We start from the raw sequence: 143452 nt of genomic DNA on the forward strand, positions 1-143452 counted from the left end.
CACTTAGCCACTCATTGCTAATTCCAAGCAGCCCAAGTAGAAGAAAAAGAAGTGAGTAGAGATTAAAGCTGCTGCCCAAGAAATAGTTAAATTTTAAGTTAGTGCCTTTAAAAAAAAAAATGATCAACTCTCTTTGGAGGTATATAACAAAATCCATACTTAAAAACTATAACATTTCTAACATTCAAGATACAATCCAAAATTATTTGACATATGAAGAAAAATATGAAAATATGATTCATTTTCAAGAGATAAGACAGTCAGAGGTGAACAACCCTAAGAAGTATGAGATGTTAAAATTAGCATGTGAGGACTTCAAAGTGGCTATGATAACTGTGCTTCGTGAAGTAAAGGACAATATCCTTGAAATGAATGAAAAGATAGGAAATAGCAGCAGTGAAGTATGAACTACATACAAGAACCAAATGGAAGAACTGGAACTGAAGTATACAGTATCTCCAATAAAAAGGTCACCTTAAGACCAGAATAGAAATGATACAGGACAGTAAGTAAACTTGAAAATTGATCAATTGAAATGATCTAATCAGAACAAAGAAAAAATATTGAAAAACTGAACAGAGCCTCACACCCTGTGAGATAGTATCAAAAGGCCTAACGTATGTGTGATCAAGTCCCAGAAGGAGAGGTGGGAGAATAGGAGAGTGAAAATATATTTGAAGAAATCATGGCAGAAATTTTCCCCAGTTTGATGAAGGGTATAAATGCACAGATTCAAAACTGCCATTGAACCCCGAGTAAAATAAATGTGAAAGGGTGCCTGGGTGGCTCACTCGGTTAAGTGTCTGCCTTCAGCTCAGGTCATGATCCCGGGGTCCTGGGATCCAGTCCTGCATCGGGCTCCCTGCTCAGCAGGGAGTCTGCCTCTCCCTCTGACCCTCTGCCTTCCTCTTCCCGTGACTTGTGCTTGCACTCTCTCTCTCTCTCTCTCTCTCTCAAATAAATAAATCTTAAAAATATAAAATAAAATTAAAATTAAAAAATGGGAAGAAAACATGCCGAGGCACAACACAGTTTACTAAAAACAAATAGTAAAGAACAAATCTTGATAGCCACTAGAGAAAAACAAGACATTATAGACATGAGAACAATGATATACTTTTTAAATCAGAAACCTCGGAAGCCAGAAGACAGTGGAACAACATTGAAAGTACTGAAAGACACTTAAGTACTGCAAATGTCAGGATTTCTTTTTTTAATTTTTTAAAAAAGATTTATTTATTTATTTTAGAGAGAGAGCATGCACCCAAGTGGGGGGAGGGGCAAAAGGAGAGACTCTCAAGCAGACTCCCTGCTGAGTGCAGAGCCCAACTCGGGGCCGAATCCCACGACCCATGAGATCTCGACCTGAACTAAAACCAAGAGTTGGATGCTTAGCTGACTGAGCCACCCAGCTGCCCCAGGATTTCTTTTTTATGGCTGAATAATATTCCATTGTATTTATATAGATACACCATATTTTCTCTATTGTGTTCAATGGAATATTATTCAGCCCTTAAAAAGGAAATCCTGTCATTCACAATAACATGGATGGACCCTGAGGGCATTATGCTAAGTGAAATAAGTCAGAAAAGACAAATACCATATGATCTCACGTATATGTGGAATAAAAAAAATAAACCCAGAAAACCAAAAAAAACAAAAACAAAAACAAACTCACAGATGCAGAGATTAGATCGGTAGTTACCAGAGACGGGGATGGAGGATAGGCAAATTTGTATGGTGATAGATATTAATAAAACATATTATCATAATCATTCTGCAATATATACTTATGTCAAATCATTTTATTGTACACTGAAAACTAATGTTATATGTCAGTTATATCAATTTAACAACAACAACAACAAAAAGTACACAGCAAAGTTTTATTTAACTTATTAACAAGGGAACAACAGGAAGATATAGACAAGTCAAAGATCATATGGGAAAATGGGATTTTTTTGGTCAGTGGGAAAAAAGGGAATGATGAGATACGGTTTTCTAATTATTACTTTCAAACTTGGTTAATGTCCTAGAGCAGTGGTTCTCAAACTGGAGCATATAACAGAGGAACCTTGGGGTGCTGGGCTTCACCCCTAGAGTTTGTGATGTCTTAGGTCCAGAGTGAAGCCCGAGAAACTTCATTTCTAACCCATTCCCAGATAAAGCTGCTGCTGATCAAGGAGCCACGCTTTGAGAACTACTGTTCTCTAAGGAAATGCACCTGTAAGCTTTGGGGTAGACTTTTCTGCTGGTCATAAAAGAAAATCATCATATCTTACTACTCTTTATCATTAATCTTTAAGCTTAGAGAATTGTAAAATATCTGGTTCCTAATTGAATAAATAGTGGGATAAGCAGAGCTACGTTTCCTTAGAGAACAGATGTCTAGCACATTAAAAGTCATGCGGTCATCTTTTACATTCTTTCTTTCTCCCTTTTTTTTTTTTTTTGAGAGAGAAACAGAGCACATATGGCAGGGTGGGGGTGTTTAGGGGCAGAAGGAGAGGGAGAGAGAGAATCTTAGGCAGGGCTCAATCTCACAACCCTGAAATCATGCCTAAGCCGAAATCAAGAGTCGGACCCTTATCTGACTGAGCCACCCAGCTGCCCCCTTTACTTTGTTTCTAAGCTTTGGATAATATTTCTGATTACACAAATGTATTATTAGATCATTTCTTTTGCATTGAGTCATCCAAATTGCCAAGTTAGAGATTGGTCTATATCAATAGGAATAATAGTTTCTAGTAACAGGGGAAAAAAAAGCAGAGAAGAGAAATGTTACCATCCTTCTGTGTTATCCTTTATAGGTTTCAAAGGGCTTCTACACATATCATCTCATTTGACCTTGTCATAAGCCTATGAGTAAAGTGGTTTAATCTCATTTTTTTAGGATTGAGTAACCTGAGCCTCAGGGAACTTAAGTCACTTGCTCAAGGTCACAGTGAATGTGGAGTGTTAGCAAACTGGGACCTCTTGGAAATACCTTGGCTATTAAAATCTCTGTATAGAAGAAAGGGCAGAAGAAAGTTTTTTCTAAAATAGCTGGGATTAGGGGTGCCTGGGTGGCTCAGTCCGTTAAGCGTCTGCCTTCGGCTCAGGTCATGATCCCAGGGTTCTGGGATCGAGTCCCCTGTCGGGCTCCCTGCTCAGAAAGGAGTCTGCTTCTCCTTCTCCCTCTGCCCCTCCTCCCTGCTCATGCTCTCATGCTCTCTCTCTCTCTTTCTCAAATTAATAAATAAAATCTTTTTTTTTTTTATTTTTAAAGATTTTATTTATTTGACAGAGAGAGACACAGCGAGAGAGGGAACACAAGCAGGGGGAGTGGGAGAGGGAGAAGCAGGCTTCCCGCCGAGCAGGGAGCCCGATGTGGGGCTCGATCCCAGGACCCTAGGATCATGACCTGAGCCGAAGGCAGACGCTTAACGACTGAGCCACCCAGGCACCCCTAAATAAAATCTTTTTAAAAAATAGCTGGGAGTATACATCTCTAAAAGGGGCAAAATATGACAGTCTGTGTCAGAAATTGCAACAGCCTATTCAGAACTTGATGAATATTATATCTCCTTAGTGAGAAGTACTTTTTGACCGCTGTGTTCTGTCACTCACCAGCCTGCTAAGGACTCCAGAAAGCAAATTGTAGCCCCTGGCTGGTCTCCAGGCTCTGGTGACGGGACCACCCATGCTGTGTCATGACCTGCCTCTGCCCAGGACTGTGACCCTTTAGCAGTCTGAACACGCAGCACACTGGGCTGGACGCCCCGCAGCCTAGCAACGGTGTCCTTGTCCATTGTCAAGGGACGTCAGAGGGAAAATGGCTCTTCCTTTACAAGGCTGCCAGGCCCTCCTCTTTCTCACTCTCTCTCTCTCTCTCTCTCCTCTCTGCCTTTCTCTCTTTTATTTTGTACTCCTGTCCCCATGTCACCTCTGTGGTCTGTCATGAGTCGTTTCTTCCTGTCTTTGGCACACAGGGAAGAGCTGGGATTTTGAAAACTGATGAAGCATTGCAGCCAGGGAGGGAAGGGACAGCTCAGCACGCTGGGCGGGCCAAGTCTTCTTCCCTAGGGGCCTAAGGCTCCCCTGCCCCCTTCCCAGAAAGGAGATACGTGTACATGTATGTGTGCACACCAAGGCACATTTACAGGTCACTGAGTGCTTGAGCCAGAAAATCCTTGTCTCCTTTTACTGTCCCTATCACGTTGCTGCCTACCTTCTGGGCTTTCACCTGACCCTTTTTCTGTCCCCACTTCCCATTCTATCCTGAGCAGAGGCGGCGGAGCATAAAGGCTAAGAGCATAGGTCTGGGGCCAGACCACCTGGGTTCAACCCCGTCTCCGGTACTTACGGGTGTGTGACTTCCAGCAAATTAATCGTGCCTCAGTTTCCTCATTTGTAACATGGGAGTGACAACAGCATCCACCTTAAAGGCCTGTTGTGAGGATTAAATAAATGAGTTACACCGAGTGAAGAATTTAGGACCACGCCCAGCACTGTGGTAAGCTTGAATCATGCATTTGGCTCAACCATCACACATACTGCACGACTTGGAAGTACAGAGACACAAACCAGATGGGACCACACAGAAGTAAACAACATCATTCCTACTAACTCATTGATTACATACCTACTGTGCGCCGGGCATCATCCTGGTCATGTGAGAGCCGGCGTCCTGCAGGGAGGTGCTCTTAACCCCTCTTTAGAGATGAGGGGACTGGGACTAGACAAGTTTGATCACCTGCCCGAGGTCACATGCCATCCAGTCCCCAAGGCGAAATTCTTCCTGTCATTGGACACTGAAATAAAGTTCTCAGACAGCAATCTGAGCGGCCGTGCAGGGCTGCCTCTGCAAGGGGGAGCGGCTGAATCCTGCACATAGCTTTTATTTCGTTTGTTTTTTTTATCAGAAAAGCAAGGACAGATGCCTCCAAGCGTGGGAAAGCAGTACAAAGGGATGGCAAACATCTTAAAGCAGGCTTGCATTCTCCCCTACGTGTAGGCACATAGTGAGTCGATCATGGGATAAGGGAGGAGCGGGATGTTTGGGCTAGCGATCACCAGATGCAGAAAGGGGAGACTGAGGGTTACATTCTTTTGTAGCTCCTAACTTATGCCCTGCCCCTGGGGATCGTGGGATCCTGCTCCTCCTGGGCCATTGTGTTGTGGCCCCCCCACTGGGCAGTCTATACCATACTTGTGGTTTGGGAAGGGGTTCCTCAACCCAAAAACGCTTTGAATGAGCCGAATTAAAATGTTTGTCTAGTTGTAAGTGATTAATAGTAAACAGTGCCTTCATTATTCTCATTCTGGGGGCCTCACTTCCCATTGTGCCCTGCTGCTCTGTCCGTGTAGTGGACCAGAAGTGGAGGTTCCCTCTGATTTTCATACTTCCTGTGAATTCTATTACTGTCCCACAATAAAACAAATATAGATTGTCTTAAGCAAGCTAATCCCATCAGCTTCTGGCAAGACAGGGGAGGAGGAAGGAGGGGCTACCTCCCCAACCCAGAAGTAGGGAGGGCTAAGAATAGAGGAAGAATGTGTCTATCAAGGCCAAATTCAGCAAACCTCAATTCTGCTGGGAGCCATAAAGGTGGGGCCCACGTGGGGTGTCTGCCCTTCTGACAGAGCCGAGCTGAATGGACGGCCAGTGTGAGCCGTGGGGTGACTGTGATGGATGCTTCCAGGGTCATCTCAGTGCAGGTGGCACTGGGGAGCTGCTAAGGCTTGGCAGTGCACAGGAGGAGGAGGGACACCCCATGGCCACCCCTTACCGCTCAGGTCAGGTGATTCAGCTGGCCCTGGGATGGGCGCTGGAGCCCGTGGCTCTTATTTCTTCCCTCCACAGGGGCTTTTCAGAGACCTGGTAGGACAGCGAGCAAAGCCGGCCACTGAAGAAGGCCTCACAGAGAGTGTGACAGGGCTCGTCTGCAGGGTGCCCGCCCTGCCCTCCATCCTCCTGCCCTTCGTGGCTTCCAGAAGGCTGAGGGAGGGCCAGCACCCCCACTGCTAGCACTCTGGGCCAACCCACCACCATCCCTTCCCTGGATGATTGCTCTAAACGCCAACAGGTGTCCCTCCCTGTCTGCTCTCCTGGCCTCGGTTGGAGGGATCCTGTCAGAACAGATACCAGGTCCTGTCCTCTGCTCAGAGCAACGGCCAACCCCTCACTCAGAATCAAAGCTTAGTCCTTGAAACAACCGGAAGTCCATCAACAGAGGAATGGTCCAGTCAAAAAATTGTGGTACATCTATCCAAGGGCCTACCGCTCAGTTATAAAAAGACCTAAAGTTCTGACCCATGCTAAAAAGTTCATGAAGCCTGAAGTTTTATGCTAAGGGACAAAGGCTAGACACAAAAGACCACATGTCGTATGATTCCATTTCTGTGAAATGTGCAGAATAGGAAAACCCATAGAAATAGAAAGTAGATTAGTGCTTGCCAGGGGCTGCAAGGAGGGAAGAACGCGGCGTGACTGCTCGCTGGGGCTTGGGGAATGGGGTTTCCATTTGGCAGGATGAAAATGTTCTGGAACTAGACAGAGGTGGTGGTTGCACGACAGTATGAATGCACTTCATGTTGCTGAATTCTACACTTTAAAATGGTTAACTTTATGTTAAATGAATTTCATCTCAATAAAAAATATTTTTAGGGGCGCCTGGGTGGCTCAGTCGGTGAAGCGTCTGCCTTCGGCTCAGGTCATGATCCCAGGGTCCTGGGATGGAGCCCCACATCGGGCTCCTTGCTCAGCGGGGATCCTGCTTCTTCCTCTGCCTGCCGCTCCCCCTGCTTGTGCTCTCTCTCTCTCACTATCTCTTTCTCTGTGTCAAATAAATAAAATCTTTGAAAAAGAAAAGAAAACAAGTCGTTTCCATGCGTCATCCCTCCACAGCTCTTTCCTCCTGCTGTCTTCTTGCTCTTCCACTCCAGCCACCCTCAATTCCTTCCAGGCCCTCTAACATACCAGGAATACTTCTGCCTCTGGACCTTTGCACCTGCTGTTTGAGGCCTGGATAGCTCTTCCCCAGATATGGTTTGCTCCCTCACCAAGTCTTGGTCAGTGAGCAGTTCCTGACCATTCTACTTAAAATTACAAACATCTCTTCACTCAGCATTTCAGATGCCTCTTAGTCTGTTTTATATTTTTGCATATCACATTATTTTTTTATCATGTTGATTTTCTCTCTCCCTGTACCAGAATGCAAGCTCCTTGCAGGTAAAAATCGTTGTGTACCCAGGGCCTAACCCATGCCCAACATTCAGTAAATACTTGTGTGTGGATCAGTACACTCCTCCAGCGACCCGCCTGCCCACCCCTCCCTCTCCACCCCCTCTCCCGGTCCTGCAGCCCCTCCCCTCAGGGCCCCTGCCCGGCTCTTCTTTCTGCCTGAGGAACCCACCCTGCACCTTCATGGGCTTCTTTCTCTTTGACTATCACTAAGCCCTTCTCACTCTTCCCTCAAAGAAAATCTGTTTTCTTCCCTTCCACATCCATCACCCAGTCCTGAGTCCTCCCGTGCCAGCGACCCAGCCTCGTTTCTTGGTCCCATTACCCCAGAGCGATCTTGGATAAGTACAAATCAGATCACATCTCTCCATTAGTTTCCGTTGCCCTTGGAATAAAATCCAAACTCCTTGCCACGCCCTTTGGGGTCCTCGGTGACCCCTGCCCGCCTCAAGGGAGCCGCGCTAGCTCTTCTCTCTCCCCCTGATTTTTACTGTCGCTCAGGTGCGCGCTCAGCAGTCAGACCGCATGTGGCTCTCCTTGACCTTCCTCAGAAGGCTCCCTACACCCAGCAGACATCCAGCATGGTGTCCCGCTTCATTTTGTTCCTAACACCAAATCTTCTCTCAGGTCTGTGTCCCCTCCCGTGCGGAGAGGAGAGCACGGAGTGGGTATCCTGGTGCAGACCAGCTGTCCGCAGCCCCCACTGCTCTTCAAGATCACCAGGGAACTTTTTAATGAAGGACTCATGTCCACATCCCATGCCCTTCAAACTCCTTTTAATGAATCTGGAGCAAGAAGGAGGCATCAATATATTTTTTAAGCTCCTCAAATCATTGTGTCACTGTGGTTCATTCAAAAGCACCTATTCCTGCTATTTCATAGACATTGGATAATGTTTGTTGAATGAATGCGTGAGTGTTTTTCATTCTTTTTAAAACTTTTGAAAATTTTTTGATTATTTTCATTTTTTTGAAGGTGCACTGTTTATTTTGTTATTAAGTTTTTAATTTTAATTCTGGTATAGTTAACATATAGTATTATTTGAGTTTCAGGTATACGATATAGTGATTTAGCAATTCTGTACATTACTCAGTGCTCATCATGCTAAGCATCCTCTTAATCGCCATCACTTATTTCACCCATTCCCCCACCCACTTCCCTCTGGTAACCATCAGTTTGTTCTCTATAGTTGAGTCTGTTTCTTGGTTGTCTCTCTCTCTCTTTTTTTCCTTTGCTCATTTGTTTTGTTTCTTAAATTCCACATATGAGTGAAATCATATGGTATTTGTCTTTCTCTGACATTTCACTTAGCATTCTACTCTCTAGCTCCATCCATGTTTTTGCAAATGGCAAGATTTCATTCTTTTTTATGGCTCAATAATATTACATTGTGTACATATATATACCACATCTTCATCCACTCACTAGGGCTGCTTCCATAATTTGGCTATTGTAAATAATGCAATAAATGTAGGGGTACATGTATTCCTTTGATTTAGTGTTTTTGTTTTTTTTAAGGTTTTATTTATTTGTCAGAGAGAGAGAGCACAAGCAGCAGGGAGCGGCAGGCAGAGGGAGAAACAGATTCCCCGCTGAGCAAGGAGCCTGATGCAGGACTTGATCCAAGGACCCTGAGATCGTGACCTGAGCCAAAGGCAGATGCTTAACTGACTGAGCCACCCCAGGCATCTCTAGGGCTTTTGATTTTTTGGGGGGTAAATACCCAGTAGTGTGATTACTGGATCATAAGGTAGTTCTATTTTCAACTTTTTGAGGAACCTCTATACTATTTTCCACAGTGGCTGCACCAGTTTGCATTCCCATCAACAATGCAAGAGAGTTCCTTTTTCTCCACATCCTCGCCAACTCCTGTGATTTCTTGTGTTTATTTTAGCCATTCTGACAGGTGTGAGGTGATATCTTATTGCGGTTTGGATTTGCATTTGCCTGATGATGAGCGATGTTGAGCATCTTTTCATGTGTCTTTTGGCCATCCATATGTTTTCTTTGGAGAAATGTCTGTTCATGTCTTCTGCCCATTTTAATTGGATTATTTGGGGCTTTTTGGTGTTGAGTTGTATAAGTTCTTTATATATTTTGGATGCTAGCCCCTTATTGGGTATGTCCTTTGCAAATATCTTCTCCCATTCGGTAGGTTACCTTTTAGGATTGTTGATTATTTCCTTTGCTGCAGAGAAGCTTTTTATTTTGATGTAGTCCCAATAGTTTATTTTTGCTTTTATTTTCCTTGCCTCGGGAGACATATCTAGAAAAATGTTGCTATGGCCAGTGTCAAAGAAATGACTACCCGTGCTCTCTTCTAGGGTTTTTATGGTTTCAGATCTCACATTTAGGTCCTTAAATTTTGAGTTTATTTTTCTGTATGCTGTAGGAAAGTGGTCCAGTTTCATTCTTCTGCATGTTGCTGTCCAGTTTTTCCAACACCATTTGTTAAAGAGACTCTCTTTTCCCCCTTGGATATTCTTTTACCCTTTGCCGAAGTTTAACTAACCATATAATTGTGGGTATATTTCTGGGTTTTCTATTCTGTTCTTTTGATCTATGTGTCTATTTTTGCACCAGTACCACATAATAGATTGATTACTGCAGCTTTTTAAAATAAGTTGAAGTCTAGAATTGTGATGCCTCCAGTTTCTTTCTTTCTTTCTTTTTTTTTCAAGATTGCTTTGGCTATTTGGGGTGTTTTGTGGTTCCATACAAATTTTAGGATTGTTTGTTCTAGTTCTGTGAAAAATGCTGTTGGTATTTTGATAGGGATTGCATTAAATGTGTAGATTGCTTTAGGTAGTATAGACATTTTTACAATATTTGTTCTTCCAGTCCATGAGCATGGAATGTCTTTCCATTTCTTTGTGTCATCTTCAAATTCTTTCATCAGTGTTTTATAGTTTACAGAGTACAGGTCTTCCACCTCTTTGGTTAGGTTTGTTCCTAAGTATCTTATTATTTTTGGTTTATTCCCAGGTATCTTATTATTTTTGATGCAATTATAAATGGGAGTGTTTTCTTAATTTCTCTTTCTGATGCTTCATTATTGGTGTATAGAAATGCAACAGATTTCTGTACATTGATTTTGTAACCTGTGACTTTACTGAATTCATTTATCAGTTCTAGTAGTTTTTTGGTGGAGTCTTTAGGGCTTCCTATATATAGTATCATGTCATGTGCAAATAGTGAAAGTTTTACCTCTTCCTTACCAATTTGGATGCCTTTTATTCCTTTTTCTTGTCTGATTGCTGTGGCTAGGACTTCCAGTACCATGTTGAATAAAAGTGTTGAGAGTGGACATCTTGTCTTGTTCCTGACCTTAGGGGAAAATATCTCAGTTTTTCACCATTGAGTATGATGTTGGCTGTGGGCTTCTCGTATCAGGCCTTTATTATATCAAGGCATGTTCCATCTAGACCTACTTTGTTGAGGGTTTTTATCATGGATGTTGTACTTTGTCAGGTGCCTTTTCTGCATCTGTTGAAATGATCATATGGTTTTTATCCTTTCTCTTATTGATGAGATGTATCATGTTGATTGATTTGCAAATGTTGAACTTGCATCCCAGGAATAAATCCCACTTGATCATGGTGAATGATTTCTTTAATGTATTGTTGGATTCAGTTTGCTTGTATTTTGTTGAGGATTTTTGCATCTGTGTTCATCAAAGATATTGGCCTGTAGTTCTCTTTTTTGTGGTGTCTTTATCTAGTTTTGGTATCAGGGTAATGCTGGCCTCATAGAATGATTTTGAAAGTTTTCCTTCCTCTTCTATTTTTGGAATAGTTTAAGAAGAATAGGTATTAACTCTTCTTTAAATGTTTGCTAGAATTCACCTGTGAAGCTGTCTGGTCCTGGACTTCTTTTTGTTAGGAGTTTTTTGATGACTGATTTAACTTCATTGCTGATAATCAGTCTGTTCAAATTTTCTATTTCTTCCTGATTTAGTTTTGGGAGGTTACCTGTTTCTAGGAATTTATCCATCCCTCCTAGGTTGTCTAAGTTGTTGGCATATAATTTTTCATAATATTCTCTTACAATTTTTTTTATTTCTGTGGTGTTCGTTGTTATTTTTCCTCTTTTGTTTGTGATTTTATTTATTTGAGTCCTCTCTGTTTTGTTTTGGTTTTTTTTTAGTCTGACTACAGGTTTATCAATTTTGTTGATCTTTTCAAAGAACCAGTTCCTGGTTTCATTGATCTTTTCTATTGTTTTTTAGTTTGTTTGTTTGTTTGTTTCTATATCATTTATTTCTGCTCTAATCTTTATTACTTCCTTCCTTCTGCTGGTTTTGGGTTTTGTTTGTTCTTCTTTTTCTAGCTCCTTTAGGTGTAAGATTAGGTTGTTTACTTGATATTTTTCTTACTTCTTGAGGTAGGCTTTATTGCTATAAACTTTCCTCTTAGACTGCTTTTGCTGCATCCCAAAGATTTTGGATTGTTATGTTTTCATTTCATTTGTTTCCATGTAATTTTTTATTTCTTCGTTGACACATTCATTATTGGTAGCATGTGATTTAACCTCCATGTATTTCTCTTCTTTCCAGATTTTTCCTGTGGTTGATTTCTAGTTTCATAGCATTGTGGTCAAAGAAGGTGCATGGTATGACTTTGATCTCTTTAATTTGTTGAAACTTGTTTCATGGCCGATATGTGATCTGTTCTGAAGATCTGTTCCTTGTGCATTTGAAAGGAATGTGTATTCTGCTGTTTTAGGATGGAATGTTCCGAATATGTCTGTTAACTCCATCTGGTCCAGAGTGTCATTTAAAGCCCCTGTTTCCTTATTGATTTTCTGTTCTGTTCTTTCTGTTCTGACGATCTATCCATTGATGTTATTTGGGGTGTTAAAGACCCCTGCTGTTATTGTACTACTATTGATTAGTTCCTTTATGTTTGTTATTAACTGTTTTATGTATTTGGGTGCTCCCATGTTAGGTACATAAATATTTACAATTGTTATATCTTCTTGTTAGATTGTCCCCTTTACTATTACATAGTGTTCTTCTTTGTCTTTTGTTACAGTCTTTGTTTTGAAGTCTGTTTTGTCTAATGTAAGTATGGCTACTCTGCTTTCTTTTGACATCTACTTGCATAATAAATGCTTCTCCATTCCCTCACTTTCAATCTGCCAGTGTCTTTAGGTTTGAGATGAGTCTCTTATATGCAGCATATAGATGGGTCTTGTTTTTTCATCCACTCTGTCACCCTATGTCTTTTGATTGCAGTGTTCAGTCCACTTATATTCAAAGGAATTATTGATAGATGTGTATTTCTTGCCATTTTATTACTTGTTTTGTGATAGTTTCTATAGATTTTCTCTGATCCTTTCTTCTCTTGTTCTCTTTCATGGTTTATTGGCCTTCTTTAGTGATATATTTGGATTTCTTTCTATTTAATCTTTGCATATCTATTACTGGATTTTGATTTGTGGTTACCATTACATCTGTATATAATATCTTCTGCATATAGCAGTATATATTAAGTTGATGTTTCCTTAGGTTTGAACCCATTCTTTACTCTTCTCCCCTCCACCTTTTAGGTATATGGTGTCATATTTTACATCCTTTTATTTTGTGAATCCCTTGGCTGATTTTTACAGATATACTTATTTTTACTGCTTTTATGCTTCCAACTTTTTATACTCGCACTTATGGTCTTTCCTTACCACTCAAAGAGTCTCCTTTAACATTTCTTGTAGGGCTGGTTTAGTTGTCATGAATTCCTTTAGTTTTCATTTGTCTGGGAAATTCTTTATCTCTCCCTCTCCTTCTATTCTGAATGATAGCCTTGCTGGATAGAGTATTTTTGGCTGCAGATTTTTCCCACTCAGCACTTCGAATATATCATGCCACTGCCTTCTGGCCCATAGAGTTTCTGCTGAAAAATCCACTGATAGCCTTATGGGATTTCTCTTATCTGTAACTGTCTTCTTTTCTCTTGCTGCTTTAAAAAACTTGTTTTAATCACTACTTTTTGTTTTTTTAATTACTATGTGTCTTGGTGTGAACCTCCTTTGGTTAATTTTGTTGGGGGGATATCTGTGCCTCCTGGATCTGGATATCTGTTTCCTTCCCCAGATTAGGGAATTTTCCACCTCTTATTTCTTCAAATAAATTTTCTATCCCCTTTTCTCTTTCTTTTTCTTCTTCTGGGATCCCTGTAATGCAAATGTTATTATGCTTGATGATGTTGTTGAATTCTTTAAGTCTATTGTCATTTTACATAATTCTTTTTTCTTTCATTTGCTCAGCTTGATTACTTTCTATTACTCTGTCTTCCGGGTCATTATTTCATTCCTCTGCTTCTTCTAGCCTGATATTTATTCCATCAAGTGTATTTTTAATTTCACTTATTGTGTTCTTCATCTCTGATTGGTTCTTTTTTATCGCTTTGTTAAGGCTCTCACTGATGTCTTCCACTCTTTTAAGTCCAGTGAGTATATTTATGATCATTACTTTAAATTCTCTATCTAGCATATTACTTGTATTCATTTCAGTTAGGTCTCTTCCTGTGACTTTGTCCTGTTTTTTCATTTGGAACATATTCCTCTAATTCTCATGTCTGTTTCTCTGTGTTAGGAAAGTCAGCTACATCTCCTGCTCTTGAAGGTAATGACATTATGAAGAAGAGGTCCTGTAGGGCCCTGCGGTGCAGGGTCCCCTGTTCCCCAGGACCTGGCGCTTCAGGGAGTGTCTTCTATGGTGTGTGCATGTGCCCTGCTGTTGAGTCCTGGCTGCTTTTCCCTTCAATCCAGTTGTCTGAAGAGGCTCTCTGCCTATTGTGGGCAGTGTTTGGTCCCTGCCCAGATGGGGTGCATTTTAACAGGGTATGAACTGGTCTGCTTTCAAAATAAGACCTGGCACCATCACTGCCAGAAGGGAGGCCCCACAAAAGGCATGGGTCAGGAGACAAATTGTTGGTGGGGTTTGCAGGTCTTCTTGGGGAGGGGGCCTGCAACATCAGGCCTTAGGCAAACTTGAGTAGAAAGGGCAGATCTGCCCATCCATGGGGGGTGGGGGGGGAGATTGATATAAATGAGTTAGGTAGCAAGTGTTGGCACTGCTGGTTCCTACAGGTAGCTGTGTGTTTATGCTGAGTAGTTGGGGGGGGGGGACTGAAATGGTGCCTGCCAGCTCTTTTGTTCCTGGAGGGTTCTTCCCATGATTCCTGCCTCTCCAGGCCACACTCCAAGGTGAGTAAATCATTCTCCCTCCCATGGGCCACAGGCATTTTTCAAACTGCTGCTTCCACGCTGTATCTCCACAGGCTGTTTGTTGTGCTGTTCCTTTAAGGGCAGGGGCTCAGCTTCCTAATGCCCTCCCAGCTCTCCCACAGCCAAGCCCACTGATTTTTTAAATTCTGGGCTTTAAGCCCCCTCACAAGATTTGGCCCCTCTTACTTTCAAATCCAAATATTATGGGGACTCATTTTCCCTGTGCGGGCTCCCCGGTGTGATAGTCTGTTTCTTGCCTTTCTCCGTGACCCTTGCTCTCTTCTGACCGTGGACGGCCAAGGTCCCTTTCACGCCCAAACCACATCTTCACCTCTCCTACCTTCTTCAATGTGGTCTCTTTTCTACCTTTAGTTATAGAGTTTGTCCTGCCAGTCTTCAAGTCATTTGCTGGGCTGTTTATGCAGTGAGTGTTATCTACTTGTGTCCATGGGATGAGGCAAGCTTAGGGTCCTCCTACTCTCCCATCTTCCCAGCCTCTCTGCATGAAATTTGACTCAAAAACAATTAGAGTGTCTTCGTATGTGCAGAGCCCTGCTAAGATACCAGGGATTGCCAGGTGAGGCCATGCCTTAATGGCATCCTCAGGCTGCCTCCCACACTGGGAAATAGGCCGCCGGCTTGGGGAAGTGGTCGGGTTGGAAGCCAATGAAAGGATGTGGAGAAGAAGGACTCCTGATATGTGTCAGGGCCTGATGTGTGCCAGACACCGGACTGAGTGTTTATAGACATCATCTCACTTAATTTTATTTAATGAAATTGTAGGTGTTATTTGTCTCCCTTTCAAAGAAAGAGCTCAGAAAGCAAAGGTAGTAGGGAAAGGGCAAGAATTCTAAGCTAGTTCCTGGAACTCCAAAGTGCACCAAAGTGGTGAGCTGAATAATGACCCCCAAAGATATTCACATTCTAATCCACAGGGCCTTGAGGTGGGAGAGGATTCTGTATTATCCAGGTGGGCCCAATGTAATCACAAGAGTCCTTATAAGAGCAGGAGAGTCAGTTAGTAGTGAGAGATGGTATAGTAGAAGAAATTGTGATGATGAGAATGGGCCATGAGCCAAGGGATGCAGTTGGCTACTAGAAGCTGAAAAGCAAGGACACAGATTCTCCCCTAGAGCCTCTAGAAGAAGCCAGCCCTGCCAGCACCATGACTTTAGCCCAGTGAAACCCATTTCAGACTTCTGGCCTCTAGAAATATTCTCTAGGGATTAATTTGTGTTTTAAGTCACTAAATTTGTAGTACTTTGTTACAGCGCACAGAAAACTAATATACTGTCCTTCCAGACCAGCCGACTGATGGGGATATCAAGTGGGATTTCCCCCAGAAATAAGCTGCCAGAAAATCCTGAAGAATACTTACTGAATATAAGAGAAAAAAGGAGATTCTAGAGCCGCTAATAAGCTCTTCGTCTCTGTATTCTCTCATAAATGTTGAACTGCAAGTGGCCAGGTGAAACAAATGGGATCAATTTGTGAGGCTATGAGTGGACCATGCTTTTGGACAGGGCCCTGGAATACGGAGGAGGGCACAAACAGCCCATGGCCTGGTCCCAGACCACGAGGGGAGGTGGCAAGGCAGCTGTATGGGGGCACAAGGACAGAAAATGTCCAGGGATGCAGATGCTATGGACAGCAGCTGATCAGGATCAGGAGACACTGCTCAGGGCTGAGATGGGGAGGGGTCCCTGGAGAGAGTTGTGAGGAGGACCTCAGGACACAAATCTATTCTCGATTAGGGTAAGCCTTAACTCATGGGTGGGGAAAATCTCTTCCCCTGTCTAGGCCTCCTATAAGGTGAGGGGACTGGCCAGCGAGCTCCCTAAGGCTCCAGGTCGAACATTCACTGATTCAAAAGGTTGCAGCAAAAGGGAATATAAACCTTCCAATCCCAAACCCAAGTTTATGGTTTTCATTACATATATTTTACATTCTCAATCTCTAGGAGGAAAATGCTTATTCCTTATCAGTTTCAGGTCCAATGGATAGTAATAATAATTAATGACCACTTTGACTAATAACAATAATGAGGAGGAAGTGGAAGATAAGTCCACCATGTGCCAAATACTGTGCTAGGTGCTTTACAGATGTTCTCTCATTTAATCCTCACAGTAATTAATACCGTAAGGCAGGTACTCTGATTATCCCATAACACAGATGAGGACATTGAGGCCCAGAGCATTCCAATATGCAACAACCAATAAGAGCAGAGCTGAGATTTGAACATGGGAGCACATATTCTTACTAATGTAAATCCACTGACTCTTTCACAAGGGCTACACCACTTTTGGGGCAGTCAGGCATTTGGTTTCATTGCATACCAGATCTACAGTAAAGAACATGTTTTCTTAGCAACACAACACACACACACACACACACACGCGGATATAATAACCAAAATAACTATTTCACAAAATAGCATTTCATCCTCCTCTTTGGTATATTCTCCATTTTTTTAAGATTTGTCTGTAAATCCATTTCCTGCCTATTATTTGGTCCTGACATGCTGGGTTTTTTTAAAAAGATTTTATTTATTTATTTGTCAGAGAGAGAAAGAGAGCACAAGCAGGGGGAGCAGCAGGCAGAGGGAGAAGCAGGCTCCCTACTGAGCAGGGAGCCCGATGCGGGGCTCGATCCCAGGACCCCGGGATCATGACCTGAGCTCAAGGCAGATGCTTAACAGACTGAGCCACCCAGGCGTCCCGTGACTTGCAGTTTGAAAACACAAGACCACATGACCCGTGAAGTTCTAGGGCATAACATGGGGTGGCTGCAGAGAGGTTTAAGTCTGCTAAACCCCAGCCCGGCTTCACTTGTTTAATGCATTTCACACACTTTAGCCTGTTACTTATATTTTTAGGTCTATAGCTAAGACCTGCCAGCTTCCTAGCTCCTGCATCTGTCCTTCCCTGACTGAAGTCATGTGCTCCAGTTCTACCCCTACCTGGTTCCAGATTCAGGCTGAGCTGTCCCCTTTCTCTCCACCCCTGCCACTGCTATCTGGCCTTGATTTCATTCCCCAATTCTAGGTCTACGTTAGATATATTATATAGATAATATATGTTAGAATGTAATTTTGGCTCATGTCACAGAAACAAATAACAGAAGCTTGAACAAAATGAAGTTAATTTCAAAATAATCTGGGTATAAGAACCGTAAGGTTGGTATGGCTGCTCCAATGGCCAGAAATCCAAGTTCCTCCCATTCTGTTGTTCAACCATCCCTTGGGCATTCCCAGGTCTGCACAGTACAAGATGGCAGACTGCCATCTCCAGCTGCCATCTGGGAAGAAGAAAGGGGAAAGGGGGAGGAAAAAGCATAGCCCTGCCCCTTAAAGGACACTAATACATGTTATCTGTACTCTAATCCCACTTGCCAGAACTTAGTCACATGGCAACATCTACTTATAAGAGAGACTAGGATATAATCTGTTTTCTGAGTGGTCATGTGCCTAGCTAAAGATTGAGGGTACTATTGCTACAGAAGTGTGGGTGGAGTCAAGTCATAATCTCTCCATTTCCACAATCCATTTGCATCCTTGTGTGCAGGTAGCCCAGTGGGTAATACTTCTGGCACCCCCGGACCAAGGCTCTTTAAGACTAAGGATTTTGTCTTGCTCTTAGGAGTTCTCATCAAAGGGCCCAGTGTCCCATGCTTTATGTTGGGCCCTATCTGGAGTCTGCTGACGACCCTTTTCATGTTGACACCTGCAGGGGTTTCTTGGGGCTGCCATAACAAATTACCACCAAGTAGGTAGCTTAAAGCAACAGGACTTCAACATATCTTTTGGGGGTGGGGGACACATTTCTACCCGTGACAGTCTACCCTCTAGGTCCCCAAAATTCATGCCCTTCTCATGTGCAAAGTATATTCACCCCATCCTAACATCCCCCAAAGCCTTAACACATTCCAGTATCAGCTCTAATTACAAAATATCATCTAAATATCATCAACTCAAAAAGTCCAAAATCTCATCTTCTAAATCATCTAAACTAGGTATGGATGAATCTCGGGAGCAAATTCCTCTCCATCCACAGGTCTGTGAAAATAGGTTGTTTCCTTCTAGAATACAAAGGTGGGACGGGCATAGCATCAACATTTCCATTCCCAGAGGGATAAATTGGAAGGGATAGAAGGACCCTGGGTCCCAAGCAAGCCAAAACCCAGCAGGGCAAAATCAATTAGTTCTTTAGGCCTGAGAATAATCTTCCAGGGCCTGATGCTTCACCTTCTGGACCTGCAGGAGTCCCACTGACTCCCACTTCTGGGCTCACAGAGGCAGATGCCCCATCAGCCTCCCTGACCGCCGAGCCACCACTGGAGTTATTCTTCCCTTTTCTTGAAGGATAATATATATTTACAGCTGAGTAGTTCTCTCAGACAGTTACCTACCTATAGAATTCCAGAAGTCTAACAGCCTTCCTTCAAGTCATCCTGTCACTGTCCTCTTCAGTCAAAGCTGGAAGTCTTTTGGATTCTATATAAGTCTCAAAATTATTGTGGGTCTCCTGTGTACATCAAGGGGATCCATATCATTAAACAGAGGATTTGCCATAGATTGTTCCTGGATAATCCCATCTCTTTTTCTGGCTTCCGCTGAGATGCTTGATGGGATCCATGAGTCACATGCTTAATCTGACCAGCAGGTTGTCCAACCACACCCTTGGTACTCTCTCCAGAGCATGCCTTAGCATCTTTTGTGATATGGATACCCTGAGAATCTCTCCAGTCATCAAGTTCTGGTTCCTTTCTGCTTAATGATTCATTCTTCCATTTATCTCTTTCCTCTCACATTTTACTATAAGCAGGAAAGAGAAACCAGGCTGCACCTTCCACACTTTGCTTGGAAATCTCTTCACCTAAATACCCAACGTCCACCCAACGGCAGAACACAATTCAATCAACTTCCTGCCACTTCTACCAAGGCTCATCTTTCCTCCCATGTCCAATAACATGCTCATCCTTTCCTTCTAAGGCTTTACCACGTGCACCTTTGACACTCACACACCAGGCTGTTGTACAAAGGGCTGTTCACAATGATACATATATTCTCTAGGATGATGGAAGCTTTCTCTACAGCTCTCCTCACTTTCTTCTGAGCTCTCACTAGAATCTCTAACATGCATATTTCTATCATCAGTCTCTTCAAGGCCATCTAGGCTTTTTCTACCATGCACCTCAAAATTACAACATAAATGTATTTTCTCACAGTTCTGCAGCTAGAAGTCTGAAATAAAGGTGTCAGCAGTGTTATTCCCACTGGAGGCTCTGAAGGAGAATCTCTTCCATGGTCCTTCCTAGCTTCTGGTGATTGCCATGATCCTTGGCGTCCCTCAGCTTATAGATGCATTGCTCCAATCTCTGCCTCCATCTTCAGATGGCCTTCTCCCCTCTGTGCACCTGTGTCTTTGTTTTCTTTTCTTATAAGGACACTAGTCACTGGATTAGTGCCCACTCTAATCCAGTTTAACTTCATTTTAACTTTATTACGTCTGCAAAGACCCTATTTCCAAATAAGGTCACCCTCACAGATATCGGGGATTAAGACTTGTACATATCATTTTGAGGGATACAACTAACAGAAGAGGCTGCAGCTGGGCTGGGAAATAGTGGCTCTCTAAACAGCCTGTGAGAGCCGGGCTATGGAGAGAAGGTGCTTTCCTTCTGACTCAAGTCTTCTTCATGTTTGTTTTTGGGGGTTTTTTGTTGTTGTTTTTGTGTGTGTGTGAGCAAAGCGATAGAAGTTTATTAAGTGAACATACAGAAAAAGCTCTCAGGAGTGAGAGGGGTCCCAACAGTGTTGCCCCTGACTCAAGTTTTCTAAATGCCCTTCAGTGAGGTTGCTGAGCTCAGTTTTTCTCTTAGAAATGAACAGCTGGGGTCTATATCCCAGACTTGGTCATCAAATTAGCCTCTCAACTTCATCCCAACTCAAATGATTGCTGCTATGACTAATCATGGGAATGTACGCTAGCCCCTGCCAAGTTTAGAAAAGCCCAAATGAAGAGAGAGAGGAAGCCATGGAGATATGTGGGAGAGGAGCATTTCTGGCAGAGAAACAGCAAGGATGGAGGCCCTCAAGCTGAAATAAGTCTGGCATGTCTGAGAAATAACATAGCAAAGAGCAAGCAGGGAGAGCTGCAAGAGTGAATCCAAGAGGTATGAATAAGCGCAATTTTGTTTCTCAAATTCACCAGTCAGACAAGTTGGTCTACCTCCCTTAAGGCGATGAAGGATAGTTGGAAGGCAGGCAGGTAGGGACCCCCTAAGAGGAAACCACTCTTAAAAGGATTTTACACCACCCTGGAAGGAGCCCTCCACCCTTTCCCATGTGATAGATAGGTGACAAAAATCTGATTGGATGACGGGTTCGGGGAGGGTTAATCAGATTAAAACAGGCCGCCAATAAACCCATAAAACCCCCTAGATTTAGAAACTTTGGTGGCAACCCTCTAGGGTCCCCTCCCTCCTTGGGAGCTTTGTACTATCACTTTGCTATCACTCTATAAACCTTGCTTTGCTGCCCACCACTCTGTCTGGTCTACCTCTTCATTCTTCGAAGTGGCGTGGCCAAGAAGCACAGGCACTGACAGAGAGAAAAGTCCTGTAACAAAAGGATGTATCTTTTCTACAAATGTCCCTTCTCAGAAGTGCAGCTGAAATTTCCTCTTTTCAGAAAACCTAGAGTGTCGAGGAATAAGTGTGGGCAAAATAAAGGGTTAACTTAGCAGGCTTGGGTTACTCAGATTCTGCACATTCCGAAGGAAGGACTGGCCCTTAAGAGCTCCTGGGAGACAGCTCCAGGAGCTCCTGAGTCTGTGGAATCTCCTGCTTGATTAGACTGTCATTGGGTAACTAAAATCTTGGCCATGCCGGTAGGTTCTGTTGACAATGTGATTTATGGTAAATGCCTGTTTTCATTTGCTGGAAGCCCTGGGCCACACCGTATCAGTCTGACCTCTGAATGAGTTGGGGCTGGAGTATGAGGAGCTAAGTTTAGTGTGTGGACCCTCCATGCCTATGTGCTTGACAGCCAATAAAAACCCAAGATTCAGATGAGTTCTCCTGGTTGACAATACTTTGTGTCCGTTGTCACACATCCTGGTGGGAGAATTAAGCACTATCCATACAACTCTACCAGGAGAGGACAACTAGAAGCTCACCCCTGATTTCTCCTGGACTCTACCCTATTGTACCTTTTTCCTTTGTTAGTTTTAATCTGTATCTTCTCATTATGATAAACTATAACCATGAGTATTACAGCTTTTCTGAGTTCTGTGAGTGCTTCTAATGAATCACCAAACCTGAGAGTGGTATGGGAGACCCTGACACAAAGTTGACTTTATTCCATCTATTTTTCCATCATCCAGGGGTCTGGGGGTGTGTGTATGTGTGTCAAAGGCCCAGTAGGAAGATTCTGATTGGCTTAATTTGACTCACCTGACCCCCCCCCCCATGGCTAGGGGAATACAGGGCGCCTTGACATATAATCCCAGTAAGGCTGCACTAAGTGAGAAGTAAGAGTCCCAAAATTGCTGGTACCAAAAAAAAGGGAGTCAGGATGCCGTTCAGGACAAACAGCTAATTTGCCACCAGATGGAGATGGGAGCCCAGGCTAGCAGGAAAAGCCTGGAGTCCTGAAGAGAGTTTCCAACAGGCAATGTGATATCCAGGTTTGTGTCCAGCCAGCTGTTGGCATCAGGAAATCACACCACCAGAAATGAAGGTCTCAGCTGCGGGATAAAGACAAAACATGTCAAAGATTTAGAGAGTTTTATTGTGTGTTGAATTGTGCTCCCCCCCACCCCAAAGATGTTTTAGAGTCCTAACCTGTGCATGCGACCTTATTCAGAAATAAGGTCTTTACAGATATGATCAAGTTAAGATGAGGTCATATTAACTTAAGATGAGCCCTAAATCTAATGACCAGTGTCCTTATAAGGACAGAGGGAGGTTGGAGACACACAGACACACAGGAAGAATACCATATGAAAACAGAGGCAAAGGTTGGAGTGGTGTAGCTAGCTATAAGCCAAGGAATGCCAAGGGGGGCTGGCAACCACCAGAAAGTAGGAAGAAGCAAGGAAAGATGTCCCCCTAGTACCTTCAGAACCGTCAGCCCTGCCAACACCTTGACTTCAGACTTCTGGCCCCCAGAACTGTGGGAGAATACATTTCTGTTGTTAAATGGTAATTTGTTATGGCAGCCCTAGGAAACTAATACAGATGTTGGTACCTGTAAGTGGGATTCTGCTGTAGCAAATACCCAAAAATGTAGAAGGAGCTTTGGAATTGGGTTATGCGTAGAGGCTAGAAGAATTTTGCGACCCTTGATAGAAAAAGGCTAAGTTGCCTTGCAGAGAGACTGCTCATAGAAATATACATGTGAAAGGTAACTCTGCTGAAAGATCCTGAAAGAAGGGAGGAGAGCTGGAGAGAAGGCTTCTGTTGTCTTAGAGAATACACATGTCATCATGAGCAGAATATTGGCATGGCAGCCTGGGATATGATTGTTTTTGTTTTTTGTTTTTAAAGATTTTATTTATTTATTTATTTATTTATTTGACAGAGAGAGGCATAGCGAGAGAGGGAACACAAGCAGGGGGAGTGGGAGAGGGAGAAGCAGCCTTCCCGCCGAGCAGGAGCCTGATGTGGGGCTCGATCCCAGGACGCTGGGATCATGACCTGAGCCGAAGGCAGACAACGACTGAGCCACCCAGGTGCCCCATATATACATATATATATATATATATAGTAATGGAATACTACTCAACCATCAAAAAAATGGAATCTTGCCATTTGCAATGACATAGATGGAACTAGAGGGTATTATGCTAAGTGAAATAAGTCCATCAGAGAAAGACAATTACCATATGATTTCACTCATATGTGGAATTTAGAAACAAAACAGAGGAGCATAGGGGAAGGGAGGGAAAAATAAAACAAGATGAAATCAGGGAGGGAGACAAACCATAAGAGACTCTTAATCATAGGAACCAAACTGAGGGTTGGGGGAGGGGTGGAGGTGGGGGGATGGGGTAACTGGGTGATGGGCATTAAGGAGAGCACGTGATATAATGAGCACTTGGTGTTATATAAGACTAATGAATCAGTGACCTCTACCTCTGAAACTAATAATACATTATATGTTAATTAATTGAATTTATTTTTTTTATTTTTTATGTTTTTTAAGATTTTATTTATTTATTTGACAGAGAGAGAGATAGCGAGAGCAGGAACACAAGCAGGGGGAATGGGAGAGGGCGAAGCAGGCTTCTTGCTGAGCAGGGAGCTGGGTGTGAGACTCGATCCCAGGACCCTGGGATCATGACCTGAGCCGAAGGCAGACGCCTAACGACTGAGCCACCCAGGCGCCCAATTAATTGAATTTAAATAAAAATAAAAAATAAAATAAAAATCCTCTGAATGCAAAAAAAAATGGATTCTAAGTAATGATATGCATAGCAAAGTATTTAGAAGACAGTATATGATGGCTGAAATTTATTTTTAAAAACATAACAAAATATACTGGCTTAATGAATGGATAAATGATAAATATGTGATAAAGCAAGTATATCATTCAGGGTTCAACTAGAGAAGCATAACACATAAGAGATATATACTACGAGATTTATTGCAAATAACTGGCTTACACGATAGTGGGGCCTGGCTGGGCAAGCGTGAAGTCCAGAGGGCAGGCTGCTGGGAAGAGCAGGCCAGAACTCATGAGTGTGGGCTAAAGCTTCTTCTCGCAGGGAACCCTCAGCCCTGGTTTTAAGGCCTTTCAATAAATTGAATCAGGTCCACCAAGATTATTCTAATTTATTACCAGATTATTCTAGGTTTAATCACATCTACAAAATGCCTTCATGGCAAAATCAAGACTAATGTTTGAGTATCTAGGAATTGATTCTAACCAAGTAGACTCATGAAAAAGATCATCACCAGAAAATATTTTTTATTGAACTCATCTTCTTGATTTTTTTAGCTGCGATTGAAACTTTGAACATATTTTTAAAAATTTTTTAAAGAAAAAGACCATCACAGTCCACCGCTAATCCCTCTAAAATACACACAACTTGTATATATGTTAGATATCTCTAGACGAAATATAAGTAACACGTAACCATCATTTCCTCTGGGGAGGAAGAGAGATAGGACAGAGGCTTATTATGTGCCTATTTTAGAGTGTTTGCATTTTTACCATGGGCCTGTATTACTCTCTTCAAAAATAATTGTTAAATAATAAATACAGCCAGCTATTGTCTGGGGGCACTCCGTCTCACACCTATCTTTCTCTGTGCTTTCAGAAATGGAAGCCCCAAAACTACATTTCCCAGGCTCCTTTGTCAGATGCAGCCCAATTAGCTTCCACCACTAGGAAGCCAATGGGTGAGATTTGCAGATGTGAGGGAAGATGAAGCTTTTCTGCTGCCATCAACTCCTTTATCAACAGCAGTGTTAAGTGCAGGCTCATGGGCTTTATTACAGAGGTTGGCATAGCTTATCTATCAGTAACACCATCTTCCCACTTCTGCTCCGCCAGGCTTTTCAACCATTTTAACTGATCTCTTGCAATGACTAGGAAGAAACCGGGGAGGGCATTTGGGTAAATTTGGATATATCTGAGAACCTTGAACTCAAAAGTAACCCAAGCCTTCCTTGCTTGAAGACCATGTAATGACCTCATTTGAAGCAGTTGCTTTGTAAGGAGTTAGTGATCTTCTTCCAGGGACTCCTGCCACCATGTCTCCTCATTGTCTTCAGACCCTAACTAAAGTCAGATCCCAGTGTGCCCCAAGAAGACAAGTACTATGTTGTCTACACACCAAAAGAAATACAAGATGATGAAGGAATTATAAGGTTTTTACTAACTTATCTGCCAAAATCTGGGGGAAATTCATGGAAATGGATTTTAAGAGCACTAGATCAAGGGGAAGAGAGTATTTTGTTTGATTAGACAGAATTTAGGGATATGGATTTGCTTACTAGGGCTTCAGGATTTGAGGAGCTGGAGTAGCTGGAAGTGGCTTTAATGGATTGTTTGATTGGCAGACCAAAACCTGAAATCCTCTCAGCCTATATTCAGTGAAGCTAACCAGTTTCTCCATGGTCTGAGCCTGTGCGTGGAGAATCACTGATATAAAGGACAGAATCCAGGTCGAGTGAGGCAGACATGGTGGAGGAAATTTCTCACATGTGATTCTCCTGAACTCCCTGTACCCTGAGAGTGTGCAGAGAATGCACCTTGGAAATTGAGAAATGCTTTGGTGTGCGAGCCTTAGCATCTTTGAAAAGCTATGGGGCTTTTTGAATGTGGGCAGGGCCTATAGAAGACTTAATTTTTGTGCCAGCTGTGAGATGCCTGTAAGTTTGGAAGGCTGTCCTATAGGATGCAGCACATACTTAGAGCCAATGATCAACATGTGGGGCTGTGTTTCTCCCATAGCCAGAACCCTGGGGCTGGATATCAGAGGTGGAAATGGAAGTGGCTCTTTTCATTCTCTCTTTCCTTTATTATGGTAAAATACACATAACATAAAATTTACCATCTTAACTATTTTTTTTTTTTAAAGATTTTATTTATTTGACAGAGAGAGACACAGCGAGAGAGGGAACACAAGCAGGGGGAGTGGCAGAGGGAGAAGCAGGCTTCCCGCGGAGCAGGGAGCCTGATGTGGGGCCCGATCCCAGGACCCTGGGATCATGACCTGAGCCTAAGGCAGCCGCTTAACTGACTGAGCCACCCAGGCGTCCCCCATCTTAACTATTGTTAAGTGTATACTCCAGTGACGTTGTATATTCGCATTGTTGTACAGCCATCATCACCATCTATCTCCAGAACTCTTTTCATCTTGTAAAACTGAAACTCTGTCCCCATTAAACAATAACTCCCATCCCCCATTCCCCCCAAATCCCTGGCAACCACCCTTCTACTATCCATCTTTGTGATTTTAACTACTATATGTACCTCCTATAAGCAGAACCATACAGTATTTGTCCTTTCGTGACTGGCTTATAAACTTAGCATAATGTCCTTAAGGTTCATCCATATTGTAGCATGTGTCAGAATTTCCTCCTTTAAAAGGCTGAATAATACTTCACTGTATGGATGTACCACCTTTTGTTTATTCATTCATTCTTTTGTGGACACCTGGGTTGCTTCTATGTTTTTAGCTATTGTAAATAATGCTGCTATATACAAATGTCTCTTTCAGACCTTGCTTTTCTTTTGAGTATATGCTCAGGAGTGAAATTGCTGGATCATAGGGTAATTCTATTTTTCATTTTTTGAGGAACCATCATACTATTTTCCATAGTAGCTGTACCATTTTACATGTCCACCAACAGTGCACAAGTGTTCCAATTTCTCCACATCTTTGCAAACATTTTTTTTTTTTATGGTAGCCATCCTAATGGATGTGAGTTGACCTTTTATTCTTACACATAGATTCACGTGCAAAAATTTTCACTTCTCATTGCCATTACATTGGGCTCAACCTGGGTAGAGGTCTTAGTTTCTAATGGAGGAAAGTTTCCACAGGGGACACAGCAATTACTCCATTGAACTAGACGTTGAGATGTCTCCTTGCTATTTTTAGCTCTTCCATTGAACCAACAGGCAATTAAGGGAATTATTATGCTGGCTTGGATGATTGATCCTGATTACCAGATAAGGTTGCTGATGCAAAATGTGGGCAGGGAAGGCTGTATCTGGATCCTAAGGGATTTCAGAGTGGGGTGGGGCTCTCTTTCAGAGGGGACCCAGGGCTTCCAGATCCAGTAGCAAAAGTCAAAGGAAGATTATAGCAACATACCATAAATGACAATACTGGGGCTCAGATGCTTCTGGAGGTACAAAGCCCTAATAGCTGAGATGCTGGTGGAGGGTAGAATTAACAGGAAATACACTGTGAAGGAAGGAGTTATAAACACCAATATGGCATTTGACCAGTTAGAGTAAACAGTCTAGGAAATATGGATACTTCTGTTTTTGCTTGTATTTGTGTATATTAATCACTTTCTGTTTTTCTGTTGTGCTTTTCCCCAGCTATTTTAGATAAGGGAAGTGGTGGTGATTAACCTCATAGCATTTAGGTGCAGACTAAACAGTCCAGGACTGTGGCTGAAATAGAAGAGAAATTAAGATCACACAGAATTCTACACAATGACTGGTGGGATTCTGTGTCTCCTCTTTCAGGGAAGAGGATGAGAATGTGAAGGAGACTTATATATGTTAAGCAGAAGCCCGATGCTGTTATTGTTCTTTGGAAAGTTAAATAAAGACGCCCACTAAAAGCTGCTAAGCAATTTTCTTGATGAATCTCAGTGCTCACAGTTCTCACTGAAACATCTCATACTTATCTTCTTCCCCTCATACTTCTTTCCTCTCTCTTGCCTCTCTCTCTCTCTCTGAAAAGTCCACAGTGGGATCCACTGAGTCCTTCCAATAGGGGAAAGTCCTGTTTAAATTTAGAAAATCCTGAAATGTGAAAATTTTACCAAATCCTGTTACGTCTTTCCCACCAGAATGAAATGTTAACAAAGTAATTCCAGATGTAATATTTTATATCATATTGAAATTAGTCATGCCCACCATATTCAAGCAGTAAACATGTGATGTCTTAAGAAGTTTTCTAGATGAGGTGTGCCTGGGTGGCTCACTCGGTTAAGCGTCAGCCTTTGGCTGAGGTCATGATCCCAAGGTCCTGGGATCGAGCCCCGCATCGGGCTCCCTGCTCAGTGGAGAGCCTGCTTCTCCCTCTCCCTCGGCCTGCCGCTCTGCCTATCTGTGCTCTCTCTCTCTATCTCTCTGTCAAATAAATAAATAAATAAAATCTTTAAAAAAAAACAAGTTTTCTAGATGAAACAAGAGTCAACTTCTTCCAGGAGCAGATTAAATGATCACAATTTCTTAGCAGAATTCAAACTCTTAAACTTCTCAAACTCATTGTTAAATGATAAATCCAGAAGAGTTGGACATTCTCCAGCATGCATCATGGGAAAAGAGAAAGGGGCTAATGATCCTCTTCAGATTTAATGGATAAATCTTAAAAGTATCTATTAGGAATACAGAGACATCAATTGTAAGAGTATCCCCCTCAGCAACAAACTATCAACTAAAAAAACCATGTAGGAATGATGTCCTTTTTGCAGGTTTTGTTTGTTTGTTTTTACAGAACATGGCAACAGTTTCTAAAGCTTCTTTGTTCAAATAACACTTGTAATGAAAAATTTATTCTAATCTCAAACACAAGTTGGTAACTGTTCTAAATGTTCACATCACTCTCCATTTTGCAGTAAATGTGAACACTCTTAACTTACTATGTTATCAAATCAGATTATTTTAAATTGTTTCTGATTACAATAGATTGTTTAAATAATAAATTTTAAATAGGTTATTTAAAATAGATTATTCTAAATGGTTTAAACTATTATTTTTAATAGGTTGAGATGCAGAACATTTTCTCTAACCGTTACATCTTTGGTTCTTTCTGAGATTCCCTCTGTTAATTCTTAAGACTTGCAGTTTTAAAGGCCTGGCTCTGAAATGAGGCTACTCAGCATCATACACAAAGAACAGGCTGCAAAGTGCCTTTTTGCTCTCAGAAATGGGGAAAAGATTGATAACAGATTTTACTTAATAACAGTGAAATGAAAATGAAGAGTGTATGGAATTTTTCTTCTCTCAAACGCATTAGCTTCCTATGAGAAAATATTCAAGATATTAATAATCTACACTTCTTGGAAAAGCCACTTTCCCATCTATACTTTTGTGTAATTGTCACAATGGCCTTGTGAAATAGGCATTAATTTCCATTGTCCCCACAAGAGACCTGAGGCTTGGAGGCGCAAACTCACACAGCTTCAGTCGCAAAGAGGATTGGAAGCTTGGCTTTGCCAGGCTTTGATGATGGTGGTGACATCAATAGTAACAACAACTAATATTTATTGAACACTTATTATTTACAAGCACTGTTCTGTGAGATATAGATATACATCACTGTTCTGTGATACAATGTAGTCCTCATAAAAATCCAATTAAGGAGTTACTGAGACTAAGTCTATCCTACATAGATGCATCCATATCTTCAGCCCAGAAAATGTTTATACTTCAAAAAGTAAAAAGGCTTACATTTCTAAAAACCTAGCATTCTGAGATAGGCCATGGATATAGAAGCTTCCAGAAAGCCTTGAAGTACAAATGCCAATTGCTTGTCATCTTTAGATAAACCGTGCCTTGTTTTTTATTAACAAAAGACAGGAATTTCCACTTTTCATCAACAAGAATACATTATCCAATCAGGACTGGCAATTTGTATATAATTATCTTTACTATTAGCACCATCTCTTTTCACCTGCTAGCCAGTTGTTCTGAAAGCCAGACTCCTTTGTATGTTTTACAAGAAAAGAAAAAAACTTTCATTCAGTGCTCAAAACTAAGCATGAGACTTTTTCTTCAATATCTTCTTTACCATTACTGTATTACAGAAACTGGGACACAGGAAAGTTTGGTAACTTGCCTGAGGTTACCCAGCTGAGATAGGGAACCTGGCAGTCTGGTCCCTAAGCCCGCTTTGACTCTCCCTGCCACGTTCTGGCCATCACTTGACTTGTAAGTCCCTGCTTTGCTGAAAAAGTTGTTGGTTCCACAAGATTTACTACACCCTACTTGTTTTCCAAGCTCTGCCCTGGGAATACAGAGGATGAAAAACACAGTCACTGCCCACGTGAGTTTAAAGTTTTAAATGGGGGCATCAGACAATTAAACAATGATTACAGAGCCTGGGGGGGGGGGATGTCCAGAGGTCTGTGGGGCTCCAGATGTGGGGCACCTCACTCAGACTTAGAGGTCAGAGAAAGCTTCCCAGAGGTGGAATACTGGAGCCAAGTCTTGAAGAACAAGAAGGAATATCCAGGTGTGGAAAGAGAGGAAGGGAAGAAGTGTTCCGTTAAAACTGCTCCAGTTATCTATTGCTATATAACAAATCACTCCAAAACTTGGTGACTTAAAACAACAATAATCATTCCATTCTCTCATGGTTATGGGAGTTGATTGGTATGGTTCTGTGTCAGGATCTCAGATAGTTACAGGGAGATGGCTGGCGCTAGATTCATCTTGAGGGCTTCCTCAATGAAATGTCTGATGGTTGACCCTGGTTGTTGGCTCGACCCTGGTTGTGGCTGTTGAAACCCCCTAAGTTGCCTTCATACGGCCTGGCCTTCCTCAGCTGGATTCCAAGAGCATGCATCCCAAAGGAGCCAGAAGGAACTGATCTCACCTTGACTTGGAAGGGGCATGGCCTCATTTCTCCATAGTTATAAACCCTCCCAGATTCAAGGAGAGAGGTTCTACCTCTCGGTAGGAGGATCATCAAAGTCACCTCTCTTCCCACCACACAGATGCAATTGTAACACAAACAACCCTAGATCATAAAAAGGTGCAGTGCAGCTCAGTAAACTACAGACTTCCCCATAACAACTCCTTTTGTGCATTTTGGATTTTTTTTGGAGGGGGCTTTTTGGGGGGGTGTCCCTGTTTTGCTGGTGCTCTATGTATGTGCTCAAACTATGTGTTAGGTGCTCCAGCCAGGGGGAAGGGTGTTTCAGGCAGAAGGAGCAGTGTATGAAAAGAGAAGAAGTAAGAGAGCATGGTTAAGTATACTTGAGTGAGTAGATACTGGAAGGTGAATGGGGAGACATCTTGTTGGAAGGTTGATAGGGGACAAAGGATGAATGGCCTTGAGCACCAATAACAATGGTATGCATTCTTTTGTTCTTAGTATTCTAGGCACTTTTCATATATTAACTCATTTAATTATTGCAACAACCCTGTGAAGTAGGTAATATGATTACTTCACTTTACAAATGAGGAAAACTGGTTAAACACTTTCTTCAGGTTCATATGGCTAGTGGGAGGCAGAGATATGATTTAAGGCCAGGAAGTCGGGCCCCAGAACCTGTTCCTTTAACCACAATTATTATGTCACTAATCAAAGGAGTTTGTAGTTCAGCCCAAAGACGATAGGGAGTGATTTATTAGAAAATGAAATTTGATTAAAATGTAAGTAGAGCATTCCCATTAAAACCTTCTGAGCTGATTTTGGATCCTATGGGAATACTGACGCAAGAATGAAGTGGTATATCTCTCAAGAAGAAAACCACAGGCCCCAAATGGCATTGCTTAGGTTAAGGCCTCAAGTCAGTAAACCAAGACTTAATACCTAACCTAAATGCAGTTTAAATCCCCCAGGAATGTAACCTTTAACCACTCAGCATGGGAGTTTCCTGGTTGCACCAGAAAGTTTGCTGATAGACCCCCTCCATTCCCTTGAGGAGGGTGGCCTTGCCTCAAACAGTGAATTCTCTGCTAATGACTTCCTGTTTTCTGCTCCCTCTCTACCTATAAAAACCCTTTCTGGGGCGCCTGGGTGGCTCAGTTGGTTAGGCAACTGCCTTCGGCTCAGGTCATGATCCTGGAGTCCCTGGATCGAGTCCCGCATCGGGCTCCCTGCTCGGCAGGGAGTCTGCTTCTCCCTCTGACCCTCCCCCCTCTCATGTGCTTGCTCTCTCTCATTCTCTCTCTCTCTCAAATAAATAAATAAATAATCTTAAAAAAAAAAAAAAAAAAACCCTTTCTATTCTGTAGCCCTTTGGTGTTCCCCTCTACTTGCTAGATGGGATGCTGCCCGATTCACGAATCAATAACAAAGCCAATTAGATCTTTAAAATTTACTCAGTTGAATTTTTGTTATTTAGGACATCCTTCAGTTTTTTGCGGTATAATATACACACAGTTGTTATATATATAATAAAGTGCACTAATCTTAAGTGGACAACTTGAAGAATTTTTACATATGTATACACCTATATAATTATTCCCAGATCAACATGTAGACTGATTCCTGTACCAGAAGGTTTTCTCATGCCCTTTTCCCCATCACAATCCCCAGCCCCAGGGAGCCACTATTTTGGCCTCTGCCACCTCCATCGCCTGTTCCTAGACTTCATGAAATGGTACTCAAATTCGTGTCTTTGTTAAAGATCATTCATCACCATGTCTGTGATATTCATCCGTATTGCCCCAGCAGCAGTTAATTCTTTTCCGTTAATTTGTTAACAATGCATTTTATGATTACATCACAATTTGTCTGTTGATGAACGTTTGGGGTCGTTTCTGCGTTTTGGTGATTACGAATACAGCAGCTGTGCCCATTCTGGTACATTTCTCTTGGCAATACACCTACCAGTGGAATCCCTGGGTGACAGGGTGGGCTACACCCTCACTTACTCAATTCTGCTGCCTTGCCCGCAGGCCATCCCTGGCCCAACGCGCCGACACAATGGGTTACTTTCTGAACGCGAGGACCCCTCAGCATCAGCACCTCGGGAAGCAGCGAGGTGGACACAGCGCTCAGCGCCCCCTCTCGGGACGCGGGACTGGTCGCGTCTCGGTTACTGACATCTCATTAGCCCTCTAGTCTGCAAAGCATGCTGGGAAATGTAGTCTTTTGTTGAAGACGGAGTGACCTGCTAAAAATCAGAGGACTTTTATGCCAATATCGATCGAAAGGATCAATATTTATTCCTGTTACAATGACAAAAAGGGATTTTAGAGGAAGGAAAGAGCAGGGATTCAGGGAACAGAAATTAAAGGGGCAGCTTCACAGGACGGGATGCCAGAAAATATCAGCCAATCTCTGTCCACCCTTTTTTTACTTTTCGAACTTGAAGTCGCTTCTCACAAAAGCCCTAGAGACAGAGCCTGATTGGTCCAGACGTGACACAAGCCCAATGCTTGATGAAGACCTCTTAACTGAAAGTCCTACCAATCTCTAGATTGATGGACAACTCACAAATGGGTGGACTGACCCACTCATGCGCGCACAGTAGGAAAGCGAAGGAGACAGCAATTCCTTGCGAGGGGATCCAGGAGGAAAACACTACCCAAATCAAAGACTACCCAAATCAAAACCACCCATTTGTCTCCTGCAACGCGCTTCCTAAAGCTCTCCGAGGCAATTTTAGAGTCGCTGATAACACTACCAGCTACAGAGCGGGCTGGTAGGAGGAGCTGCCTCCCATGATGGGGTCAGAATTTGCATCTCTCCTCTTTTAATTTAAGGTGAAAAGCGAGTATCTCGTCGGAATCAAAATGTGACATGTGATTCTCCAACAATTACCAGGAGGACGGTATCCATTTCACACAGAGCCAGAAACTTAGAGAAGAGAAAGTCAGAATTTAAATGAATTCCAGGCAGCAAGCATTTTCTTATCCCTCAGTTAAGAGTCTTGCCACTATCTATATCTATCTGTCCGTGTTCAGTAATACACTAGGTGACATTTGGACCCCATAGCACTTTACAACTCAAAATAATTCTAAGTATTATCCAGATTCACTTTATAGATAAGTACCCCTATAACTTCAAACATCAGTACCTAAATTACAAGGGGGAAATTAAGTATTCATAAGCACAGATTAAAGTTAAGATGCTTTTTTTTTTTTTTTTAAAGATTTTATTTATTTATTTGACAGAGAGAGACACAGCGAGAGAGGGAATACAAGCAGGGGGAGTGGGAGAGGGAGAAGCAGGCTTCCCGCGGAGCAGGGAGCCCGATGCGGGGCTCGATCCCAGGACCCTGGGATCATGACCTGGGCCGAAGGCAGACGCTTAACGACTGAGCCACCCAGGTGCCCCTAAAGTTAAGATGCTTTTTTAAAAAATTTAAATTCAGTTAAAGGTAAGATGCTTTAAAGTTTCATATCTTAAGCTTCCCTCAACAAAAGATTAATAGGGGTGGGAGAAGGAGGGATAAATAAGCAGAGCACAGAGGATTTTTAGGGCAGTGAAAGTACTTTGTATGATATTATAATGATAGATATATGTCATTAGAGTTTTGTCCAAACCCAGAGAATGTACAACACCAAGAGTGAACCTTATTGTAAACTGTGGACTTGGGTGGTTATGATGTGTTGATGTAGATTCATTCTTGGATAAAAAAAAAAAAAGTATCATACTGGTGAGTCATATTGATAAAAGGGGAGCATGTGTATGTGTGGGGACGGGAGGTATGTGGTAAATCTCTGTACTTTCCTCTCAATGTTGTTATAAACCTAAACTGCTCTTTGAAAAATGGTTTTTTAAAAAAGGTTATTAATGCTTAATATATACCAAAAAGGGTGAGATAGACAAATACAATTTCTGTCTTCGAGAATCTACCAGTTGAGGTAGAGGGAAGACCAAGGGTAGTCTGGATAATTAACACAACTATATGGCTAATTTGTCCCCCAACTCTCCATGTGATTGGAGCTATGAGAATATCAAAACGTTCTGTGAATGGGAAAAAATTTTCAACCTGGGGAAGGAGGCAGAGTTGGGGAAGGCTTCATGGGGGAGGTGGCAAATAAGAAAACATCATGACATCATCAGCATTTATCTAGTGCATTCATTCAATTTCTGAAAAGAACATAGTTATGTGGAAACAAAAAAGATATAGATCTTGCCCTCTGGGAATTCACAGTCAAGGTCTATGGCACAATGTAGATTTTTTTTCTCAGTTACTTAAATTTTACTCACATGGTTCAAAAACATGAACTTAATACATGAATAGGGCTCAACAAATAGAAAGTATAAAAAGTCATTCATTGACATGGTTCCGTCATCCGTCTTGCCCCAGTGTCTGTGTTCCCCTCCTTGGGTTCCCTCTGAGCTTGGCTTCATATGCATCTGTGCTTTGATTGGGCTTTTGCTCAGTTAATACTCACTCTTCTCAACTCCCTCCATTGTGGTAGAATTTACCTGCTGACGTCGGACTTGACATTCCTCTAGTTAACAGAAGGTGGGCAGAAGTGAAAGTGCACCATTTCCAGGCTGAGGTTTTAGGAGATGTGGCAAGTTACCTCCAGAACTCTTGCATTCCTGCCATCTGCCAGGACAAGAGCTTGCATGTTCAGACTGGGCCCCAGAATGAGAGACATGGGGAGCACACCTGAACCTGCGTGGCAGCCCAAAGCAGTCAGATCCCCAGATCCTCGAGCAAGAAAATGTTGTTGTAAATCAGTTAGAATTTGGGAGGTGGGGGCATACTTATTAGGTGGTATTCTTGCAGCAAAAATCTAGTTTCAGGGGCACCTGAGTGGCTCAGTTGGTTAAGCGACTGCTTTTGGCTCAGGTCATGATCCTGGAGTCCTGGGATCGAGTCCCACATGGGGCTCCCTGCTTGGTGGGGAATCTGCTTCTCCCTCTGACCCTCCCCCCTCTCATCTGCTCTCTCTCATTCTCTCTCTCTCAAATAAATAAATAAATAAATAAATAAAAATCTTTAAAAAAAATCTAGTTTCATTTTGCCTTTTTAACTTTATATATAAGTCACTAAGATATATAATGACTTCCCATATTGGAGCACAGATTTTCTTTGAGTTTCATGATATTCCAGTGGAGAACTGGGCCCCAATATATTTAACCAACTTCCACAAATGAGTGCTTGGCTTGGTCCACCCAAGATAGGGAAACGGAAAGGACTCTGTTTCAGAAAGGCTCCATCTCTACTTGCATCTGAATAAACCAAGGAAGCTATGTTCCCACTCCAAGGGGGGAAGCAAGAAAGTTACCCATTCTCTGAGTTTCATCCTCAGCCCCCATACACGTGATGACATCTAAGAAAAACCGGATCCCAAACATGTTCCAGTACATTAGCTCTGAACAAAACTCGGCCAACACTGGCATCAATACCCCCTGCCTTCAATGATTTATGAAATAACACCTATTGTTCACCTGTCACTCACCTTTGATTAGACCCTACCCTGGAGTCCTAAAGGAACATGTACCCTGAACCCCTTTCCCATATAAACCCCTAACTCCGAGTGATGATGAGACTCACTCTCCTTTCTTTTCAAGTCTCCTAGACACTCAGTCTGCTACAATATAACACTTAATGCTATTCACCGAACTCTGCTTTCACTTCCTCCCGGCTTGCATTTCGTTTCTATCCTGGGCAAAGCCAAGGACCCTCCTGGCTGGTCCTGTGGGGCCCCCTCTGGGTCCTCAGACCCAGCCTGCCTACATTCCAACATTTTGTTATCACAAATAAAGATGCACTGAATAGTCTTTTACATACGTCATTTTATATATGTGCAAAGGTATCTTTAGAATCTTGGAATTTCTGGGCGCCTGGGTGGCTCAGTTGGTTAAGCGACTGCCTTCGGCTCAGGTCATGATCCTGGAGTCCCTGGATCGAGTCCCGCATCGGGCTCCCTGCTCGGCGGGGAGTCTGCTTCTCCCTCTGACCCTCCTCCCTCTCATGCTCTCTGTCTCTCATTCTCTCTCTCTCAAATAAATAAATAAAATCTTTAAAAAAAAAAAAAAAAAAAGAATCTTGGAATTTCTGGGACACCTGGGTGGCTCAGTAGGTTAAGTGTCTGCCTTCGGCTCAGGTCATAATCCCAGGGTCCTGGGATCAAGCCCTGTATCGGGCTCCCTGCTCAACGGGGAGTCTGCTTCTCTCTCTCCCTCTGCCTGCCGCTCCCCCTGCTTGTGCGTGTGCTCTCTCTCTCTGACATATAAATAAAAATAAAATCTTAAAAAAAAAAGAATCTTGGAATTTCTGGGATGGAGGGAATATGAAATTTGAAATATTGAAAGATATTGCTCAGTTGCCCTACTTAGGAGTTTAGAACAATGACATTGATCACCAAACTAAAACTGGATGGGATTAAGAGTACAGTTTAGTTTTTGTGTCACGTGTATCCCCATTCTCATCCTCTTTCTCAGAGGGTCCCCTTCTACATCTTCTCTTCCTCTTTCTATGCCCTTATTTCACCAGATCCTTGGTATCAGTCAGGACAAGCTAGGTTATGCTGTATAAGAAATGACCCCTGTATTTCAGTGGCTTCTTGATCATGTATATGTCCATTGTGGGTCTGTGCTCTGTGCAAGTCTCAGCCTATTAACCAATTTTGCAGTTCCTATAATGATCACAAGATGCCCTTCAGCAACAACCATCAGGAAACCTTGAAAAAACAGAGGCTCAGTCAGTTAAGTGTCTGCCTTCAGCTCAGGTCATGATCTGAGGGTCCTGGGATCGAGTCTCGCATTGGACTCCCTGCTCAGTGGGGAGCCTGCTCTTCCCTCTGCCTGATGCTCCCCCTGCTTGTGCTCTCTCTCTGACAAATAAATAAATAAAAATCTTAAAAAGAAAAGAAAAGAAAAGAAAAAACAGAGGGTTATTACTTAAAAGACATGGAAAATATGCAACACCTGGTGCCACACAGCAAGGTTGGGGGTAGAGACAGAAGAGCGAGCATGGGCCATGAGTTCTACTTTTATTGGGGTCAAGGGATGGGGGCCTAGGGTTTCACAGGCTCACTCCTAATTGGTGAGTTGAAAACATAAGAGGGGGAATTTAAAGTGCAAGGAAGAGAAAATACAAGTGGTTCAAATAGTTATTGAAATCAGCCAAGATTTATAAATCAAAGGGCCCTGAGTGGGAAGAAGGTAGCCTGGCTCTGTGTGTGGTCATGTGGCAGGCAGTGTGTTTATTTGACTTTGAAGTGGATACCTGGGTGATCAAAACTTAAGTCAGGCACTTGTATTGAGAGAGAGAGAGAGAGAGAGAGAAGACAGCCTCTGTCAAGGCTTACACTACAGTCTTCTAAGGTCCCACCTCTCACTTTCTTCATTCCAGGACCCAGACTATTGGAGAAGCCACTATATGGGACATTGCTGATCTTAAGGCAGAAAGAAAAGAGGCATGATAAATCACACACTGATTTCTACAGGTTTTGCTCAGAAGGGACACATGTCACTTCCGCCCACATTTCACTGGTTATGGAAATCTAAGGGCCACTCCTGAGTTCTACAGAGCAGAGATGTTTAATCCCTCTGCAGGGTGGGGTACCACATAGGAGTGAACAATAATTCAATCTACCACAGCCCTATTCTCTTTTTACCTCACAGTGTGGACCTGGGGCTCAGGCCCTTTCCCTTCCCCTAAGGTGATCCCGTGGACTCCCATGGTCTCTGCTCTGTCTCCAGGCCTGACAAATTGGCAAATCCAATGCTTGCTGGGCAGCTCTAGAGGGCTCCCTTGCCAGAACCTCAACCCCAACACATCTAAAGTTGAGTTCATTTCATCCCCCACCCCTCAGCCAAACCTGCTTCTTCTCTTACACCTACATCACCCTGGATCCTGCTCAAGTCATGGTTGCCTCTCCCTCATCCAGCCCATTGCCAAGTCACACTGAGGCTACACTTGCTGTGTCTCTGGATTTCAGCATCTCCAACTCCATTTCTGCCCTCAGGACCCTAATTTTGAAATCCATTCCCTTCATTATTCCTGAACCACCTGGCACATGGTAGGTATACAAGAAATATTTATTAAGGGGCGCCTGGGGGGCTCAGTCGTTAAGCGTTTGCCTTCGGCTCAGGTCATGATCCTGGGGTCCTGGGATCGAGCCCCACATCGGGCTCCCTGCTCCGCGGGAAGCCTGCTTCTCCCTCTCCCGCTCCCCCTGCTTGTGTTCCCTCTCTCGCTGTGTCTCTCGGTCAAATAATCTTTAAAAAAAAGAAATATTTATTAAATGATGAATTAACTTTCCATAATTCCTTAATGTGTTTTCTGTGAACTTGCATTAAGTTACGTGCTGAACCGTGGACAGTGTTACTCCTGTTTCCTAACTGGGCTATCTGCCCCTACTGTCAACCCTCTTCCATCGTGTTTCAGAGAGAAGCTGTGCGGATCTTCCTGACCCAGCGGACGAAACTGCTCAAGTCCCTGCTCTGAAGCCAGTCCTGTCTCCTCACTCCCAGCTGAACGCAGGCCAGTCTGACCCTGTCTGCCCTCCAAATTCTCATCTTCACCTGGCCTGCACAGTGGCCAAATCAAACGACTGACCATCTCTGTGCCCTTGCTAATGTCACTAAGGGTGAAATGGACATGTCCAGGTTCTCTGTATCCTGCAAAGACCCACACAATATCTACTCTTCCAAGAAGCCTTCCTGGATGCCCATCCCTACTCATCTCCTTGTAAATTTCCACAAACTGTGCCTGACACTCTCTATACTGCATGCCATTTCTCTTGTTCCAGCTAAGTGTGTTCATGTCTTCTCTTTCCCTCAGATCCTGAGCTTCTTGTGGGCTAGAACCGTGCCCGCTGTACCCAACAGTACCCTACAGGTAGTAAGTACTCTATAAGCATTTGTTGAACAAATACGTGGGAAATAGGAAGGAAGAAAATGAGGTGCGTTTCTCCACAAAACATACCTAGATCCAGGATGATGTCCTGTCAGTACTCTCCTGAGCACTTACAATATACTAAGCCCAGGGCTGAAGTCCTGGGCTCCAGCAGCTGAACCCGCAGACTCCTGGGCTCTCGTTGTATGGTTTTCCACCTGCTTCTGCGTAGGCAACGGTGGGAGCTCTCACTTCCCATTTCATCTTCCAGATCGGCCCGTTTAAGCTAACCCAGAAATGTCACAGACCATGTGCTGCCACGGCTGATGGGACTGCACGTGGGCAGTAAGCACACAAATAGCTTTTCACAGAGTTTTTGATAATCACATGTGCTTTTTTTAAAAAACCAAAAATACCCTCGCGATGGCAGAAAGTCTCAAAGTTGCTAAATGGCAGACGCTGCAGCTTTTGAGTCTAGAAGATTCAGGCCCTTCCTGGGACAAACCTTGAGATCAAAGCTTGTCTGCCTCAGAGAGGGATGTGACCACCTCACACACACACACACACACACACACACACACTCCGAAATCCACGGCCTCTGTTTTGGCAGAATCTCTGCGCTGGAGTCATAGAGGAATATCGCACCGACCAGCTAAGCTACCTCGTCCTCCACTCCCTTAGATGTGCCGGGTGAACAGTGAAGGGGAAGCGGGATTGCTTTGTGAAGCCGTGTCCTTAAGGGAAGACAAGGAATGGAAGATACCCACTCCCTTCACCAGAGTTGTGTACCCACAATTCTACAAAGAGGAGCGTAAGAGGTAGGGGAGCTGGCAAGAAGGTAAGAAAGGCACAGACAAGTCCCTCCTCTCGGGAGAATCAACACAGACGCCTCCTGGTCAGGGGAGAAAATGGAACCCGGGAGAGCAGCCCGCGCAAGATGGCTCCTCGGGGGCCGCGCGCCGCTCGCGGGCGCCACCTGCTGGAAGAGTTCGGAACACACCCTTCTGCGAGCCCTGCCCTCCCCCCGCGTGCGAGGCTGGAAACCCGCTGGCTGCCGCTGGGCAAGGCATTTGTCCCCGGCTTCGTATTCGACAAGATCCTCGATTTTAGACTGCTGACTTTACTGCCCTGGGAGGCCACGGAGTCACGGAGAGGCGCTGACGGGAGGGAGAAAAATGTCGCTTCTCATACGATCTACACTCTTGTCCCCGCCCCACCCCTGGGGCAGCTGTCACTAGATCTCCCCAGGAATTCTGGAATTGTAAACAACACAAATACATCACATCTTATTTGCGTGTTGAAATCATTGATTTGTTAAATGGAAACCTTAAAGGTATTCCATAAGTATTGTAATCGCATTTGGGGATTTTTTTGTTTTTTGTTCTTTTGTTTTTTCTTATTTTTTTAAACACACCGGGAGCTTTTAGAAGATGGAAGCCCTGGGATTGAATATGGAAGAGAAAGGCAAGTAAGACCACTTATTGAGTCGGCATGGACACGTAGCAACCATTAAATTGACATGTTTTGGGGCGCCTGGGTGGCTCAGATGGTTAAGCATCTGCCTTCGGCTCAGGTCATGATCTCAGGGTCCTGGGATCGAGTCCCGCATCGGGTTCCCTGCTCAGTGCAGAGCCTGCTTCTCCCTCTCCCTCTGCCACTCCCTCTGCTTGTGCTCTTCTGTCTATCTCTCTGTCAAATAAATAAATAAAATCTTAAAAAAAAAAAAAAATAAATTGACATGTTTTGATTCAAACCAAACCCAAAGAGTTCCGGTGAGCATAAAATGGAATTGGCTTTGAAGCAGGGTGCGTGCGTGCGCTGCAGAGCGCTGCTTCTCTGCCCCCGGGGGCCCAGAGTCCGAGAACTTACTCCCCGGACTACAAAAGAAGACGTCCACAACCAGCTGTGGAGCTGTGGTCGCTCACTGGAAAATTATAACTATTTCCAGGGGTGTGCTCTGGAATCAGACTCCTCAGGTTCAAATCCCAGTGTCTGAAGGTTAATTTTTTTCCATTTGACATTAGCACATTGTTTGACACACAGATGTCTTTGACAGGAGCAGAATTATCTAGTAGAAATTCTAGAGGGGAGGGGGGTGGGAGGATGGGTTAGCCTGGTGATGGGTATTAAAGAGGGCACGTTCTGCATGGAGCACTGGGTGTTATGCACAAACAATGAATCATGGAACACTACATCAAAAACTAATGATGTAATGTATGGGGATTAACATAACAAAAAATTTAAAAAAAGATTCAAGCTAAAAAAAAAGGAATAGCGGTGCAGAAGGAACGTTTATCAGTTAGTGTACCTTTGCTGTGACTCGTCTAGCACTGTTCCATAGAACTTCCTGAGATGGCAGAAATGTTCTCTATCTGTAATGAACACTTGAAATATAGATGGTGTGACTGAGGAACTGAATTTTTTATTTTATTTTAATTAATTTACATTTAAATAGCCAGATGTAGCTAGTGGTGACTGTACCGGACAGCACAGTCTTGGACCCAGATGCCACCAGCTTCCTGTGGAAAAATTAATCTTACGAAAATGTTTATTCCATCTGACACTCCTAGCCTTTTATGGGTGTTCTTCTCGAATATTATGTCTGATTAAAAGTTTGAAGAAATACAGTGTACATATTATTAGTTAGATTAGGCAACAGGATCCTACAGGACATTTTTACTTAAAAAGTTTTAGAAATCCTCCCCAGGGAAGAAATACAGGCTCTCTGAGAGTCACAATCTCTGTGCAGTAAAGACCAAACACTTGCTTTTCTCGTAAGTTTCAGTGAGTAGCACTAAAACTCCCCTTCCTGCCAGGAAGCTGAACATTTCCCAGGAACCACAAACAACAGAACATGTTGGGTGTGTTTCAGCTTTGTGCTTTTTTTTTAAATATATATATTTTTAAGTAATCCCTACACCCCTACACCCAACGTGGGGCTCAAAATCATAACCGTGAAATCAAGAATTGTGAACTCCACCAACTGAGCCAGCTAGGCGCCCCTTAGCTTTGTGCTTTCTGCTCTCACACGGGCAATGTTCTAAAAACTGCATTGCCTTTCTTCTGTTATCTCTTCCCAGTTGTCCTTCTGACCATTTACTATCTTTGGCATAACCTTTATACTCACAAATACATCTCCGAGATGAAGAGGGGATATGACAAGTGCAAATACAAGTACTGCAAACTACTGATTCGATTCCACGTGCTTCGGGAAGGCGGTGGTCTTTCCTTGCAGCTCCATGTGGTGGAGGAGGCATGGAGGGGTCCTTTGCATCATCCCGCAGCCTCCAAGTAGCATCATATGAAGCACATATCAGAGGGAAACCAATTTTATTAAAAAGATCCATGGGCTGGGAGGATGGGGTCATGTTAGAATTCTTGTCGCTAATAGAAAATTTCTCCTTAGAACTACACAAAATCTGTGTCACTACCAATGAAACATTTTTTTCCTTTTTCCGCTCTCATCAGAGGAAAATATGGTTACGTATCCTTGTATTCTTGCACCAATAATTCCACCACCAACAGCAATCAAAACAACAGCTACAGCTTATTGAGCACTAACTTATGTGGCACTTTACAGGTGTTATTGCCTTTGGTCTCACACTTTATTATTTTCATTTTAAGGAGATGTTAAGGCGGAGGTGTTAAGAAATTCAACACTTGTCATATGTGTTTAATTTTAAACTTTATTTTGAATGAATTTTAGATTCACAGGAAGTTGTAGAGGGAGTATAGAGCAGTATAGAGCATGATTGTATTTCAGTATCAAAGCCAGGAATCTAACAATGTATGTGTGTTTGTGTGCGTATGTGCAATTCCATGTCATATGTGTAGATTTGTGTAACCACCGATACAATCAAGATACAGAGTTATTGTATCACCACAAACATCTCCTTCCTACTATCACTTTATAGTCAAAATCATTCCCCTTTCTCCCATGGAAACCCATGGCAACCCCTAATCTGTCATTTTAAGAATCTTATAGAAATGGAATCCTAAGTAGGTAACCTTTTGAGGTTGGCTTTTTTCACTCAGCATAATGCTCCTGAGATTCAGTCAAACTATTGCATGAATCAATAAGTCATTCCTTTTCCTTGTTTATTAGTATTCCATGGTATGGATGTTCCACCGTTTGTTTAACCATGAGAGATATTTTGGTTGGCTCCAGTTTTTGTCCACCACAAGTAAAGTGTCTATGAACAATTGCGCTTGGGTTTTCATCTTTTTGTAAGTTCCTATTTCTTTGGGATAAATGCAATTACTAGGTTCTATGTTTACTTTTTTGTTTTGTGTTGAGAAACTATCACACTGTTTTCAGGAGTGGCTGTACCGTTTCACATTCCCACCAACAATGTATGAGAAATCCACTTTAATTTTTTCTTTTCCAATCTGTATGCCCTTTATTTCCTTGCCTTGCCTTATTGCACTGGCTAGAACTTCTAGTACTAGGTTGAATAGCATCAGTGAAAGTGAACATCCTTCCCTTGTCCAATTTTAGAGGGAAAGCATTTGGTCTTTCACTATTAGCCATATGGACAGCTGTGGGTTTTTCATAGCTGCTGTTTATCAGGTTGAGAAAGTTCCCTTTTATTCCTAGTCTGTTGAATGTTTTTATCATTAATGGGTGTTTGATTTTGTCAAAATCTTTTTCTGCACCAACTGATACGATCATATGTTTTATTTTCTTCATTAGTCTCTTAATATCATGGATTGCTTTGATTTTTTTCAAATATTGAAACAGCCTTGCATTCCTGGGATAAACTTCACTAGGTTATGGTGTATAATCCTTTTTACATATTGCTGAATTCTAATTGCTAGTATTTTACTAAGAAGTTTGCCTCTAGATTTATGAAGAATGCCGGTCTATAGGATTCTTTGTTTCTTTCTTTTCTTTTTTCTTTTGGTACTGTCTCTGTCTGGTTTTGGTATCAGGGTAACACAGACTGACTTCATAGAATGAGTTAGGAAGTGTTCCCTCCTCTTCTAATTTCCGGAAGAGATTTGTAGAACTGGTATTACTTCTTTAAATGTTTGGTATAACTCTCCAATTAAACTATCAGGGCCCAAATATTTCATCTTTGGCAGGCTTTTAATTATTTCTTTAATAGTTAAAAGGCTATTCTGCTTTTCTATTTCATATTGGGCAAGTTGTGGCAGTTTGTACTTTTTAAGGAACCGGTCCATTTCATCTAAGTTGTCAAATCTATGTGTTTAAGTTGCTTTAGTACTCCCTTCTGATGTCTGTGGGTCTGTAGTGATAACACCATTTCATAACTGATATTAGTCATTTGTGTCTTCCCTCTTTTTTTTAAAATTTTATTTATTTATTTGACAGAGAGACACAGCGAGAGAGGGAACACAAGCAGGGGGAGTGGGAGAGGGAGAAGCAGACTCCCCGCTGAGCTGGGAGCCCCATGCGGGGCTCGATCCCAGGATCCTGGGATCATGACCTGAGCCGAAGGCAGACACTTAACGACTGAGCCACCCAGGCGCCCCTGTGTCTTCCCTCTTTTTTGTCAGTCTTCCTAGAGGTTTATAAATTTTATCTTTTGAAAGAACCAGCTTTTTGTTTCATAAATTTTGTTTTAAAATTTCATTGATTTCTGCTGTCTTTATTATTTTCTTCTGTTTGTTTTGGTCTTTTTTTTTTTCTAATGTAGTTTTAGCTTGTTTGAGACTGTTCTCTTTTCTAATGCAAGTAAATTTCCCTTTCAGCACCTTAGCTGTGTCCCATAGGTTTTGATATATTCTCATTTTCATTATATTCAATGTATTTTTAAAAAATTTCTTGAGACTACCTTTTTTGACCTATGGATTATTTAAAAGTGTGTTGTTTAGCTTCCAAGTTTTTGGAGGTTTTCCTCTTAGTATTCTCTTGATATCTAGCTTGATTCCATTGTAGTTGGTACACACTCTATATAATTCCACTTCTTTTAAACTTGAGGTTAGCCCAGAATATGGTCTCTTTTGACATATGTTCTGTGAGTGCTTAGAAAGAATGTGTTCTCTGTTGTTGTTGGGGGATGTCCCACAAATGCTGATTAGGTCCTGTTGGTTGATGGAATTGCTGAGCTCTTCCATGAATGTGGGGTGGGAGGTGGCCCTGTTGCTGCTGAGCAGTGGTAAAGGTCCTAACTCTTCATTCAGTTCCTCTAACACCACCTCAGAGAGGAGGGAGGGGGTACCTCCTTACCATTAAGTGGGGGTGGAAGTCCAGGTTCCCCACACAGTTTCCACTAACACCATAATGGGTGAGAGCCTTCTGCCCAATGGGAATGAAAGTCCCAGCTCTCTACTTGGCCTTCTCTGACATTATATCAGCAGAGGGAAGAAAGGGGTAGCCGGATCCCTTTATAACGTGGCTTGAGGGAAAGTCTAAGCTTTCCACTCAGCCTTTGCTGGCAGGGGTGAGTGTGGGGCTAACGTATTTTTCAGGTTATTGGCTGGAGTAGAGCCATTGTTTAAGTTTTCTGTCTTCCAAGGCTGCCCTTTTCCTTGTCTTTCTAGTTAGAGAGAGCAGCGGGCTTTTTGGGGGGGACTTTGTGCATGTTGGCATTTCTAGGTTGCCTGCACCTCTAGTATCCAGTTTGGGGTAATGAGGCAAAGAATAAAAACCAAAACCAAAACCAGGGAACTCACCACGTTGTTCCTTCAGTCCCAAGGTCCCTAACCAGTGTGCCTTCCCTCTACTTTTCAGATACTTCTTATGCTTTTAAAAATATATATTGTCCAGGGTTTTTAGTTGTACTTAGCAATAGGAATAGCATGTCTATTCTGTCTTCTTAGGAAGTCCCCTGTCCCGTTTTCATTGAAAGCCATGGGGTCTATTTGTATAATATCCTGGCTGGGAAGTTAGAGTTCTTATACTTGCATTTGACAGAAGATCCAACTCAAATTGGTCATAAAAACATTGGAATTTATTCTTGCTTCCAGAACGACTCCAAGTAGGACTGAAGTTTATGTTGGCTAAAGGGATGGATGATAGGCTTAGAAAATTAACCCTAGGAAACTGGCTCAGTCTTGCAGTAAGGACTCAGGATCATAGTGGGTTTGTTAGTGGGATATTCACACTTTGGGAACTAGCAAGCAGGAGTCTAGAGTTTCAGGGTGCCTGGGTGGCTCAGTTGGTTACGTGTCTGCCTTCAGCTTGGGTCATGATCTCGGGGTCCTGGGAATGAGCCCCGCATCAGGCTCCCCGCTCAGTGGGGAGTCTTGTCCCTCTCCCTCTGCCCTGCTCCTGCTTTCTCTTTTCTCTCTCTCTCACAGTCTCTCTTTCTCTCAAATAAATGAAATCTTAAAAAAAAAAAAAAAAAGGAGTCTAGAGTTTCCAGAACAGTGGACAGGAGGCAGGAGGGTATACAAACTCCTGTGAAAATGTCTAAGAAAAACATAGTAAACATATTATTTGAAAAGATAACTAACAGAAATACAATTTCCTTTTTCCAGATTTTGTGAGTACTTGTGAGGATTTCCATGAAAATTAATTGACTAAAGTGAATAAAAGCAACGTACAGAGCAGTGCTACGGTATGCTGTTTGTACAACAAGGGACAATGGGGAGAATGCTGAATGTACACATAATTGCTTGATGATGCATAAGATAGCTCTGGAAAGACAAACATAGCTAATAGCATTGTTGCCTACCGGGGAGAGAACTGGGTACCTGGAGAACAGGAAGGAGATTTTTCAACTTACACACTTTTGTCATCTCTTGAATTTTGAACTATGAGACTTCTCAGTTTCTCTTTCAACATCCTCTTCCCATGGTTCCACTTCAACCACTTCAGATCTTTTAAAAAATTTACTTGCAAGAATTACTTATATATCCTGAATAAAAATTATTCTCAGATATATGTATTGCAAATATCTTCTCCACTCTATTCCTTGCACGGTACTCTCTTCTGTCTTTCGATGTCTTAAATTTAAGGATGCCCAATTTATCAACCTTTCCCTTTAGGGTTGGTACTTTCTGTGCCCTGGTAAAAATCATTTCCCTAACCCACGGTCACAATATTGTGCTGTTATTTTCTAGAGTTGCACCTTTCACATTTAGGTGTACTTCTGAATTGATTTTTTGTACGAGATACGGGTCAAGGCTCATTACTCACCCCCAACCCCTATCGGCATTCAATTGATCTAGCACTATTTAATGAAAATAACTTTCCTATTGCTTTATGGTGGCTCCTTTGTGGAGAAAAAATATGCCTACATGCCTGTGGGTTTGTTTCTAGCCTCTTCTTTTCCATTGATCTTCTTATATATCGCTGTTTTCATTATGTCTTTATAATTTATAATGTCTTGATAACTGGAGCATACATTCTCCAGTGCACCAACCACTTACCCCCAGCCCAACACGCCACCGAGAGAGTGCACGAAACCCAAACCACGAGCTTCCGAATTTCCCTCCGAAAGAGGGAGGGAAGCCGCTTAGGTAGGAGCTGGCCTTTCAAACCTCGCACTCCTGCGCATGCTTCCGGCACCTCGAGGAACGCACGCCCGACACGCACGCGCAGCCCAAGGACCGGGATTGGACGGAGCTTCGCTGGAGGGGCGAGCGAAGTCTTGCGTCACTTCCGAGGCGGGAGGACGAAGTTGATTGACCATGGTCACGGAAGCGACCAGGTAGGGGCTGGGGAGGAAGCGACCTCGGCGGCGAGGGGCGGAGGGACGGGCCCGGAACGAGGCGCGCGGCCGTATCCCGACTCGAGTGCATTCCCGGCCCCGGCGAAGGGAGGGAAGCGGGTTTGGAGGCCGAGCGGAGGCCGCGGACCCTGAGGGGCACGCCGCGTCCCTGGGCGGGCCTCTGGCCGCCCGCCGCCCCCCGGCTCTGAGGGAAGATTCAGCTCCGGCGCTTACACTCGAGTCTTGCTTCTGGCGCTTTCTCTTTGGACAGCTGGCGCCTTCGCTGACGTCCCTGTGGCGGTGTGAGCGGCTGGAAAGGGCGGACACACCCAGGCTTCGCGGAGCGCTGGGGGTGCGCCCCGGGCGAGGGCCTGTCGCTTTCCCCGATTCCGCACCCACGGACGGGCAGCCCGGCGGCAGCGGGCGTGACCCAGGCTCGAGCGCTAGAGGCTGGTGGCACTAAAGCCTGGCGTTAGAGACCCAGGATTAGCAAAGGAGATCCCGTTTTCACGAGGCAGGGGAGAGTATTGACTGTGGAGCACCCGCAGCAGGGGGCTGTTTAGATATCTTACTCCTCCAGTCCTTGCTCCGCCGCTTCCTGCTTGTGCGTCTTTGGGCAAATGTCTTAAATTCTTGGCGCCTGGGTACTCAACAGTAATTTTGAGAATAAGACGCCCATATTCGTGAAGTGGTTGTGAAACGTCAAGGAGATTGCCTGTAGAATGCACCCCCCTCCCCAGTGTCTGGCACATAGTAGTTACCCAATAAAAGGTATCTGTAGAATTCTCTTTTAATTTCCCTTCGTATAGTGATTTGAGAGTTGAGAAGTTACTTCTGGGCTTCATATACACCTATGTTTAGTGAGCTAGTACTTGATTCTTGTAGTGGGCTTCCCAGGAAGTGCTTTCCGCGTCTTCCAACCTGTGTGGAGGTGGAGGGAGGGGGGTTGGTGGTGAGGAGAACAAAGAGGAAGCCGGTTTCTAAAGGAGTGGCAGGTGGAGCAGGGGATCCTTAGCTTGGCGGTCCAGAGATACAATTAGTAAAACTGATCTAATTCTTCAGAAGGATAGGGAGGGGAACTAACTTATGACTGTGTCTCTTGTAGATATCTCTCTTACTCTTCACCACAAAAGAGTAAAGTGGGTGGTATCATCATAAGCGTTCAGTGGAGTTATGACAGCTGAGATTACACACAACAAATACGTGGGGGAGGCAGACTTTTAGAACTAGGCCTATGTGTAAAACCTACTCATTTCTAGTACAGGGGTTGCCTTTGAAGAGGTCCTTGTGAAAGAAGTTATATTTAAAAGGTAATCTGGAGCCTTGTCATAATATAGCTTATGAACATACAGAGGGTCTCTCAACTTTTCCTAAGGTAATGATGCTTTTTATTTCTCCTGAGGCTTATGATGGGAAGGAGCCAATATGGGAGGAAGAAGTAGGGTCATGACTGAGCCTTGGTCAGGAGTGACCAGTAAGGCTGAGTGCTTCTTCTTGCTGGGATTTTCTGGGCTGACCTTCTATTAACCCCAAAGACAGTGTGGTGAGGCTTCCAGATTAGCAGTTGACTGTAGTTTATGTAGTCCTAATAGGGCTCGCTTTAAAAGGAGGCATTATAAAGATGGATATGGATAAATTATGTTTTGCTGAATTAATTTTTTTCAGGAAACAGAAGACCACCTAATTTGTTCTATTATTTTCCTTTGCAACGTTTTTTTTTTTTTCTTTTTTAAGGTTTTATTTATTTATTTGTGAGAGAGAGAGAGCACAAGCAGGGGGAAGTGGCAGGCAGTGGGAGAAGCAGACTTCCTGCTTAGCAAGGAGCCCGATGTGGGACTCGATCCCAGGACCCTGGGATCATGACCTGAGCCCAAGGCAGATGCTTAACCAACTGAGCCACCCAGGTGCCCTCCTTTGCAACATTTGAAGCTTCTTTAGGATCATTCCTTTTATTCCTGGGTGCAAGGTTTCTTTTATTGTAGAAAACAGACTTTGAAAAAAAAATTTATACCATTGGAAAGGATCTTTGTTGTAATTTTTTTCTGGATTGTAGATTGATTAGGGATCTGGTAGAAACACTAAAACAGTAGTTACCATGTGTTAATTTTATGGCATATACTGAGCCATTTACCCAAGGGGGAAGTACTATCTTATTTATTTTTTAAAGATTTATTTATTTATTTTAGAGAGAGAACGCGCCTGTGCTTGGGCGGGGGGCAGAGGGAGAGTGAGAAAGAGAATCTTCAGCAGACTCCTCACTCAGCGCAGAGCCCAACACAGGGCTCTATCCCACAACCCTGAGATCATGATCTGAGCCGAAATCAAGAGTCAGATACTTAACTGACTGAACCACCCAGGTGCCCGGGGAAGTACTATTTTAGTTCCATTTTTTACAGATGAAGAAATTGAGGCTCAGAGAGGTGGAATGATGTGTCTAAATTTGGAGAATCTAAGAGAGAACAGAAACTGTGTTAAAGGGGGGTATCTTGGGGAATATAGAATACACCAGGAAGGGAGAGAAAGGTTATCCTCAGATGCTGGAGAACACTGGAATGAAGGGACCTTTTCTCATTAAGGCATGGAGTTTCCTACTGGGAGGGAAGGCACTTAAAGGCAAAAACCTGTTGTTTTATCTGCATATCCTGGGCCAAGGTCAGCACAGCTGGACTTAGGTCCCTAGGTTTTGAAGTGCAGGTCTGGAACCCTGCTGCCCTGCAATAATGGATTGATAATGTACTTTGCTTTGAAAGAACCTGACACTGTATACAAGAGTGTGCAAATCACATAAATGCATGATCACTTCACATCCAAAAAGATTCTTGGCTATTTATAAACATCTATTTGAGGGTTCTTTTAATTTTTATTTAAAAATGTTTTTCTTATTGGGTGCCTGGGTGGCTCAGTCGGTTAGTCGTCTGCCTTCAACTCAGGTCATGATCCCAGAGTCCTGGGATCGAGTCCCACATCGGGCTCCCTGCTCAGCGGGGAGTCTGCTTCTCCCTCTGCCCTTTACCCTGCTTGTGCTCTCTCTCACTCACTCTCTCTCTCAAATAAGTCAATAAAAATAAAAAAAATCTAAAAAAAATGTTTCTCTTATTTTTTAAAATTTTAATTCCAGTGTAGTTAACACAGTGTTATATTAGCTTCAGGTGTACAATATAGTGATGTAGCAATTCAGTATATTACTCAGTGCTCATCAAGATTAAGTGTTCTCTTAATCCCCTTCATCTATTTCACCCATCTCCCCACCCACTTCCCTCTCATAACCATCAGTTTGTTCTCTATGGTTAAGAGTCTGTTTTTTGGTTTGTCTTTTTTTTTTCCTTTGTTCGTTTGTTTTGTTTCTTAAATTACACGAGTGAAAACTTACGGTATTTGTCTTTCTCTGACTCATTTTGCTTAGCATTTATTCTTTAGCTTAGCATTTATTCTTTAGCTCCATCCATGTTGTTGCAAATGACAAGATTTCATTCTTACTTATGGCTGAATTGAATTTATATGTACAATCCATTACGTAGATGTATATATATACACAGACGCACACACAATATATTACATATATACAATAAGAATACTATATAATAGATGTATATATACATATTATACAATATATGTATGCAATATGCATATATATTATACAACATACATATATATATACAGAATGTATCATATATACACACACACACACACAGTGCATTGTATATATATACCACATCTTCTTTATTCATTCATCTGTTGATGGACACTTGGGCTGCTTCCATAATTTGGCTATTGTAAATACTGCTGCAGTAAACATTGGGGTGCATATATCCTTTCAAATTAATGTTTTCGTATTCTTTGGGTAAATACCCAGTATTGCGATTCCTGGATCATAGGGTAGTTCTATTTGTAATTTCTTGAGGAACCTCCATACTGTTTTCCACAGTGGCTGCACCAGTTTTCATTTCCACCAACAGTGCAAGAGGGTTCTTTCTCTTCACATTCTCGCCAACATTTATTTCTTGTGTTTTTGGTTTTAGCCATTCTAAAAGGTGTGAGGTGGTTATCTCATTGCAGTTTTGATTTCCATTTCCCTCATGATGAGTGATGTTGAGCATATTTTCATGTGTCTGTTGGCCATCTGTGTATCTTTGGAAAATGTCTGTTCATGTCTTCTGCCCATTTTTTAATTGGGTTATTTGTTTCTCGGGTGTTGAGTTTTATAAGTTCTTTATATATTTTGGTCACTAGCCTTTTATTGTATATGCCATTTGTAAATATCTTCTTCCATTCGGTAGGTTGTCTTTTAGTTTTGATTGTTTCCTTCACTCTGCAGAAGTTTTTTATTTTGATGTAGTCCCTATAGTTTATTTTTGCTTTTGTTTCCCTTGCCTTAGGACACATATCTTTTTTTTTGTTTTTAAGATTTTATTTATTTGAGAGAAGAGAGCACACATGAGCAGGGGGGAGGGGTAGAGGAAGAGGGAGAAGCAGACTCCCCACTGATCAGGGAGCCTGATGCGGGACTCCATCCGAGGATCCTGGGATCATGATCTGAGTCAAAGGCAGACACTTAACCAACTGAGCCAACCAGGCGCCCCATAGGACACATATCTTGAAAGAAGTTGCTATAGCTGATGTGAAAGAAATTACTGCTTGTGCTCTCTTCTTCAGGGTTATTAGATAATACATTCCTATAGTGTACTTAAAATACTTTATTCAGATTTGCAACTGTATGTTTGTATAAAGGGAGCTATGTTTGTGTTTAGTCAAGAGCATGGAATGTATCTTCCCTAACAAACATTCCTCTTTTTCTCCGTAATGAAAGTAGTTAACATTCATTGAGTGTTGTGTGCCAGACTTTATGCTAAGCATTTTATTGGATTATTCAGTTCTCACAATAACTCTGTAAAGTAGGAATAGTTATCTTTATAGAGGAAGAAATGGTCTCAGAGATGGTAAGAAATGTATCCAAAGGCACAGAGCTAGTGAGGGCAGAGCCAGTTCTATGTACTCCAAAAGCTAGTGTTTATCTATGTATTTCATTCATTCCTTCATTTAGCAGAACACACCTACTCTCTACCAGCGATGTGCTAGGTGTTGGGGATACAATGATGGCCCAAACAGACACAGTCCCTGTTGTCGGGTTGCTTCTAAGTCTAACAATGGAGATAGGCAGAAAAAGAATTACAAACTAAATGTTAATTACAGTTGTGGTGCGTGCTATAGAGGACGGTAGAGGGTGCTGTGAGAATGTGTAATGGGGCCATTTGGCAGCGGGAGAGAGTGAGGGGAGACAGAGGAGGCTCTGCTGAGGAAATACTCAGATCTGAGACCTTTAAGGACTGAGCTGGAGTTAAATTGGGCAAAGAGAAGGGTGAAGAGTTACCAGGGGGAGGGAAGGGCATGTGTGAAGCCTCGAGAATAGGAGGAGCTTGTGTCTTATGGTTACTGTGTGGCCAAAGGATGGCAAATGTTGCCCAAGTCTAACACAAAATGTAGATAGGGGTCTTACCCCAGTCTTGGTTTATTTGCTTCTCAGAATTTATAATCAACTCCACAAACCATATCTGTTTTCCAGCTCTGATTAGAGTCCAGCCTCCTTCTTCAAACATGTGGTTAGACCTCTGGTTGCCCACAGGATGGGGATTGGGGATGAGACGAGAGATAAATACCTAAATGGGAGACTTAGTTGGCATTGGTAATTTGTACTACAAAGCTAAATAGACACTGAGTGCCAATATTTTGTTTCATCATATTGTCTCTGGTTTGCAGAATGATTTAACAAACATTTTATAGCCCCACTATGGTCCACACCCTATGTTAGCCACCTAGGATACAAACGTATAAGGACGTTCTGTTCCTTTGCCAAGCATAATTTAATGTTTTATATGCCTTCCATTTAAGGTGCTGCAGGTTTTTTAAGAAAGATTTTATTTACTTACTTGAGAGAGAGAGAGAACGCCAGCAGGGGATGGAGCAGAGGGAGGAGCAGAGAGACAAGCAGACCCTGTGCTGAGAGTGGAGCCCAAGGTGGGGTTAGATCCCATGACCCTGAGATCATGACCTGAACCAAAATCGAGAGTCGGACGCCCAACTGACTGAGCCACCCAGGTGCCCCTAAGGTGCTTCAGTTGTTTTGTCAACATTATTCTTCAACATATATTTATTTAGCATTTATTATGTGCTAGGCACTGGGCTAGGGATACAGCATGAGCAAATAGTCATGGTCTCAGCCCTCATGGAGCTTAAGCTCCCATTTGGAGCTGGAAGCCAGTGAGGGAGGGAGAGTCAGGGAGATGAGGTTGAAAAGTTAGGCTGGGGTCAGACCATGCAGCCCTCATAGGTCATGCCAAGGATTTAGGGCTTATCCTAAGAATGGTGGGAAGCCGTTGAAGAATTTCAGTCACGAGAGTATCAGCAGGTCTGTGTTATTGAAAGATCACTTTGGCTCCTCAGTGGAGGCAAAAGTCAATGGATTTGAGGGCTATTTAGGAGGTAGATCAGCAGGGCTTGGTAATATTTTCACTCTGGGATGAGAAGGGAAAGGAAGGTGTTAGGGCCAAGTCTTCATTTTCTGGCTTGTGCTTCTGTGATAGGAAACCCCAGAGGAAGAACATGAGTTCAGTTTCGAAAAAGATGTCTTTGAAATAATCCAAGTGGAGGTGTCACAAAGGCAATGGTCTAGGAGGATCTGTCCCTCAGATGACAGTAATGGGCTAAGTCCCTAAAAAAAACTCTTCGAGGAATTTTTTTTTTCCATGTATTGAGGGAGCCATCAAAGTGGGGAAAGTGACAGTGAGGTAACCCAGCAGGGAGTAAAATTTCTCCACATTTATGTTGGGGAAAAGTTAAGATCTGCCCACCTTAGAAATGGTCTCCACAAATGTGGAATGAAAGAAACTAGTTCTATTATTGAATAAGCATTAACCCAGACTGGGATACATCACAAGTATTCTGCTAATGAGATTACAAAAACAAAAACGAAATTCTACCATTTACAATTCATTACATACACAGTCTCAAGATTAATAGTAATCTTGTAAGAACACTTGACAGCACCATTTGATGTACATGCTTTCACAGTTCCTCCTAAATTCACCTGGTAATTGGGGTGGCCATCTGTACTAATTAATTGCCTTTATCTGAAAGAAAAGTAAAACCTCTCTAATCTCGGTGTGCAGAGATTAGAGGTGTGTAGGCTAAACTCCTACCGTGACTGGGAGAGGGGGCGCTGTCTTACTGGGCATTTACATTTAAAAGAGATGGCTTCTAGGACCTTCAAAAAACCTTCCTGAGTCCTGCAGCTAGCTTATTTAACCTTTAAAAAGATTTGCATACATATCAAAGGACAGAGGAAAGTTTTATAAATACTAGGTTATTCAAAGAAATGCTCTAAGAAAAAGGAGAGAGGAAAAAAGATCTCTTTCCCTTTTGGCAACAGAAAAGCCAATTTTAAAAATTCACTTATACTTATGGTGCAGTAAAATGTTGGACTGGAGCACACACAGAATGGGGATGATTCTGAAGAGACTTTGAAGTGAGTTCCATGTAGTTTTGCATAGTTAGGATGCCCTCAAATGGTCAAATGTAGCCCATAATTTCTTGTACATTGATTTAAAGAAGAATGTAGATCTGGGTCCTCCTGGTAGTTTCCAGCCAAAACTCTTGTCTCTCATAGTTAACCCTTCCAGGGCTTGTCTTGTCCTTCTTAAGGTCAATAATGTCATTTCTTAGTCCTACCCAATGTTAAAAAACAAAATTCAAGTAAGTAAAATTTAAAGATTTTTTTTTTAAGATTTTATTTATTTATTTGACAGAGAGAGACACAGTGAGAGAGGGAACACAAGCAGGGGGAGTGGGAGAGGGAGAAGCAGGCTTCCTGCAGAGCAGGGAGCCCGGTGCGGGGCTCGATCCCAGGACGCTGGGATCATCATGATCTGAGCCGAAGGCAGACGCTTAACGACTGAGCCACCCAGGCGCCCAAAATTTAAAGATTTTATTAGCTTTATTCAATGATTCATGAATCAGGCAGCGTCCCATCTAGCAGACAGAAAGGAGCTTCAAGAAGCTGTACAAAATGAAAAACTTTTATAAGCAGAAGGGAGTGGGAACAAGGAAGTTATACTAGCAAAAAGTGGATTGGTTTTGGCAAGGTCACTTTCCTTTAGGGGATTGCAGGAGTCTATCAGATTACCTCACTAATGCTGACCAGGTGATTCCTGAGTGGTTTAAGATTCCACTCCTGGAAGAGTCTGAGACTGTAATTAAACTAAGACTTGGTTTGGTGATGTGGGGCTTAGCATACGTGACTCTGTTTTGGGTCTTTTGCCTTGTTTTTAACCCCAGTTATACACAGATGAGACCTTTCTTTGGTAGGTAGTGTTAAGATTTTAATGCAGAAATGAACTCTCCATTAATCTATTCTGGAAAGCTACAAACATGAGGATAGAAATTGAGGTTGAATGGCAAGTAAATTTAGCTTGGAAGCTTCTTGCCACCCACCAAGGTAGGAAATTGAATAAAGGCTTTTAGATTCTGACTGAGCTCTCCCTCCAATCTCCTTAAGTTCATGGTAACCTGAGACTTGTCTACTCATCTGCTTTGTGGGAGGGAGAGGTCTGCTGATAGCCACTGAATTAATGGAACATTGCTTACCAGTAGTTTGAGCTTGTTTGCTGTAGCTAGAGCTTTACTTTATCAAGTAAGATCTTATTTGTACTGGGAGCATTGTTTTGAAGGGAGATGTAAGATTTTCCAGGTTTATGTAAGATTTTCCAGGTTTATATGAGTAGTACTTAGCAGTTGTTAAACTGGAAAGTGTATTAGGAAACTACTATTGCTTCAAAATTCTCTGTGAGTATGGTATTATAGTCCAGATTGGCTTAAAACATTACCTAAACTGAATCAAGGAAATTGTACTGAGTTCCTATTAAGCAATTAGCTTGTTTACATTCAATTCTTGCATAAAAGCCTTTGTATTTTATTTGGGTGATTGCAGCTGAATGTGGGGATCTATTCATCTAGACAGTATTAAAATTCTTCCTGTTTAGGGCTCCAACTAAAGGATTACTAATATTATTATTTATCCTCTATGTAATGCACTTAATGTGGACTTTAGAGTCTGAATACCTGGTTCAAATCTCTGTTCTACCACTTGCTAGCTATGTGACTTCAAGTGCTTTTCTCATTTAGCAAATGGAAATTACTATCATACTCATGGGATTGGTATGAGGAGGAAATGAGATCATGGGTATGGAGTCTGTAGCCCAGTAAGTTGCAAACACTAAAAAAAGTTAGTAATTGTTATTAATATTTTTCTTTACACAGTAGCCATATATGGTAACAAGCTAAAAGTTACTTTTTTAAAGTACATTTTGGACATTTGTGTAATATTATTGTTTCACTCCATTAAACTCATCATGTGTGTTAGAAACGGTCACAGAATAAGTAAAAGATTAATTATATTAGAAATAGAAATGCACTCTGGTGCAGGAGTTGGGATATCTAGTAATTTCTGCCACATTTTCAAGGGAATGAAGGATTGTGACATTATATCTTGTAGCATTCTGTAATGTATAAAAAGCTTCTGAAAGCAGCATTGTCCCTCTTTTCCTATCAGTTGCTGGGTCTTTACAAAGGGCAAGCTTTTTTCTCTCTTCTTAACCTGAAGATTTACAAATTGTGACAAATAGTGGTTCTTTTTGTGCATACTGTACATGCACCTCCCAAGGGCCCAATCCAGTAGGTTGCACAAAAGTGTTACAGCTTTTGCTCTCCACTGACTCTTTGGATAGCGATTGGGGCCTGAAGTTCCAGCTCCTGAGAACTAGGAGATAGGAGTACCGCGAGGGAGCCCAAGGCGCGACAAGTGTTCAGTTTTTTCATTTCACATATGCTGCCCATTTGTTCTTATTCATCCAACAGTATTGGTGTCTGGCACAGGAAGCAAGCAGAGAATTGAGGGGCTTAAGCCACCAGAGAGAGTCCACATGTGGACAGATCAGGTACAACCAGGTGTTCCAAAAGCTCTGGCATAAGGCACCAGACAGTTCTGGGCTTTCTTCTTGATCTGATTTTTAGGTTGAGAAACACTTACATGAGGTAAACTTGCAACAGCAGAGGAGGTTTCTAGCAGCTGGGGTAAGCAATTCCAATGGACCCCACTCATCACTTTATAGTATATGAGGAACTATACTCTCTTTATCTCTTATCATAACTGTCTTGAGACGTGTGTAGAATGAGGATTATTTCCTTATTTTATAGGTAGGGAACCTGGGGTCCAAAATGGAAAATAAGTTCCATTATAGAACAGGAAATAAATGATGGCAACATTTTGACTCCACCATTGCTCCACCATGTAGTAATTATAGTGATTTGCATTTCATTTGTAATGCTGGACTGCCTCAGTTTAAGGAATCTAGACTTATGAAAATCCAGGTGTACTAATTCACTCAGGTTTAAGAGGTGAATATTCACATTGCAGACGGATTTTCTAGCAAAGGTAGGTATTCTAAGTTGTATTCAGATGGACTTAGGGCGGTTTGTGGATTTCCTGATATTTCCACAGTTTATTTGTATAAACTTATATTTTAGCAGATTCAGTAGTAATAAGGTTTCCAAAGGAATCTATTCCAAGAAAAGATAGAGAATTTTTAAAATTCAATATATAAATTTAAAAACTGTGGTACTTAATTTTCCTCAGTCAGTGTTTCTCAGACAGTAATGCCCCCCAAAAAATTGTTTAAAAAATGTAAATGCAGCTTCGTAGGAAAATGTCTGTTATGTTCCTCAGTGTGTTGTGTGTGGTAGAATATTGTACTGTGTAGAACTGTTTCAATTAATGAAAAGGGGGATAAAAAAAGAGAAGGTCACTTCATTGTTAATTGGTGGATAAGGAGAGATGAAATTTAAATAGTTAATTTGGCCACCCATGAGTGCTAGACATAGCAAGAAAGATTAATTTATCCATTTTCCTTGTTCCTTTTTTTTTTTTTTTTAAAGATCTTATTTATTTATTTGTCAGAGAAAAAGAGAGCACAAACGGGGAGTGGCAGGCAGAGGGAGAAGCAGGCTCCCCGCTGAGCAAGTAGCCCGATGTGGACTCCATCCCAGGACCCTGGGATCATGACCTGAGCCAAAGGCAGACATTTAACTGAGCCACCCAGGCATCCCTTCTTTATTTCTTCTTTTCACCCTTTCTGACATTACCTACCAACTTTCTAAGTGGATAACCCAGTAATTATAGAGATCATTGCTATCATTTCTAATCCTTCCTGCAACTGTGTGAGGCAGATAAGGAAACTGGCTGAAATATTGAGTAACTTGTCTAGAGATACTTCCCTAGTTAGTCTGGTTATTGGTATTTGAACCTAGGTCTGCTTAGTTCCAAAGGCGGTTTGCTATATCATATCAGTAATTTGAAATTATCATCATACCTGTCATTTATATCTTAATAGAAAAATGGTAGCTGGAACTTGATCTTAGGTAAAAATCAAGAGAAATGTGGGGCACCTGGGTGGCTCAGTCGTTAAGCATCTACCTTTGGCTCAAGTCCTGATCCCAGGGTCCTTGGATTGAGCCCCGCATCAGGCTCCCTGCTCAGCGGGAAGCCTGCTTCTCCCTCTCCCACTCCCCCTGCTTGTGCTCCTGCTCTCGCTATCTCTCTGTCAAATAAATAAATAAAAATCTAAAAAAAAAAAAAAAAGAAATTTAAAGAGAAATTTATTGGGAAAAAGATTACTGAATTGTAAGAAACAAAGTTTGGTTCTGAACTGTATCAGGAGAAAGATGTGGTTGGACAACTCTAGCTACTGACACCAGGCCAGAGATACTGGATAAAGTGAGAAAATGTAAATTCTTACAAGAAGCAAATTTCACAGTGATCTAGTATCTTTTTTTTTCTTCCCATCTTTTTTTTTCTTCCCATAAACTTGAAATTAATAGTAGTTGCTTTTTTTCCCCCAACATTTTAAATTTAACTTGGCCACACATCACGTCTTATAAGCCATCTTTTGAAAGTTTCTAATTGACATGCAGTATTTGATTATGAAGGCATTCAGATAGGATGATTTGAGAGAGAGAATTTCCATTTGATTAGGTTTGTGTTATTATCAGTTATTATCCGTTTTAATTTCTAGCAGTAGGAAAAAGTCCATTAAGTCCTTGGGATGAGGTGGGAAGACTTCTGGTATGGTAAAGAGGTTGCAAATTTCCCCAAAAAACTAACTACAAAACAGGACAGATTTGTCAAAAACAACCATTTCAAAGGTCTGGAAATTGACCAAAGGCACACCAACAAATTTGAAAAGCATTTATTCATGAAAAAGCATCGAACAGGGGTGCGTGGGTGGCTCAGTCGTTAAGTGTCTGCCTTTGGCTCAGGTCATGATCCCAGGGTCATGGGATGGAGCCCCGTGATCACCCCGTGATCGAGTCCCGAATCAGGCTCCCTGCTCATCGGGAAGCCTGCTTCTCCCTCTCCTACTCCCCCTGCTTGTATTCCCTCTCTTGCTGTCTCTATCTCTGTCAAGTAAATAAATAAAATCTTTAAAAAAAAAGAAAAAGAAAACGCATCGAACGTTAGGTGAGACCAATGGGAATCTGTGGTGTTCCTGCCTGGGCTCCTCCCATCCCATCCCATACCCCCAGCTCAGTTAGTGTAGTAGTTCAGCCAGGTGACCAGCTGTCTTACTGTTGGGGCTAGCTATTTGGAGCAGAGAGAAAACCAAAAACCATGCCCAGCAGCTTTCTTAGTCTTAGGTTGTGGCCCTGGTTGGGCAAGCAGTGAACCAGTAGACGAGCTAGAAATTTGACAGGTCCTATAAGTAAGACAGCCATAGGTAGGCTTGATAAACCCCCACGTACTCTGGATGACTGGAAAGCTACATGTATGAGCATAGTTTGCTAGAGAGGGCCCAAGCTATCCACAGATCCCTGGATGACAGTGCGCAACTACAGAGGAGTTATGAGAAAGCTTGATGAAAAGGAAAAGCTAAGGAAGACTTGAAAATTGCTTGAACTTTGAACGTACTTCCCATACCACACATAGATCCATCTGCAAAGGGTAGAAGCTGTATTTGTCTGAGATGTTTGGGCACAAATACTGACATATAATGGTTGACTATTAAGATATTCAGATAACCACCAGTAGGAATCCAAGCATAAAAATAAAAATAAGAAAAAAAGAAAAACTGAGCAGAGACCTCAGTGGCCACATACTGTGGGTGAACCAAAATCCATAGGTTTAGTACAAGCAAGTTATTAAATTTTAAAAGTCTGCTACTCTACCTGTCTCCAGAGGAGAAAATGAGAATCTGGAGTTGCTACAGTGTAATAGCTAAAATAGCCAGTTTTCAATAAAAAATGTGTAAGAAATGTTGAAAAAACAGGAAACTGTGACTCATACCTAGGGGAAAATAGCAAAAAGAACAAAGGTTGAAGACAGATTAATAGAGCCTCAGAAATCCTTGGGACAATATCAAGTGTACTATCATTTGGGAGTCTCAGAAGAAGAGAGAATGGAGCAGAAAAAGTATTTAAAGAAATAGTGTCCCAGGGTGCCTGGGTGGCTCAGTTGTTAAGCGCCTGCCTTTGGCTTAGGTCATGATCCGAGGGTCCCGGGATGGAGTCCTGTGTCAGGCTCTCTGCTCAGTGGGGAACCTGCTTCTCCCTCTCCCTTTGCCTCTCTGCCCCCCCCACCCCCGCTTGTGCACTCACTCTCTCTGAAATGAATAAATATTAAAAAAAAAGAAATAATGTCCCCAAATCCTGAAATTTGACAAAGAACACTATTAGTTTCCTATTGCTGCTATAAGTTACCACAAATGCAATAGCTTAAAACTCCATAAATTTATTATCTTATAGTTCTTAAGGTCAGAAGTCCTAAAATCAAGGTATCAGTGAGATTGTATTCCTGCTGGAAGCTCTAGAGGGAATCTGTTTACTTGCCTTTTCCAACTTCTGTAGGCCATCAACATTCATTAGCTCAGGGCCCCTTCCTTATATTACTCTAACCTCTACTCTGTTGTCACATCTACTCTATGACTCATCCTTCTTGCCTCCCTCTTATAAGGACTCTTGTGATTGTATTGGGCCTGCCCAGATAATGCAGGATAATCTCCCCATCTTGAGATCCTTAATTAATTGCATCTGTAAAGTTCCTTTTACCATATAAATAAAATAATATACTCATAGGTTCCAGGGATTAGGATGTGGACATCTTTGGGGGATTTTATTCAGGCTACTATAAGCATCAGTATATATATCCAGGAAACTCAGTGAACCCCAAGTAGGGTAAACATAAAGATTCTCATCTAGATACATCATAGTAAAACTGTTGAAAGCCAAAGATCAAAGTTAAAAGCAATAAGAGAAAAATTACTACTCACATACAGGGGACAACCATATATGATTAATGGCTTAACTTCTCATCTTAAAGAATGGTGTTGGAACTTCTGGTTTCTTATTCAGCATGTAAGGAGCTTAGAAGTTGCCCTTCCATCCTAACAAGTAAAAAGCAGAAAAAATGGAAAAATCAACCAACTCTTAGATCCATCAGAGTCATGAGATCACAGAGCAAACTTTTGCCACCCAAATTGGCAAAACAGGTGGATACAGAGAATCACACTTGTTGGAGCAGTACTGCTGCAGGAAAACCTGAACTGTAATTGACAGATTGCTGGAGGCTCAATGTGGACAAGTCTGAGAGTTAAAAACTCTGGAGTGACCCAGTCTAAAGGGAGCCCCACAGTTTTGTGAGTTTTGACTCCAGGAGCTCTACCAGGCCCTCACAGTGAATACTGGGAGAAAAATTCCCTTGTGCTTCTGTTATGGGGAGGGAAAAGTAACTTTTGAAATATGGCAGAGCATTTTGTTCTTAACAAGACCTGCCCTCAGGAGAAACTGTTTTATCTAGGGAACTTACTTAGGGAAAGGGATATACTCAACTCCAGCTCCCTCTAGTCATCCTGTCCTAGCTAAGGAGGGGGATAAAACCCTGAGAACCACTGATGAAGTTCACAGTTAGGGGAATAGGCTTACCAAAAGACTAGATCTAATCATTGGACCATAGCATGCTTCTACTGCCTCTTCATTTCTCAAGGCCTATTTACTACAGTTCTTTTTAACCAGTACATCATTTCTGCCTTTCTTTTTTTTTTTTTTTTTTTAAGATTTTATTTATTTATTTGTCAGAGAGAGCTAGAGCACAAGCAGGGGGAGCAGCAGGCAGAGGGAGAAGCAGGCTTCCCACTGAGCAAGGAGCCTGATGCAGGAGTCAATCCCAGAACCCTGGGATCATGACCTGAGCTGAAGGCAGATGCTTAACCACCTGAGCTACTCAGGTATCCCGATTTCTGCCTTTCAAGAAAATAGTACAAGACATACTGAAAGACAAAAAATAAAGTTTGAGGAGACCGAACAGCATTAGAACCAGAGTCAGATATGGCAGGAAAGTTGGAATTATCAGACTGATAATTTGAAAACTATGATTAATATGCTAAGGAGTTTAAAAGAAAAAAATAGACAACATGCAAGAACAGATGGATAATATAAGCAGAGAGAAAATCTAGGAAAGAATAAAAAAGAAATGCTAGAGATAGAAAACACTCTAAGAGAAATGAATGTCTGATGGGCATGGCTGAAGAAAGAATCTCTGAGCTTGAGCATATGACAATAGGGACTTTCTGTCCTATTCCTTTTAGTTCCTTTCTTCCCAAAACTGAAAAGCAAAAAGACAGAGAGATATATAAGAACTGTGAAACAACTACAAAAGATGTACTATATACATAATGGGAATATCAGAAGGAAAAGAAAAAGAATCAGAAACAATATCTGAAGCAACAATGATAGAGAATGTCCCCAAATTAATCGGAGACACCAAACCACAGATCCAGGAAGCTCAGGGAATACCAAGTAAGGTAATGCCAAGATAATCTCACAACACCTAGGCATACTATTGTTAAACTTCAGAAAATCAAAAATAAGAAAAAAAACCTTGGAAGAAGCAAAAAACCACCCCCCACACAAAAAAACTTACCATAGAGGAACAAAGATAAGAAATACATCTGGGGGCGCCTGGGTGGCTCAGTCGGTTGAGCGTCTGCCTTCGGCTCAGGTCATGATCCCAGGGTCCTGGGATCGAGCCCCGCATCGGGCTCCCTGCTCAGCAGGAGGCCTGCTTCTCCCTCTCCCACTCCCCCTTGCTTGTGTTCCCTCTCTCGCTGTGTCTCTCTCTGTCAAATAAATAAATAAAATCATTTAAAAAAAAAAATACATCTGATTTCTCTTCAGAAACCATGTAAGCAAAAACAGAATAGTGTGAAACTTCCAAAATGTTAAGAGAAAAAAGCCTAGAAATTTTAAACAAAATTTTTAAATTTTTATTTATTTTTTAAGTAATCTCTACACCCAACATGGGTCTCAAACTCACAACCTGGAGATCAAGAGTCACATGCTCCACTAACTGAGCCAGCCAGGTGCCTCAAAAAGCCTAGAATTCTATACCCTGGGAAGTTACCTTTCAAAAGTGAAGGAGAAATAGACTTCTCAGACAAACAAAAATTGAGGGAATTTGTTGTCAGTAGACTTGCCTTGCAAGAAATGTTAAAAGTTCTTCAGAGAAGGAAGATGGTATAGGTCAGAAACTCATATCTACATAAAAGAAGAAAGAACATTAGTGAACGTAAAATAAAAACTTTAATTTTCCTCTTAATTGGCCTAACAGGTAAGTTTGCTCAGAATAATCATAGGAAAAATGTATCAGTTTGTGTGTATATGCATATGTATACATGAAATGAATGACAGCAATGATACAAGAGATGGAAGAAAGGAATTAATATTTTGTCACTTGCATTATCTGTGAAGTGGTATAGTGTTAATTGAAAGTGGGCTTGGATTAGTTATAAATATGCTGCATTCTGTAAGGCAACCACTAAAAAAAGTTTAAAAAGAAATATAATTGATATTCTAAGGAAGAGAAAATGGAATCATATAAATGCTCAGTTCAACTCCAGAAGGTAGAAAAAGTGTGGAAGACAAAAATAGGAGCAAAGAATGATGACAACAAAGAGAAAACTAACAAATATGGTAGATATTAATCTAAGTATATAAATAATCACTCTAAAGGTCAGTGGCCTATATATACCAATTATAAGAAATTTTCAGAGTGGATCAAAAAACAAGACCCAACAATATGTTGTCTACAAGAAACCTATTTTAAATATAAAGACATATAGATTAAAATAAAGGGGTGGAGAAAGATATATCATGCCAGCACTAATGAAAAGAAAGCAGGAGTAGCTATATTAATTTTAGAGCAGACCTCAGGGTAAGGACAGTGATCAGGAATAAAGAGGGGCATTACATAATGATAAGGGGAGTAAAAAATACTCCCAAAAGACATAACATTCCTTAATGTGTATGCACCTAACTACAGTGTGTCAGGGTACATGTGGCAAAAACTGGTAGAATCACTAAGACAAATAGATGAATCCACTATTGTAATTGGAGACTTAATACCTCTCTGTCAGAAATGAACATAATTCACCAGGTAGAAAATCGGTAAGAACATATTTGAAGTTAACAGCACCATCAATCAACTGGATATAATTAACATCTATAGAATATTTCATCCAACAATAGCAGATTACAAATTATTCTCAAGTTCACATGGAACATTCACCAAGATAGATCATATTCTGGGCCATAAAACACAATAAACTTAAAAGAATTGAAATCATATATTGTCTGCTTTTGGGCCACATTGGAATTAAAGTAGAAGTCAGTAACAGAAAGGTAGTTGGAAAATGGCCTAAAATACGTGGAAGATTAAACAACACACTTCTAAATAACACGGGGGTCAAAGAAGAAATCTGAAATTTAAAAATATTTTGTTTTGTTTTGTTTTTTTTTTTAAAGATTTTATTTATTTATTTGAGAGAGAGAGAATGAGAGAGAGCGAGTACATGAGAGGGGGGAGGGTCAGAGGGAGAAGCAGACTCCCTGCCGAGCAGGGAGCCCGATGCGGGACTCGATCCAGGGACTCCAGGATCATGACCTGAGCCGAAGGCAGTCGCTTAACCAACTGAGCCACCCAGGCGCCCTAAAAATATTTTGAACTAAATGGAAATGAAAATCCAATTTATCAGAATGTGTGGAATGTAGTGAAAACTATGCTTAGAAATTTATAGCATCAAATGCATATATTAGAAAAAAAAGAAAAATCCCAAATTAGTAATTTAAGCTTCTACCTTAGGAAAAAGAACAAATGAAATCAAAAGTAAGCAGAATAATAATGATAATTGGAGTAGAAATCAATGAAATTGAAAAATAAGAATCGGTAAAATCAAAACCAAAAGCTGATTTTTTTGAAGAGATCAATAAAATTGATAAGCCTCTAGCCAGGCTAACTAAGAAAAGGAAAAAAAAAGACATTGCTAATATCAAAAGAGAAAGAGGAGACATCACTACAGATCCCATGGACATGATACTAAAGGAATATGAACAATTCTGTGCCCACAAATTTGATAACCTAGATGAAATTGACCAATTATTTGAAAGACACAATGTGTCAAATTCATACAAGAGGAAATAGACAATCTGAATAGGCCTATATCTGTGAAAGAAATGGGATTAATAATTAATGTTCCAAATTAGAAAGCACCAGACCTGAATGAGTTCACTGGTGAATTCTGCTAAACATTTAAGTAAGAAAATATGCCAATTTTCTATAATCTCTTCCAGAAGATGGAAGTAGAGGGAATGCTTCCTTACTTATTCTGTGAGGCCAATATTCCCCCGATACCGAAACTGGACAAAGAGATTACAAGAAAATAAAACTACAGACCCATATCTCTCATGAACATATATGCAAAATTCCTCAACAAAATATTACCAAATCGAATCAAGCATTGTATAAATTGAATTATACACCATGACCAAGTGGAATTTATCTCAGCACGTAAGGCTGGTTGAACATTCAAAAATCAATATGACCCATCACATTAACATACTAAAGAAGAAAAATTATGTGACCATATCAATGGATGCAGAAAAAGCAGTTGACCAAATCCAGTACCCATTCATGATTAAAAACAACAACAACAACAAAAAACCCCAACTCTCAGCAAACTGGTAATAGAAGAGAACTTCCTCAACTTGAAAAAGAACATTTATAATAAACCTACAGCCAACATCAACCTACTTAATAGTGAGAAACTCAAAGCTTCCCTACTGAGATTAGGTAAAAGGCAATGCTTTTCTCACCACTGCTTTTCAACAGAGTACTGGAAGTCCTAACTAATGTAATGAGAAAGGGAAGCAAAAAGTATACCGTTTGGGAAGGAAGAAACAAAACTGTCTTTTTTTTGCAGATGACATGATTGTCTATGTGGAAAACCCAAAAGAATTAGCAAAAAATCTCCTGGAATTAATAAGCAATTATAGCTAGGGTATAGGATACAAAGTTAGTATATAAAAGTCAATCATTTTCCTATATGCCAGCAATGAACAAGTGGAATTTGAAATTAAAGACAGTATTATTTCTGTTAGCATCCCCCCCCAACAAAAATGAAGTACTTAAGTATAAGTCTAATAAAATATGTACAAGATGTATATGAGGAAAACTACAAAACTCTAATATATGAAATAAAAGAACTAAATAGTGAGATATTCCATGTTCACGGATAGAATGACTCAATATTGTCAAGATGTCAGTCCTCAGCTTGATCTATGATTTCAACATAATCTCAATAAAAATCTCAGCAAGTTTTGTGGATATTGACAAACTGGTTCTAAAATTTATGTGGAGAGGCAAAAGACCCAGAATAGCTGACTTGATAATTGAAGAACAAAGTTGGAAGATGCAACTTCAAGACTGACTGTAAAGCTACACTAATCAAGACAATATGGTATTTGTGGAAGAACAGACAAACAGATCAATGGAACAGAATAGGGAGCCCAGAAATAGACCCACAAAGCTCTAGTCAGTTGATCGTTGACAAAGGAGCAAAGGCAATATAATGGAGCAAAGATAGTTCTTTCAACAAATGATGCTGGAACAACTGTATACCCACATGCCCCAAAAATGAAGCTAGACACAGATCTTACACCCTTTACAAAAATTAACTCAGACTGGATCACAGACTTAAATGTAAAACACGAAGCTATAAAACAAGAATATAATATTGGAGAAAACCTTGGTAATTTGGGGTATACTGATGCCTTTTTAGATACAACACCAAAGACATGATCCATGAAAGAAATACTTGATAACCTAGACTTCATTAGAATTAAAAACTTCTGCTCTGGAAAAAAACTATCAAGAAAATGAGAAGACAAGCCACAGACTGGGAGAAAATATTTGTAAAAGACGTGTCTGATCAAACACTGCTATCCAAAATATACAAAGAACTCTTAATTTAAAACTCAATAGTAGGAAAATGAACAGCTGAAAATTGGAGCAAAAGACTGACAGACACCTTAGCAAAGAAGATATGCAGATGGTAAGTAAACATGAAAAGATGTTCAACATCCTGTGTCTCTGGAGAATGGCAAATTAAAACAACAGTGAGATATCAACACACACCTATTAGAATGGCCAACGTCCAGAACACTGACACCACCAAATGCTGGCAAGGATGTGTAGCACCAAGAACTCTCACTTATTGCTGGTAGGAATGCAAAATGTCACAGCCGCTTTGGAAGACAGTTTGGCAGTTTCTTACAAAATTAAACATACTTTTACCGTATGACCCAGCAATTGCACTCCTTGGTATTTACCCAAATAGAGAACTTTTATGTCCACACAAAAACCTGCAGATGGGTGTTTTTAGCTTATTTATTCACAATTGCCACTACCTGCAAGCAACCAAGATGTCCTTCAGTAGGCAAATAAACTATGGTACATCCAGGAATATTATGTATTTTTTTTTGTGGTACAAGAAAATGTTATTCAATGTGCAAAGGAAATGAGCTATGAAACCATGAGGAGACATGGAGGAACCTTAAATGCATATTACTAAGTGAAAGAAGCCACTCTGAAATGGTTGCATACCGTGTGCTTCCAACTATCTGACATTCTGGAAAAGGCAAAACTATGGAGACAGTAGAAATATCTGTGGTTGCCAGGAGTTGGGGTGGGGGGGGAGGAAGGGATGAATCAACAGGCCCAGAGAATACTTAAGGCAGTGAAACTATTCTATATGATACTACAGTGGTGGGCATATGTCATTATACATTTTTCAAAACCCATGGAATGTGCACCATCAGTAAACCATAACATAAATGAAGAGTCAACACAGGTTCATCAGTTGTAACATTTACCACCATGATGGGGGATGGTGATAGTGCGGGGGGTTGTGCACCTGTAAGGAGAAGGGATATAAGAGAACTGTACTTTCTGCTCAATTTTGCTGTGAATCTAAAATAGCTCTAAAAAATAAAGTGTATTAATAATTGAAAAAAAGAATGCTTGTCACAGAACAGTGCAGTTCCAATGTTCAACGAAAAAACTGTCAACACCAAATTCTATATTAAATTTTATATCTAAAACCATCCTTTAAAAATGAAAGTAAAATATATTCTCACGTAAGCAAAGAGGTAATCTCTTGATTACAGGCTTATCTTTCAAGAAATACTAAGGGATCCTTTAGGCCAAAAGGAAATGACTCCAGACTATATGTTGTATCTGCAGGTGGAAATAAAGAGCCCTGGAAATGATTAACTTGTGGGTAGTTATAAAAGACTGTAAATATGTTTTCTCTTAATTTTTGTAAAAGTCGTAAGATCGTATTAAAGCAGTAATAATTATTAACACTGTTGGGTTGACATGTTTAGATGTAATCTGTATGATAATAAATTCACAAAGGAGAAAGAATAGCCAGAACGGGGTGTTTGAAGTGAAGATTATAAAGGGCTGCTGTTTGACTAGGGGAGTGGCCAAAGTGGTGGAGGACAAGATAATGGAGGACAGGTCACAGAACTAAGGCATAGGTAGGAGCACCCATGTGTATATAAAATCTCTAAGAATTCTGATGACAGGAAATGTGCTGGAGAGAGTAACAGTGAGTAGCTAAAAATCTTTTTAAGTAATGCTGGGGTGTGGGGGTGGTGGTGACCAAGAGGAAAGCAGGTGCTTATAATGCAGTGTGTGACATCTTCTGACAAGGAAGAGGCACAGCTGGGCAGTTTTAGGGAGAAAGGGAGGAATAGTGAGGAGCAAAGACGGCTCCACCGTACCTTTGAGCGAGTTTGTGAGGGGTATGGGGGAGAAAACAGCCACCACTGCAGAGGTCTGCAGGGGAATCTGTCCTCAGGAGGAGCCAGACATCGTTGGAACAGGAAGGTGAAGGGGCTGTCCAGAGTAGAAGATTTGAGTTGAAGATGCATGATTTTGCTGATGAGCAAATCATTTATTTATTTATTTATTAGCTAATTTTATTTTACAAGAGAACCACGGGTTAATATGGGGAAGGGTGGGAGGTGGGGTCAGAAAAGGGAGTGCGCAGAGTGCTGTAGGAGCCCGGGGATGTCTCAAGAGACCTGGACTTCCTGTGGTGACTGATGTAAACAGATAAAAATTATGATGAGATTGGTCCCAGTGGTTTCCGGGCAGATGGGGGTGGCGGGGTTGGGCATTGGGGTAGGGGTGGGGGTGGAGGGCCTCTTCTGGACTCTTGTTGATGGAATCTAGAAAAAAAGGAGTTACCCCTGACCCTGTGAATGGAAGTTGGCAGATAGCCCTTGTTACCCTCAGAGTGGCACATCTTTGTTGATAGACAATTACAGAGATCTTCAGGGGCTTCTAACTTTAGTATCTATTAAAATCATCGGAGGAGGGGCTCCTGGGTGGCTCAGATGGTTAAGCATCTGCCTTCGGCTCAGGTCATGATCCCAGGGTCCTGGGATCGAGCCCTGCATTGGGCTCCCTGCTTGGTGGGGAGCCTGCCTCTCCCTCTCCCTCTGCTGTTCCCCCTGCTTGTGCTCTCTTGCTCTCTCTGTCAAATAAATAAATAAAATATTTTTAGAAAATCATTGGAGGGGGGCATCAAGAGTCCAGATTCCTAGGTCTCACCTTTTCTGGTATTACTGATTTCAAAGGTCTTTACTGGGTGGGGCCCTGGAGCTGGATTTTAACAGGTGCTTCTAATGTAGGTAGTGATTAGACGAGGATGAGTAATGCGGCTTGGAGCCAGCTTGTTTGGAAAATACATCAGGAGGGGAAGCCTGGAAAAGTCTGATGATTTACTCTGTAGTCACCTGGTCTCAAGTCCCAGGAAAGGTCCAAATCAAGACCCCACCCACCATGCTGCCCCACATAGGTGCCACTGTAACTTAACATTGGTCAGTTTGTCCTTTTTGGTGTTCTAGTTGGTGGTATTTATTAGCTAATTTTATTTTACAAAGTTGATACTTTCAGTGTAGCTAATTGTTTACTTTTCTAACTCCATTTTTAGCAAAGTTGAGAGTGAAGTAGAAATTATGGAAATGCTCAAAGATACACAAAACTTGAATAATACAGTGAACCCCTGTGTACCCTGTACCCAACCTCAACCGCCATCAGCATTTTGCCGTGGAAGGAAAGAGACTTTAATCTTTCATTTCTTGACTCCTAAAATTGCCTCTAAAATTTGTTTGCTTTTACCTCATTCTGTGGTTAAGCTTATTAACTTTTATATCACCAGGAAAAAAAAGCTTCATTGTGTAACAGTGTATATTTTATTGCAGTGTAAAAGATAGCCCTTATACTGTTACACACTGACAACAAATACAGTGAATGTATAAAAGATGTTTTCAATTGCAAGTGTTTTTCCTTTTAATATAGATTCTGGAATTTGCCAAATATATATTTTTTAAGCCTGAAAGGCTCTGAGAGAGAAATAAGAGGAAAAATATGTTTGGGGAAAAGTGGGAAATCTAAGAGTGGTTGAAATAAAATTTTTTGACTCCCTACCATGGGCCTGTCCTGAGGAGACATAGCTATGTCTCGGGGAGCAATTTGCTAGGACACTGAAAATAAAGTGATCAGGCACTCGCCAGGCTATTTTTAAATGAAAGCTTAGAAGTTGGCTATGGAAAACCCCTCTCAGGTTATTCTGCTTTCCTTCTGCTTTTGCCTTTTCAGTTTGTGAAATTCCTTCCTTTATGTTTTCTGGCATAAAAGTCAGTGCACTACAAATTTTAAATACAAGCATTGTAAAAACTGCTTCAGAATAAAGGGCATTTCCTAGTTAAATTTCACAATAATGTTTTTCAGTTCTAAAAATAACTTGGAATTCAGGGTGAAGCATCATCCTAAACGAATTACAGTAAGGCAGATTGTCTAACAGAGACAGTGAACAGGGGCAGATGATTTATCTAAATCCATGAGGAAACTAAGACAGTCATTTGTTAGAATTTCAGATAATCTGATTTCAACCATGAGCCTACGTGAAATTGGGCAGCATTTAGTGTTTAATCCTTTGTGAATGACATACTTATTTTTTCTTTTTGTGATAAAATACACACAATAAGGTTTACCATCTTTTTTTTTTTTAAGATTTTATTTTTAAGTAATCTCTACACCCAACATGGGGCTTGAACTCAAAACCCTGAGATCAAGAGTCACATGCTTCACTGACTGAGCCAGCCAGGTGCCCCACAAAGTTTACCATTTAACCATTTTTAAGTATACAGCTCAGTGGTATTAGATATATTCGTAGTGTTGTGCCTCCATCACTACCATCCATCTCCAAAACTCTTTATCTTGCAAAACTGGAACTCTGTACCCATTAAAATATAACTCCTATCCCTTCCTGCTCCCACCCCAGCCCCTGGCAACTGCAATTCTACTTTTTTTTTTTTTTTAGATTTTATTTATTTATTTGAGAGAGAGAGCATGAAGGGGGGAGGGTCAGAGGGAGAAGCAGACTCCTCGCTGAGCAAGGAGCCCGACGCGGGACTCGATCCCGGGACTCCAGGATCATGACCTGAGCCGAAGGCAGTTGCTTAACCAACTGAGCCACCCAGGTGCCCCTGCAATTCTACTTTTTATCTCTAAGTATTTGACTGCTCTAAGTATCTTATAAAGTGGAATCATAAAGTACTTGTCCTCTTGTGACTGGCTTATTTCACTTACCCATAATGTCTGCAAGGTTCATCCATGTTGTAGCATATTGCAGAATTTCCTTCCTTTTTAAGGCTGAATAATATTCCTTTGTATATATACTATATTTTGCTTATCGTTCATTGGTTGATGGACACTTTGGTTGCTTCCATGTTTATCTATGGTGAATAATGCTTCTATGAGCATGAGTGTGCACATATCTCTTTGAGACCCTGTTTTCCATTTTTTGGAGTATACATCCAGAAGTGAAATTGCTAGATTGTATGGTAATTCTATTTTTAATTTTTTGAGGAACTTTTATACTGTTTTTTCAGCATCTCTACTATTTTACATTCCCACCCACAGTGCACAAGGCTTTCAACTTCTCTACATCCTCCCAAACACTTGTTATTTTTTGCTTTTGTGGTAGTAGTCATCCTAAAGGATGTGAAGTAGTATCTCATAGTTTTCATTTGCATTTCACTAGTAGGTAGTAATCTTGAGCATCTTTTCATGTACTTATTGGCCATTTGTATACCTCCTATTGAGAAATGTCTATTCAAGTCCTTTGCCCATTTTTGAGTCAGGTTGTTTGTTTTTGTTTTGTTTTGTTTTTGAGTTCTATGAGTTTTCTATATATTCTGGATATTGATCCCTTATTAGATATATAATTTGAAAATAGTTTCTCCTATTCTGTAAGTTGCCTTTTTATTCTGTGGATAGTTTCCTTTAATGCTCAAATTCTTAAAATTTTCATGAAGTTGTTTGTCTAGCTTTTCTTTTGTTGTCTGTGCCTTTGGAGTCATATCATAGAAATCGTTGCTAAATCCAATGTTGTGAAGCTTTTGCCCTGTGTTTTTTTTCAAAGAGTTTTATTGTTTTAGGTCTTAGAATTAGGTCCTTGACTCATTTTGAGTTCTTTTGAATAAGGTAAGGGTCCAGCTTTGTTGTTTTGCCTGTGGATATCCAGGACCATCTGTTGAAAAGACTGTCCTTTCTCCCATTGAATGATCTTGGTTCCCTTGTCAGAAATCATTTGACCATATATAGAAGGGTTTATTTCTGGACTTACTGTTGTGTTCCACTGGTCTATATGTCTATCTTTATGCCAAAACACACTGTTTTGATTACTGTAGCTTTGGAGTAAGTTTCAAAATTGGGAAATAGGAGTCTTCCAGCTTTGTTCTTTTCAAGGTTGTTTTGGCTATTTGGAGACATTTGAGATTCCATATGAATTTTAGGATGAGTTTTTCTGTTTCTGCAAAATGTCTCTGGGATTTTGATAGGGATTGAATTGAATCTGTAGAGCACTTTGGGTACTATTGACATTTTAATAATATTAAGTGTTCCACTCCATGAATATGGGATGTGTTTCCGTTTACTTATGTCTTGTTTAATTTCTTTCAGGAGTATTTTGTAGTTTTCATTTTACAAGTCTTTACCTCCTTGGTTAAGTTATTAAGTATTTAATTTTTTTCAGCTGTATTGTAAGTGGAATTGTTTTTGTAATTTCCTTCTCAGATTGGTCATTGTTTGCACATAGAAATACCAACTGACTTTTGTGTGTGGACTTTGTATTTTGCTACTTTGCTGTATTTATTTATTCTCACACCTTTTTGTGTAGTCTTTAGGGTTTCCTATGTATAAGATCATATCATCTGCAAATGGAGATAATTTTACTTACTTCTTTCCAATTTAGATGCCTTTTATTTCTTGCCTCATTCCAATACTATGTGGTGAAGTGGGCATCCATGCTTTGTTCTTGATCCTAGAGGAAAAGCTTACAGTCTTTTACCATTGAATATGATGTTCATTGTGGGTTTTTCATATATAGTTTTTATTAATTTGAGGTAGTTTCCTTCTATTCCTATTTTGTTGAGTGTATTCATCATGAAAGGGTGTTAAATTTTGTCAAGTGCTTTTCTGTGTCAATTGAGATGGTTATGTGGTTTTATTCCTCTAGTTGATGTGGCATATTACGTTGATCAATTTTAATATGTTGAACCATTCTTGGCATTTTAGGGACATATCCCATTTGGTCATTTTTTTAAATATGCTGCTGAGTTCAGTTTGTTATTTTGTTGAGGATTTTTGCATCAGTTTTCAAAAGGGGTGTTGGTCTGTAGTTGTTCTTTTGTTGTTTTTCTTGGTATCAGGGTAGTGCTGATCTCCTTGATGAGTTAGGAAGTAGTCTCTATAATTTTTTGGAAAAGTTTAAGAAGGAGTGGCATTAGGGGGCACCTGGGTGGCTCAGTCGTTAAGCGTCTGCCTTCAGCTCAGGTCATGATCCCAGGGTCCTGGGATCGAGCCCTGCATCGGGCTCCCTGCTCCGCGGGAAGCCTGCTTCTCCCTCTCCCACTCTCCCTGCTTGTGTTCCCTCTCTCGCTGTGTCTCTCTCTGTCAAATAAATAAATAAAATATTTAAAAAAAAAAAAAAAAAGAAGGAGTGGCATTAGTTCTTTAAATGTTTGGTAGGATTCACCAGTAAAGCCATTGGATCTGGGACTTTTTTCTTTTTCTTTTTTTTGGGGGGGGGGCATGCACAAGCAGCAGGGAGAGGTAAAGGGAGAGAGAGAATCTTAAGCAGGCTCTACACTGAATGTGGAACCTGACATGCGCCGTGATCTCATGACCATGAGATCATGACCTGAGCCAAAATCAAGAGTTGGATGCTCAACTGACTGAGCCACCCAGGTGGCTTTTTCTTTGTTGACATTTTTTATTATGGTTTCAGTCTCTTTAGTAGTTATTGGTCTGTTCAGATGTTCTATTTCTTAGTGATTAATTTTGGTAGGTTTTGTGTTTCTAGGAATATGTCGATTTCATCTAGGTTATCCAATTTGTTGGTGTATAATGTTCATAGTACTCTCGTAATCCTTTTTATTTCTGTAGAATCAGTAGTAATGTCCTCACTTTCTCTTCTGAGCTTAGTAATTTGAGTCTATTTTTCTCTCTCTTTTTTTTAGTCCATCTAGCTAAAGGTTTGTCAATTTTGTTGACCTTTTCAAAGCATCAACTTTTGGTTTCATTGATTTCTATTTTCTATTCTGTTTCATTTATCTCTGCTCTAATCTTTTTTTAAAATAGATTTTACTTATTTATTTGCCAGAGAGAGAGAGAGCACAAGCAGGGGAAGCGACAGGCAGAGGGAGAAGCAGGCTCGCTGCCGAGCAAGGCATCCGATGCGGGACTCGATCCCAGGACCCTGGGATCATGACCTGAGCTGAAGGCAGGCACATAACTGACTGAGCCACCCAGGCGTCCCGCTGCTAGCTTTGACTTTAGTTTGTTCTTTTTCTAGTTTTTTTAATTGTGGAATTAGATCATTGAGATCTTTCTTGTTTTATAATATACATATTTATAGCTATGAATTTCCCTTTTAGCACTCTTTTTGTTATATATCATAAGTTTGGTGTATTATATTTTTGTTTTTATTTATCTCTATTTTCTAATATCTCTTGTTATTGATTTTCAACTATGTCCTATTGTGGTCACAGAAGGTACTTTATATGATATCTGTCTTTTAAATATTGAGACTAATTTGAGAATTTGTGGCCTAACATATGTATATCCTGGAAATTGCCCCATGTGTACTTCAGAACAATGTGTATGCTATTGTTGTTGGATAGTGTTTTATATGTCTCTTAGACCTAGTTGGCTTATTGTGTTAAGTCCTTTATTTCCTTATTTTGGTTGTTCTTTTATGAGTGGGATATTGAAGTCTCCAACTACTCTTATAGGACTGTTTTGCCTTCAAATCTGTCAGTTGTTACTTCATATATTTAAAGTCCATTTTGTCTGATACTAGTGTAGCTGCCCCTGCTCTCTCTTACTGTTTGCATGGAGTATCTTTTTCCATCCTTTCACTTTCAGCCTGTTTGTGTCTTTGGATCTCAAGTGAGTCTCTTGTAGGCAGCATATAGTTGATGATGTGATTTTATCTATTCTGCCAAATTCTGTCCTTTGGAGAGTTTAATCCATTTATGTTTAAAGTAATTACAGGAAAGGAAGGACTGACTTCTACAGTTGTGCTATTTGTTCTCGGCTTCCCACCCATTTCCTTTATTATTGTCTTCTTTTACATTTAGTTGATTTTTTTGTAGTGAAATGTTTTGATTCTCTTTTCATTTCCTTTTGTGTATGTTCTATAGTTATTTTCTTTGTGGTTACCATCAGGATTGTTTAACATCCTAATGTTATAACATTGTAATTTGATTTTATACTAACTTAACTTCAATAACAGACAAAAATTCTCCTTTTACAGCTCTGTCTCCTTTTACAGCTCTGTCTGCCTTTGGTTGCTGATGTCACAAAATTACATCTTTATACATTGTGTGCCCCAAAGGCTAAACTAATAATAATTTTAAATGCATTAGTTGCCTAAATTGTGGGAAATGCGGTCTGTGGGTGGCTTAGTTGGCTAAGTGTCTGCCTTCTGCTCGGGTCATGATCTCAGGGTCCTGGGATCAAGCCCTATGTTGGGCTCCCTGCTCAGTGGGGAGCCTGCTTCTCCCTCTGCTTCTCCCCCCCACTTGTGCACTCACACTCTCTCTCAAATAAATAAATAAAATCTTAAAAAAAAAATTATGTAGGGCGCCTGGGTGGCTCAGTCGTTAGGCGTCTGCCTTCGGCTCAGGTCATGATCCTGGGGTCCTGGGATCGAGTCCCACGTCGGGCTCCCTGCTCAGCAGGGAGTCTGCTTCTCCCTCTCCCACTCCCCCTGCTTGTGTACCTTCTCTCGCTGTCTCTCTCTGTCAAATAAATAAAATCTTAAAAAAAAAAATTATGTAGGAAACAAGATTTGGAGTTACAGACCAAAGTTACAATAATATTAGCTTTTAAACTAAAAATTGTTTTTTAAAAATGTGTTAGTCTTTTAAATATGTAGAAAACAGAAAGTGGAGTTACAAACTGTTGTTATCATAATTCTAGTATTTATATTTTTGCGTGTATTTACCTTTATTGAAATCTTTATTTCTCCACATGGCTTGGAGGTACTGTCTAGTGTCTTTTCATTTCACCTTGTAGGACTCCCATGACATTTCTTGCAGAGCAGATGTAGTGATAACTATCTCAGCTTTTGTTTATCTGGGAATGTCTTAATTTTTCCCTCACTTTTGAAGGACAGTTTTGCCAGATACAAGATTTTTGGTTGACAGTTTTTTCTTTTAGCACTTTGAATATATTGTCCACTGCCTTATATGTGATGAGAAATGTGTTGATAATCTTATTGAGGATCTCTCGTGTGTGACAAGTCACTTTTCCAGCTTTCAAGGTTCTCTGTATTTGCCTTTAGAAAGTTTGATTATAATATGTCTTGGTATGGGTCTCTGAGTTCATGTTACCTGAGTACATTGAGTTTTTTTGGGTATTTATATTCATGTCTTTCAGCAAAGTTGAGAAGCTTTCAGCCACTAATTCTTCAAATACTCTCGCTGCCTCTCTCTGTCTCTCTCCTGTTTTTGAAGCTCCTACAATATATGCTGGTCGGCTTGATGTGTCTTGTGGGTCCCTTACATTCTGTTCACTTTCATTCAGTCTTTTTCCCTCATTTCTTAGATTCAATACTTTCCATTGCCCTATCTTGAGGTTCGCTGATTCTATCATCTGCATGCTCAAATCTGCTTTTGAATCGCCCTAGTGAATTTTTCATTTCTGTTATTCTTTTCAACGCCAGTGTTTCCTTTTGCTTTCTTTTTAGGTTTTCTGTCTCATTATTGGTATTTCCATTCTTTTTATACATTATTTGCTTGATTTTCTCTAGGTCTTTCTTTAGTTTTTTGAGCAGCTTTAGACAGTTGTTTTAATACCTTGTCAGGCAAATCTGTAGTTCTTTCACAGGGACAGTGTCTTTGAATGGGCCATGGTTTCCTATTTCTTTGTATGCCTTTTGACTTTTTTGTTGAAAACTGGACATTTTAATCTAATAATATGGTAACTCTGGAATCAGATTTTCTCCATTCCCTAGTGTTTGCTGTTTTTTGTTAACTAATTAATTGGCATATTTATTTTTGTAGGCTGTCTTTGTGCCTAGGATCAGTCTGATCTATGAACTTAATTAAGGTCTTCTCAGGTCTTTTCTGAGCATGTGCCTTTTCCTGGACATTCATGGTCACTTTCTAATTTTCCCCATGTATTCAGTTGCTTTTGAATGTACTACTCTTTAATTACTGGCTCCTAAAAGGAGAAAAAGAGGGAAATGAAGGGAGGATAAAGTGCTGCGAGCCCTGAAGGTACCCTGGCAGGCATCTCATCTGGAGGTGAAGAGGCTTGCTACAAGCCACACGGCTGCCCACCTCTGTCTGCACTGCTCTGATCAGAAGCAGCAATCAGCAGTCAGACACAAATCCCTGATATTGAGAGGACAGAGTCTTTTTTGCCTCATTCCAGCGAGCTGTGTGCAAGTTGCTGCAGCATGGCAGGCACAACTGCATGCCCCTCCGGTGGAGGTTGTGTAGTGGCTACTGTGTTTGCAGCTGAAATTGACCGAAATTAACCACAACTTGCCAGCTAGGCCTTCTCAGGGAACTTGCAAGCCTTCAGGAGACTCCAGAGCTCTAAAATATACAGTTATACAGGACAGATTCTGCGAGTGCAGTTACTGAGTAGGTAGGGAGATGGATTCCTGGTGCCTCCCATTCCACCATTGTCTTGGAATCCTTTTGATGTACATTTTATTTGCTTATCTTCTTTATTGTTTGTCTCTCCCATTGATATGTCATCTCCACGAGGACAACAATTTACTTCCCGTTTGCTCATTGTACCACAAAGCCTGGAACAATTGACACACAGTAGGTGCTCAGTAAATGTTTGTGGAGTGAATTTATACTATAGCAGATATAGTGAGTAATTGTGCCCAAGTTGGAGTACAGTATTGTTTACTGTGTTTTCTTCTTATTTATGAAGCTGATACCTGTGCACAGTTCCTATTAGATACACTGGCTTGAGTCCTACCAGCTCCTTTTAAACACACTGGATTCTTGGGGCACCTGGTGGCACAGTTGGTTAAGTGTCCAACTCTTGGTATCAACTCAGGTTGTGATCTCAGGGTTGTGAGATCGAGCCCCACTTTGGGCTCTGTGCTCAGTGTGGAGTCTGCTTGGGATTCTCTCTCTCCCTCTTCCTCTGTCCCTCCTGCTCATGCTTTCTCTCTCTCTCTCAATATAAAATAAATAAATCTTAAAAAAATTATAAACACACCGGATTCCTGACTTTATATTTAGCTGGGTACCTTGTCTGTCATATTCATTATTATATGTAATTTTTTAAGGTAATAATGTAAAACTCAGGAGTCAGAAACTAGCAGCTGCCCTGGGCCAGGTTGTGTTGTGTGTTGTGTGTTGTGTGGCCAGCATAGTGGTTTGAATTGTTTTGACTTTGAATTAAAGCTTCATGCGAGGCTTATCCTTTAGACAGGCCACCACTGTGTTAAAACCACACAATGATTGTTTCTTTCATTATCACAATTCTAATCATTTAATTTTTGTGTTTCTTTGTTTATTGTCAGTCTCCCCATCTAGGCCGTGAGCTCCACGAGGTCAGAAACCATGTCTACTTCATTCATTGCCTTACATCCCAGTCTTAGCCGAGTCTGGTACTGGATGGCATTTGATATATGAGGTGTGGCTATAAAGTCATACGTCTGGTCTTTTTACCAAATGTACTGAAACATGACCAGCCCTTAACGCCACCCGCCTGGCTGCCATGGTTAGTTCCTTTCCCAGCTCCTCTCTGGGGGCCGCCTTTACTCCGTGAGTTTAGGAGTCAGGAGCATGTTTGTTCAGGATGTTAAAATGTACAAGGTGTTTCCTATGTGTCTTATTGGAATAATCGTCCGCATAGTTGCAGGTCATGAGTAAATTTGCGCATGTTGTACAGCAAGCACACGACAAGGTGGACTCGAACCCAGCCCCCCGAGTGCCACGTTGGTGTTTTTTCTGCCTCACCCGCACAGTGAGTGTGCTGTCTGGTTTCGGTCAGGGCCTCTTGTGTGTTTTCTAGGAAAGAGGGTGAGATCACTCCTGCAACCTCCAGTAATACTTAATTCGTTTTATAAAGCATGTTAGACACCAAAATCGTTTTTCTGCGGCAGGCTGCTAGGTAGACATCCGAAGTGCTGTCCTTAGAAGCCGAGCTAGGACTTTGGCCCGTCCTGAACGATTCGGCTCTGGTGCCCCGCTCCTGTGTAGGTGCCTGCCCTGCAGGGTCTGGAGCTGTGCTGGCCCCTCTCTTCCCGCCCTCCCTGGCTGGGGCTGCTGTGTGCTCAGCGGCTCACTGGAGAGCAGGCTTGCTTCAGCGTGGTTGCTCTTCCCAGGAGTGCACGCTCAGGAGCCCGGTCTGAAACAGTCTCGGGCCTTCCTTTTGGTTTTATCTTTACTAATGCCAGCCTGTATTCCTTTAAACCGGGGGCCCTAAGGCTGGCATCCCAAAATACACCGTCCAGGCCGCTCCTCGCTGGCTTGTTCCGGCGCTCCAGGGAGGGCTTGCTGACCTGAAGGTGTCCTCTGGCCGTAGTCACTCTGCCCCAGGTAAAGAGACCAGAGAAGACGTGGGCACCGGGACCCGCCACTGGCAAAGTAGCTGTCATCTGAGGTAGGATATTGTTCTTTCTTTCCAGTCAGAGACGGCCCTTAGCTGCTGCTTCTCATACGCTTAAGACCCAAAGAGAGCAGGTTTAGTCTGCTTTTACTTTCTGAAAATAGATACGTCTTTTCAGATGTGGGTCATAAGCATGACCCATAGCTTATGTCACCTTTAATAGACCAGCTGTTAAGTGCTGGTCGTCACTTACGAAATACAAGAGCGGTGTAGGTTTGTGAGAACGGGATCCTAACTGCTTTTGGTGATACTAAGCCACTCCTTGCTGCATGATTTCAGCGACCTGCCTTCCAGTTGGAACTCCTCTCTGCCCTTTAGCCTGATTTTCTTGTGCATAACATGACAAATTATTTCATGCCTAATCCTTCTTTCAGGCCTGAAATCATTTTTATTCTTTAACTTTGGAGGGCTTTCAGCTACCCTCTGTTGATATTCGGGTTTGGCTGTTAATGGTTTAATTTCTGTGTGTGATTCTGAGTAACTTCCCAACAACCTGTTTTTACGGATGGTTCCATTTACTTTATTTTTTTATAATTGGTTGAGAGAAAAAAAGGAATCTTAGGAACAGATTCCATCAGAATTCTGGCTAAAGGATGAGGAATAAAATAACATTAAAGTGACATTTCTGCTCAGAGTTGATTTCTTGAAGATAGTCTTGTTTCCACTTTGAGGTTCTAAAAGCCTCTCAGTGGAATAAGGGAATAGCTGAATTTCAAAGTCGCAGTGAGACCCCATGAACTTTCTGGCTGTCCAGGCCCAAGTAACACCCATGAAGGGACTTTTCTACCCTTGATCCTCTTTTAACTTAGGTCTAGAGCTCCGTAGTCTGTGGTATATGAAAATACAAGCAGACGAACTTAGTGTGTGAACGCCTGAACTCTCTAACTTCTTCACACCCGTTGATGTGGCTTATTAGCGTAAGGTCATGCTTCAGGTCACTTCCCTGTCAATTAAGAGAGTAGACAGGACTGTGAGTGCCTACTTTTCTATTAGGCGGTGCACTCGCATTTCTAGACCTTGTGTGATCTGTGGTTTCTACTTGAGGGGGGCTATCTCGCCTTCTTCCTTTTCTGACCTCACTCTCTCTTTGTGACTTGTCCTACTTTCTACTGGAGCTCACAGTGATGCTGGGCTCTCCCTTCTATGTATGAGCTGATCTCCAAATGCTAGAAATCATGAGCTAGATTTTTTTCCCCCACTCCCTTTTTATACCATCAATCTTGCCTTCCCGATTCTGTCTGAAACTAGCAGTTAAGCATTTCGGTATAAAATGCAAAATTTGTAAACACACTAAAGTTCTTCTTCTATGCCATTTTCAAAGAAAACTGACCCCCTCTGACCTTGTTTTACATAGGAGATGTATTTCCTACTCTGGAAATGTGGCCAGTCAGGACACAATTCCTTTCTTCCACTTGGAAGCTTCTCTTTGCTTGGAGCATGCGCCCGGACACCACAGCAAGGCGCTGGGGCTGAGTTACCTTCGTGTCTTGCTCTCTTGGCCACCCTCACTGCTGACGGTGAGACACGGAGGAGCTGACCCGGGCCAGCCAGCACTTAGAGGCCGGAGGGGCCTAGCAGCCCAGGGGCCCGGCAGTACGGCCCTGTGCACTGCAGAGTGCAATCAAAGGGGGTCGGTCTTTCAGAATTTTGAGAAACTCCCAGAAAGTTGGGATTGTCAATATGATCAGCTTCACCTGGTCAGGAAAGTGGCCTGAATACCTACCCTGAATACTATATTGCTCTCAAATAAATGGCTTGCTCTGGAATGTCTTTTCCCACCATCATCATCCTGAGTTAGCTGGGCACAATTGGTGCTGATTTCTAATTTACTTTGCATTCTGATTCTGTTAACGACTTGCCAGACTGAATGCAGATGTGCGCTCTCCCCACAGAAAGCCGGCCCGTGGGCCGAGGATGGATCCCATTAACCTGGTGCCATATTTGCCTCAGGCAAAGTGGTCCCCAGGGCCAGGACACCAAGGCTGGCATGCGATGTTGTGTCAGGTGCACAAGGAATCCCAGAAGTGTACAAGACGGTGTGTAGTTCTCTCTTTTCTTCGTGTCCTAGATTGCTGGCTTGGGTTGTAAAACGGTGCATGAAAATGCAGTTTGTTGGCAGCTGTCGTTGTTTTCATGGGGGGAACCTTGCTAGGTGGGTTTGTTTTCATCCTGCTCCTCTCTGGGTGTGAAAAAAGGGGAGCAGGGACATTTGGGCACTTGTCTGCTCTCTCCTTGCTGTGTTGACCTCGATGACTGTTACGGTGGCTGCATTTTCTGGTACGCACCTTGGCATATGGGATCCTGACTTCTTCTGACAAAGTCGGGGTTCCTTTTTTCCTGTTTGTTAATGTCATTAAACCAAAGGGTTTATGAAAGCATAAAAATTTAACTCCAGCAAGCTCTATGTTTAATGAATTTCCTTCATTTGGAAGAAACCAGTTTTCATAAACCAGGGACTCTTTCAGACAACCTTGGAAATCTGACTGCCGTGAAACTAATTCCTGGCCCAGGAGCTTAATTTAGTTAGTTCTGGGTCATCTTGATGCCAATGGCAACTGCATTTACTGAGCACTTACACTTCTCTAGGGATTGCACACACATTTCCATGCATTAATTCAGCTGACCTCATAACAGACCTGTGAGGTGGACACTCATATACCCTCATTTTACAGATGAGGAGACTGAGGCCCAGAGTGGGGAGGTCCCTTACCCAGGCTGGTAAGTAAGTGGCTGAGCCATGACGCGACCCCAGCCAGGCTGGCTCGAGGGGTCATCCTTGTAACCCCTGTACTGCCATCACTTTGCCACAGCTAGTGTTTTCCACGTGGTCTCTGCAACCTCTGAATTTTGGGGGGCAGTGGGCTGCGTATTGGTACATGACACCCCTGTAGCCTTCAGTGGAGTTCTGAAGGTCTGAAACGGGCAGCCACAAGGCTCTGGTCTCCGGGAGCCGAGGAGGATTGTGCAGAGCTGTTTCCACCCAGCTGACCTAATGGAGCTCTGTGCCTCCACCCAGGGGTTGAGGCCTGTTGTCCCTTCATGAGTTCTTTCTTCAACTCCCTGGTCATCCCGAGCACTGGCCAGGTCCCGTGTAATTTTGAGCGAAGCAGGGTGGTCCACCTTGGGACCTGCCTGGTAGAAGGATCAGGGATTGCAGTGGGATAAAGCTCGTCCTAGACAGCCATCCTGCTGGGTTGAAAGCTCCCTACCCCCAAGTTCGTTACATGAAAGTTCTGAGCTATGATTACCTTGGGGCCTACCTGTGTTTCTGTCACTTGTTGTAATTTTCTGGTAAAGCTACACTAACAAACTGGCAATCATTCCTGCCCCCCCGAATTCACCCCTCCCACCCCTAGGAAATATGCCTACACCCTGCGGTCTTCAGGGGCTGGGCCCTATGAAGGCCCCCAGGCAGTACGTGCAGACCCACAGAACTGCAGAGGTGCCGGTCCCTGCTCTACGCCGTTCTCAGTCCTTCCAGGTGCCGAAGGGTCCTTGGGCTCTAGCATTTCCGCTGGGACTCAGGGGCCTCGACTGTAGGCTAGAACACCTGGCCTCAGCTTCCAGTTGTGGGCAGGGGGTGGTGCCAGTAGTACCCGGGTAAAGAGCTTGGCACCTTAGAAGCCACTTTAATTGCCAGCTCATCCGAGCGTAGGCTTGGCACCATGGAGGGTGAGAGGGAAATGTAACCACTTAGCAGACAGTCGTTGGGGACTTTTCAGAAGTGGATTAAGTGGAGGTTGATGGGAAACAGTCATTTTTTCAGATGTTTGTCTAAGAATGTTAATTTTTTTATGGTGACCAAGAAATTGGATATATTTAGAAAGGCAGATGAAAAAATAAACTAAATACTAAAGTAGTTGAGTTGGCAGTTCAAATCTGAGCAGAACCTTTTGCAGTCAAGCAGTGTAACCTAGATCAGGACAGCTCACCCTGACCCTGAGGTGCAGGATCAAAGCAGCTCAGCATGTCAGTGGATCTGTGTTGGGCTTCAGTGGGGTCCTGGGTTCGTGGTGCCCACAGAGTTGATGTTGCCTTGGGAATGGAAGCAGAAATATTTTTTTAAATATATGGAGTTGAGGACATGGGACATTCAGCAGGTGAGTGAGGGTTTTACATAGTTACTCCCAATCTGATGAAGAATTGAAAGCTTTAGGCTGGTTTGCAGGAGCTCTGCTCTTGGTTTCCAGCCTCTTGCTTTCCAAACAGGATTACTATGCTCATAATATCTTAGTTCTGGAGGAGGATTATGGGTGGCGGGCCTTTTGTGTAGTAGACTCAGCCCACTTGTCAAACACCTTACAGGGCATTTCTTTCAAAGTGCTGCTCCTCACTGGCTCATCCTTGAGCTTCCTTTAATCCTGTGTCTCCCTTCTCTCTTAGCTTGCTTTGGGCACGGGGGCATGGGTGAGTGACAAGGAATCAGAGAAGCTTGGAGGAGTAAGGAAATTTGGGCAGTCATGGAAGGAACGGATCCTAAGAATTGACTGCCAGTGTTGCAGAGAAGCTCCCATAGCCTCCTGATTTCATGTGGCCGACCATGGCTCCCCGGCGAATGCTGAGTGAGAACACGCCAGAGCGCGTGGCAGGGCATCCCGCTTCCCAGCCTGAGTCTGTGGCAAAAGGCAGCTCCCCTCTGCTCTGAATTCCCTCTGGGTGTCTGTGAGGCCTGTGGCCAGGAGGACATTTGTGGGCCATTGCAGACACCATCCAGGGCACACCCCACCCAGAAACATCCATGTGCTTAGGGAGGAGTAGAAGGATTGGTATGGTGTTCTTTTTCCTTTTTAAAAATGTTTTCTAGTTTCACAAATAGGGGTTGAGAATGATAATGGGTGTACCTAAGTCCTCCTAAATAGGTTTCGGAAAGAGAATCAGGTGAGTGTGGATATTGCCACAGCCTCCCGTCACACTCATGGGTAACTGGGTCCCGCGCTGATTGACTCTTTCAGATTGTCCTGGGGTCGCTGTGCGCCTCTGAGAGGCATCGCAAGGCCTGTGGCTTTGCTGTCTGCTCGTGTCGGTCAGATGAGAGAAAGCAAGTCCACGGTGCTGAGCGGTGGGCATGGAGCCCAGGGCCTTAGGAAGATAGTTGCTGGGCTCAGAGCTGAAATCCGCCCAAGAGAGATCTGCGCTCTGTATCAGTCTAGGGGGAGGAGGGCTGGCAAGTGCCTTGAGTTTTCCTGTTTTGTCACAACTTCATTTGATTTGGGTTCCTTCAGGAAGAGTCTGCTGAAGGTGAGGCTCATGGACTTTCTTACCTCCACGGCCATCCTGCCCCTGCTGTTTGGCTGTGTGGGCGTCTTCAGCCTCTTCAAGCTGCTGCAGCGGATGCGCACGAACGCCTACCTGCGGAACGCCGTGGTGGTCATCACGGGTGCTACCTCAGGCCTGGGGCGAGGTGGGTCCTGGGGGCAGTGCTGGCGGGGGGCGGGGGGCAGGGCACCTGCCCGAGGCAAGGGGAGCAGCTCCTCTGCGGCACGGGTGCAAGTAAGTGAAGCGGGCTCGGTGACTTGGGAACGAGAGCATGTCGCTGTCCCTGGTCCACGTGCAAAAGGCGAGAGCTTAAGTGCGATGAGAAACGGCCCCTGACTTTGATCAGCATCAGTGTTGGGAGGCGAAAGCCATGAGCAAGACTCTGGCAAACTGGAGACTCCGTGTCTCATCTAAGGGGGCCGCCTTACTCTGCTCCAGCTAGTTGTGGAAATTGGGGTTTTTATGTGAAGGCTTCCAATTGTCAGATACGGCAGCTGACTTAAAAAACAGTTATGTCTGTGAGGGCCAGACGAAGCATGCGTTTTCCTGGCTTCAGCGAGCGTCCCCAGTTCACGGCCTTGGGGTCCCCTTCCCCTCCCCTTCCTCTCCCTGGGGTTGGCCTGGGCAGGGTCGGGAACAGAACACGTGGTACTTCAGATACTCGGTTCTTCCAGGGAGTTCCCTCTGAGTTGCTGCACACGGTGAGCCTCTGGGGGCCAGGCGTTGTATGCTGGGACACAGGCCCAGAGTCAGTCACCACCCCCAACCTCACAGATGAGTTTGCAGAGCTGTTGTCATTTCGCTTCCACACATGTACACGGACTTTGGCAAACGCAGGCATGTCACGTGTCGCTTCCTCCTCCTCAGCGTCTGCACACGTACCAACCACAGCAGCGCTCGGTGTCATGGAAGAAGGCGGAGAGGCACCCAGGACTGCGGTAGACCCATCCCTGCTGCATCTTTTGGTTGGGAGAAGCACAGCCAGCGCTGATGGAGCGTCTCCCACTTGGGAGGCTCTGGGCCAAGTGCTGGGACAAACCAAGGAAAGACAGGGCGCCTTCCCTCAGGGAGTTCACAGTCCGATGGAGAGCAGCCAGGACTTATCTCAGGATACTGACATTTCCATAACGGGTGTTCCCATCCAGGCCCGGGAGGGGCATGTGCTGCCTCGCACTTGAGCTCACCGAATGCTCACAGCTAAGATGCAGAGATTTGCCCTGGGACTTCTAGATTCAAACCCCAGTTCTGACTGCAGGACTCTGTCTTGTCTCCCCTGCAGGGGAGACAGCCGGGGACAGGAAAGCATGGGCCAGCAAGGAGGGCATTGCAGACAAGCCAAGAACAGGGAGCAGCGTGGTCATGCAGGGCTGGGAAGCACTTGGGTGTTGGAGGAACATAAAGGAGCAGATGGGGCCTTGTCTGCAGAGGAAGTGGCTTGCAGTCAGCCGGGGGGAGCCTGGGAAAGCGTGGATTCATTTGTACGCCGCTCTGATGTTTTAGGTGAGGTCTCTGCGGGTGAACCCTGGGCCTGTCATTAGATACCCAGACCTGCGTGGGGACAGCTGCCTCCAGGCCCTTTGCCACTGTCGGTCCTCTGACCTTACTCAGCTACTATATATAGGGTAGTCAGCAGCCACTTCTCTTGATCTCAGAGAGAAGTTTTTCTTTTTTTTTTTTTTAAAGTCCTTGAAGAGTATTTGAGAGCTGGCTGGGATGGTGACTTGCACGTGCTCCAATATGTGAATATTGGAGAAAGACACTGTCCTCTTGATCATTCCATATCTCTTCTTCCGGAAACCAAGACTGTGAAGGCAATAGACAATATAATTGAAAGAAAATCAAAACCTCTGTGTGTGTGTGTGTATATATTTCTATCATATACTAGGTCAGCCATTTCCCAGATTCCAAATCACTCTGCTTATATGCTGCCCCATTTCACATCTGAAAGACAAGAGTCCATGGATCTCTTCCCCCTCCGGCCAGATAGAACAGGAGCGGATTCCTCACCACCCGTCTCAAGGACAGACGCCCCTGTGGGTGGCCACCAAGGAGGCGCTGCTGCCCCTCAGCTTTCGGAGGAGGAAGAGCGTGAGTTGCCCTTGGTGGCTCTGCTCTGCCTGCCCTGTCAGCCGGTCCGAAAGCCTGGATTATGTGATAAATCTTCAGACAGCTTTGTGTATTTCTCCTGTTTTGTCTCCTATTTTGTATATTTAAGCTACACGAGTTTATCCTTATAAAACAGTAAGACCATTGACTAGAGGAACAGAATGTTCTGGATAACCACTTTAGCCAGCTTAAGCCCTGAGGTCGTGAATAACTCTCTTGATTGAACAGGCCAGGAGTGCCGGCAGTGCTGGAGAATCATCTGGCAGCCCTAGCTAGATAAATGGTACTTTGGGACTGTTCTCCTTTTTCCCTTGACCCGCTTGCCTCCCTGTGTCAGCTTTCTCAAGAAATGAAAATGGAATCCTTGCAATCTGTTGTTTTCATTTCTGTCACTCCCTACACGGACTTCAATTTCCTCCCTGTTTGGCAGTGCTAGGAAGCAAAGCTTAAGCAGAATGTACGTGACCGTCTTCCAGAAGTTGTTTGGGTACTAGTGTGCCTCTCCCCACCTTTGGTTCTGCGTGTCTGCACTGCTTGGTGACACCTCACAAAATGTCCGTTGTGTCAGTCACGTCAGGATGAAGTGGGGTGAGGAAGCCAGCCATGCCTGAGATTCCTCTCTTTGGGAATGAGTTAGTAAACCACACGAGCAGCTCTAGCCTCAGGAATGCTGGCATCTGGCTTTGAGAGAAGCCGCCACCCCCATCCCTGCGAGGCGTTTGCTGGCCGGCTGAGGAAGCACAGCAAGGCGGGCTGCGCAGGGGCTGACGCCCCAACCGGACCGTCCAGGGACAAGCAGAGCAGGGGCTGCAGCTCTGTGTGGGCTTGTGCCTTCTGTCAGGATGAGCCAGAGAACAAACCAGCCAAATCTTCAAGGAAGGTGATACACCACACCTGAAAATGTCTTGATTTAGTCCACTTAGCACATCCTTCCCGAAAACTCCACCTGGAGACACGCCAAGAGGTGCTGGTCTGGGGATGGTATGTGAAAGCTGTAAGAGGAACTAAAGGAGGAGCCGTAGAGTGAACAGACAAGGCTTTGCACCATGAGACAATCCAGACGTCAAAGAACTTTGTGGTTTCCCGAAGGATGCTGGGGTTTGTTCTCCCCTCCTGTTTTGAACCCTTCTAACTTTTGGCACTTTTGTGGGGGAAGGGCTGTCAGACCAGTACACCCTGCCTGGACCGTACACTGTCCTCCGCTCCCAGCCGGGAAGTCAACAGGCTTGATCCCTCAACCACTGGCCTCATGGCTCCCAGGGCAGGCCTGTCCTTTCTCTGAGTCGGGGTACGAGACACCACCCGACTCTGAGCCTCTGAGATTCGGCCCTGGACGAGGTGGGGGTGCTCTGGCTGCCTGGTCAGCTGGGGGCGGAGGGGTCTGTGTGGACCTGCCCGTGCGTGTTTGAGGGAGACCAGCCCGAAGGCGTGGATAGGCAGTGCCTCTTTAAACCCTCGGGTTGCAGTTTTCACCAATAGTCAGTTGTTAGAACGTTTTAAAAAGGCAGCTTAGAAACATGAAAACAGTGAGCACTTCTGTGGTGCTTTTTTCTGTAGTGCTTTTTCTCTACTGTATTGTATTGACTTCTAGTCATTCAGTCCCAGTGCTGTTTTTACCTGCATTCTATAGAAGGGGAAAGTGAGACACACAGAGGTTATAACTTCCCCATGATCACAGAACCAGGAAGTGACCGAGGCCGGCACTGGACGTGGGCGGTCGAGTTCGAGTCCAGTCCCTTGACCACTGGGCTGCACTGCTTTTCACAAGCTGTATGTTTGCAGGGCACCGAGCATTCAGTCAGGCCGTGTCTGGGCTCAGAGCAAGCAAGAAGCAAGAGGCCCTCACCTCCGTCTCCCCCACAGGTTAGCCCCGGTTCTGGAGGTCTCCCCTCCCAGGGACTTGCCTGTGACCCTTGCTGGTGTCGTCCTCGAGATGCCGGCCCACCCTTCCTGGGATTTCGGCAGCAGAGCTTGCCTGAGTCAGAGACCCCTCTCCTGTCTGGTGGGGGAGCTTTGTTGATGTGACTCAGAGCTGCCTGCAGCCCCATTCTCATCTTGGAGGGAAGCCAGGCCGGGGAGACGAAGTGGAGAAAAGGCCCTGCCAGCCCTGAGAGAGCCTGGGTCCTGCTGCCAGTGGCCCTGGGCGGCCACCACTCCTTTCCTTCCTGAGTCTTGGCCACTCAGCTCTTTTCCCTTAATTCTGGAGCAATCCCAACATTCTCCTGATAAATCTCATTTTGCTTTGTCCCGGTGGGAGTTGGGTCTCTTTTCTTGCCACCAAAAGAACACTGACTAATAGGAGGTACCCTGGTCTCAGTTGATGTCACCTGGAATGTTGGAGTGGGTTCAGCAGACCCTGATCTCCACCAGTCCCCTTCCTTCTCACCCAGTGGGAGGGAGCCTTTTAAACTGCATCCTCCCGTACTGGGCCTTCGCAGCTGTCGACACTCCGCACGCCTCAGCTCTTCACATTTGTTTGTCATTTCCCAGCCTGGGGCAAGGCTGGCAGACTCTCTGCTCTGTGTCCCAGATGTATCTGTCTGTGGCCCCCCGGTTGCTTTGCAAACTCTGCTCCCTTAGCCTTGGGCACTTTCCAGAGAAACAGCCCCTCGGGCCCCCCCATCCTTTCTCAGCAGAGTCCTGTGCCCCCTGGGCTTGTACAGACCATGTAAGCACGCCCTAGATGTGTACCTGCTGCGTTGCAGTGACTTAGGAAACAGCCTAGATTGTGCCAGAACACAGACCTCGGCAGACCGCAGCCTCACAAATGGCTGGTGCTGCCTGATGGTTGAGCACATCGCTTGACCTTTCTGAGCTTCCTCAGCTGTGAGAAAGGGGGTAATGCCCCCAGGGTTGTTCAGAGCTAAAGATCGTTACGGAAAGTTCTGAGCATGGTACCTAACAAATCTGTCCACTGGTCCTGGCCTTCCTCTTGCCTTGGTGTCTGCCATACCATCGATGTGAGCTCTCCTAGGGCAGCAGCGGGGCTCATTCATCACTGGGGCCTTAACTCCTAGCTCCACGCCTCATCCACAGCAGGGGCGAATACACATGTGTGCAGTGCATGAAGAAACAAGTTCATGCTCTGAAACACGGAGTGAGTTTGGACTGACCTGCACTGGGGAAGAAAGGCATTGAATTTCCTCAACTGTCAACGTTCTTTCTCCCTCCCTTAGAATGCGCCAGAGTCTTCTACACTGCGGGTGCTAAGCTGGTGCTCTGCGGCCGAAACCGGGAGGCCCTGGAAGAGCTCACCGAAGAACTTGCTGCTTCTCTGGCCACCAAGGTGAGCCCAGGGGTGTGTTTACCATGGGCCAGAGGTGCAGGCTGTCATCTGCAGGCATCTGAGGAGATAGCAGGTCTCCATTGCCTGAGGAGGGCGGACTGTCGCACGGTTCAGATCCCAGCTCTGCCACTGAGTTTAGGCCGTTCCCTCCATGAATGCTTCCGCTCCCCCTTTACCTGGCTGATACCTATTCATCTCTCTACGGTGGGGAGATGGGGGGAGGTTGGCCATGACTTCTAAAATTTTAATTGTGGAAAAATATACATAACATAGTACTTACATGCATATAAAGATATATATATAAATAAAATATATGTATCGTATTAATCAATTTAACCATTTCTTGGTGTACAACTCAGTGGCATTAAACACATTCAGAATGTATACAACTATCACCACTTTCTATACTTATCATCCCCAACAAAAATTCTGTACCTATTAACAATAATTCAGTCTTCCTCCCCTCTCCCCAGTGCCTGGAAAAGTGTCTATTCTGCTGTCTTTCTATGTATTTGCCTATTCTAGATACCTTATATAAGTGGACAATATAATATTTGTCCCTCTATGTCTGGCTGTTTCACCACACACTGTGTCTTCAGGGTTCATCTATATTGTAGCATGTATCAAACTTTCATTCCATTTTATGGTGGAGTTTTATTCCAGTGTACATATATACCACATTTTCATTTATCCATTACTTTGTTGACGTACACTAGAGTTTCCGTCTTTTGGCTATTGTGAATAATGCTGCAGTGAACATAGTTGTACACATTATCTGTTTGAGTCCCTGCTTTCAGTTTTTTTGAATATACAGCTAGGAGTGGAATGGCTGGGTCATAGGGTAGTTTTATGTATAACCTTTTGAAGAATTGTCATCTGTTTTCCTCAGCAGCTCTACCATTTTACATTCCCACCAGCACCACACAAGGGTTTTGCTTTCTCCACATTCTTGCCAACACTTGTTCTTTTCTCTTTGTTTTTTAATTGTACCCATCCTAGGAGATATAATATGGTATCTCATTGTGGTTTTGAGTTGCATTTCTCTAATTACAAATGATGTTGAGCATCTCTTCATGTGCTTACTGACCATTTAGATGTCTTCTTTGGAGGAATGTCTTTTCAAGTCCTTCTCCTGTCTTTTTAAATCAGGTTGTTTGTTTTTGTTGTTGAGTTTAGTTGTGTATATATTCTGGATAGTAATCCTTTATCAGATCTGTGATTTGCAAATATTTTTTCTCATTCAACAGATAGTCTTTCCACTTTGTTGACAGTATCCTTTGATGCAGAAAAGTTTTACTTTTTTTTTTTTTTAGATTATTTATTTATTTATTTGAGAGAGAGAGAGAGAGCACAAGCAGGGGGAGAGGGAGAAGCAGACTCCTCACTGAGCAGGGAACCTGATGCGGGGCTCGATCCCAGGACCCCGGGATCGTGACCTGAGCCGAGGGCAGACGCTTAAGCGACTGAGCCACCCCGGTGCCCCAAGTTTTATTTTTTTTCAATAAAGATTTTATTATTCATTTGAGAGACAGAGCACGCGCACACACGAGCAGGTGGAGGGGCAGAGGGAGAGCGAGAGAAAGAATCTCTAGCAGACTCCATGCTGAGTGCAGAGCTTGATTCGGGGCTCGATCTCTCGACCCCGAGATCATGACCTGAGCCAAAATCAAGAGTCAGATGCCCAACCACCTGAGCCACTGAAAAGTTTTTATTTTTTTTTATTTTTTTATTTTTTTAAAGATTTTATTTATTTATTTGACAGAGACACAGCGAGAGAGGGAACACAATCGGGGAGTGGGAGAGAGAGAAGCAGGCTTCCCGCTGAGCAGGGAGCCCGATGTGGGGCTCGATCCCAGGACCCTGGGACCATGACCTGAGCCGAAGGCAGACGCTTAACGACTGAGCCACCCAGGCGCCCCACAACTTCATTCTTTTGCATGTATATATCCAGTTTTCCCAGCACCCACCAGTTGTTGAAAAGATTGTTCTTTCCTGCTTGAATGGTCTTGGCACCCCTGTCAACAGTCATTTGGCCGTGTATGTGAGCATTTATTTCTGGGCTGTCCATCCTATTTCATTGGTCTGTGTGTCTGTCTTTATGCCATTCCCACACTATCTGCTGTCGCTTTGCAGTAAGTTTTGAGATCAGGAAGTGTGACTCTTCCAGCCGTGTTCCTTTTTTTTTTTTTTTTTAATATTGTTTTGGTTATGTGGGGACCTTTGAGATTCCATATGGATTTTAGGATTTTTTTTCCTATTTCCTCCAAAACATGCAATTATTTTGATAGGGCTAGCATTGAATCTGTAGATCACTTTGGGTAGTATTGACTACTTAACGGTGTTAAGTCTTCCAGTCCGTGAACGTGAGATGTCTTTGCATGTATTTAGGTTTTCTTTCATTTCTATCAGCAATGTTTTGTAGTGTTCAGCATACAAAAATTTGACCTTTTTAGTTCGATTTACTCCTAACTAAATTTTGCTTTCCTAATTTCCTTTTCAGATTATTCATTGCTGGTGTATAGAGACATAGCTGGTGTGTGTGTGTTGTTCTGGTAACTGCAACTCTGCTAAGCTGACTTACATTAGCTCTGTGGCTTTCTCTGGATTCCTCGGGATTTCCTATATATGGGATCCTGCCATCTGTGAAAAGTTGTACCTTTTCCTGTCCAATATGGGTGCATTTTATTTCTTGTTCTTGTGTAAGTGCTCTGATTACAACCCTAGTACTGTGTTGAATACCTACATGAAAGCAAGCATCCTTGTCTGGTTCTTGGTCATAGGGGGAACACTTCCTGTCTTACACCATTGAACATATATTAGCTGTAGGTTTTTCATAAACATCCTTTACCATGTTGTGGACTTTCCCCTGCATTCCTGGTTTTCTGGGTTTTTATCATTAAAGGGTGGTTGGAATTTGTCAAATCTCTTTTTTGCATCAATTGAGATGATGATGTAATTTTTTCCTTTGTTCTATTAATGTGATATACTGATTGATTTGAACCACCCCTGCATTCCTAGGATAAATCTCACTTGTTCATGGTGAATAATCTTTTCAGTATGCTGTTGAATTTGATTTGCTAGTATTTTGTTGAGGATTTTAGCATCTGTATTCATAAAGGATATTGGTCTGTAATTTTCTTGTGATGTCTTTATCTGGACTTGGTATCAGAGTAATGCTGGCCTCTCAGAATTGAGTTAAGAAGTGTTCTCTCCTTCTTCAGTTTTTTGGAAGAGTATGAGAAGTGTTGGTGTTAATTCTTCTTTAAAGTTTGGTAAAATAATTCACCAGTGAAGCCATTTGCTGCCTGACATTCCTTTGTTGGAAGGTTTTAGGTTATTGCTTCAATCTCTCTAACTGTTCTATGTCTGCTGAGATTTTTCTATTTCTTCTTGAGTCAGGTAATTTGTGCGTTTCAAGGAATTTGTTGAATTCTTCTAGGTTATCTTATTTGTGGGCATACAATTGTTCATTGTATTATAACCTTTTTTGTCTAGGTAGGGACCCGCTCTATCCTCTCTTTCTTTGTCTAGCTAATGGTTTCTCAATTTGTCGATCTTTTCAAAGAACCAACTTTTGGTTTCATGATTTTCTTTATTTCTACTTTCTATTTTTATCTCCTCTCTGATCTTTATTTCCTTCCTCTGCTAGCTTTCCGTTTTACTCTGTTCCAGTTCCCTAAGGTGTAAAGTTGTATTATTGATTTGAGATCTTTTTTTTTTTAATGTAGGCATTCATAGTATAAATTTCCCTCTTACCACTACTTTCACTGCATCCCATAACTTTGGGTATGTTATGTATTCATTTTCATTTGTGTCTAAATAGTCTCTAATTTCCTTTGTTATTTCTTTTGAGTCAGTGGTTCTTTATAAGAGTGTGTTGTTTAATTTCCACTGGGTTTCCAGTTTACCTTCTGTTACTGATTTCTAGCTTCATCACACTGTGGTTGAAGAAGACGCTTTAAATGATATCTGTCTTTTTCAGCCTGTTAACATTTGTCTTGTGGCCTAACGTGTGGTCTATCCTGGAGAATGTTCCATGTGTGCTTGAGAAGAATGTGTGTCGTGCTGTTGTTGGGTGGGATGTTCTATATGCGTCTGTTCAGTCCTATTGGTTTATAGTATTCAGGTCATCTATTTTGTAATTGATCTTCTGATTGGTTGTTCTGTCCACTCTTGAAAATGGAACATGGAAATATCACAATATTATTACAGAACTCTCTATGTCTCCCTTCAATTCTATTGATTTTTGCTTCATATATTTTAAGGGTCTATTATTAGGTACACAAATATTTACAATAATATTGTAAAAATACCTTTTTTTTTTTGCTATAATGAGTACCTTTTTATTATTACAGGCTTACCTTATTTTACTCCAGAGTGTTTCACTGTATTGTGCTTTGCCGATACGGTATATTTTACAAATTGAAGGTTTTGTGACAAGCATGTATTGATCTAGTCTGTCAGTGCCATTTTTCCAACAGCATTTGCCCACCTCATGTCTCTGTGTCCTGTCTCTGTGTCACATTCTGGTAATTCTCATAATATTTCAAACTTTTCCATTATTAATTTGTTACGGTGATCTGTGATTAGCGATTACAACTCACTGAAAGTTCAGATGTTGGTTCACACTTTATAGCAATATTGTTAAATTAAGATATGTACGTTTTGTTAGACATAATGCTATTGCACAGTAATAGACTACAGTATAGGGTAAAGATAACTTCTATATCTACTGGGGAACCAGAAAATTCCTCTGGCTTGCTTTATTGAGATATTTGCGGTACTGTAGCGGTCTGAAACCAAACCTACAATGTCTCTGACGTATGCCTGCACATAATGTCCTTTTCTGATTTAAAGCCTATTTTGTCCGATATTAGTACAGCCACTCCAGCTCTCTGTTGGTTATTATTTACATGGAATAACCTTTTTTCATCCTTTCACTTTCAACCTAATTGTATCTTTGGATGTAAAATGAGTCTCTTAAAGACAGCATATAGTTGGATTTTGAAAAAATATTCCAGCTATCAATCAGTGTTTTGATGAGAGAGTTTAAATTGTTTATATTTAAAGTAATTATTAGTAAGGAGGAACTTCTGCCATTTGGCTGTTTGTTTTCTGTGTGCTTTATAGCTTTTTTTTGTCCCTCACTTCCTGCATTACTGTCTTTTGTGTTCAGTTGACTTTTTTGTAGTGAAATGTTTTTGATTTCCTTCTCATTTCCTCACGTGCATATTTTATAGCTATTGTTGTGTGGTTTCTAAGGGGATTCATAGCATACAAAAATTCTGCTTTACGGCTCTGTCCTCCCCCATTTCTGTTATTCACATCACAGGTTACATCTTCATACAGTGCTTGTTGGCCTGTTAACAGATTAATAATAGTTTTCAAACACATTTGTCTTTTAAATAAGGTAGAAAGTAAAAAGTGGAGTTACAAGCCAAAATTACAACAATAGTAGCTTTTATACTTGCCCGTGTATTTACTTTACCAGAGATCTTTATATCTTCTTCATATGGCTTCAAGTTACACTGTCCAGCTTACTTTCATTTCAAACCTGAAGGACTCCCTTTAGCCTTTCTGGCAGAGCAGGTCTACTGGTAACTAGCTCCCTCAGCTTTTGTTCATCTGGGAATCTTAATTTCTCCCTCATTTTTTGAAGGATAGTTGTACCAGATACAGAATTCTTGGTTAACAGTTTTTTTGTTCTTTCAACCCTTTTATCAACCCACTGTCTTCTGGCCTCCAAGGTTTCTTTTTTTTTTTTAAAGATTTTATTTATTTATTTGACAGAGAGAGACACAGCAAGAGAGGGAACACAAGCAGGGGGAGTGGGAGAGGGAGAAGCAGGCTTCCTGCAGAGCAGGGAGCCCGATGTGGGGCTCGATCCCAGGACCCTGGGATCATGACCTGAGCCGAAGGCAGACGCTCAACGACTGAGCCACCCAGGCGTCCCTGGCCTCCAAGGTTTCTGATGAGACATCAGCTCATCATCTTACTGAGATTTCCTTTTATGTTAGAGTAGTTCTCTCTTGATGTTTTCAGGATTCTCTCTCTTTTTTTTTTTTTTTTTTTCTTTTGACTGATTATAATGTGTCTCCGTATGGGCCTCTGAATTTATCCAGTTTGGTGTTGAGCTTCTTGAATGTGTAGTTTTCATGTCTTTCATAAAATTTTGGAAGTTTTCAGCAATTATTTCTTCAGATATTCTTTCCACCTGTCTCTCTGTCTCTTCTCCTCAGATTCCCACAGTGTGTTTATTGATGCACTTGATGGTGTCCCACAGATCCCTTAGGCTGTTTACTTTTCCTCATTCTTTTTTCTTGTTCTCAGACTCAGTAATTTCAGTTGTCCTTTCTTCCGTTCCACTGCTTTGCTCTTCTCCTTGCTCAAATGTGCTGTGTATACTTGTAGTGTATTTTCCATTTCGGAAGTTGTACTTTGAGCTCCAGAATTTTTTTTATAATTGGTTTCTTTGATGGCATTTCTTTAATGATACTCATTTTGTTTATACATCAATTTTCTGCCTTTGTCCATGTCTTCGTTTAGCACTTTGAGGATCTTTTAAGACCTTTGTTTTAAAAATCTTTGGTAAGTCCATCATCTGGGCTTCCTCAGGTATGTTTTCTGGGGATTTATTTATATTTTTGAATATCAAAACAACAGGTGTTAACTCCTTTAAATCTATTGAAAACCATTTTAGCCAGTGGTGGTAAAAATAATTCAGCTTGCCTCCATGCCGCACCTCAGTGATCCATCACCAGAACACAACCCTGATTTTTAGAAGACAAGGTCCTTATTGCCTATTTTGGCTCCCTCACGCTGCCCCAGAAGTATGGGTTTTCCTATAGCTGCCTGCCACAGGGATGCGGGGATGGAGGATGGAAGCCTACCACCAAGGTGATAGGTAGAATGGACCAAAATTATCTATAATTTGCCAGGCAAGCACTGCCCTGCAAGCTGCAAGCATTCAGATAGACTCCAGAGTTCCAAAATTGTTGCTCCAGAGAGTTTCTGCCAGTACGTCCAGGTGGAAAGACAGATTCCTGGCACTTCCAACTCTGCCATCTTCTCTGATTTCACATCCCCACCCCTCCTTTTAATCTCTTGTTAAACTCATGTCCATTGGGAAGCCCTGTAAGTTAGATGGCTCAGTTATTCATTTCTCTAGCATCTTATACTTCTTCATGATATTCTTTACAGTTACAGAATTTGTCTTCCTCACTGGACGGTATGCTTCTGGAAGACAGGAACCATGTCTGTCTTGCTTTCTGCCCTGTCCGCAGTGCCTGGCACACAGGAGATATCTATAAAAAAGTTTCATGAACAAATGAACAAAAAGGACAGCCAGAGAAGGATAGCCCCCGTCAGGAGGGGCACTGTTTAGTGTCATGACGACGTACAGCATGGTGCTGGCCCGAGGCAGGCAGGGGAGCCTGGCTCTACGACTCATTTTCAGTTCAGGGGAGAAGTTGCCCAGGTTGGGTGTGAGCACCAGACGCAGGAAGCTCCAGGCCACATTTCTTCAGAAGAGAGGTGCTAGAGCCTGGGTCACATCACGCCCAGTGGGCTGCTCGCGGCACTCGGAGCAGGGACACATGGCTCACATGCCTGTCACTCTGAAGGTGCATCCGGTTTCTGCCCTCTTTGACCAGGTGCAGACACACCGGCCTTACACGGTGACCTTTGACCTCGCCGACCCTGGGGCCATTGTCGCAGCAACGGCGGAGATCCTGCAGCGCTTCGGCCACGTGGACGTGCTCCTCAACAACGCCGGCATCAGCTACCGCGGCGCCATCGTGGACACCGCCACGGACGTGGATAAGAAAGTCATGGAGACGAACTACTTTGGCCCAGTTGCTCTAACGAAAGGTAGTAGTCCTGAAGTAAAAGCAAAATGACCACTGTATGCTGGCCCCCTTCGTGCTTTACTTGATTGCTTTTTAGCCCGACGTTGCCCGTCGCCGTCTGTTTTACCCTGGAATAGGTGTTGGCATTACAGCTTGGCGGTTGGTTTTCTCCAGGCTTTCCTTTGCATTTTCTTTATCTGCTTTCTAGCCTTAAACCAGGGTGTTCTCCTCAGTGACAGCTTATCTGCACAGCATTGCATCCATTTCCTTTTCACGGTGTTTGGAAGCCCATACAAAGTGGGGACATTTTTGTGCCCAGCCGCAGATATCACTCAAGGGGAGAGGCTCTCCCTAGAGAAGGGGACCGAGCTGACTGTTCCTAGGGACTGGGCTTCTGCCTGCCTCCCTCCTTGCCTCCTGCCCACTGTTCTGCTGGCCTCCTCCCTCCTGCTGGTGGTCTGCTGGGTGCAGGAAGCCTGAGACTTCCAACCAGCGTGGTGCTCCCCGCGGAGCTTTCCCCGTCACCTCCCTGGCTCTGAGTGCATATAATAAGCGAGGTCACCTCCTGTCAGCGTTAGCTGCTGTGACCACAAGAAAAGTCGTCTCTAAAGCTCCGCTGTCTGTCTCTAGCGCTCCTGCCCTCCATGATCAAAAGACGACAAGGCCACATTGTTGTGATCAGCAGCATCCAGGGCAAAATCAGCATTCCCTTCCGATCAGCATGTGAGTACTCCCTGCTCCCTCCCCAGTGTGCTCTTCCTTATTGTTTTCTCAGGATTATAAAAATAGCACGTTTAGTATGCAGAATTCAGACATTAGAGAGACATTCAACACAGGGTGTGAGGGGGCCTGACGAGAATGCGCTCTCCTGAGCAGAATGCCTGGGTTCAAATCCCAGCTCTACTCCTTACCCCCTCTACGTGACCTTGTGCAAAGGTCCCTCCTGCTCTGTACCCCAGTCTTCATCTGCAGGAGGGAAATGGGCCAGTCCCAGCCTCGGAGGGCCGCCGGACCACCGCGGTAGTCTGCGAGGGCCATGCGTGCGGGGCTGGCCGGGCCTAGGTGCCGCGGTGCGTCACCCACTAGCTCGTTACCGCTTTTCACCGTGGACACCCAGGCACTTCCACGTCATCACTCTGCAGCCCAGGCCTCCCAGCTTCTTTCCTGTGATCAAACATTCAAACATGGGATCACATTATACACACTGTTTCGTGGCTTGCTTATTCCACTCAACGATACAACTTTCTTTTTTTTTTTAATTTTTTATTGTTATGTTAATCACCATACATTACATCATTGGTTTTTGATGTAGTGTTCCAGACGATACAACTTTCCATATCAATATACGCAGTTCACTTGATCCTCTTAAGTGGGTATGTAGTAACTCATTGAATAGATGTGACGTGAGTGATTTAGCCATTTTCCTAGACACACGAGGATTACTTTCCCTTCAGTTCTTGACCAGTAGCAATGATGTGCTACCCAGAATATCCTTAAATACTTCCATCTCTGGTCACTCATGGGAGGGTCTCCAAAAAGTGGAAATAGTAAGTAGGACCAAAAAATAGAACTGCCAGATTGACTTCCAGTTCACACTCTCACCTCCATGTGTGTGTGACTGCACCAGAAGTTTGAGATCTCATTTCACCCATCTGTCTGCCTTCGTGTTGTACCAGCAAACAAACGGGGGTGTTAACAGATTGTAAAGGTGATTTCACAAACTGCCCCGGTAGTTCCGTTCTTGGCTCCACCCTCTGCAAGACTGACCTGTGGCAGCCGCATCTGCTCTCACCGCCTCCAAGTGCTGGCCTCTGCCTCACGCAGCTGCGGACTTGGCAGCGAGGGAAGGGAGAGCAGAGCTGGGTCAGCATTTTGAAAGGACAGTAGCAGCCATCCAGCTGGATGACACGGCGCGGCTGAACTGGAACTTTCACAAAGACATCCTCTTTCTGTCAAGAGAGGACCGTCTGCTCTGCCTTGTGGCTCTAGTTGCATGTCCTTGGACAAGTAATTTAACTTGTCTGACTCCCCCCCCCCCCCCCATTTCCTTGCTTGTTAAGAGACTGACAGCTCTCATACACGCTCCACAGAGATGTGTTAAAGATGAAATGAGACATGTGGAGATGGAAAGTCCTTTGTGAATTGGGAAGCACCCTAGCCATATTTGTGTCTATGCTGGTTATGTCCCTGTTTGCCGGCGTTCTGTTTCAGCTCCGACAGCACAGGACAACTATCGAAGGCAGCTCTAGTGGTCCAGGAATGGATAGAATCACAAATGAGAACGCAAGTGAGGTGAAATGTTGGTAATGGGTAAATCAGGATAAAGGCAAACTTCCAACCTTTTCTTTGATTCAATCTCTGAATTCTGTTCTCTGCTCGGCCTGTGCCCGTAGTAGATCACACATAGTTGGTCCGGGCACTCCCTAACAAGCAGACCGAATGTGGCAGCGCGCCTGGGCGTGTTGGTTGATCCTGGTGAGCAGCAGTGTTCTCGTCTGTGAAATGGGAGAGCAGCTCTCCCGGCCTCCCACTGCTATTGTGAGAACCAAGTGAGATGATCCGGGTGGTGTGTCGAGCCCCGTGCCCTGCGGCTCGGTGGGCTCCCTGCTGCCAGCCGTGGTGAGGGTGTAGGTCAGCAGAGCCTGGCTTGAGGACCTACAGCCTGAGACTCCGTGAGACCAGTCAGCCGGGTGTGGCCATCTATTCTGGGGGACCCCCAGGATGACTCTTCTCAGTCCTCGGCCTGGGCTACACCCCTGGGATCACAACTGATAGGAGAAGCTCTCCACCTGCCTACCCACAAACTACGCCGTCAGCCCCCAGCAACCTGGCCCAAAGCGAAGCTGCTGGCCTCAAGCTGCTGCAGTGAGTTCCGACCCTGGAATTTCTCATGTGACTCGCTGGGACACTTCCTTGCTTCTTCCCTTCCTGTTTTCTTGGCCGATGGATTCTCCTTTCCTAAGACTAAAACATTTAGAAGTCTGAATGGGAGGAAACTGATTTTCAGTGGAGATGCCATGTGTTTTCCAAGAATGTCATTGTCGGGTCACTCTGTCCCCTCACAGAGCACCTGTCAGCATGTTTGGAGCCATGGCTGAAGAGCAGCCGTGGCTCGGTGGCTCCTGGGGGAGCAAGCTCGGTAGCTTTTCCCAATGGAGAGCCCCTCCATGGAGGTTTGTCAGACTAAATACGTAAGAAAGCCAGGCATGGATTTCATACACACACTCCCAGGCCTGCGGGGATGCCCCCTGGTAGCGCTGCTTCAGTGACAAAACCTGGAAACCACCCACAAAGTCCCGTGGCTGGGGCCGCTTCTGTGGTCCCGTGACCCGTGGAAGCATGGTGGGCCTGCATGGGTGGCACAGAGACTGCTCGCTCTGCGCCACTGGGTGAAGAGAGCTACTTGCAGGAATAATATAAACGGTATGAGCTCACAAAAATTCTTTATATGAACATAGGATATATAAAAAATAAATCCTGAGAAACCGAAAGCATAGGTGACCTCTGGAGAATGGAACTGGAAGACAGAAGGAAGACCTTCATTTTTTACTTCATATCCTCTGTCTTGTGTAAATGTTTTACCTAGTAGGCATTAATTTTTTTTGGTTTTTTTTTAGACTCTTAACGTTAGAATAACTGCAGATTTCAGGGCATCTGGGTGGCTCAGTTGGTTGAATGTCTGACTTGTGATTTCTGCTCAGGTTGTGATCTCATGGGGCGGGGGTCAAGCCCTGCGTTGGGCTCCGTCCTCAGCGGGGAGTCTGCTTGAGGTTCTCTCCGTCGCCTTCTGCCCTGCCCCCCCTCACACTCTCTCTAAAATAAATAAATACATCTTAAAAATTTTTTTTTTTATTTAGAGAAAAGTCACAGGAACATTACAAAGAACTCCCATGGCCCCTTCATACAGATTCCCCAGTTGTTAACATTTGACCGTATTTGCTTTATCCTAGTCTGTGTGTGTTGTGTGTATGTATGCACATGTGTGTGTATATAAAATTTCTAGGTTTTTGTCCTGACCCACTTGAAAGAAGGTTGGAGACATGACACGCCTTTACTCCTACACAGTTCAGGGTATTTCCTGAGAACAAGGATACAATGCGCTTCCCTAACTCGGGAAATGAACACTGCTGTAATACTGTAATCTTAAGTTGTAGTATCAGTTTTTAAATAAAAGAGAATGAATGGGAATGAATCTGTGGGCCTGTCTGTCCCAGGCCCTCTCCCTCACCTGTGTGTCTGGCCATGAACCTTCGCAGATGCAGCCTCCAAACATGCAACCCAGGCATTCTTTGACTGTCTTCGTGCCGAGATGGAGCAGTATGAGATCGCGGTGACTGTCATCAGCCCGGGCTACATCCACACCAACCTCTCTCTCAATGCTGTCACTGCCGACGGGTCCACATATGGAGGTGAGGCCCTGGTTTCTCTTTTGTTCCATGAAAAGCTGTTGGTTGGCCACAGTGAGATGTGCTTCTCTTCCCTGGTGATTCTTTGGTTATTTTCATTTGGAATGTAATTTTTCAAACCAAAAACCTTGATGTGTGGGTATTGGTTAATACATACTGTTGATTAGTGGTCATTTACCATGAGCCATCCTTAGCCTGAGCATCACCATCCCAGCTGTCGGAACAGGGTCCCTGGTGGCCAGGACTTTGAGTCCTTTGAAGGACTTGGAAGGCCAGGCTTTCAAATTAAAGTAAATTAAAGTAAAATTAAAGTGGATTAACTTCATGGAAAGTAGGGGTTGCTTGACCCAAAATATTCCCCCCTCAGTGTGCTTGAGAAATGACTGATTTCAGGGTGCTCAAAGGAAAGAGTGCAGCCTTCTGGGGTGAGGCTGGGGGTGCAGGTCTCAGTCTCCAGCTTGCTTCAGCCAAAGACATGGTGAGCTGACATGCAGTCAGCACCAGTGGGCCGAACGGCCTGGCCCCAGCCTCCCAGGGCCGCTGCCCACGCGTGCTGTTGATGGGGGGCTGGCTCTGCTTCCCCACGCTTGCATGGCCCCACCTCTTGAGAAGTGACCTGTCATGTCCTGCCTCCCTGGATGTGCCCTCTTGGGCCTGTGCTCTGGTGTTCAGCAGGGGCCTGCAGGTCCTACACCCCACCCCAGCCAGACCTGAACCACGACCGCGCAGGCCCTGGATAGCTGCTCACTCAGCAAGTCAGCAGGAACCATACAGAAGCATAGAGTCAGAGAGGTTCATACTTATTTATACCTAGAAGAATCCTTTTTTAACAATTCTGTCTGTGACATTTAAAAATAATAATCAGAAACTTCCTATTCTGTGTTTATAGAAACACAATGAGAACAGATATTGGTGAGGAAGCTCATGCAGTTTGGACAGCTCACTGGTGGTTGCAAATGGCCTGTGCTGGTGACCTCTCTTCTCCGCCCGCCATCTAGTTCTACTTTGTGGGCAAAATTGTCAGATTACTAGGAAAGAATGTTGGTGTCAACCAGCCAAACACCTCCTAAACTCCCTGCAGCTATCTGTAACACCGCAGACAAACCAAGGCTTTCTTACTGGTGCTTGTCCAGTTAACACATGATGGGGGAACCGTGACATCTATTCCTGAGTCACTTCACTCTCACTGCGGTGGGCGCTCCTAGTCTTTTCCCATCCCCCATCTGGCAGACCTCAGGCCAGGCTACTCAAGACCAACTCAGCACCACACCATCCTGTGTTGTTGGTTCCAATGAACAATTCCCAAGGTCCGGAATCACTGTGTGTGAAGGGCTCACTCTTGGGGACCCCATCCGGCCTGGCCTTTGGCCTTTGTCATGGACTACCAGTTCCTAAGCGCTGAGAGGCCTCATCTACCTCGTTCCCACATCTCACCCACATTCCCCCTTTCCCCGCTCACACACACTGAACTGCAGATGGCTTCCTCATTTCTTGGGAGTACAGAATAGTCAGGGATGGTGGCATACCACGTGCCTCCCAACAGACGGTGGAAAGAGCTTCATGGTGGGAAATTCAGCAAACCCAGCTGACATTGGTCCATGTCCGCTCAAGTCCTTGAGAGAGGGACTTCTGCTTTCTAGTTCATGACTTTCTTTTGTTTTGTTTATTTTAGTTATGGACAAGACCACGGCCCAAGGCCGAAGCCCTGTGGAGGTGGCCCGAGATGTTCTGGCTGCCGTGGGGAAGAAAAAGAAGGATGTGATCCTGGCCGACCTGTTGCCTTCCTTGGCCATTTATCTGCGAACTCTGGCTCCTGGGCTCTTCTTCAGCCTCATGGCCTCCAGGGCCAGAAAGGAGAGGAAGTCCAAGAACTCCTAGTGGTGCGTCCGATCTGGGCTAGGGAGCAGCACCTGGCTGGGTGCAGCTCCTCGATAAGGGGCGGCTGCATTTGTTGAAACCTTACTGGATATTTGTCTTACGGGTGGGAAAGATGGAACACACACTTCTGAAGATCCCTGGCTAGGACCCTGCTAATAGAATGAGAACCAAAAAGGGCAACCAGCTTCTTAGGGGTGAGGGGTAAACCTTAAGGAACAAATGTGGAGCTGGGTTTAAACTAAGACTCTGAAATAAGTGAATGAACAGTTAAGAGTTGTAGTCCTCGAGGGCTGCCAGCACCATGCCTCCTTTGAATTCCAGCCTCAGCCAGCTCCTAGAAAGTGTGTCAGTCTTGAAGACGGAAGACATCCTGACATCACGTGACCCACTTCTCATATTTGATCTGGATTACAAACTAATGGTTTTGGCAGAGTCACCTGCAGTACTCAAGGGAGCAGGCTGTCCTTTTAAGAAGCCGTCATCCATATCCACGGTCAGAATCCTACAGTCCGTCATCCAACACAACAAATGGGCTCCTGTGTGTTCCGTCTTTCCACGTAACCCAAGTGATGCTGGCTTTAGTAACTAAAAGGAATTCCCCGGTTTCCCTGTGCACTCTCACCTGAAGCCGTGTAGACCAGGCCCCACTCCAAGCAGAAGATGAATGTACAAGGACACGGCAGCCAAAAGGGAGAGGAAAACCACCCGGATGGTCCCGCAGATCTCTAGGAAGTGAGACTCCGAAGCCCGGTCAGCTGGGGGGGGGTGGTTCTGAGGCCGCAGCTGGCCCCCGGTGACAGAAGTCATTTGTTAGCTGTGCCTTTTGGAGCGGAGCCAGAAGGGATGCCTGCTTCCACCTTTCTGATTTATTAAAAATACATGGTTGAAGTTGTGAGTAGATCAACGTCATACTTGAAGTTTAGAATGAAACTTTTCCTATTATTGAGGCTGAAAGTGGAAATTGGGGTTATATTGTATGGCTTCCCCGACGCGGAATAAAAATGTCCTAGCACGTCATAGCGGCATCTTACACTGTATCCTAACTCTGGCCCTGCAGAGCTTGTATCTTAAACAGCTGTCCCTGAAATAAAAATGGCCAAAGCCAACCTATGGTTAGTGTTTGAGGCTCTCGAGTTTCCTGGGAGCAGGAGGACGAGGAGTGGGGCATTAGCTCTGGTGACCTTCCCCAGCTCCCAGCGCTGCCTGAACATTGCAGGGGCCCGTAGTGGAAGTGTGCACCTGGACATCCGGGGCAGCTCTTCATTTTCCACTGAAGCCATCTACTCCCTCCTAACGCGGGAGAGAACGATCTTACTGTTCACGTCAGGGCCGTTAGAGCCAGGGAAGAGCTGGGCCCACGACAGCCGTAGCGGCCACTCTAAAGCCTACTGTGAGAGGGAATAAAATTGTCAAGTGCACAGCACGTCCGCAGGAAAGGCAGTGACAGAGGAAGGCGTGCGTCCAAATGGGAACGGGAGAACATCTGTCCTTGGGCACTCAGCTGACTGGCACTTTCAGCGGGGCCCGGACCCAGGTGCTGTCCTTTTCTCTCCGTTAAACAAAACGGGCAGCAACTGGACACCGGTGTGACCTGCTGTCCTCTAAAGAACACATGCTTAGCAGCCACACAGTCCGTCATCAAAACATGGCACCCACTCTGCTGTGGAGGGCGTTGCTTTGGGGCCCCACCAAGCCCCGACTCAGGCGCGGGTCCGTACGCAGAGCTCGGAGCAGACACGAAGGGTCTCTTAACCTACACACGAGCCCTGAGCCCGATTCCAAACCACCGGATGTTTATTGACCTCGTATTTTTAAAGACTCACACTCACTTTCTTAAACTTACTTTAGAAACTTTATATTCTACCATATCAATAGCAAATGCAGCACAACCAATCATGAAAAGCTAGCTATGTCTGGCCGCCTGGCAGACGCTGTCCGAGGCCCGGCTGCCCCTGAGGACGTCGGCAAGACCACAGAGGTAGTAAAGATGCACTCCCGCCGCACAGATGCTCTTTTTGGCCTCGGAAACGAGGGAGAGGACTGAGGAGGGCCAGCGACGTCAGTGCTCTGGAGGGCGTGCTGGCGTGAAGGTGGGGCTCCCCGCCTGGGAGGGCAAGCCCCCCCTACACACACACACACACACACACACACACACACTCTCTCTCTCTCTCTCTCTCTCTCTCTCTCTCTCTCTCTGCCCCAGCCAGGACCCCACTCTTGCTTTCAAGCCAGTGTTTGAATATGAACATCTGCCACCAGGGGCAGGGGTGGTGCTGTTGCCATCTCTCTTTTCTGTCCTCAAGGGTTTTTGCCCCCCCCCCCCCCCGTGGATTGGGGGTAGGTTGGAAAAGCTCTGCATTGGTTCTGCCCGCACATAAAGTTCAAAGGCACTTTCCGCTCTGCTCTGTGGGCCTCCTGGGGTTTCCCGGGCCGAGGGCCGAAGCACGCGCACGTGAGTTTCCAGCCAGCAGTGCTGCACGTCTGTGCGCGGCTCCCGAGTGGTCAGACGGGACAGTGAGCGCGCAGCGGCCACCAGCAGGCTCCAGGGACGCTGCTTCCCTTCCTCCTTCGTGGGGCCCCGCAGCTGCTGAGCCAGACGGGGACGCTTGGGAGGGAGCGGACAGGCTACGGAGAGAGCCGGTAAGTGTTCGCCGCGGTCTGCTCCTCCGCACTTCTCGAGCTGACCTTCCTAAAGGCTCTTTGCTCTTCTCTGAAACTGGGGTGAGTGGGCAGTTCAAACAAGACGCCTGTAACTGGGTTACTGGCGCGATGCATTGGCGCACGTGGGCGCACACAGGCCTGGTGTGTGGACTTCGCAGGCAAGGCCCAGCTGACTCGGCCTGTTTCCCAGTTGGCAGTTCTCTAAGGCCGTGTCAAGAGCCCTGCGGCATGTCACCGAGGAGCGTGACCCACTCGACGGTGCCGTGTAATTAGGAAGGCGGCAGAAACAGAGAAGCCTTCCAGGCGCCGGAGGTGTGCTCCTGCCGCTCTCCTTCCCAGCCAGTCGGGGCCGCTGCTCACGTAGAGAGGCCTAGAGCACCAAAGTCCTGCTCTGCGCTCCGCGGCAGGCCTGAGTCCTCACCTTGGCAGGGCACTCGGAACTGCGCTGGTATGTCAGAATCTGGGCCAGTCTACCTGACAAGAATCACTGTATTCAGCGCATCTGGAGCCAGCCTGCTTGCACTTGGCTTCTCTTCCTGGTGAGGACTTCTGCTCAGCTGACCCGACCAAGACGGCTACTGCTTGTCGGCTTCCAGCCACCTCCCCCATGAAATCTGGCTTGCAGGCAGAGCATGGGGCTCCCTTTCCAAATCTGCGCCGTTTATTACAAGACACCTGCCATTCGTGCCCGGCCGGCCTGGGAGCCAGCTGTCAGACACCCGAGGGGTTGTGGGCTCTGCACGTCGAGACCCTGTGCCTGGGATCACTACCGATCGAGCATTGTTGCCGATGGCCAGACTGCCATGTAAACTGTAGTGTGCCCCCAACACCATCTTGCCACCCAGCATTCACCTGAGTGATTAGTATTTCTAGGCCTCCTGGAATTAAAGTTCACAGTCCGTGGACCACAGTCCATTGTGAAGTCTTTTAAAAACTCTGGATCTCCCCGTATAATAAACGGACCAATCGCCCACTTGAGCTCCTTGACGCCTTCCCATGTACCCCTTCATTCTTCTCTGGTATCCGATCTTCCCGATGTGGCCTTTAAAACTAGATTGCTTCTTGAAGATGGACCCTTCAGAAGGAAGTGCCATGTAGCTCCTCAGGGAGGACTGAGAGCAGGCCTCGGGAAGGTTGCACGTAAGGCGGGGGACCTGACATCTTTATGGAAGGGAAGATTTTTTTAATTACCCAACACCTTCGAGGGATATGGAGGACGAGGTGCAACACGCCCTGCGCTGTGAGGGAGGGGCACGGGACTGGCTCCTGTGGAATGGGACCGCTGGGAGGGGCCCTGGGCTCGAACTCGGGGTCCACATCAGGAACAGCTTCGATGCTTTGAAAAAATACAGGTGTTCACCCGTGGGGCCTTCTAAATCAGAATCTCTGGACAGGAGGTCCCAGGCCTGTTCTCCATGTGGCCCCACACAGAAACCCAGTGACCTCTAGGCCTCGTCACCGGATCCCACCACGTCCCCGCCTTGAAAACGAGGCTGGCATGAGGTGAGACCGCTCTGGGAGGGGTCCGGGCAGGCCTCATTCACAGAGGTCTGTTCTTGCCGTGGACGGTGACACCAGGCCACAGCAAGGAGTAGGGCCGGCGGGCTCGCGTGGTGCCCACAGCTCCCACAAGCAAGCGGCCGCCCGCAGCAGGTGCAGGTGGTCATGGACACAGAGGACACCTGAAGTTGAAATTCTCATAATTTTAATGGTCAATAGCTTCTGGTTGGCTCTGGATGGTACAGTTAAACAACAGACTTAAAGACGTCCCCCCCACCCCACAAGCGCACTCCTACCCCCTCAGTAGCGTTGCTGCTGTCCACATTCCACCGCCCGCTCAGACCCCCTGTGGGTTCTGGAAATCCACATCTTAGTGTAATGAGTTGAAAAACCCTTAGTACACCTGTGATCTGTGTTATTTTTTTTTTAAATAACAAATATTAAACGAAACCCCTTCCCAGGCTCTGCTGCCTCACAGAGCAAAAACTGTTACTGGGGCCATCTGAATACTCGGGGTGTCTCTCGTGGGCCGGGTCACTTGCTTCTCTCCCCGCGCTACTGAGATCATACGGCATAGAGTTCGTAAATCTTCTTTACACAGTACACCAGGGCGGCCAGGGCTATCGTGTTGTGCAGTCTCTTTCTGTGCAAGTCGTCCTTCCGGACCAGCACCACTGGGGTGGAGGAAGTGAGTGTGTGCAGGGGCAGGCGGGACAGTTTATAGGCGTCGTACTCCACTTGGTACTTGCAGCAGGGGTCAAACTGCCAGGAGATCCCGTACAGGGTGCAGCAGGCCAGGCTGAGCACGCCGGCGGGCAGGGAGATGTAGTGGGAGTAATCTAAGGGCAGGGCCAGCGGGGTGAAGAGGCACGCGGTGCCCGCCAGCACGGTGGTCTTGTGAAGACAGTTGCCCACGGTGATCCAGCGGGCTGTCTCGTCGCCGATGCGTGTGGGCTCGATCACGATGTACTTGTACTGGGCTTCCAGGGCCTGCTCCAGCTCGTACTCGAACTGGTCTTGGGCGTTCTCCCCATTGTAGATCTCGTGCACGATGTAACAGTCTGTGGCCGACAAGCTCACCCTTGGGGGGGAGGGGGGAGAAAGAGGAGACAGTGAGACGGTCAGGCTGAGCAGCGCGCACCCCGCTTCTGTGCTCAGACGCTGGGGACAAGTCCGTGGCCCAAGCCTGGGCCTCAGGCTCATCAGAGAGCCCGAGCTCGTGAGGGCACCACGTCTCGCTTATGTTTCGATCTTCCTTGGAACCCAATACACAAGGTAGTCACTAAAGATTTTTTTTTTCTTCCTCAGAGAAAATAGTGAAATGTAAAGAGACAAGGAGGAAGGGTACCCAGATCTCTAAGGACATGACCACCTGCAGTGTGTACCAGCCTGGCGGTCAGCCCAAGGCCGCGCACAGACAGAGCTGAGTGTGCACAGGAGCCCCAAGGAAGACAGAATGTTTCGGCCCGGAATCACACCCACACAGAGGCCCGAGGTCGGCTGGAGGAACCGTGCCCTTGGTTAACCAGAGCGATGCAAGGGGGAGGATTCTTCGATGGAAACCAACAGATCCAAGGCCGATAGTGCCAAACACTCTGCCCTCTGCAAGGTTCAAAAGTCATCATCCCTGCGCTGCAGAACAACAGACCGACAGGGTCATCTTCGCCTCGGATGATTGAGAACAAAACTCCTCTGGCCATCACGGGAGGACGAACTGCACAAAGCACCCGAGGCCGACAGCCCCAAGAACACCAGCACACAGCTTAGAAAAAGAAGCCCTCTGCTTTAATTAGGAAAAGACAAGGCCTCAAGAACCGTGACAATGAAATTCAGTGTTAAGGGGGACATACGAAGGGCCCCCAGAGGTTCCCACCCATTCTGACCCTGTGCCTCCACGACTCTGTATTTATTGCCAGTAAAGCTCCTCTCACTCACATAAAAAACACTGTTCACAAAGCCCCACTTCGAGTGGCTGAGCTGATCCAACTTCCCCGTGGGACTAGGGATGGGTGACCTGACCCTCACTGGCGGAAGAGAGATCTGGAGGCTCAGGGACGGCTCAGCCGTGAATCCAGGCCACAGAGCTGGCTGTGAACCATGGGCCCGGGGGCATTTTAGGCGGTTTCAGGATTCTGTTGACCTCTCTCCAGTGCAAACTTCGCATCCAAAGCAGAATCTTTCCACACCCCTGATGGGCAAACCTAAATATAGACCTGTACACGCCTTGTCATTTCCATTTGGCTTGTTTCAGCGTGTCCAGATCTTTCTGAATTTCCATACCGCCGTCCAGCGTGTACAGTTTCTCCTAGTTTTGTGTTCTCAGTTCATCCAGTAAAAAGCCTTCTTTATACCAGCCTCCGAGGGGGACACTGCTACACACAGCTCCTGAAGCTGGATCAAGTCACGTAACCCTCTTACCAGGCAGTGCAGAGCACCCTCCACATGCCTCGGTGAAAAGCAGCCCCTTCCCTTCAGCAGCCCCTGGTTCCTGGGCTGCTCAGACCATCACAAAGGAGAGGCAGTCCAGGGGCCCCCGTCTCGCTCTGGTGCTCACTGCTCCCCGCACCCAAGTCCACGCCCCTCTGACTGGGGTTCTGGGCAAGTTTACTGAGCCATACAAAGGTGATCGCAGCCCACCCGAGCTCTGATTGTCCAACGAGTAAGCACAGCCCTAAGTGCTCAAGGACACAAGGCCACCAGCTGCCCACATCCCGGGCACGCATACCCAGCAGCCACTCCGAGGAAAGCAACAGGGGAGCTGGGCTCAGAGCTTCCTCGTCAGGGACTGTGCACATTAAGGCCAAGTGAAGGCTTTTAAAACAAGGTCACCCCAGAACCTCTAGGTCCTAGCCCTCCTTCAAAGGCGAAATGACACGTTAAGTGTGGTGAAAACTGCATTGCCAGGGGTATGCTTCAAGGAAAAAGGACAGGTGATCCGAGCACTCCTTCCAGTTATTACTGCCAGGCAGGATTCAACACGATAAAAACTACCTTTAGCCAACAAATAAGCAAACCTAAGAGGCAGAGGGTTTCACTCTGTTAGAAAAACAACTGCTCAAATACTTTCCCCGTTGTCGCATCATCGGAAAGTCACTGGTAATGCACCCCCAAGTGCAGGGGGAGGGGCCTCCATTCCCAGGTGGGAAGGACTTTAGCAAGAGGCAGTGGCTGGGACTTGGGCAGAGGCAACTCTTTATTCTGAAAAAGTAACTGTAATTAAGTTGGGCTCAGGGGAGCCTCCTAATTAAAGCACAGGCCCTAATTAAACGGTGTGCACTGGGGAGAAGTCGTTCCCTGGGGGTCGGACAAGGCACCTCCTAAACGTGGGACATTGCCAGGGCAGCTACGCTGAGCCAGTAGGGAGCCAGTAGTCGGGGCCGCCTCTCCAGGAGGACTTAATGAGCTGCTTCCGGAAGAATCCACCGGAAGTTGATGCAACGGGAAAAGGAGGGTTTTCCCTTTCAAGGCCTCCATTTGGTTTGAATTCAGGGAGGGGAGATGGAGCTTGTTTCAGTTCTCACTCCCAGACAGGGTCTCACACTGGCTGGATAAGTCACAGCAGAAATGAAAGTCACTGGCCATGGGCTGACTGGCCCCGTGTGCGCAGGACCAGGGAGAGGACTCGCTCCCAGGCAGCCCCGACTTCCCTTGTGTTATCAAGGTGTGAAGACGAGGCGCTTCCAAGTCAGTGCGCGTCCCCACCGACTACCAAAGCGAGGCCAGGGATGCCTTTCTGGCCACGAAGTCCCTCCAGAACATTCAAAGCAAAATGTGGGTGTCAAGGTTGGGATCATAGAATGTTCCTGCCCAAAGCCCAAATCTACCTTAGCATATAGTGGTGCCCTCTGCGCCCAGCAGATCAGAGCCACCCTGAACGTCGTGAGGCCCAATAAGAAAACGCCAGGTGAAACCCCAGCACCTGGAACTGGCCGCTCCGTTCTGGAAGCACATGCGTGGGCAGATCCCACCTCGCCGTCCCTGAGCCCCCTGCTGCCCTCGCTTCTGCAAGCCCAGCTGGCGCCCACAGCCACGCCGCCCGCCGGCCTCCTCAAGCCTCCAGGTTCCTGCCTCACTGCTCTCGTCCTGTGCCTGGCATCAGGCCTGACCGCACAGGGACGGACAGTGAGTAGACGCGGGCAGCGGGTCACCGTCTGCGTTCTGGCCGCGGGCAGTCATGACCGCCACAGCGCACACGAGGGTGCTCATCCAGTACGCACACCCAGCCTTGCGAAAGCGTGCCACAGCTTCCTGAAGCCGCAACAGCTTCCTGGGGGCAGGTCACCCCACTGCTACCCATCTCCATCCACCCGCCGCACCTAAGTCCCTTCCGGGCGCCTTCGGACAAGCCTGCCTCTGAAGCCCACCTAGCCGGCAGAGCCACGCTCCCAGCCCCGACGTGCACGGATTCTGCTCTTGAAGCCGAGGTGCTACTCCCAAAGTCCGCGCACGCAGTCTTGTGTCACTGCGAAACCATGTAATCTGAGGTCGGGCCCTTTCCAGGATTCCATATGCTATACACAGGACACACAAAGGCTCAAAACGCACGCACGCGTGCACGCGCACACACACACACACACACGCAATCGGAGGCCCAACCTGTTAAGAGGCCACCCATCAAGCACTCAGCGTCTACTCCTTCCGCCTGGGCTGTGGCAGTTGGGGTTCATGTCCCTGCAATTACAGGTTTTAATAGCTGCCTGGACCACTGGATTCAGTCCGCATGGTTGTCATGGGCTATCATTTCACAAACCTGGTGGCCGAGTACTCCCAAGACAGAGCCGTGTCTCCCGCCACCTAGCTACTCCAGTGCCCACCCACATGTGGCCTGCTTTTGTTTCCGGGTCACACATCACCCAACTAAGGAAGGAACCCAGTGGTCTTGAACAATTTTAGACCATCACCAGCCAACCCCTAACTTGAGCCCTGGCACACAAATGCAGATTAAAAAAAACAAAAAAGCTAACTGGAGTCTTTGGAGCTTCCTAAGAGACTATATTTTTGCTTTTCAAGAGTGCATAACACAGAGTTCATGTAAGGGTGGCTAGTGGTGCACTTGGTTGAGCGTCTGGCTCTTGGTGGTGATCTCAGGGTCCTGGGATCAAGCCGTGAGTCGGGCTCTGTGCTCAGTGCACAGCCTCCTTATCTCCTCTCCCTCTGCTCCTCCCCCCAACTTGGCGCTCTCTCTCTCAAATAAATAAACCTTAAAAAAAAAAGTTCATGTAAAAAGAGAAAGAGAACTGATGGAAAAGTATCCAAGAAATAAAGTGACAAAGGCAAGTACAGAACAGTGATTATAGTACGTTATCTTTAGTGTACTTTTAAAAAGCTAGGTTTGCTTTTAGGGGTGCCTGGGTGGCTCAGTCAGTTAAGCGTCTGCTTGAGCTCAGGTCATGATCCTGGAGTCATAGGATCAAGCCCCGCATCGGGCTCCCTGCTCAGCAGGGCATCTGCTCCCTCTGCTCCCCCCTCCCCGGCTTGTGCTCTCTCACTCTCTCTCTCGAATAAATAAATAAAATCTTAAAAAAAAAAAAAGGTGTATGTTTGCTTTTAAACACACAGAACATTCCTGGATGTCCAAAGACCTGAGAATTATGACCATCACTGGGGAAAGGACTGGCTCCGAGAAGAAAAGGGAGCTCTTCTACCACATAACTTTTGAGTCGAATTTAGCACGATCCGTGGGACTTACGGTACAGGCTCGTGCTCCTAAACTCCCTCTGCCCATGCTGAGGTCAGTTTGCCTGGGGAGCCCTTAAGTAGCCTGTGGGGCAGAGCTGATGCTCTCTCTCATCTAAGCCGGAGGGGCTGCTGTGGACGCTGCCTCAGGGTCGTGGGCACTTGTCACTGGGGCTCCTGAATCGGCCTCCCTCCCTCTGCCTTCAACCAGAGTGGGCCTGAGACCCACCCCTCTCCTCTGAATCCACTCCGGAGGTTGTCAGGCAACAGTCATCAGAGGAATCCCCTGCGAACACGGGCTTTCCGGTGGAAAGGTGGCCACAGTGAAGAAGCAGCCGGATGAACTCCGCTCCCCGGATGTGGGCACCCTCTCTGCCCCTGGCAGCCTGCCCAGCATGTGGCCCCATGGTCCCCTATACCATCGGGAAGCTGGTCTAGAGGAATCCGGAATGACAAAAGTAGTCTCACACACGGGATCCCCAAAGTCTGGAGATCCCTCCCCAGAAGTCAGAGCTGTGCACAAACGTTCCAAGCAGCACTGACGCGAAGAGCTGGCTACCTCGGGCGGTTCCTCTGTCAGAGCGAGAAAGGAGGCACAGCGGAATCCCTCCCTCGTAAGGTGGAGGAGGAAGCCGGTAACATGCAGACGCGCAGACACACGTGTGTGCAGCAGCACACACAACCGAAGGATGCTGCTACCGAGGAACGTCCTCACGTGTGCTAACTGTGAAGAACAGCAAGGAAATGACGAGTCATGAGCGAGGGGGCCTCTGCCTGCCGGTAGGGACACGTGGGCCATGGTGACGCTAGTGAGCGGTGAACACACGGGTTTACTGTGTCTCCAAATAACAGTGAAACCCCCATAAAACGTACCGTCCTGACCGTTTGTTCAGTGCACGGTTCAGCAGCGTTCAGTACCTTGCCGCTGCCGTGCAACCAATCTCCGGGATGCCTTCCGCTGGCAAAACGGCAACTCTGCCCCCGTGAAGCAACAGCCCCCACTCCCCAGCCCCCGACTTTGTGTCTCTGAGCTGGACAACCTTAGGTACCACACTAAGTGAAATCGTGCCGTATTTGTCCTGCAACTGGCTTACTCGACGTGATGTTTTCAAGGTTCACCCACGTTCTACAGCGTGAGTCAGAATTTCCTTTCTTTTCAAGGATGAATAAAGACTAGTCCATCGTACGTCTATACACTTGTTCATCCATCACCCTTGGGCTACTTCCACCTTCTAGCTACTGGGAATCCTGCTTCTGTGAACATAGTATAAAATGATCTGCTCAGGTCTCCGCTTTTAATTCTTCTGGATACACGCCTAGAGGCAGAACTGTTGGATCGCGTGGTGATTCCACTTCCCGCCGGCCGCGGAACCGCTCACACTGCCCACGGCTGCACCCCTTTACGCTCCCACCCAAAGGGCATGCGGGGTCCAACCGCTCCACCACCTCAGGAATGCTTGTAATTTTCTGTTTTGTTTGTAATTTGAGCCATCCTGATGGGTGTGAGGTGAGAGCTCACTGTGGTTTCGATTTGTACTTTTTATGGATAGAAGTCACATGCCGCACAACTCACCCACTTGGATTGGACAATTCAGTGGCTCAGCGCCTTCGCTGCATTGTGCAGCAAGCACCACGAGCAATTCTGGAGTATCCCCATCACCCCAAAAAGAAACCCCATTGCTCCCCACCTCCCCCAGGCCTCCCCAGCCCCTGGCAAGCACCAGTCTACTTACTGGCTTGACGGACTCACCTATATGGACATTCCATATAAACGCTATCATGTCTGCGGCCTTTTGTGACTGGCACCTTTCATGGAGGGTAATGTTTTCAGGGACCAGACACATGGCAGTAAGCTTATGACTTTTCACATGTTAGGAACATACTTTTGATGTGTGTAACATACAGTTTTTTAAAATCCAACACAAAACATCTGGAGGGAAGTATCAAAGATGCTATCCATAAAGAAAAGTCAACAATGGCTTTCTTCGGATGGTGACCTAACAGCTGACTAAAATTTTATTTTCCTTCATAGGTTTGTCTTTCTCAAAGAAGAAAACAAATACACATGTGCTTCTTTCATAATGGGAAAATTAATGGCCAACTTTTTCTTGAAAAAAAGAAAACTCTTGCTCGACAACCCCGTATCCCTCGGGGTGACAAGACCCCACAGCCGTGGACTGTCCACGGCCGAGTGAGCGGAGGGAGCCCAATTCCGTGCTTGCGGAGAAGCCCGCGCTGCCAGGGAATGAGCCCACCGCCGCGAGTCTGGGCACAGGCAGCATCTCGTGGCTGACGTAGCCTGCTGGTCTCAGCCCCCTGCCGTCCTGCCAGTGAGCAGGAGGAAAATTCCATTTCCTTGTTGGCTCAAGCAAGCACTGGCCAAGGGGCCGTGCAGGCCACCATCACTTTCTGGTCCTGGCAGAACCGGAAGAGGCTAATCTAACTGTAGCAGAAGGCCTTGCTTTGGGCCCACTTCCTGGAGCGGGTCCTGGGCTCCCAGGCAGGCCCGGGCTGTGAGCTCCCGTCTGAAACACAATGGATGTCAGTTCGGAGCTCTGTGGAGGCAGACTGGGTTTTCACCACAGCAACCCCAGCACTGGGCCTGAATGGGACAGGTTACCAGCAGACATCAGCGGAAGCACATTCGAAATGAGTGGCAGGGGAAAAACAATTATGGTAATTAAGAGAACAGGTGGGTGAAAAATTAAACTAGGTCCATATGTCAGGTTGCTTTCCACCTACTAAGCATGTGGCCACTCTATTACCTGTGCTCTGTGAGGTGCTGGACTTTACCTCTACCCCCCAGATCTAGAATCCACTTTTGGCTAACCAAAAATTGCCAAAGAAAGCAGGAAGATTCTATGTTGTGGATTCAAAGGCCCCTTCGGACAGAAAGGCACAGGCACGTAGCCCCAGATGTTGAGGATGACTCCAAAGAGGCCAAGGAACTTCCACAGGCCCCTGGCAGGTTCGTCTGATTCAGAGAAAGCCCCGCGCGAGAGCACACGCTCCTCCCCGGTGCTCTGGGAAGTGCACTGCGCTCTGCCGTGGGAATAAGAACACAGTGCGCTGAGTGCGGGAGTCTGGAGACCTGGACTGTGCTTCCCTCTCGGTGACTCGCTGGCTTTGTGGCCAAGGGCAAAAGCCCTTGCTGCTCGAAGCCACGCTTCCTCGGGTCCAACAGGGCAAAGGCCCTAGGTCTCCCCGAGTGAGTGCCGCAGCGAGGGTGGAATGGGGTCGGCTAGGCCAGCCCAAGGGACAGCCGCAACGCACACCCCGGTGTAAGGCCCACGCAGCTGTATCTATTTAAATTAACTAAAACTGTCAAGTAACAACTCCAGTTCCTCAGACACGGGGGCCACACCTCGAACACTCCACGGCCACCTGCGGCTAACGGCTACCCCAATGGACAGCACAGAGACAGAGCATTTCTCTTACAGCAGAAAATCCTAGCGAACAGCCCTGAGCTAAAGGACTCCTACGACTCTACGAAGCGATTACTGGCCCTCCCAAGAACTCCGTGGCCCATAACGCTACTGCTGGTGGCAGGGACGAACACAGTGGCAGCTGGGAGGTGCCCAAGGGTTCGCTCCGTGGAAGACCTCCCACCTCCTCCCACTGCCCCTGCTCACCGAGGCCCCGGACAGAGAAGCCCAGCTCAGGCCTGGCCTGGGCCTCCTGCTCCCCTCCCCGCATACAAGATCATCCCGCCCTTCTTCAGGAAATTGGGATGGAGCTGGAACGGGGCCTAAAGGACTAAACCCCCGAGGCACAAGGTATTGCGGCTGGAACCAGACTGCTCAAGTCAATCCAGGAAAATGGAAAATCGTGCCTTAAGAGGATGAACACCACAGATGACCTTAAGTTGCAATATCCAATTTCCGGGATCAGAACATGTGGCCTAAGTGTGCACGACTCCACCTTCTGGTAGCCAGCTGGGGAGGACCCACACGCCCACAGACCCGGGTGCAGAAGCTCTACCTGTGTGGCTCATCCAGACCAGGACGAAAGAAACATTTTTACCACCTACTAGAGCCGGAAAGGCAGTTTTCCAAGAGAAAAAAAAATACCCCAGACCACTTAGGGTCCTCAGCTCTAGAAGGAAAAGAACAGATCAAAATGAGGAGAATGTCACTCCCGGAATGTGAGCCAACTGCCCACATGGCTTGTGGCCCATCTGTTCAGCTGGACTGGGACCTAAACTCTCTACCAGCCATCCAGGACCACGTCTCTTCAATTCTCATATTAAAGCAACGCTGTCAAAAAAGGAGGACCGAGTCCTGGGAAAGAAGGTATATGGTACAGAAAGACGTGGACATAATCCCACAGACCCGGCTGCCTAAAAGCACAGGCAGTCGGCCACACAAGCCAGGGGAGGGGAGGGCCGCAAGAAGTGACTTCTCCCGAACACCTGAGCATTTAGGCCAGCATGCCCGGCCCTCTGAACACCCCAGGTCTGTAAACAGCGCTGCTGCCTTGCATCATGATCAGAATGAGATCAAGTAGATCTTCACATGCTGAGAAGAGCGGGCGCTGAGAGTACGTGGCTATACTCACATTCCAACAAGCACGCTCGGAGGCCCTGAGGGAGTGAAGACAAGCAGCCCAAGCGGAACAGGCGGGACTGTCTGTGAGCTGGTCCGGGGTGGCACCCAAGTGGCAAAACACACAGATACCTGCACTGCGCCTTCCTAGATGGGCAAGTGTGTCTCAAAGACGCCGACGGGACAAGCGGCAATCTGTTTCGTGTGCTCGCTGCCAGTGTGCTGAATTCTGCACAAGAATTCAGGTTACAGCTCAGAGTCTGATGTTCTTCATGACAAACACTGGTGAGTCCCTGGATTTAATGGAGTGGAGAGAAAAATCAACATGCAAGCAGCTGGCATTTTGCTATTTCCACCCCTCTCCTCTTGTAGTCTAGACCAGCGTTGTCGCATCACTAGAACATTCTGCAGTGATGGAGGTGTTCCATAGCTGCCCTACGCAACGTGGTAGCCCTGAGTCCCACGTGGCCACTGAGCGAAATGTGACTAGTGTGACTGAGGACCTGAAATTTTTCATCTTACTTATTTTTATTTAATTTTTTAAGATTTTTTTTTTTTTTTTTTTAAGTACTCTCTACACCCAACGTGGGGCTCGAACTCACAACCCTGAGGTCAGGAGTTGTACGCTCTACTGACTGAGCCAGCCAGGGGCCCCTGTGTTTAATTAATTTAAATTTAATTGCCACATGTGACTAGTGGCTACAGAATGAACACAGCTCTAGACTCAAGAACCAGGTAAAGAATTCACACATTGTGTATTCTAAAGTGGACCACCATTAATACACAGCTGAGGTCAGTAATTCCAGTGGGTGGTATGGCCCTGGGCCGGGCCTTTAAATACAAGTCATGCCCTGGAGTTTGCAGCCACTGGCAAATCTGGAAAGCCTGCCCAAAGTGTTGCTCTGCTCCAGCTCCTGCCCCAAACCAGGCAATGTGTCCTTCGCTTTCAGCATAAAGCAGACTCCAGCTGGGTGTGTCAAGCAGTTCTGGAAAGTGGTCTTCCAATGTGAAGCTGAGATCTGAGTCAGCACAAATGTGACATGGAACAAACTCATTTAAGAGAGCCATAAACAGCCTATTTCAGTCGTAAGAGCCAATAATATGCTTGGGCCTCTTAATCTACGGTGCTGGGCAATCAATTAATCCAGCCTGCCCCACCCGAACAGTCTTTCCACCCACTGAGCAGGAATGGAGGTGTGCCCAGAAGTTAGCTAGCTGGCCCAGCAGCGGGTTATGTTTCCATCCCCTGCTCAGCATGGGAGGATTTTAGGGAAACCGGGCTCAGACAGATGACTCCTCCAACAGAGCCTGGCTAGGGCCTCCCAGCAAAGGCAAACAGAAGGGTCTCCCCCAGCCACACACCACAGTATCTGGGAGAGATGGGGCCACCCGAATCACAAAATTTGATGCCCCATTCCTGGCTGACATACAGCATCTGCATTTGTGAGCAGAGCCTTCAGTTCCAGGCCAAAGGTTGCAACCTGCACACCTAGGGAGACTAGGCAGGTAACCGCAATGAGCCAAGCTGTCAGGTGAGTAATGAACTAGAGAGCACTAGCCCTGACCAAGAAAAGTCGGCCACTACTCAGCTTTTCAAGGACAGTTTTATGTGAAATCTTTCAACTTATAAGTATTGGCAACTGATTTAAATTCTTTTTAAAACCTGAGGATCAACAGTCAAGGGCTGGATTCAGCCTATGGGCTGCTAGTTTGCAGACTCAGTTTTGAATTAATGCCTGTCTCCAACCAAGGAGATAAGACCCCCAGTATCTGATTTCTTAGATCAATAAAAGCTTAACTCGTGCTGGCACAACCCTTGTATGGTGTCTGGGGCATTCCTATTTGGCTCTTCCAGCTGTTTTTATCCAGTAAGGAGAAATGCCTTTCTCTCGGCTACTCCGGCTTTTCTAAACAGGATTAATGGTCGCATTAAAGATTTGAAAACGTATGCAGGTTTACAGGCCATCTGGAAACCATCGAGGTCACTTCTTTAACTTCTTCCTATGGTCTGATCTAAGAAGTAGCACATGGGAGTTGGAAAAACAAAAATTATCTGCTTGCCATTCACTGCTTTTCCACACAAGAGGAAGTGCAGAACAGACAACGTTGGATAACTCTGAGCTTAAGAATAAAATGCAAGCTGGTGTATCACAACTACCAAACAGGAAGGATCTTCTGAGCTGAAAAAACCATCTGCAGGCAACAGCAACGAATATGTGATGGAATCAAAGAAAACGAATAATGAGGATAGTTAAGAGAAAGAGAGAGGAGCGGGGGGGGGGGGGGTAGAGAGAGAAAGAGAACTTCTCTGGGTAATAAGCTTCTCCAAAGAGACAAAAAAAACGCAAACACCAAACTTTCTTGCTGACCTCGGCTATACCAATCAAGCCACAACACAATGGACAGAGCAGCTGAATCCAGGTGACTCCACCAATACAAATCCTTCCCCAAATTTCTAGTAGCTGAACAGCTTCTAGTGGCTTCTACTAGCTGAAACTGCTTTCCTGAAGCAAAAACTGTAAATTCAACACGAAACACAAAAACCATTCCAATCTCATCTTCTAGAAATCAGTTCTCCAAATCGAGATCCACCTCGGAAGAAACAAGCCCCTAGCTCTCTACCCACACATCATTCATTAGGAAAGGTCACTTTAAAGGACTTCCACGGCAGGGGCGCTTGCAGAGAACCCTCGAAAAGTCGCAAGAATCGAGGGTTCGAGGAAGCGGCCGGCTCTCGGCCCAGGAGACAAACTGGGGAAGGTTAAAGCTAGCCTGATAAACGTGCAGAGAGCACTGCCCTTCCCGCCCGCAGCTGGCCCACTCGGTGAAGGCTTCCCTTCCCTCTCCCTCCCGGGAGCCATTCCTCACCACATCAGGGGTCGCGGCCGAGATGGCCACGCTCGTGGCCAGGCGGGACGGGAGCTTCGGCCGCCGGATGCTAGGCGGGTCCCTTGGGCCTGCGCGGGGCTCCCGGTCCTTCCCGCGTGGCCCGGGCCCGGCCCGGCCCCTCTATGGCCGCGGCCCACCTCGCCCGGCCCCGCCATCGTCACCTCCCCTGAGCCCTCCGCGGAGGCCGCTTCAGCCGGGCTAGAGCGGGTGCCGGCTCCCACCCAGATCCTGGATCGGCCGGGACAGGAACCCCTCGTACCCCGCAGGGCTACGAGGAGGGCGGGTGGGCGGAAAGGGGAGCCCGGGGACGAAGGCAGGGACAGCGCTGCAGCCCCAGGAGGCCTCACTGGCCTCCAGGGTCCAGAGCCACTCGCCCTGGGAAAGCAACAGGCCCCCGGATCTCACCTCTCACGGGCGCTGCCGCCACTGCTGCCCGGGCCAAGACGCCTCCTTCCCCAAGCGGCCATCTTGGAGACACTCAGCTCGCAAATGTCTCGCGCCAAGGCGGCCTCGGGATAGTGGGCGGACGGAAGGGAAATGTAGTCCGGGCCACAGCTCCGGACTGTACGGGAGGTGGAAATCGAGCCCCCCAGGACTACAATGTCCACAATGCATCGCGCGCGCCGGAAGCTCCGCCTCTTTGAGGTCGCCTGGGAAATGTAGTCCTCAAACCGGGCGGAGCGAAGGAGGCAACCTGGGAAGAGTCCTATTCGGGGCACGTTTTTAGAAATTAAAATTCCCAGAGTTCGCAGCCTAGGAGTCACAGGCGCCTTGGGCTTCAAGAGCAAAGAGCTGGACAGTGGAAAGAAAGTGCCTACAACTCCCAGAGCACCGCGCGGGAGGCGTCCCGCCGCTGCCCGCTGCAGTCGCCGAGGGGCGCCGCGCTTTCTGTGCGGCCCGCCCGCCGCTTCCCGGTCCTACCCGCGCTCGCCGCCCTCGCGCCCGTCCCGCCGCCGGCCTGTGCAGCCGCCGGCTGGGTCTCGCCCTCCGCGAAGGCGGCCCGACCTTTCCTTCACAGCCGCCTCTCCCCACTAAGGTCACCGAGGGGCTGGAGGCGCCACCGGCCTTTCTCAGAGGCCCTCGCTACTCCCGCCGCATTCCCCCGAATTCCCTGGACTCCAGGGATGCTGTGGGGACAAGACAGACGCGGCCCCTTCTGCCACGAAAGCCCCTGCTTACAGACTGTTGGAACCGAGAGTCTCAAAGCAAAGAAGAGAAAGAACCAAAAGTGATCGTTGCTATGAAAGAAACAGGGTCCTTTATAGAGAAAAGCCCATTTGAGATAGGGCCACTTAGGCCCTTTGGTCTCCACCGCACAGTCCACTCCTGTCTTGGTGCGGGGACGTGAACATGATCAATCTTCTATTTCGGTGTCTTTGAGGGTATATGCAGGGTAAATCACCCCGCCTGGCGGGAGCCCTGCCCGGGACGTGGCATTTCCCTGCCTGGACGCTGCTGCGAAGAGTCAGGATGGACGAAACCCGACCCAGTGATTTATAGACGCTACTCCAACGGACCTCTGGGCTATTTGGAGGAGGAGCGTTCACAGTGTTGGAACTTGTCGTCTCTCTCCAGTTTTCCACAGACAACGTTAGGACACGTTAGTTGGTTCCATAAATATTTGAGCAACTCTTGTATGTCAAAATGTGTTCCAGATTCCGAGATAGGAAAAAGTCTGGCGGAGCTCAGCACGCCCTGTCAGGTGTAGATGGCACTCTTAGCATTGAGGATGCATCCGTATCTCCTTCCAGCTCACGTTCTACCATAGATTTAAATGCCTGAAATCCTCTTACAGTCCCTCATTACCTATATGATGAACGTCAAGCTCCTTAGCACAATCTAGAAGCCCCTCCGTAGTTTGGAGGTTGTCTATCTCGCCAGCTTCTACTGCCTCTCTTTCCTGCCTGGAACTTGCCAGGAGAGCGAATGCATGCTTTCCGTAAAATGTCTTTCTCTCCCGGCCGGCTATCCTTTAGACTTTAGGCCTGTCTGGTACCTCAGAAGTGCCCGCTCAGGTCACACAACACGGCCTTGCAGTGCCAGTGTGTGTGTGACACGTTGCTAGAGACCTCTGAACAATGATCACGCTACCTCGTCATTACCTACAGACAGACCCGTTCTCTCTGGACCAGGGCGGTGGTGAAGGGGGTCTCTAGGGATTCTAGAACAGCTGGGTGTGAAGCCTGGCTTCACACTCTGCATCTAGGGCTGCTTCTATAACCTGTTTCTCAGTTGCCGTGTTTGTAGAGTGGGGGTGATAATTAGTATCTCTCCTCGCAGGACTGCTCTGAGCATTACATAAGATGATACATGTATGGACCTTGCACATACATGTTACACAGGTAACAGCCGATGGTGATGTCACACCAAGCCCTGTTCTAAATCTGTTAAGTGACTTAACTATTGATCTCCACAACAACCCCGGGAAAGCGATGCTGTTATGATCAACGTTGTTATTGTGTAAATGAGGAAACCGAGTCACAGAGGACCTGAGTGACTTTCCCAGGTCACCCTGCCGGGCAGGAGTGGTGCCGGGGACTGAACCGAAGCTGTCTGGTTGCAGAGATTACACTATGCTGTGGCGCCTCTCAGGAGGAGGCTGGAAATGCCATTGTCTTCATCAACGAGGACAGGTCCCAGGCCAATGTGTAATGCACAGAGGAAATGTAAGTAGGCAAACAGCTGTGCACCTAGGCTGATCGTCCCGCCTCCCCGGCTCTTGCACTTACCTTCTAGCAGGCCATCTGCTTCCAGTCGGCTGACATGAGCTGAGACACAGCCCCCTCACCCCGCAGTGTTGCCTCTGGATCACTCTTACTGCCCAGGCGTCTTCTGGAAGGTTTATAGGCAGGTTAGTTCACTCAGCCCGTAGTAACTGAGCACCCACTGAGGGCACAGCCTGAATGGTGGAAGTCGGAAGTCCTGTGGCCTCCCAGGCAGTGAAGCCTCCTGAAGAGACCCTTGAACTGCTCGCAGACAGAAAGCGGGAAAGGTGGGTCCTAGCTGGTGCTCAAAAATCATTGAGCACCCTTTTCATTCATTCATTCTTAGCAAATAAGTATTGAGTGCACTCTGTGTCACCCTCTTAGGCACGAGAGATGCAGCATTTAGTAAGATGAGCACTGTTCCTGGTCTCATGGGCTTTTCAGTCTAGTGCGATCACAATCAAGTACATATTTTCAGAGGATTTCTAAGAAGACACGAAGCAGGATGATGTAGTAGAGTGACTTGGAGACTATGGGGGGCGAGAGGAGATCTCTTTGAAGACGTAACATTTGCCTGGGACCTGAGTGGAGAGAGTGTGGTCAGGGAGAGCTGGAGACAGAATGTTCTGCCCCGAGAGAATCCGCGTGGAGGCTCTGGAGTGTGAGCGAGCTTGATGTGTTCCAGAAATGGCACGGGGCTCACTGGAGCATGGCGAGGGACGAGAGGTAGTGGGTTTGCCTTCGGCTAAGTCACTTCCTGTCTTTGAGTTGCCATTTTCGCCTCTGTAAAATGGGGGTAACTTTCTCTGTGTGTTAGTCAGCGTCCAGTTCGGGGGCAAAGCCACTGTAGGTATTTCAGGCAGAAGGAGTTGACAGAGGTGTTGGGAGGGCAGGAGAAGCAAGGGGACAATGAGGACGCCCACAGACTAGTAACCGGCGGGAGCAGCTGTGGCCCCTGAACTGGGGGAGCAAAAGAAAAGCTCGTGTTTCCCAGAACCGTGATTCCCACTTGCTGGAGCAGGAGCTGAGCGTCACAGCCCTGGGGCTGCTCCTGTCACCACGGCGGCCTGAGGCGCCACAGCGCCCTGGGCGGGATGGCTTCTCCCTCGCTGCCGTCCCCCGAGCCCCTGCCCGTGCTTGCTGTCGGCCGAGTGGCCGACAGGGGCGTCTGCGAAGTGTGCTTCAGGGTGGGATGAACAGGGCAGACGCATCGTCACACGGCGACCACGCACGCGTGCGGTGAGCACGGGCCACGACGTAGGTGTGCTCGCAGGCCTCCCAGCACCCGGAAAGCCAGCAGAGACATCCTGGTAGACTGTGTTCACATGACGCTCTGGACTTAGGACTCAGAGCATCAGAAGTGAGCATCTTAAAAATAGAATTTTAATTCTGAGTGGATACTATATTCACACGGCGTCAGATTCAAATGCAGTGACAGTAGGTTTCTCGGACCCTGCTCTTCCCATGACCTAGTCCTTCACACCTGCTGGAGCTGTGGCTTGTTCCTCTCTTACGTGTCTTGTACAGATACTCCGACGTAGGCAAACGTATCCATCTACTACCAACAGCTGTCTCCTGTCACCCCGAGGGGGCATACTGTGCTCAGGCCGTGTGACTTGTGTCCACTTCCCCGTATTCTGGAGACCACTCTGGGCAGACACCGGATCTAACAGCACGCGCCGTGCCGTGCTCAGAGATGCCATGGTTTTATCAGGCAGCCTCCCAGTAGTGTTTTACTGTTCGAAGAGGCCTGCAATCCGTGTGCTTGCACAACTTCCCGGTGCCCGTGCACACCTTCCTGTGCAATGATTTCCTAAAGACGACTTGCTGGGTCAGAGGGCGTGGGCACTGGTCGCCTTGGTAACAATGGCCCGAGCGCCCTCCACTCCCAGCAGCAGGGGCTGTTTCCCCACACCTCCACCAGCACAGTCTTCACGATGCCCCCACTGAGGCCCAGACATTGAGGGGCAGATGTGCTGTGCCCCGTCTAGATTCCTGACCCACGGACTCCATGAGCAGACAGACACGGCCCTTCTTTTCTGCGACCGTGTTTTGAGGTGGCTTGTTCCACAGCAGTAGACACCTGAAACAAGCCCTTCCTAAAATCCTGTGTTGGCAGATGCTCTGCACTTGGAGAGACAGAAGCTGGCCTCCCAATGCTCTGTGGTGCCCAAGCCCCGTCATGAGCCCAGCCGCAAGCAACCCAGTGTCCTTCCAGGATGTTCCTGGGGAGCCTCAATCCTCCCTCCTATCAGCATCCCACCTCGGACACAGAAAGGGCCCTGGTGTGTGCACAGCCCATATCCTGGGGAACCGCAAGCTCATGCCTCTTATCGCAAACCAGTTGCCCCAGTTCCACGGCCTGAGTGTGGAAGAGGCACACATTGCCCCTAGTTGATCTCAGCGTCCTCCTCGGTGGAGACCGGTGGCCGTCAGCATGAGAGCGACGCCGCGCAGCAGTCGCTTTGTGGGAGGTGTTACTCGGTCATGTGTCACCCAGACCCTGTTCCTTCCCACAACCTGGCACAGGTTGATAGAGGAGGACGAGCCCAAGGCCCCTGCCTCCGTTAGCCCGCCTGGCCAGCTTCTGACTCAGGGCTGGGCCAAACAGAGCAGGGTACCGGAGGGTGACACGGGAGTTCCGGTGTTAATATGAGGAGCTCCTGGACAAACTGGGCCAAGATGGTCTGATGATAATAGTGCCTTTTTATAGTTCATGTGAGAGCAGGTGCCTCCTGGGGAGCGTGAAGTAGGTGAGACATCTACTCACAGGTCGACTTCACAAGCAGGGGCTGGGGGACCTCAGGGGAAGTGGCGATCTCAGATGTTCACAGGACATTAAAACTACCCTATAATCATTGCTAGGGCTGCCATAACAAAGTGCTACAGACTGGGGGCCTTAAACCACAGACATTTCTTTTTACATGATTCTGGGAGCTAGAAGTTCGAGATCAAGGTGCCAGCGGGGCTGCTTTCTCCTGAGGCCTCTCTCCTTGACTTGCAGCAGGCCACATTCTCGCTGTGTCCTCACACGTCTCCCTGTGTCTCCTGTGTGTCCAGATTTCCTCTTCTTATGAACTCACCAGTTAGACTGGATCAGGGCCCTCCCATCTGACCTCATTTCACCCTACTCACTTTATTTTTTTTTCAGGTTTTTTTTTATTTGACAGAGAGAGAGAGAAAGCGCAGAAGCAGGGGGGAGGAGCAGAGGGAGAAGCAGACTCCCCACTGAGCAGGGAGCCCCATGTGGGACTTGATCCCACCTGGGGCATGACCTGAGCCGAAGACAGATGCTCAACTGACTGAGCCACCCAGGCGCCTCTACCCTGCTCACTTTAAAGACTCCCTCCAAATACAGCCACATTCTGAGGTCCTAAACTTCAACATACGAATTTGGGGGGCGGGGAACATGACTCTGCCCAGAACATGTTTGGACTGAGGCCACCAAATGTTGCAAGGTTCCGTGCCCTGTGGTGAGCACTGCCAACATCCAGCCTAAAAGAAGCTGGAGAGCAGAGGGAATATTGCTTTGAGACAAGGACATGTGGGCTGACGCCACTTGCTCTGGGTCCCCTGGGCTGGGACGCTGTGGGCCGGTGGACGGCTGCATGTGAAGCTGTTTGAAGGGGAGAGGCTTTGCTGGCAACCAAGGGGGCCGCACACGGAGAGAGGGACCGGCTTGTGCTAGGCCAGTTACATTCCCCGCCTGGGCAGGGGGAAATGGCAGAAGGGCTCTGACGCTATTTTAAATCCTGTCCTGCCCCAGGGGATGCCTGGAGAGAGAGGGGGACCCCACCAAGAGGATGGGCCACCAGATTCCTAGGGGTTGAAAGAAGAACTGGAAGGCCAGCCATCACAGGGAGTGGAATCAGAAGTACCTGGCCATAGGCCTCTGCCCGAAGCACACAGGTGACCAGCAAATGTCATATTTAAACAGATGCTTGTCGGGCACCTGGGTGGCTCAGTCAGTTGGGCGTCTGCCTTCGGCTCAGGTCATGATCCCGGGGTCCTGGGATCAAGCCCCCCATCGGGCTCCCTGCTCGGTGGGGAGTCTGCTTCTCCCTCTCGCTCTGCCCCTCCTCCTGCTGGTGCTCTCTCTCTCTCTCTCTCTCTCTCTCTCTTGCTCACTCAAATAAATAAAATCTGAAAACAACAAAAACAAAAACAACGAGGTGTTTGTACGCCCATGCTCTCGGCAGCACTATTCACAATCACCAAAAGTTCAAACAACCCAAAAGTCCATCTGCAGGTGAGCAGATAAACAAAACAAGGTCCATCCCCACAGTGAACTATCACTTGGCCATGAAAAATGAAGTACTGACATATGGTACAACATGGATGGACTTTGAAAATATGCTGCATGAATCCCCATCAAAATACCATCCACTTTTTTCAAAGAAATGGAACAAATAATCCTAAAATTTGTATGGAACCAGAAAAGACCCCACATAGCCAGAGGAATGTTGAAAAAGAAAAGCAAAGCTGGCGGCATCACAATTCCGGACTTCCAGCTCTACTACAAAGCTGTCATCATCAAGACAGTATGGTACTGGCACAAAAACAGGCACATCGATCAATGGAACAGAACAGAGAGCCCAGAAATGGACACTCAACTCTATGGTCAACTAATCTTTGACAAAGCAGGAAAGAATGTCCAATGGAAAAAAGACAGTCTCTTCAACAAATGCTGTTGGGAAAATTGGACAGCCACATGCAGAAGAATGAAACTGGACCATTTCCTTACACCACACACAAAAATAGACTCCAAATGGTTGAAAGACCTCAATGTGAGACAGGAGTCCATCAAAATCCTAAAGGAGAACACAGGCACCAACCTCTTCGACCTCAGCCGCAGCAACTTCTTCCTAGAAACATCGCCAAAGGCAAGGGAAGCAAGGGCAAAAATGAACTATTGGGACTTCATCAAGATAAAAAGCTTTTGCAAAGCAAAGGAAACAGTCAACAAAACCAAAAGACAACTGACAGAATGGGAGAAGATATTTGCAAATGACATATCAGATAAAGGGCTAGTATCCAAAATCTATAAATCTATAAAGAACTCATCAAACTCAACACCAAAACAAAGAATCCAATCAAGAAATGGGCAGAAGACATGAACAGACATTTTTCCAAAGAAGACATCCAAATGGCCAACAGACACATGAAAAAGTGCTCAATATCGCTTGGCATCAGGGAAATCCAAATCAAAACCTCAATGAGATACCACCTCACACCAGTCAGAATGGCTAAAATTAACAAGTCAGGAAATGACAGATGTTGGCGGGGATGCGGAGAAAGGGGAACCCTCCTACACTGTTGGTGGGAATGCAAGCTGGTGCAGCCACTCTGGAAAACAGTATGGAGGTTCCTCAAAAAGTTGAAAATAGAGCTACCGTATGATCCAGCAATTGCACTACTGGGTATTTACCCCAAAGATACAAAAGTAGGGATCCGAAAGGGTACGTGCACCCCAATGTTTATAGCAGCAATGTCCACAATAGCCAAACTGTGGAAAGAGCCAAGATGTCCATCAACAGATGAATGGATAAAGAAGATGTGGTATGTATATACAATGGAATATTATGCAGCCATCAAAAGGAATGAGATCTTGCCATTTGCAACGACGTGGATGGAACTGGAGGGTATTATGCTGAGCGAAATAAGTCAAACAGAGAAAGACATGTATCATATGACCTCACTGATATGAGGAATTCTTAATCTCAGGAAACAAACTGAGGGTTGCTGGAGTGGGTGGTGGGGTGGGAGGGATGGGGTGACTGGGTGATGGACACTGGGGAGGGTATGTGTTCTGGTAAGCGCTGTGAATTGTGCAAGACTGTTGAATCTCAGATCTGTACCTCTGAAACAAATAATGCAACATATGTTAAGAAAGAAAAAAAGAAGAAGAATGTAGCAGGAGGGGAAGAATGAAGGGGGGGAAATCGGAGGGGGAGAAGAACCATGAGAGACAATGGACTCTGAAAAACAAACTGAGGGTTCTAGAGGGGAGGAGGTTGGGAGGATGGGTTAGCCTGGGGATGGGTATTGAGGAGGGCACGTTCTGCATGGAGCACTGGGTGTTATGCACAAACAATGAATCATGGAACACTATATCTAAAACTAATGATGTAATGTATGGGGATTAACATAACAATAAAAAAATTTATAAAAAAAAAAAAAAAGTTGAAAATAGAGCTACCGTATGATCCAGCAATTGCACTACTGGGTATTTACCCCAAAGATACAAAAGTAGGGATCCGAAAGGGTACGTGCACCCCAATGTTTATAGCAGCAATGTCCACAATAGCCAAACTGTGGAAAGAGCCAAGATGTCCATCAACAGATGAATGGATAAAGAAGATGTGGTATGTATATACAATGGAATATTATGCAGCCATCAAAAGGAATGAGATCTTGCCATTTGCAACGACGTGGATGGAACTGGAGGGTATTATGCTGAGCGAAATAAGTCAAACAGAGAAAGACATGTATCATATGACCTCACTGATATGAGGAATTCTTAATCTCAGGAAACAAACTGAGGGTTGCTGGAGTGGGTGGTGGGGTGGGAGGGATGGGGTGACTGGGTGATGGACACTGGGGAGGGTATGTGTTCTGGTAAGCGCTGTGAATTGTGCAAGACTGTTGAATCTCAGATCTGTACCTCTGAAACAAATAATGCAATATATGTTAAGAAAGAAAAAAAAGAAGAATGTAGCAGGAGGGGAAGAATGAAGGGGGGGAAATCGGAGGGGTAGACGAACTATGAGAGACGATGGACTCTGAAAAACAAACTGAGGGTTCTAGAGGGGAAGGGCGTGGGAGGATGGGTTAGCCTGGTGATGGGTATTGAGGAGGGCACATTCTGAATGGAGTACTGGGTGTTATGCACAAACAATGAATCATGGAACACTATATCTAAAACTAATGATGTAATGTATGGGGATTAACATAATAATAAAAAAATTTAAAAAAAAGAAAAGAAAAGAAAATATGCTGCATGAAAGAAGCTGGTCACATGTATATGAAATGCCCACATAGGCAAATCTAGACAGAATGTGGATTAGTAGTTGTGTGTGAGGGGTGGGGGGGGGGGTGGTGTCAGGAGAGGGAGTGGGGAGGGACTGCTGATGGGTACCAGGTTTCTTCTGGGGATGAAGAGAATGTTTTAGAACTAGGTAGAGGTGATGATTGGCATTTGTGCCAGATCCTTAGTCCACTCTTAATATTGCTCTTTGAATGGGGTCACTCTTCGAACCCTGAAATATAGTTATTTAAAAGAGAAACTCTAGGGGCGCCTGGGTGGCTCAGTCGTTAAGCGTCTGCCTTCGGCTCAGGTCATGATCCCAGGGTTCTGGGATCGAGCCCCGCATCGGGCTCCCTGCTTGGTGGGAAGCCTGCTTCTCGCTTTCCCACTCCCCTTGCTTGTGTTCCTGCTCTTGCTGTCTCTCTGTCAAAATAAATAAAATCCTTAAAAAAAAAAAAAAAAAAGAGAAACTCTATATTGACTATCTGAATGGAATGCCTGTATCACATGCACAATTCTGCAAAAATAAATACAATAAGAACAAAAAAAGATTATTAAATTCTAGCAAGATATTGTCGCTCCCCTAAAGCTCCCAGGAAAAGGGAGACTCTTGCCCCCAAGGTGAGGGGTTGCCCTTTAACTCTGGGCTCTAGACAGCCCAGGATCGTCTCACTGGCTGGCTGGCCTCTGAGGAAAGACTGCCCCACACTCTGAGTAAGGAGCACTCCCCAAAACCCAGTGGGGGGCAGGGGTGAATCTCTCCGTCCAGGCCGGCAAACACAGGCTCCTTGTTCATATGCCCACACCTGCACATGGGCGGGGGGCTCCTCACAACTCCCTGGATTCCTCACACAGAGGGTCCCAGGGACTCTGTGAAATGTCCAGGCCCATGAGGCGGGAGGTCTGAGTTGGAGTCCTGACTCTGGCACCAAGCCAGCTAGGAGACTCCATTGTTCATTCCTTCAGCAAATATCCCTATGTCCCCGACACGGTGCCGCAGCAATGAACACGACAGGTGTGGTCCTGCTTTGGGGCTTTTGTTTCAGCGGCAAGAGTTGGTCAACAAACAAGGAAACAAGTAAGAAAAGTCCAAGGAGTAATATAGGTTCAGAATAAGATGGGGCATGAGGTAAAGAGTGCCTGGGGAGGCAACATTAGATGGGGATGTCAGGAAAGGCAGCATCCACCTTTCCTCTTGCCTAGAATATGGCTGTGATACCTGGAGGTACAGGAGCCATTTTGTGACCATGAAGCAACAAGCAGGAGGGCAAAAGCCAACATAGTAAGAAGATGCAGAGGAGGATGAAAAGAGCCTGGGACTTCATCCTCCAGACTTTGTAATACATAGCATAAATGAAATGCCACTGTGAGTTGGGTTTTCCTAGCAGCTGAACACATGTCTAATTAAAACAGATCTAAATGACAAGGAAGGTGAAATTATGGTAATATTTGGAGGAAGAAAGTTTCAGGTAAAGGGAACAGAAGTGCAAAGGCCCTGGGGCAGCAACAAGCTTCAAGGATTTGAAGTAAAGGAACGAGGTCAGTGCCACTGAACTGTGATGAACCTGAGGGACACGGGTGAGCAGGGGCTGCTTCAGGTCCCTCAGATTGTACCCTTAGTTCAGTGGGAGGGCACTGGACATGGTCTGATTAGGGTTTTAGGAAGATCTTCCTGGCTATTGTGTGGAGAGCAGCCCACAGGGCATAAGAGATAGGTCGGGAGACCAGAAGGTCAGGTGAGGGAGGGAGGCTGGGCCCTGCCCTGGGCTGGATGTAGTGGAGATGGAATCTGGGGACCATGTTTATACACACACACACACACACACACCTCAACACATAGGGCCCTCTTCCACCCAGACAGACCCCAGTTGGAGTCCTGACCCTGCCACTTGTCAGCTGTGGACTTGTGGACACCTCAAACCTACCCATTTCTCGATCTTACTCCCCCGTTGTGATCCAGGACACTGAGGATCTGCCCTGAGCTCCTAAGCTGCCTTCCCACCCCCAACCTTCACCTTGCAATCCTTTCTCCACACTCTAGCCACCATAATTCCTTTAAAACAAATATGAATGTGCCACTTCCCTGCTTACAAGCGTTCAATGAGTCCCCAGAAGCCTCAGCAACAATCTAGATGCCTGACCAGGCCTATGTGTTTGTTAAGGTGTTGTTAGTCTAACATAGACTGAACCATGCCTCAGAGATCAGATGTAATGCTGGGCGCTCCCTCCCAGGAGTCCACCACTTCCTGAAGGGGAAGGGGAGATGGGGGAGGGGAGGCACCACCTTCGGAAAGCCTCCGTCCACTTTTGCTGGCAATTAACAACCAGGGAGCCTGGGAGATGCATCTGTCTGTCCAGGAAGGGCAGGGAATGGAGTTTAGGTGACTTACCGAGTCCCTGCAACAATCTGTCCCCTGGCCACCCAATGGCAGTGCTCCCCTTTCTTCACTCGTACCCTCCGCCCGAGGGACACGCCCACACCACACCATATTTCGGTTTGAGGCCTCCAGTCTCTTAGAGATGCAGCATGTTCTCCACTGGCCTGGGATCTAGAAGTAAAATCCAACTTACTGCGCACTCCGACCCAGAACGAGATGGTAGGACAGGGACGGGATCAACGCAGGTGAAGCTCTCAGCTGAAAAAGGGAGGGCAGGAGACGGCACGTCCCAGCACGTCCCGTGGCAGCCCCAGGCCAGCCACAACGGGATCCCGAGGGGCAGGCGTCGTGGGGACCCCCGGCCTGGCTCGGCTCCGACTCTGCTCTTGGGGAGGACCCTCCCCGTCCTGTTTTCTCCGTGGCCACCTCTGAGGAGGGGTCTGAGGAGGGGTCTGCACGCTTCCTGCAGCCTGCCCCCATGGCCGTGGCCTCGGGGGCCAAGCCCTGGGCATATTCTTCGTTGGCAGTACAGTTCCCTCCAAGACTGAGGGAGCTCTCCTTTCAGGAAGATCCAGAGGACTGTGCCCGTCGCTCTTTCCTAACGTAGCTTTCCAAAAAAAAAAAAAAGAAAGAAAGAAAAGAAAAAGCAGCTCCATTTCTTTGCTTTCTAATCATGTGTCTGTCTCTGCCTCAGTTTACCGAAGCTTAACCTCCGGAGCAGCTCAGACAGTGAGCTGGCGGGCCCAGGGGACACTGCATGTGATCTTGCGGGCGGCCGAGGCTTTGTCTACAGAACTGAGAGACCGTCAGGCCGCTGCTGCCTCAGACGCTGTCAGTTCAATTCCCTGCTCTTTGCGGCCACTAGCAGTTGTCTTTTTGAACACAGCGGGGCCTCCAGCCCTTTCCCGCACCTGCCCTCCATTTGCAGACTGTCCTCTCGCACGTACCTCGTCCTCACGCCTCGCTGCAAACTGAAGGAACCCCCCCGCACACATCAGTATGGGCTTCGATCGCCTGAGTGCCCCCCGAAAGCCACAGGCTCAGGAGCGGCCTGCTCTGCCCTCCAGGGCCTGGCGGGGGCCGGTGGTCACGAGCCTTTTGCCCCCACACGACGTGAGTCTCCACCTTTCCGCTGTGCTGTCCATCCTCTAGCGCCACCTCCTCTCCAGGCTCATTTCCTGCCTCCCTCACCTCTGGACACGTGCAACCTCAAAAGACGCCATCAGCTACCTCACTGCTGGGCCTTTGCTCGTGCTTAATCTACCCAGAGCTTTCTTTCCGTTCATCTGTCAGTCCACCGGTCCCTCCCTCCATCCAACAAACATTGTTGAACGTTAAATCTGTGTCAGGCCCTGCTCCGGTCTGGGGATATCAAAGTGAGCAAAATGGAACACAAACTACTGTTCTCATGGGGCTTGTATCCTCGGAGTGAGATGCAGACAACAAATAATAAACAAGCTAAAATAAACCGGTTATATATAATGTAAGAAGAAAGCAACGATTGGCAAAACTGGAGCAGAATAAGGGAATCAGGAGGGGTGGGTAGCAGCTTAAAGGCGGCGTAGGATCTGGGAAAGGAGGCCTCACTGAGGAGGTGACAGTTGGGCACAGACCTCAAGGAGGCCAGGGAGGAAGACCCAAGGATGGCGGGGAGAAGAGCATTCTGTGCAGATGGAAGTGCATGTGCAAAGGCCCTGAGGTGGGAGTGACTTTGCGGGTATGAGGACCCACAGGGAGGCTTGTGTTGCTGATGAGGAGATGGGGTCGTGAGACCGTGGGGACCACCTGCTACGGGGCCTGTAGGCTGAGCCCTTCACAATGCCCACCTATCTTTTAGCTTTCGACTTAGATATTCCTTCCTCAAGACAGCCTTCCGGGGCCCTCTGCATTGGTGTGGGCGCCTTGCCTGCGAACACCAGCAGCCCTGTCAGAGTCTTCTTACCGGGTGTGTGCTTTCCACTCCTACCCTGCCTCGTGGGGTCCCCTGAAGATGGAGCCCCATCTGCCTCACTCACCCTCAGATCCTCACTGAATACATAGTGGCTACTCCACGTGGGAATGGGATGGGCTTCCGAACGGCAGGGTCTCCACATGTGAAAGGAGGAAGGCTCTCTCTTCACAGGCAAATTCAACTTGGGAAATTTGAAAGAAGGGACCTGATTTTCTGACCTAGTTCATACATTTAGTTGACCTTTTTGTCTTAACAGATAAAACACTGGTAAATTCTCTTTTCCCTGACTTCTTATTCTAGATTCCAGAATGACCACGGAGAGGCTTATTCCTGTCCAGTCTCAGCGTCTTTCCACATCTAACCTGTGACTTCACTGTCGAATGCCTTAAGAAAGAAGCCTCTTGGAAGGATCCTCCTCTGACCTCATGTGTTTCACCCTCTCCCTAATTCAGAGGATTGCTGAATCTCACCCACAGATCTCCCACCCAAACCCAAGCCACAGCCTACAAGTGTCCCGTCACCTACGACAAGCTCATGGCACCATCCCATGATGCGCCAAACGTGAGTTGCCGTTCTAACAGCCATGCGGAGTCGGCCTGGCATTGGGAGCTGTCATTCTGGATCATTCCGGCTTCAGCCATTGGTGTAGATGGATTGGCACGCTATCAGATGCCCTGCCCCTCGCTGGCCAGGATATTTTATCCCGGCTACTCGTCTGGGGGCATCCACATCCCTGCCCCGCCTGGACCACACCTGCAGGCCACACCTCCCAGAGCCCTCGGCAGTGGGGGGCCTGTTCATTTCTGCCCAAGGGCGCACTGGCACGAGCCTAGAAGACGGTGATGGTGTTTCTGGATCTGGGGTGTTTTTAACAGCAGTGGCAGTGACGGGTGGGCACCCACTCCGGGGTTTTGTTCAGGTAGCGACGTCCTAGCAGCGGCCCAGCGATGGCGGCTTTCAGGGACACCTCGTGCCCCAGCTCATGGCACCGCAGCCTCCCACACTACTAACATTCGGGTCATCTTCTCGCGCTGGCTCCTCTCATCCTTCCAACAGTGTGGTCGCCAGTCCCCTGCACTCAATCCCCTGTGTTTGCTGCACCTGATGCAGTCTCCGTTTTCACCCTACACGGACTGATGTTGTTCTTGGTCGGAGCTTTGGCCTCCGAGGAACGATCCCTCGAACACGGGAACCCGGGCTGGCTTGTGTGACCGGACTGGGCTGGGGCACAGTCATGACCTCACCGCCCCCGTGGGGGAAGGGGACCCTGGAAGCTCAAAGCTGCTACTTGACCTCTCAGCTGGTTTTGGTAAGGGGTGGAGGCGCCTCCTGAAGGCCGGGCTTGGAGACCCGCCGGCTGCTGTCCCCAGTCACCGGGATGGGGACGACCGCTACAAATGCCCCGGTGTGGGCTGGATGCGGGGGCTGCAGCGGGGTCAGCAGACAGAAAGGGGTAGACTCGGCTCCAGGCACGGCCACAAGACCGCAGAGCGTCCTCGGCAGCCGGGAACGCCTCGCTCTAACGTCCTGTAGCTGCGGGATGACACAAGGGCCCACGGAGCCCGGAGCTGGGTCTGCTGGGAGCAGCGTGACGTCCCTTCACAGCCTCGCCGGACGCCGGTGGGGAGCTTAGGGCGCTGACTGGGAAGAAGCGGGACCCTGAGAATAGTAGACGGGACGTTTGTGTGGACTTGAGCAAATCCGAGAAGCCTGCCCCGAGGAAGGAGCAACGTGAGCGACTGAATTGTTGGATGCTCCCTCCTAATCCCCGCCTGAAGTCGTCCTCGCGTGCCCAGCAGGCCCCCATGCTTAGCTATGTAGCTTGTAGCTCAAGACAGAACCCACCTCAACCTTCCAAATGAGCAGGGAGGTTGCCAGAAGGGTTAGGTGTGTATTGCTCTGAGACCGTCTGTCACCTAGGGTAGACATTAAGACCTAGGACCCCTGAGCCCAGCATCATCTTACAAAGAGGGCGGGGACCGGGTGTGGATCCTGCTGCTCTTGCTGTCTAGCTATGTGGGCTGCAGCCTAGTGACCCCCCCATTCTGGGCCTCAGTTTCCTCATCTGTAAAATAGGCCTAAGAACTGGGCTCTCACGGCACCTGCCATGACAGGCTGGACAAGATTTTTGAAGGGCTTTCCTCTTCTTCTGTTCGGGGTAGCACTGTAATCCCGAGTGGGAACTAGGAAAACTCCTATTCAGGGGTCCCTCCCTCCCTGGGCAGCGGGGTGGGGGGCAGGGAGCGGGACAGACACAGGACGTGGCCACGTGGCCCTCAAGTGCAGCACCTGGTTTCCTGCATAGGAGCCTGCCTCCCCCCACGGGACCAGAAGCCCCAAAGGAAGGCTCTTTAGTGGGGAGAGGGACATGTCCAAGAGCAGTAGCTGAGGACACGTGAGGGGACATCACAGCCTCTTTCTGGCAAACCCCGTCGGGCTGCTCCGCGGGCCCAGCGCTGAGAGCGTGGCTGCGGCCCTGGGAGGCGGGAGCTGTGACATGTGAAAGGAAAGCAAAGTCCCCAGATCCTGATGCCACTGCGGTCTTGCTGGGAGACCTTAGCCAGGCCCCGGGTGCCTGTCAGAGCCTCGCCTTCTCCACCGGAAAACGGGGGCCTCGCTGCCCATTAAACACGAGGCTGAACACCAGGGACCGGGGACAGAAGAATGGAGAGTGCCTGCCAAGCCTGCCTTTCCCCCTCCTTCCTCACACCCCATGGCTCCTGAACGTCCTTCCTCCTCAGTAAAAGGGGGGCCAATGATCAGACTGCCGTGGGGATGGAGCAGGACGGTGTGGGGGAGAACAGCCCCCCGGCCCGAGTGCCCACTGTGCGGCTTCTAGAAGCACTCCTGGAGCCCGCGCACTCGGTCACACCTTTTATTGAAACGTATGCCATGCAATCTGTTCAGGAGTTTGAAAAATAACAAAGGGAGCAGGTCTGCAGACGGGCCTTGGCCCGGACACCACCTGGAACAGGTCCTGAGTAGGAAAGGCACATGAGTTACCACCTATTTCGACTGGGCAAGAAAAAGAAACCCCCCCCAGCAAGACATGGCAGGAGAGCGCAGGGCCTTTGGGGCAATCTGCTGGAAGGGGGGGCCAGGGTCAGATCCCTAAGCGTCCCCCTGCCCCTGCAGGTGGGAGTGGCCCTCGTGACCTGCCCGCCGGGGAAGGGCTCCTGGCGCAGGCCGGATGGGTGCGGGCAACACCGGAGCACCAGGGGGGCTGGGCTCGGGGCTCCGGGCCTGTGTCTGCTGCAGACCAGGGTCCCAGCCTCGGAGGGCAGGCCGCTGCGGTGCTGAGGCTCTGCTGAAGACTGAGGGCGGGCTGGACGCCGTGGTGGGGGCGGCGGTACATTAAGGCAGCTGGACGCGAGGAGGCTCCAGGTCGCTCCTACAGGAACTGGGGACAAGCTGTTCCTGGGCCCGGGGCTGATCTAAGTCCCCCGAAGCCCTGCATGTCTCCTGGTTCAAGTACTGTTTTGTGTGTATGCTGCCCAAGTGTGGCATGTCACCTGCAGTTAAGAACAAGGTTCCGGCTGGGACCCATGGAGGACTGGGACAGGGCTGCCCTCTCAGCGCCACCTGGCTCTCTGCTCCCGTTCGCCCTGTTGGCCCCAGGGGCTTCCCCGGGGTCCCGTGTGCTACTGCTATAGGGTTCCCTGCCATGGCTGGACTGGGAGGGCCCTGGGCCCAAGTCCCCTCCTGGAGCTGGTTCACCTCACCCTGTACGCCACGGAGGGAAACAGCCCCCGTTTTCTCAGCTACTGGGCAGTTTTCATGACTGAGTCTGTGTTTGACCTTGGGAAGGCATGTGTGGGTGGGGAGAGGGAGGGGAAGGGGACCATAACCCACCTGCCCCAGGAGTCAGAGGGAGAAGGCCCGGACTGGCCCATCTGTCCACTCTTGGGCCTACAACCCACTCTTTCCTTGAGCTGCGCCAGGGGTGAGACACCCCCAGCCTGGGAGGGGACTCAGCAAGTGATCCTACTTCCTGCCAGAGTTCTTCCTGGCCGCGGACCACCAGCAGAGCAGAGGCCCAGGGGCTTCTCCGGCTCCTCACAACAGCCCTTTGCCAACAGCACTGAGGAACATGGTGGGAAAGGCGAGGGGTGCCCTCAGTCCTCGGGGAGGGGAATTCTTAGAGGCCAGAGTGGGGCTGGGAGTGAGCACATGGGAGGCGGTGGGGGATGCTGAGGATCGTGCCTCTCTGGGGCTCAGGGATCCCCCCGTGGGCAGGCTGCCCGGCCTCCATGCATTTCCTGATCTAGACGCTCCTGCCACTGGGTGGGAAGGGGTGTGTGCAAATGTCTGCGGGGGCGGGGGGTGGGGAGCCCCTGAGCTGCGTCGGTTGTCGTGGTGAGCTCGGCAGGAGCCGAGAGCGGGAGCGAAGAGGTGAGTGTGAAGGCAAGCACAGGCCGAGGTCCGCTACAGCGAGTCAGAGAAAGTGAGGGGTCACCGTGGCCACCAGGCCCCCCAGCACACACACCTCCCCAAGCCTGCCACCAGCCAGAGGCCTGGAGGGGACACGGTACCCCTGGGGAGGTGCTGTTAACCGATGTCTCAGCCCCAAAGGGACTGTGACTCCAGGGTCACCCTCCAGCCCCACAGAGAGGCGGCATGGATTTGAGCCTTGTGGGAAGGAGGGCACAGGAGGTCAGGACCCCGAGCCCTCACCAGCTCACAAAGCCTACGGAAGAGAGGGTGCTGGTGTGCACCTCCCAGGCCATTACCAGGAGAGTTGGTCTGGGAGGGACCCTGGGATCCCAGGCAGGCAACAGAACATGCCCAGCCAGAAGCTTGCCACGAAAGAGAAAGATGCTCCGATGTCCAATGTCCACAAAGGAAATCCCTCCACAGAAATGTTTCTTCCCTTCGGGTGGTGAGGACGCTTTTGTGAGGACAGTGCGCCTCCCTCCCACCTGAGCTCCAAAGGGTCCTCTGTGAGAAAGCCCACCCACAGGGTGGCCAAGAGGCCGGCGAAAGGGGGGTTCCTGGTGCTTGGTGCTTGGGCCGCGCCTGGGGCTGGCTCCAGGCAGACCGGGCAAACAGGGAGGGTGGCCACGGGGGACGGGGACCTCGATTTCCTGCCGAGCTGACAGACGAGGGGGCAAGGAATTAAGGGAACAGGTACCAAGGAGAGAACAGCAGCCACTCCACGGCACACAGCCCTGCACACAGGGTCGGGCGAGCCGCGGTGGGTGCCCAGTGCATGCCCCGCACACCTTGCCCGTGAAGGAGCGGTGCCCCTCGCCTTGGCCTGTGCCCCCCGGCGCCGGGGGGGCAGGAGCTGGAGGAAGAGAAGGCTCGGTGCCACGCCCCTGGGAAGCTGGCACGCCAGGTTTCTAACTGCTCCCCTCCACTCAGGGAATCCCCTTCTCGTCCGCACAAAGGACACAGCCTAGGTGGTGGCAGCGGGGGCCCCA

General features: G+C 45.9%; 3 protein-coding genes and 1 long non-coding RNA gene across 6 annotated transcripts in view; 1 reads left to right on the forward strand and 3 right to left on the reverse strand.

The window, feature by feature from the left end:
- Nucleotides 1–48165: 48165 nt before the first annotated feature.
- On the forward strand, nucleotides 48166–107804 carry DHRS7B (dehydrogenase/reductase 7B). 2 transcript variants are annotated; one of them, XM_036101866.2, is made up of 7 exons: nucleotides 48166–48258; nucleotides 87142–87320; nucleotides 92458–92567; nucleotides 100220–100436; nucleotides 101045–101137; nucleotides 104671–104823; nucleotides 106493–107804. In XM_036101866.2, the coding sequence occupies exons 1-7, from the start codon at nucleotides 48239–48241 to the stop codon at nucleotides 106696–106698; spliced, it is 978 nt and encodes a 325-aa protein (XP_035957759.1). In that variant the 5' UTR covers nucleotides 48166–48238; the 3' UTR covers nucleotides 106699–107804. The 2 variants fall into 2 exon arrangements, with proteins under 2 accessions (XP_035957759.1, XP_077924144.1); XM_078068018.1 differs by lacking the exon at nucleotides 48166–48258 and adding an exon at nucleotides 70281–70301.
- A 3243-nt stretch (nucleotides 107805–111047) lies between these two features.
- TMEM11 (transmembrane protein 11) lies at nucleotides 111048–124486 on the reverse strand. 2 transcript variants are annotated; one of them, XM_036101869.2, is made up of 2 exons: nucleotides 124374–124486; nucleotides 111048–111940 (listed from the first exon to the last, which is right to left on the reverse strand). In XM_036101869.2, the coding sequence occupies exons 1-2, from the start codon at nucleotides 124433–124435 to the stop codon at nucleotides 111424–111426; spliced, it is 579 nt and encodes a 192-aa protein (XP_035957762.1). In that variant the 5' UTR covers nucleotides 124436–124486; the 3' UTR covers nucleotides 111048–111423. The 2 variants fall into 2 exon arrangements, with proteins under 2 accessions (XP_035957762.1, XP_077924148.1); XM_078068022.1 differs by lacking the exon at nucleotides 124374–124486 and adding an exon at nucleotides 123948–124138.
- A 721-nt stretch (nucleotides 124487–125207) lies between these two features.
- On the reverse strand, nucleotides 125208–130669 carry LOC144381187 (uncharacterized). The gene is made up of 2 exons (XR_013446050.1): nucleotides 126698–130669; nucleotides 125208–125663 (listed from the first exon to the last, which is right to left on the reverse strand). It is a non-coding gene; the product is annotated as an uncharacterized LOC144381187 (long non-coding RNA).
- Nucleotides 130670–140890: 10221 nt separating this feature from the next.
- Nucleotides 140891–143452, reverse strand: part of NATD1 (N-acetyltransferase domain containing 1) — a 12896-nt gene continuing 10334 nt past the window's right edge. Inside the window, exon 3 of the mRNA XM_036101872.2 lies at nucleotides 140891–143452. This exon is cut by the window's right edge and continues 507 nt beyond it. The gene's annotated coding sequence lies outside the window, so the exon portion shown is untranslated.

The sequence above is a fragment of the Halichoerus grypus genome, chromosome 2 (assembly GCF_964656455.1).
Source record: "Halichoerus grypus chromosome 2, mHalGry1.hap1.1, whole genome shotgun sequence".
Taxonomy (NCBI): domain Eukaryota; kingdom Metazoa; phylum Chordata; class Mammalia; order Carnivora; family Phocidae; genus Halichoerus; species Halichoerus grypus.

Bases quoted from the DNA above. Each gene is read 5' to 3' on its own strand.
- TMEM11 (XM_078068022.1), bottom strand. From the start codon at position 124,123: ATGGCGGGGCCGGGCGAGGTGGGCCGCGGCCATAGAGGGGCCGGGCCG. The intron at 111,941-123,947 runs GTGAGGAATGGC...CTCCCCCCCAAG, and splicing joins CGGCCGCGACCCCTGATGTG to GGTGAGCTTGTCGGCCACAG.
- DHRS7B (XM_036101866.2), top strand. From the start codon at position 48,239: ATGGTCACGGAAGCGACCAG. The intron at 48,259-87,141 runs GTAGGGGCTGGG...GGGTTCCTTCAG, and splicing joins ATGGTCACGGAAGCGACCAG to GAAGAGTCTGCTGAAGGTGA. The intron at 101,138-104,670 runs GTGAGTACTCCC...GAACCTTCGCAG, and splicing joins CATTCCCTTCCGATCAGCAT to ATGCAGCCTCCAAACATGCA.